Genomic DNA, 144,179 nt, shown 5'->3' with positions numbered 1-144,179 from the left:
CCGGCTCCATGACCAGAAGCAATGACAACTCTGGAAAGTGGGGGAAGAATATTGGAGGGGTTTGGACATGGCGATGAGTGGGCTTGGCTGGAAGGAGCAATACAAATGTTCAGAAAAGTTAAATCTAATCAGAAGCATCTTAAGAAAACAGGATGTAAGAATAACATCATGGAATGTGTGTGGTTTCCGGAAAATGGTAGGAACCACCACCGCAACGCAGCAACTGGCATGGCCTTACAGGAGACTATGGCTCTGGATGCCTTTGTACTCACAGGATTTTCAACTTATTGGAGGACAGCCATATGTGGCCCAAAAGGGAGAACCAAAGGAGGGCTGGCAATGGCCATAGATCTAACTTAGGCCTGTACTCACTATGAGGTAGAAGCTGACTCACCGGATTTAATGGCTATTCACATTGTGACTTCACAGCCGAATCTAAATCTCCTCTGTGTAAATATCTATGGAAATAAAGGTAAATCAAACATGATGGCTCCTCAGGCTGTGTTAGATACTCTGCTTAAAGACTGGTTGGTCAAGTTTGAGAACGCAATTGTGGTTGTGGCAGGAGACTTCAATGACATTTGTGTGCCTTCTCGGGTAAAACAATTAAAGACGAAGATTAACTCAAGGGGGGAACAAACAGCAAGGCTGTGGAACACGTTCATGATGGACTGGGACCTCTGCCCTTGTATTCCAATGGAGGAAGCTATAAATGAATTTCATACCTGGAAGAGAGGAAATAGGAAAGTATGGATTGATTACATTTTCCTTAGTCCACAGTCCTTAGTCCACAGTTGAGTGGTAAAAGTGGTTGTTTAATCATTGGAGAGGACATGGGAAGCGATCATCTACCTATTAGTTTGAAGCTATGCTTGAAAGGGAAATTCAACATCTTGTCCCTGCCCTGGCCTTTACTGTTGCAGCAAGGGGAGGGAGAGCCATTAGATGGAATAAGATGGCATGCAGTTCTTTTATGTATTGGTGGGGGGAAGAATTGGTGCACGTGGCAGAGCGGGGAGAAAAACTAACACCTTGGAACTATAACAATAAGTTGCTTATGTGTATGAAATTGTTGCAGGATAGGGGAAAACTGCAGGGAAACGTCTCTCATATAAACACATATGATATGATATTTTATTTGTATCGCGCTCGTACACAAGTGTTTCAGAGCGACTAGGGAAGGGAGGGGAACAGGGGAGAACACAAAACAACAAAGATCTTACTAGGCCCAGTGACATTGAGAACGCGCAAGTGCATTGAAAAGGGAAAAGGGAAAAACGTGCATGGAGAGTGGAAAGTGCAGAGCAGATAAATAAATAATACGTACAAATAAATAGAAAATTGAGGCAATAAACAGTGGTAGTGCAGCCAGCAAGTGGCAAGTGCTGTGTTTATGGCAGCAGACTGGGTAAGTCTGATAAGTGCAGAAAAAGAGAAAAAAGGGGTGGGGGCTGTATGGGTACACATTCAGTCCACCAGGGCAAGGGGTAGCCAGGAGGCAGTGCAGGAGGGTGGCAGGGTGAGCAGGTACCTGGGCCCAGGGGAAAGAGGGTGGCCAGGTGCACAGTGCCAAGAGAGAGCCGGTCACCAGGGGAGTGGGGGAGAGAAGGCAGAAGCAAAGAGGAAGGTCTTGAGGTGCTTTCGGAACCGGAGATGGTTCTCCTCAAGTTTTAGAGTGTCAGGGAGGCTGTTCCAGAGGGAGGCCCCAGCCGAAGATAGAGATCAGCCACCAGCTCGTTTCTTTGCAAAACGATTGACCCGGAGGGAGTTAGAGGTAGAAGAGCGAAGAGCTCGAGAGGGGAGGTATTTGCAGAGGGATATCTGTAGGTATTTTGGACCCAGGCCCCAGAAAGCCTTGTGGACAATGCAGAGGGTTTTGAATTTAATCCTTGCATCCACTGGGAGCCAATGGAGAGATTTCAGGGCTGGGGAGAAACGATCTCAGGGCTTGAGGCCAAGGACAAGCCTTGCAGTCCTGTTCTGGATAAGTTGCAGAGGGCGGAGAGTAGAAGCAGGTAGATTTAGAAAGAGGCTGTTACAATAGTCCAACCTAGAGAGAAGCAGAGCTTGGAAGAGAGTGAGCTTCAGAGGAAGGAGAGGAAATGCAGAGTACCTCTGAGGAGGTGCAGTAGAAAGTTTGACTTTTTAGAGACCTCAGAGATATGGGCGGAGAAGGAAAGTGTGGATTCAAAGATGACCCTGAGGTTCTTAGCCTCACAAGTAGGGGTAAGAGGGGGACCAAGGGGGCCAAGGGAGGCCGGCCAGAGAGTGAGGGAAAAGGATGGAGATGGGGAAAAACCTATTCCAAGGGTGAGTTATATAGCGGCACAGGTGTGGGAAAAATATTTACAGGGGAAATATACCACACCGGAAAATGAGCCGAAATGGCACATAGATGGAGAGAAAATTACATAAAAAAGGGTTACCCATGGGAGGTTGATGACGTCTTTTGGGCAATAACTAAATCCAAACCCTCAAGAGCACCGAGCCCAGATAATATCCCGCCTATTATCATCAACGAGAATAGGGAAATCTGAGCCCCTTCCTTATGTCAACTTTTTCAACATGTATGGGAGACTCAAGAGGCACCAGATACCTGGAAACAATCTTTAGTAATCCCCATATATAAGAAGGGGGACAAACAAAACCGTCATACTATAGGCCTATATCATTATTGGACTATTCCAGTAAAATCTTTGGAAATTTGCTGTTGAGGGATCTTAATAAGCAGATCAATAAAAATAATCTCCTGTCTGTCAAATAGGCGTTAGAGCAGGGATGGGCACTCCATTAAATGCCTTCACGTTGGCACATATGAGGGTCGTGGCCCAAAAGAAATCAGTGGGGACAGTATATATGTCCTCCATCGACATGACCAGTGCCTTTGACACGGTCAGTCGAGGGAGACTATGGCAAAAACTCCTTTTGGCCGAGATCCCGGTACATTTGGTCAGAATGTTGACATTGTTTCATGTAGATACAGAGCTAGGAGTGGGGTTGGGGATGTGTGGTGTCACCGACCCTCTACAACTTGTATACCGCAGATCTAGTAAGAGTGTGGAAGGGAGGCATAACCAATCCGGTCAGGGTAGGTACAGTCACACTTGACTGGATTGCGTTTGCCGATGATATTGTTTTATTTGACCTCACGCCCATCGGCCTTTAGCGGAAATTTGTGCTGTTCCATTCATATGCAGGGGAGAACAATCTAAAAACAAATGGTACTAAATCAAGAGTCTGTGTCTTTACGGCCAAGAACAATCTGAAGGCAATGACATGGCGGGTAGGAGACGAGCCCTTAGAACGAGTATCTGCCACTACTTATGTGGGATATGAAGTACTAAATACTGCTTCTAAAAAGGGCAGTCAATCATATCTTAAACTAAAATACGTGAGGGAAGAAAGGGTCAAACATTTTAACATTAAAACAGATAACAAAGCATGTTGGTGTAGTCTAATGGTCTTGGGTTGGGGAAGAATTCCACCACAGTCCATGGTGCTATTCAGCTCTCACTCAGTTTTATACAATGCTATGCTTATTAGCGAAAATGAATTAGGTTATTTTAATTTGATATTCTATAGTATCTTTTTTTTTTCTTTTTTTTAATCTTTTTTATGGTATTGTGAAAGTTTCTCATTTGGTTTATGTCTTGTACCTTAAACTTTTGGGAAAATAAAATACACACAAAAAACGTGTAAAATATGAGCTGGGTCTTCATTCTCGGGTTTCCCTGGTCCAATGGAAAATGATATCTTTGTATTAAAAACATATGGAAGCAGGCCCCCAGGGAAGCATGGCCAGGATCCATGCCTTGAGGACATGTCTGGCGCAAGCTCCCGCAATGATCCTTGATTAGGTCCTTTTTAGCATCGACATCTGTACTATTGCTGCACGTTCCTGCTGGCTAAACAGCTTTTTGAGGGGTCCCTGGACGGCTGTGAGCGCTATTTTTGGAAAAAACCTGGTGCAGCCTGACAGAGCCCGCAGTCCCCAAGATGGCGGCTGCATCAGTGTTGGAGGAGCATCAAAGTGGGGCTGCTTGAGCGATCAGCAAGGCCCCTCTGCATTGAGCGATCCAGACTGGGGGAGACGCCAGGCCGCTTTATTGTGAAATACCCGGATGAACAGGGCTGTTGCAGCAGCAGGCAGAGACAGCGAGAGACTGCGTAGGGAACCAGCTGCCCCCACTCCTTGCGGCCTGTCCGAGGAGATGGACCAACAATGAATGCACCACTGAGCGGTGCAGGGACCCGACCAGTCCTGTGGGTGCAGCGGTCTGTGTCAGCGGCCCCCAGGCTGTGCAGGTGGCCCCCATTGAGACGCTTCGAGGGCCACCTCGGCCTGACACTGGAGGCAGCGGTAGGTTGGAGGCAGGGGTCCCTACCTTCATAGCTAGAGGCCCCTCACTAGAGTCTGCACCGGACAAGACTGCTAATGGGGAGGAGCATGTTAGCAGCACACTGAATGGTCATGAGAGAGACCGGGAGCAGTGTATGATGTTTATTGAATTAACCCGGGCTGACACTACTGCAAGCCACCAAGAGCCACCCTGAAAGGAAACTTGATTTATAACTCAATAAAAACTGCTGCACTGTGACTGAACTAAGGTTGTATTACGTAAATAAAAAAAGCATGCTGGGAGACTTCATGCAGTGCCGGATGAGTGCTGCTGGTGTACGCTAATATATAATTACATCAAGAGGGCCCTGCTTGAGACTGGACTATCTTTGCTGATGGGATTGAGGGGCTGTAACCCAATACAACACTGCCTTATGTTGATCTACGGGCAGTGAGGCAGTGGAATGGATGCTGGGGCTTGTGCCTGGCACATGTACTAACCTGCTGGTACATCACAGTCATCTGTGTCACTGCTGGAGACTGTACCCCCGGTGCAGCTGTATTACCTGACAGTGAGTATGCATTTGACAGGTGTTCCAAGGAGTGCACCTTCAAGAAGGGGTGGTTGGCTCTTGCACTGACAGTGGGGGTCAACATTACAGTTTAACACTGTGCAGGTATTTGATCCCCTGTGCGGGCCTGAGTGTCGCAACTGCTGTTCTCCTCACTTTCATCCTCCACACAGAGCTTGTTGGGGTACTGGGATTCATCTGGCATGGGACCTCTGGGTGCCGCCTCCCTGAACTGCGCTGAAGGATTGGGGATGCTTGCCTTTGCATACACCCTTTTGCAGTTAAGTCCGGTGCACGACTGCTGAAGTAGGGTTGTCCACAGCAGTGGGCCTATAGCTTTCTCCTTTTTTGGCATGCAGACCGCTAAATCCAAGGGAGGTAACAAAGGCACAATCCTGGAGTCCTTCGCAGCTAAAAGCAGGCACTGTGACTCCCTCTCAATGAAGGAACCGGAACGGACAGAGGAGACGCTAGAGCTGGCAGAGACGCAGGAAGACAAGATCATAGCTGCAATTGGAGGGTAATATTGAAGAAGTCAATGTGGATGTGCACCTCTTGAGACAGGATGTTCGGTCTCTAGCAGAGAAGGTCACAGCTACAGAAGAGTTGCGTCAAGAAATGGCGACGACATCCACTGTCCTGGAATGGAGATCGAAGGCGCTAGAGGCGAAAAACGCTGAATTGGAGATGCGAGCTGAAGATGCCGAAGGAAGGTCGCACAGAAATAATATCCGCCGGCTGGGCCTCCAGTAGGGGAATGAAGGATCAGACCCCACTTCCTACATCGAAAACCTGATTCTCCTGGAGATAGGCTCTGGGTGACTATACCAGGGATTTGCGATCGAGAGAGCGTATTGCTCGCTACAGAAACAACCACCCCGAGGTACTATCCACAACCTTAATTTTAGGGTCCTAAATTTTAAAGACAGAAATGTGACTACAGCTCTCCAGGGAAGGTGGCACTGTCCAGCGGGGTAACTCAATGGTCGCAATTTACCCAGATTACACACCAGAGGTCCAGAGGAAAAGAAACCTGTGTATCCCTACAAAATCATGGCTTTGCAGTCAGGGCCTTAAGTATAGTCTGGTTTCCCCTGCCAAACTGAAATCACTCTTTTTTTAAACGCTGGAGGCTGCCAATTTATGGGTGGACCACAACGGCATGACTGACAAAGCCTCTGAAGATGGCTCAGGTAGAAGAAAGAAAAAGTCCTGAACTAGTTGTAATGGGACGTGCAGTACTTCACAGGCTACTATTGACACTGGAACATGACTGACTGCTACTTGAGGCAACGCTTGGTTGTGGGAGCACAGCGCCGCTGCCCAGGGCATGGCATCACTGTAACCCTCGGAGCATTGGACGCGGGTGGCGGTGGATAATGGCTGGTTCCTCCCACCTGATTCCCAATTGGCAAAGTCTCACCCAAAGGGGATGGGTAGGCGCTAACCACTGGACGATGTTGAATACTGTTTTTGCCCCATTGTTAGGGGTGCCTATTGTTTGTTTTGTTACATATGCTTGTTGTGTTCTGGCGGGAATGTTGGCATTCTGGGTACTGGGTGGGAGTGGGTGAATAGGAGGGAGCAGCGGGTGGAGGGGGGAAAACTGCGAAGACTGTTTATGGTCAGTTGAGGTCTGGGAACAGGGAGACAATCACTATGCGGGATGGCGGTAGCCCTAGGAGACTAATGGGGGGGCTCCAGTATTACAGAGATGGTTCAGTTTAAAATAGTGACCTGGAACGTCAAAGGGATGGGTTCCTACCTATGAAGAAATCAGGTGAGATCTTTTTTGCATAAGAAGAGAATATCTATTACTTTACTGCAAGAAACACACTTGCTCCATGCCAAACAAGAGACAGTGGTTGCCAGATGGGGGCGGGGGCTTTGGATCCACCTACTCAACATTTGCCAGAGGGGTCATGGTGTGGATAGATCCTGGAGTTTCCTTTCGGCTTCTCGATGTTGTGGTGGGCAAGAAGAGAAGAGATGAGATTGTGCATGGGTATGTGGACCATCAAGAGATATGTATAGTGAACTATTGCCATAATCATGCTATACCCACTTACATTTGCTCCCTCGGCAGTAAGCTGTCCCGAATGATGAACACCTTATTTCTGTGGGCGGGAGGGCAGGGGGTGGGAGACTTTAACTGCTTCAGAGAACCAAAACTGGACAGATCATATTTCAGGTGAGCTGAGTCTTTACTGGCTTCTGCGGTCATTAACGATATACTGACAGAGTTATCGCTGGTAGAAATTTAAAGGGAACAGACTGCTAACAGGAGGGAATATTCATACTATTTGGCCCCTCATAGACTTTATACCAGAATTGATTATTTATTTGCTGGGGCCGAACATTTAGCTGAATTCTCAAGAGCGGAATACATGGGGCATACTATTTCAGACCGCTCTCCACTACTGGTACACTGGGATATTCAGGGACCAATGCCACCTGTCCCGACCTGGCATATGTCAACAGAGTCACTACACGATGAATCTTTCAGGGGCAAACTGGAGGATGTCCTTGTTGATTCCTTACAACTAATGTGGGCAGCGTAGATAGTTGGGGAACATTATGGTAGGCGCTTAAGGTGGTGACCAGAGGAGAAGTTATAGCCAGGGCTGGGGGGGATCAGGAAATCATTGCGGGATAACCTGGCGGCCTCAGAAGATCGGATGCAAGAGGTTGAGTTGAAGGTTGAAACTAACCCTGTCACTGACTCTGTGCTCTACCTGCTGTGCACCCAGTGTGTGGAAGCATGCGAGAGGCTCTGCAAGTTTGACTACACAGTACACACAGCGCGTATGCATGAAGAGGGGACAAATCGGGGAAGCTGCTGTTGTGGCTGTGTAAGGCTGAACAGCCCCGACAAGCAATCACGCTAATCCAATTTTCTCCTTGCGAGACTGCGACAGTATGATATATGAGATCTGCCGGATTTAGGGCTACAATGGGATGTCAATAGATTCAAATACCTGGGAGTACACATATCGCACGTACCTGAAGACATGCACGTTAGAAACACGGTCAAGGCGGTGGATGGGGTGAGGCTATCCATGACATTTTGGGGGAAATTGCCACTGTCCCTTCTAGGTCAGATCGTAAAAGTGAAGATGATAATATTGCCATGTTTCCTTTACTTTTTTGCTAATGGACACTACTTCATTGCAGCAGGGTTTTTTCGCCAGCTAGACGCCTTGCTCAAGGAATCCTTGTGGGGCCAGAAACATCAGACAATCACCCTGAATACTCTATGCATGGCTTATGGGGAGTACAACTTCCGCGATTGAAGCTTTGTTACTTATCTGCGCAACTTGGGTGACAAGTGGTGAAAGTGCTAGGATTGTGCAACCCGTACTCCCTACATGTCCCAATGACGGCAGAGGCATGTTTGGAGCAAGGCGAACTGGCAGTGGCCAGGAGATCGGAAGATCTGGGGCTCACCACATGGGTAGACATGTATAAATATGGAAGATTTAGGGATCTAGAGGATCTAGAGGAATTGACGCAGACTGAGGTCCCCACGAGGGTCAGTTCTTATGGTATCGAAAGCTTTTGGCATTGGCAAGGACGACGACCTGGCCGGAAGAACCAGAACCTAATCCGCTAGTAACGCTACTGTATGAGCTGGGGGATGGCTGGCGTCCACTTTCTCGGGTGCATAGATGCCTTTTGGATGCAGTTATTGTGCGGAACATGAGATTTAAATTGTTATGGGAGGTGGATTTGGGGGTGGAATTGAGTGACACCCAATGGGATATGGCATTGATTTTTGTTAAGAAAAGTGCCCGTTATATGAGGTTTCAGCTTTTACAACTTAATGTACTCCACAGAACATATATGCCACTCAATTGAGGGGCTAGATTTAACCCTACTGTGCAATCTGTCTGCCCGTGGTGTAATATGGAAGATGCTGATATTATCCATATGTTCTGGTACTGTATGCAGGTGCAGGCTTTCTGGCAACAGATAAAGTCAACATGTGTTAAGGCTGGGAGACCCGGCAATATGCTTGCTAGGAGCATACCCTAGCCCGGAGATATTCAGGCACGTGTTTAAACTGATGGATCTGGCATGTGTTTTGGCCAAACGATGCATAGCAATGGCCTGGAATGATGAAAGGGGGGCCACAGTATTCTATTTGGTACAAAGACCTTGTAAGATGGAGTGTGGCAGAAACCACTGCATGGTATAGGGCTTTGAGAGCTGGAATGAGTGAGTCCACAGACAAAGTAGAGGCATGGAATGGCCTTATCCTGGCGTTGTTCCACCCATCAGATGACAAGCCCCCATGAACATTAGGATGTTATTTTTTGTTGACTGTGTACTTATCTGGACTCATATCCAAGTGTGATTCAGTTGATGATCCCCCTCTCCCACTTGCCCTAATTGGTCCCTTTATTTCAATGGCCCTGAGGGTATGGACGAACCATGGATGCACACTGTACCGACCCATGCCCCAACCCCCGACTACTAGCCCAATGAATCTAGGATGTCATATTTTTGTTTTGTTGGAACACCTTTTGTTTCTTGTTACAATTTGTATTTTCAATGCTATGTCATTAATAGCGTTTCTGTCTTTGCTGCTTATTCGATGTTGACTGGCGAAATGTTGTGTTATGATTGCTTATACCAATAAATAGAGTGGAAATTAATGGAAGCAGGCCCCCAGGCACAGTACCATGTAATGTTTAATCAATTGATGAGATCAAATGCGGGCTGCATGACTAACTTTAAAAGGTGTCATGAAACTTTCGATAAAATGATATACTGGTGGACAAGTTTTATATGAATTATGATGCAATTAAGAGAACATTTTTTGATATGGACTGGATATTGACCTATTAGAAAAGAAGTTCTCATAAGTTGTACAAAGACCTTTGCATGGTGAAAGAAAAAGAGGCACATTACCCAGCAATCTGACACATTGCCCTGATGGGAGATTAAGGAGGATTTTTCTAAGGATAAAACTCAATCTTATTCAGACTGACGATATTTTGTGCATCATGGGACTAAGTGTAAATAATCTTTGTAGATGTTGCTTGAAGGAGCCGAAACACTTAAAGGAAGAGTGCACTCAAAAATATTATTGTCCCGAACGTTCAGGCATGTGTTTTTAAGGATATGTTGATCGATCGTACAAACATTTCCTATGCACCTTACTGTAGTTTTCCTTACTTTTACACATGCGAGATCAGGCAGCAAGGCGCGGCCATCTTGCGCTAATCTTTTCCGTTGCTGCATCGCCCTAAGGTGTACTGCCCTTGCGGCACTAAATCATATCTCCCGCCCATGAGGCTGACATCACCATTCCTAGCGATATTCTCCGCCTATTTCCATGACGTTACTGGGCAGCGTAGCCAAACGCGCCCAGTCATCACCTACATGTTGACGTCAGTTGACGCAGAACCCTGAATATCAACACACATCCTCTCACAACACAGCGTGTCCCAATTTTGAATACAAAACTATATTTTTAAAGGAAATTGCAATACTCTGCAATTTATAATGGGCTTTTATTTCGCAATAAACGGTCCGAGAACATCCGGCGATTGCCATATTCAACCACATTGGTAATTTCTTTCTTTGTTCTCGATCCACAAATGTTTATCGTGAGTCACACGGTGTTCCTTCTGGGTATAAGAAGTGCATTGGACGCACAGTGAATCGCAAAGCTTCGGCATCAGCGTGGCACTGGGCCACCGTAAATGATGTCAGGTTGTTCCTTATCGCTGGTACCACGAAAGGGCATATCGGCCCGGGGCGATCGGCCCAAAACAACGTCATAGTAATCCAGCCATTTAAGTGTATCTGCAACTGCCGGCTAAAGAAGCCATCAATTGGTATCTGGAATCGATGATATTTGCAGAAAGGCAGGATGTAGCTGTGTGGAAAACCAACATAAATGTGACTCAGTAGCCGTTCTTTATGCACATTTTTCAATTTACCCATTAATTCTGCATCCTGTGAAAACTAATGATGAACACAAACGTGAAACAATGGAAACACAGAGAAAACTTTTTGGAAAGTAGTCTACGATTTGCTTGAGAGGTTACTGCTATGAAATATGTTTAGCTAGCAATGGGATGCGGAAGCTGACGCAAGAATTCGAGGAACACATAGACAGCATTTTAACGAAATGTTAGCGTAGAATTTGGGGTTGGTGGAACCCAGATGTGGACTACATGCATTTCGGTGCTAGACTACCCGTGTGCCCGGGACAAAGACAAGTACAAACAGGTTCTTATTGCATGTCGTTGCAATATGCCACAAACAACAACCCATTACAATGTAAGCCGGCAATAACGGTCAGAAAATGGAACCTTGACTCGTTCGTCTATAAAATCGTCTACAGTAAAATGTACATAATATTCCGCATTTCCATTCTCTCGGCGTAACGCAGAGTCTCCGTTTAGATCCACAAATTTTCATAAAATGAAATGACATGTTCCTTTGTCCAGTTTTGGAATGGTGAACATGATCATATTTGACAGTATTACACACCTCCCTTCATTCATTCAATTCGGAATCCTCCCTTTCTTCCAAGGATGAAAAACAATCAAACCTTATACTGTATACAATGCATGGGTGTGCACAGCTCACAAGCAAAATTCAAACATGCTGACCTTCACTTCCAATGGGAGCGAATAGCCCTTCAGACCACAGTGGCATTTGAAATATTTTTGAAAAACAAATGAATTGTTTGCTGCCATCCACCAATGCCGCAGAGAATTTCTAGTGATTTACTTTGTTTAATGAAAACAGTTACAGTTAGTTTACTTCCAAATGCCTTATTTATAATGTCCCTCTGGAGAACTTTGCACTCACCCAGCGACTCGCACAGCCAGCCCACACCACCTGTCAGCTCAGCCTGTCTCCTGTTCACACGGCAAATCACGTAAACATTTTTCACAAGTAGCGAGTCTCCCGCCCTGACAAAATGTGCTTGTACGAGAATGTCAGAGCAAGCCCTGCTCCAATCTTTGAAAGACTGGTTCACTAGTCTCTGCTCACTGACTCATGCCATCTCCAACCCCCCTCCTGCCAGGCCGTGGTCCCCTGAACCAATGACCCCTGTTCCTTTTGAACGCATCTGTTCCCCAGACCCTAACCCCACACCACCTCAACTTCACCTCCCATATACCTACTCAGGAGTTGTCATATATTTTGGTAACACTGACACTTACCCCCACTGCGTTTGAAATCGTAAGACTCAGAGGGCCGCAAATTAAAGATCGGCTCCTGTGATAAGGCATCTGATAGCAACGATCCCTAACACATGCCCCCATAAAAATATAGGTCAGAATGCACCTATTTCTCACCACCAAGCCCCTTTGACGCGCTGTTTCATTCCTTTGTGGGACGTGTATTTATTCAGCTATTTGGACACATGCTTGGTAAGGCAACTGCAGAACCCCAAAGTTGCTTTCATGCTGATCTCCATCTGACCCTACCCCGATCATTGAAGGACCCAAAAGAGCTTGACGAAAGCAGGAAGTGTGAAAGCACAGCGTTACACTGTATGGCACCCTCGAAAAGGCACTTCTTTAAAAGAAAATTGACAAAGAGGATACATTTCAAAAGACAATTTGGACGCTTTATTTGGACACTTTATATAAACATTGTTGAACAAATAAATAGCTGCTAATCATTTGAACCGGGAAGTGAACTGTTCCACAAGGTCTGCTTTCGGTGGACAGGGCAGGTTTGCAATGTTTTGTGGCAATGTATGTGTCCTCGGAATAAAATCATGAGCGATTCCATGAGTATGTATGTCCAACACAGTCAAAGTGAGATCTTTCACAAAATCGAATTCCATTTCCTGGTATATTGGCTTGACCACCCATTTTTTGCTTCTTTTCGTAAAGGCCATTGTGTAACAAAGCATCCCAAAGTTTCCTGCAATCCTCGATTGTTCTCTCCCCATGTTCTCGTTATGAGCTAAGACCACTAGTAATGTCCGATATTGCATCCCGTCTATGCCGAAATGCAATCTCTTGGGCCTGTACTTTAGGCACATATTGTGGAACACCTCCAAATCTCCTGTGTGACATAATTCTGTGAGTCCCTTCAGATCTCTTGATAGAGTTTTATCGATCCCCTCAACAGCTTTGTGTGGAGGTGAAGATGGAAGCAACCACTTCTTCTTGCGTTCCTGCTCCTCCAATAAAGGTCCATGTGCACATTGGTGAAAATGTAGGTTTTCTGTCCAAGAGTGAACGTTGGAACAGTGGTGCATTAATGAGCGCCATTTTTCAAGTAGAATTTCCACAGACCCACCACAAGTTTTGGAGCTCCACCAAAGATGGTTGCTGAAAGACTGGGACCACTGTAAAATATTTTCAGAAGCTTTTTTTTTTTTACAGCAGCTGTGATTTTTTTATTGATTGATTTGGCAGCGTGCCATACATCAAATTGATGGCAAATGTTTGGAAACTGCTCTCTCATGGCCTTGGCTATTGAAACATGTCTGTCGGAGGCTATGAGGTCTATTTGCATTCCCCTCGATTGGAGATCGTCCATGTTTCTCCATGGCCACTGAGGATTTACATTCGGACACATGCACGACCACCAAACTCACAATTTTTTTAGTTTCTATGTCCAGTACTTTGCTGATAATCCGGGGCTATCACACTGTCCATCGCCAGCTAGCCTGAACCGTTTGACAGAGAATGTCCTTTCAATTGACATTTGTTCAATTTTCCAAGCTTCACTAATAGCAGGGAATACATATTTTCGTTGATATTTGTAGTACTGCGTTTTAGAAAGGAACTGGAGTCCCACAAATTGACAGAAACTGGACAATTTACTAAAAGTAGAGCCACTGAAAAGTAAAGCTGCTGCACACAGTAGATTTCCAGCTGGCACTTTGCCCAGCATCGGTTGAGCGGACCATGAAAATGTTGCATGGAGAAGATCACAGGTGGCTTGTATTTTCAGCTTCGTGCCTTGTGATACACGAGTCACATTCACCAATGGTTTGTGACTCAACTGTGGTGGATATATCGGCCGAACAGGTCACACTGAAGTCGAAATCTTTGGCTAGTTCCTCGGTCAATTCCGTTGAGGCTTCAGTCTCTGTTATTTCAGCTTGTGTTATTTGAACACGAATTGGAGAAACCATCAATGTCGATTGTTTGTTGGGGGGCCCTTTTTTTGCGGGTGTAGATTGTGTGATTCAAAAGCATATTCCTTATATTCAGTTTCTTGTTCATCTTGTCTAGTTCTCACATTGTAGCAATGGTCCAAAAACACTTTGCTTGCTTTGCCGGTCACATTCAATTCATTTTCTGGCCATTGGGCATAAGCATCTCGAGTCTGCTCATTGACTGGACTACGCAGCGCCTCAAATAATAGTTGCTCCATGGTGAAATATGTTTCGCAAGCAGCATCTCTGGTTTCATTTGTTTTCTGTGTCTTCATACTTCGTTTTCTTCTGGGCCTCTAGGAGATGGGTTGTAAAAACATGTTCAATGTAAATCCAACATACAGTATATAGCAATTTAGATTTTTACCAGCCCAAACCACTTTTTGTAATAGAAATTGTTTATTAGTTACCCTTGCTTTCTTGATTTTCTGTGAAACCGTGTTCTTCACTGTAACGACTGCACCAGCAAGCTGGACCGCCACCTCGGATCCACGTGCCTTCTCTTCTAATTCCCAACCTTGAATACATCCCTTGAATAGAATATTCATTAAAAAAAAAGTCAATCGTATTTGAAATCAAATTCTTTCCTTTCACACATCGCTTACATACATACCCTCGTAAACTGTGTACGTCATTTAGTCAAAATATACATTTCGAATTTCACCTGATTGATGACTAGTGTACTCGATCAGAGATCAACGGGTGAAACCCACTGATTGTAATGTTGCACTCAAGCATTCTCTGTCACTGGGGAATGCGTGTCTAATGGCACCAACGACACAGGCGGGTATTACTCGTCGAACGCGGTATCCAAGCCTCCCATGAAGCCACCATGTAAACGCACGATAGGCCATCAGCCTGTACCACCTGTATTTAAATGAACAAGATAAGTGTATCAAACCTTAGTTGAAAATGCAATCTTGTATCCTATGGCATTGTTGCCAGTAAAAGTGATACTTCACGGATCAATCAACTTGGGCTTTAAAGTGTAGACACATTACAAAAGTGAACAACTATGCATTCCATTACATTTGGGACACAGAGAAATATTGTTTCTTGGTTGTACGTGAAAGAAACATAAGATGACCACTATGATTTTCCCAAATCGCGAGTGATTTATAGAATTGCAAGACTACATTCATTTGGCAGTGATAGATCAAAGTTACGACAATATAGGAGACAAACATGAAATGTTAGTGGCCTAAGTGACATCACATCTAGAGTACTAGTATCTGTTCGCACGGGCTACGAGCAACAAAGATAGCTGAACAGAGCAGAAACGAGCGACAGGATACACAATAAAAGACAGTGAAATGATTGAAAAAGCAAATCTAATGTTGTCTGATGAGAAGCGGTCTGTTTATACTTATTGAGGAAAGAGGCACCCTGCCATTTCCATGGAGACACGTCATTAGCTGGGGCGCAGAGAATGTTGACACGAGACTTGCATTGGCGTTGTGAAATGGGCCGTACGCGTCTAGTGATGTCAGCCTCATGGGCAGGGGATATGATTTAATGCCGCCAGGGCAGTTCACCTTAGGGTGATGCGCAAATGGATAAGATTACCACAAGATGGCCGCGCCCTGCTGCCTGATTTCGCATGTGTAAAAGTGAGGAAAATACGGTAAGGTGCATAGGAAATTTTTGTACGATCGATCAATGTATGCTTAAAAACACATGCCCGAACGCTCTGGGCAATAATATTTTTGAGCGCACTATTCCTTTAAGCATATTCTGTTCAGCTCTTGCAGAGAAGCGTATGGAATTTTTCAGAGATTATGTGCATGATTTACTGTATTTGTCTAGACTTTCATTTTGGCACAGTATTTTCCTGTAGGTAGGAATTTCTAAAAGATAGGAAAATGTGATATTACCTATGCTGTCAGATTTTTCTACTCATAGGATTTTCTGACAGGTAGGGATTTCTGATATTAGACTGGTCCCGTGATAATCAGCATCTTTTAACACCCCACTACTTTCCTGTCTCCAGGGTGCCCATAGTTGTAGGCAGGGTGCCACTAAACATCATGATGAAATGGGCACCTGACGGATCGTCAGCCTGTTGTGGGTGTCCTGCCATTGACATCCAGCTGGCCCCCATAGTGCTGTGGACATCAGCACATGACGGGCCCAGTGCCTGCGGGGGTTGGTTTCCTGCCCTGGACATCCGGCAGGCCCCATGGTGCTACAGGACTCCAGCATCATTGGGGGGGGGGCACAGCCGGCCATGCCCATGACCAGGCAGACCTCTGCCACCGTACTTGCACGAGGGTCCCACGGCATCAGGGCATGCTCGCTTGTGCCACCACGTGTAGGCCTGCAGGCCTACATAAATGAGATACGGACTCAGTCGTTCCTCTTTGGGAGTCTGCAGCGGTTCTGGTGGGCGTGTCTACAGAGGCTCCTTTTCTTAGTTTGGGCCATGCTGAGTGTCGAAGGACCACCCCTGATTCTGTGCAGTGTCATTACTCCTTTTCTGCAGTCCTCAGCCTGTGACCACCCAGCCTTCATCACCATAGACATCTTTGATTATTGTCCATGCTCCACTCCTGGTGTTCTGCTTTTGTCTAGGCCCCTCCCATGGACGCGGGATCTTACTGGCCCCTACTGCATTTCTTGTCCATGCGCCGACGTGGAACCGCTGGGCACATCACTGTCGATGTTTGCCTGGACCGGGATGGGGCCTTCTGTCTGTTTAGTGTGCTGGTCCAGAGCGCACATGTTCTCACCGCTGCTGGGCCCCGGGATCATCGTGGGGTCATGGGCTGCCATTGTGTTTCCGAGCACCGACATGGAGGCGCTAGCCCTTTCCACTAGATGGCGGCCCAGGAGCACTGCGGGCTGCTGCATTCTTGGTGATCCTACGCCGGACCAAACCTCTTCGGCCTTCACTTGTGAGAGCGTTGGAATGATGCCCTGACGCTTTATCGCCGCAGACCACACACATGGCTCCTCCTGCCCCTTCACCCGAACCGAGGAATGGCTCAGTCTCAGCCCTCTCATTCCGGGGTAGGCTTCTTCCCCAGTGTGGACCACCATGCCAGTTTGTGTACTTAGCTCACAAATGCTCATGAACCATCAGTTGCTGTACCATGGGCCCACCTCGTAAGAACTGTACTGTGATTGGGAAGGTCCAGAGGGCAGTACAGGGGAATGTTGCCCATTGGAAACTGGCAATATGACAGCGTTACCTGGAGGTCAGGGTCCTGCAGCTGGTAGTCAATATGGTCTGGCCGGACATCGTAGTACTGCAGAGGTTTCAACAGACAATATGCATCTGGTATAGGTAAGTGGGTAACCATGGTCTGCTCAAATTCCACTATTGAGATGTCTCTATATTGTGACTGATTAAGCTGATAGATAATTTGCCAGGATGACAAGTCTGTTGAGGTGAGAGAAACAAGGTTGGGCGGCCAAGGAATGTCTGTTCGATGACAATTTGTTTTGGACTGACCAAGTTCTCGAGTGAGTCTGGGTTCCCTCCGGCACCAGTGCAACTTTAGTACTGCACATCGCCTTTGTGTTTTCGTCCCCAGCCCTCTCACCACCAATGGCCCGAGATTGATTAGGGCCTATTAAATGGATGGCATGGGTTGTTAGTGGGGGCATACACACTTATTTTAGTCATGCGTGGCCCTCTACTCCTACAGCCCCGACGCAGAGCTGCATGTTGCTTTACCACAGGGCAGCGAATCCGACTCCCTTCAGCACAGTACCGGACTCGAGCAGCGCTGCACCTCTGTCCTCCACCCATATCAAAGTGGCGCTGACTCGGGCCTCACCGGGGTCAGCCCACTCCCGATGAGAGTGGCAGAGAGTGCTGTAGGCACTGTGTGTGGGCGCCGGTACATCTTTCCTTTTGTCGCTGGAGGCAGGAGCACTTCTTCCTCCCCCTGCCAGTAGCAGCCGCCTGATGGCATCTTTCCTTGCAATGGAATGTTTTTTTTTCCTCTCTCTCTGCTCCTACACAGAGCTGCATCCTTTGCCACTAAGGGCCCGGTATGAATGCAGCCGGGGCTGCAGATCCATCACAGTGCTGCCCGCTTTGCTTGTTGAGGCGGTCAGCCTCTGATCACTCCATTCACCGCCCGGCCTGGGACAGTTGGGGGCGGTCACTCACCCTCGGGGTACCCTTTTTTGTTGTTCTGCTGCTCCGTTCTTTCTTGGTGCTGCAGCCGCAACATTTCCTCCTATGTCGGGGAGCATCTGTTTATTGCGGCTACGGCCGCTTCCTTTCCCTTATGACAGCTCCAGGCCAGAGCACCAGTTTATTATGACTGCGGCCGCTTTTGCTCCATTGTTGCATCTTTTTTTTTCCCTCAACTCTGACTTCAGTGCTTCACTTCACCGCCACGGGCCCAGGATCACAGTGGGGGCTTGAGTGGCGGCGCCATGCAGGATGGTGCGGCTGCATGTGGGGCATTCACCTCCCGTCCTTGTGGGTAATGCAGGCACTGCCATAGGCTGAGTAGTGTGGGTTCCGCCCCTGCTCTTGTACCTGAAACCTGTCACTTGTGATAATGAAATGATAGCACAGACCATATTCTAGCTTTGTGGAAAAATTGTGGCCGTAGGCCTTTTTATTTTCTACAGAAATAATGCCACACAATAATCATGACAGCCAAACATCCTTATCAATCGCTTTTGGGCACCTGGTGTCCAGGGTTATGGATGCCGAGCCTTCCCTTAGGCTAGTTTTCGTTGCCCTGTGGCATCTCTTCCTGGACACGTGCCGCCGCCTACGACTTTTTCTTCTACCATGTACCGATGAAGAGTACTTGGCGCTCTTGATCCTGTTCCTTCTTCTTTTGCTGGGTGGGTTGGGTGGTAATACGTTTCCTTTTCCCCTTTCCCAGGTCCGGGGAGCCTACCCGAGTGAGGTGAGCTCCGGACCTGTTTGTGCCTCCTTGAGTTTCACAGGGGTATTTATCCTCCCTGTCCCCTTTGATGTGCTGCTGGGGGCCGGGCTTCTTCCTGCCCCCCCTGCTGCTTCCTTCACACCTTTTGGTGCGTTCCCCTGGCAGCACCGAGGGTGGGGGCACCGCTTTGGCTGCCCCTCCCTCTTTGTTTCCCGCCGTTCGTCTCCCCCACCCTGCGCCTAACCCCCCAGGCCCTCCATCGTGTCATACCCTGTATGGCACGGGGCCTGGGGCATAGGCTGAGTAGTGTGGGTTCCGCCCCTGCTCTTGTACCTGAAACCTGTCACTTGTGATAATGAAATGATAGCACAGACCATATTCTAGCTTTGTGGAAAAATTGTGGCCGTAGGCCTTTTTATTTTCTACAGAAATAATGCCACACAATAATCATGACAGCCAAACATCCTTATCAATCGCTTTTGGGCACCTCGTGTCCAGGGTTATGGATGCCGAGCCTTCCCTTAGGCTAGTTTTCGTTGCCCTGTGGCATCTCTTCCTGGACACGTGCCGCCACGCCTGAGTGGGTGTTGCCTAACCCGCTCAGGTCCCCCCAAACAGCGAACCTATTTGCATCCACGTGCTGCTAATGCTTGAAATATGTTGTCCGCAAATCTGCCCATCCCTTTATTGGATAAGTGCACCCCGTCCTGATGAAACCACTCTGGGTCATTTTGTGACAGCCCATGTCTTATGAAATGGAGACCTGTGCTCCTACAGTATTTTTCTACAGCTTTGTTCAGTTTTTTCCGCGCTGTCTCAATGGCCTGCCGTCTGCGTGCCCCATACCAAATTCTGCGGGTAATTATCTCTGACATGAAAATTTCGGTTTTCCACCAACAGTGGGCTATTGCCCTTAATGATTCGCATATGCTGCGCATCAGCTCACCCCTATTTGTCTTAACCAAGTCATTTCCCCCTAAGTGGATGACCAGGTATTCGGGAGGGTCCCTGAACCCGATCAGGTCCGATAGCCGATCGTGGATGTCCTCCCAATGCATTCCTGGGAGGCCCCACCAGGACGTTATTGTCCGCTTAAAATGTAAACCTTCTCTGAAATCTTCGATCCACCTGCCTGCTCGTGTCACGAATGAATGGCCGACTATCCATGCCGACTTGTAGGGGGCCTCATCTGCATGGGTGGATGGAGATAAATCATATCAAATACTCTCGCACGTATTTTTTGAAACATTTTGACTTCCACCCCCCAATTTTCTTTACTCCTTTCGCCCCTAGTCCCCCTGCCCATGCGGAGGTGGCTGCCCCTATCCTGAAGGAGTGGGTCCCAAACTCGGCTGCGTCCCACCCTGCTTTCGCTATGGTTTTCTTTAGCACGGCTTGGAATTGATACCTGCTGAGGGCTTTGCCGTCCCTATGTATCAACAGCTGTCCCCCGACCTCAGGTCGTACCTTGAGAAATTGCTCAGTAATGCACCTGGGGCAGTGGTCCCTTTCCTTAATACAATTTAGCTCGATTGTTCGCCCCTTCCCTCCTTGGTCTGTTTTTGATCTCCTTAGTAGTATGGACATACCCTTAGAACCTATGCTGACGTCGCTCCTTGCTAGCCCGTCTCCTGCCATCGTGCTACTTGCTACCAGCTCCCCGACCCTGAATGCACCATAGTATGCCAATGCAAATGCCGCCCTGAACAGCATACTCTCATAGCTGTCGCTACATGTGCTATGCAATAATTGTAACAATTTTACTACTTTCAAAAAATTCAGGGGAGTCCTGTTGTCTGGTTTCTTGCTTTCTAACCTAGCCCACCGCTTCATTGGTATTTTAACCGTGGGCTTGCTGTCGGGTCTGCCAACCCAGCAACCTTTGCTGTATACGCGACTGCAGCCAAATGTGCTGCCGCCCAGCTTTTCCTCTTCCCCTGTGTAAATGCACTCCCCAAAAAGTCACACAAATTGGAGACTGTGATATCCCCCACCTCTTTCACTCTTGATTCTCTCAACACATTATTCACATGTTTTTTATATTGCTCACCAGTTTTGTATGTTATGGCGTTTCTGGCCAATCTCTCTACTACTTGCTCTCGTGGGCTTTCCTCCTCTTCCGAGTCAACCTTGTGGCTAACCGACCCTTTTGCCATGCTTCCAGTGGTACCCATGCCTTTTTTGGCGTGGGCGTTTTCATCCTTCTTGCATCCGGCCGTAGTTCTCTGAACCTGCTCCACTGAAAACGAGACAAGGCATCAGCGACCATATTTGCTTCACCGGCGATGTGTCTTGCCCTTATGCTAACATTATTATTCAGACAAGCCAGCGTTATTGCCCTCATTAGCTCCAAGACCAGCGGGCATGAAGCGTTGCCGTTATTTATCACATGCACTACCGCCATGTTATCTGACCACACGTTTAACTCTTTGCTGTTTAACTTTGTTTCCCATGCACACAGAGCTACCCAGATCAGAAATAGCTCCAAGAGTGTAATGTTATTTGTCCATGCTGCCTCATGCCATGCCTCTGGCCATCTTTCTGCGCACCATTCTGTACCCAATATTGCACCAAAGCCGAAACCCCCAGCTGCATCCGTGAACAACACCCTTTCGCTTTCTTTGTTTATAGGTGTGCGCCAGATCACTGAACCATTGAACGATTTTAAAAATTCTTCCCAAACCTCCAAATCTTTCTTTATTGCTCCACCGATCCACACCCTGTGGTGCCCCACCTTAGCACCCTTTGTTCTTTGTTCTACCCTTCTCTGGAATATCCTGCCTTGCGGTATGACCTTCCCTGCAAAGTTCAATTTCCCTGCTAGTGATTGCAACTCTCTTACTGTGGCCTTGTTTCTCCCTTTCAGGTCTGTGATTGCGCCTAGTAAGTCCGCCACCTTTTCCTCCGGGATCCTGCACACCCCGACCCGTGAGTCAATTTCGATGCCTAAGAATTGTATTACTTGAGTTGGTCCCATCGTTTTTTCTTCTGCAAGCGGAAAACCCCACTCTTCTGTTAATGTCTTAAATTTCTTCAATGTATTTTTACACAGCTCGGAACCTTTTGGTCCCACAAATAGAAAATCGTCCAGGTAATGGACTACCTGTGCCCCCTTCATTTCCTTTGTAAGAGCCCATTGCAGGAAAGAGCTCACTTTCTCAAAGTACGCACAAGAAATGGCGCAGCCCATAGGGAGACATTTGTCTACAAAGTATTTGCCCTCCCAGTGCATGCATAGCCATCTCTGTGATTCGCTCTTCACAGGCAATAGGCGAAATGCTGACTTAATATCTGCTTTCGTCATCCAAGCTCCCTGCCCCGCTTTCCTCACTAACTGCACTGCTTCCAGGAAATCTGAGTAATTTACCGACGACGCCTCTTGTGTGATGCCGTCGTTAACTGAGCCCCCTGGCGGATATGACAGATGGTGAATCAGCCGAAACTCGCCTGCCTCTTTTTTTGGGACTAGGCCCAAAGGTGAGCATATATATTCTTCAAAAGGAGGAGAACTATATGGGCCTCCTATCCTCCCTAGTTCAATTTCTTTTCTGATTTTTTTGCCCACCAACTCCTTATTTTCTAAAGCGGATTTCAGGTTTTTTGGTGTGTTCTGCGAACCTTGCCCCTTAAATGGTATCATGAAACCTTCTTGGAAACCTCGCCTTATTATTTATGCTCCTTCCTGGTCTGGAAACACCCTTAGCCACCTTTCCATATTCTCGATTTTAACTGGTGTGGCCCCTTTCTCTTCTTTGCTCCTAGTTCCGTTTTTCTGGGACCCTGTACTTACTGGGCGCTGCTCTGGTGCATTTGGCGGTAATATGCTCTCCTCCGCAGTTCTCGCATCTGTGATTGAATTTACATTTCTTCCCCCAGCTGCATGATATTCCCTTCTCAAAATTACGGCATTGTGCTGTCTCTGACCTTGCCGTCCCGTTACTCCCTTTACCACCCCCTTGTGCTGTCGGGGGTATGTTGCTCTGCCACCCTCTCTGTGCCTCGTATTGTCTACTCCGAAAATTCTGTTCCCTTGCTCTGTCATAAGAGTTATCGTATCTCCTGTTGCTGTATCTGTACTCGCTTCTATAATCGCTTTGGCCATACTGTCTCCTATAATAGCTCCCCGCACTATACTGATCCCTGGTATCCCATTTCTCTTTTAGTACGTTAAATATGTATAGGTTGTAATTTTCTTCATCCCACCCTATGTCCGGGAAGCAATCCATTTCTTTCCTGAATTCATGGTCGTATTCCTTCCATGCATCACCCCCAAATGCTTTGTACACCCTCAAGACTCTCTGTTGATGTTACTAGTGATGGGCCGTCCTAGGGAAATTTCTGCAAGATGATTGAGGACATAATCTGAAATGCTGCTGTCCAGTTGTCAAAATTCCTTGACACTGTTGCTCTTTTTAATAGGCCCTTTTCATCCTCTCTTATGTCTTCCTTTGATATATAATGACCCCTTTTCTGTACCTCTAGCAGGGAGAAGATATCTATCAACTCTTTTCTCCATATCTTCTCCTTCACCTTGTCACTAATGTACCAATCTTGTGCTTTTAAGGACCGACCTTGTGCATCCTTGCCTATCGTGGGCCTGCCATATTTAGTCATAACTGTGGTAGGTTCTGTTGCTTTTACTAAGGGGGGTTCTATCATAGCTACTGGTGTATTGGAAGGTGACCCCTGGGGACCAGGATTTTGGGGAAGCCCCTGAGCGATAGGAATCCCGCTGTCTGTTGGCCCTTGCCCTCCTGCCCCCTGATCTACACCTGCCCTATCTGTTTTCTGCTTCTCCTTGCTTATTACCCCCCTTCGTTTTCACCCAGGCCTGAAGGTGGTCCCTCTCCTCGTCTTCACTACTTTCTGTATCAGATGTCACACTTTTGTGCTCTTTTATTCTCCCTTTACCGGCTCTGGGCGACTTACCCTGAGCCTTGATACATGCATTTAATACTTTTACCATTTTGCCAATATTGTTATTCAATTTTACGATACCTTTCTTGGTTCCTTTCCTCCGTTTTATTTTAGGCATCTCTGGCTCTTGTGACTCCCTTGTGATCTCTCTTAACCTCTTTTGGCCTTGTGGTATTGCAGCTTCTTCGTCGCTGCCAGCGGACTCCTCCAGCAGCAAAGGCGACATTGCCCTAGCTCTTTCTTCCGTCTGCACCACGTCCAGCACCCATTGTGCTCCATACTCCTTCTCTGCCTTTTTGGCCCATGCACTGAATTCCTGTGCTCTTCTCGCTCTTTTCTCTGCCATTCTTGCCTTTTCGCCCCCTGCTTTTCCTTCCTGGATTTGAACCGGGGACCTCTTGATCTGCAGTCAAAATGCTCTACCACAGAGCTATATCCCGTGCTGTAATCCGCCTGGCGCTTTTAGCTCCTCTGTTTACACAAAAATGTTGGAGCTGGGGGTTTGACTCGAACCCCCAACCTTTCATGTATAGTCACAGCACTTATTGATTGTGCTGCATGGCCAGCGTTACAGGCTCACTCGTTTAACAGCTGAGCCTCTGCCGGCTTTGTCAGCCGTAATAAAACACACGCCGAATAGTTACATGCACGCCAAGGAGGTTCCGGAGGTTGGATTAGAACTCAGGTCCCCAGCCTTCCAAGACCGAGCACTTACCAGTTGAGCCACTGGCGACTGCACTTCTCTTCCGGCTACGACTTTAAATCGTAGCCCCGCCCCTTTCTTTCCGTACCGAGCCCTTTGCCGGCTCGTGTTCTCCTGTTGGCGCCGGGCGGGCGTGCCTGGAGCTGCTCACGCCGCGTCCCCGCTCCAGCTGGCGTCCTTCTTCCTGGTCCGAAGCTGCTTCTTAGAATGCCAGACTTGCGAAATCTTCGTCGTCGCAGCTCGCCGATCCCGCTCGTCTCCCGCGGCACCACGTCTCCTCAGGCTCCTTCGCGCTGTTCCGACGGGCTTCAGCTGCAATCCGACGAGCCGTCACCTAGAGAAGGGGAGAGAAGACACAGAAACGGTAAGCCCGCCGAGGCATACGTTTCCTTTTCCCCTTTCCCAGGTCCGGGGAGCCTACCCGAGTGAGGTGAGCTCCGGACCTGTTTGTGCCTCCTTGAGTTTCACAGGGGTATTTATCCTCCCTGTCCCCTTTGATGTGCTGCTGGGGGCCGGGCTTCTTCCTGCCCCCCCCTGCTGCTTCCTTCACACCTTTTGGTGCGTTCCCCTGGCAGCACCGAGGGTGGGGGCGCCGCTTTGGCTGCCCCTCCCTCTTTGTTTCCCGCCGTTCGTCTCCCCCACCCTGCGCCTAACCCCCCAGGCCCTCCATCGTGTCATACCCTGTATGGCACGGGGCCTGGGGCATAGGGCTGCACCTCTCTCCGGTCGCATAAGCACCCTCGACCACTCTATACCTTCTCCAGGGAGCAGGCATTCCCCCCCCCCCACGACTTCCTCTTTCAGCGGACTCTGCGCACCCACATCAGTCCCTGTAGGGGCAGGTGAACACCTCTCTTGCTCCACCAGAGCACTTTGTTTGTTCAGCATGCGGGGAAACCTGCGGGGGAAACTCACACCCAGGCTGCACGAGCACCCTCCACAGAGGGCCGCAGCTGGGGGTGAACTCGCTGGCAAGGCTCCCTGCATTGTCCTTTGCAGCCACTCCTCCTCCCTCATCCCCGGCGATGGATGCTGCATGCATCTCACTTCCCCACAGCAGGGGACAGCCGACTGTGCCTCCCCCACTACTTTCAAACAAAGGGAATAGGGAAAACCAAACAAAGGAAGGGGACAAAAAAACTAGCGAAGAAGCAGGGATAAGGGAGCCCCTCTGGGTTCCGTCCTCGTCGCCAATGTTGTGGGTGGCCTGCCATTGACATCCGGCAGGCCCCCATAGTGCTGTGGACATCAGCACATGACAGGCCCAGTGCCTGTGGGGGCTGCGGGCCTGCCCTGGACATCCGGCAGGCCCCATGGTGCTACAGGACTCCAGCACCATTGGGGGGTGGGGACACAGCTGCCCATGACCATGCAGACCTCTGCCACTGTCCTGGCACGAGGGTCCCATGGCATCAGGGCATGCTGGCCTGTGCCTCGACATGTAGGCCTGCAAGTCTACATAAATTAAACATGGACTCAGTCGTTCTTTGGGAGTCTGCAACCGTTCTGGTTGGCGTGCCTGCAGAGGCTCCTTTTATTAGCTTGAGCCATGACACAGTCATGGCCCATGTTAAAAGAGCAACACACAGGGGAGGGATACATTCCCTTAAAGGGGCAACCCACTGTGGCGGTCCCACACCACACACCCGGCCCTTGGCATTGCCAATGCTAGTTTTACATAGGTTTTTTTACAGTCTTGAGAGCTGAGAGACCTTCAACTAGTTAGGGCTGTGGGTTGGAGGAAGGATTTAACATACACGAAAACATGCCCCATTCCGTCCCGCAGATGGTAATCCAGTTTAGTTTTTTTTCTTTGGATTCGAGATTTGTAATCGTGGGTTGCTGCATTAAAAATCATGGACTGAAAGCCCAGGAACATAAAGTAAAAACCAGGACTGGGCTCCCATCTCCTAAATAGGGTGGGGGCATGAATGACGTAAAGAAAAAATGCATTTATAACGCAGGTTTGGAAAATCGGATTCTTTTTTTTCTGCCTGAGACGTAGCACAATTTGATAAATGAGGTATTAGTTAACAACATAGATAAACCACTCCTCTCCTTCGTTTAAAATGCATTTATTTATTATACAGTATTGAGAAGCCCTTCATCGCGCATTACCCGTTGAAAGCAAACTCCACAACTACTTTTTGCACTTTTATATTTTTTAGGTGTCTCTTCCTGTTTAGCGTCCTGTATTTTTCATGGGATGCTGCGCTGCCATTGGCTGTTGCACCTCAGTCATTTGATTGCTGGCCGACCAGCGTAAACCCCAGAGCGTTCAGCTGGAGGATCGCAACTGTATCTCTCGCCGCCACACAGGGTCTATCCTGCAAGCCGTGACATTCACTGCGCAGATCACAGAGTCTATAATGCAGCAGCTCCTCTTTTAGAGAACAGGAGAAGACATGCACGGAGCAGTGACTTCTAGGACATCCGCGGGAACAGCGATCAGCCGGTTACTGGTGAGGGGTTATTTTAATAAATTCAGCTTGGGGGAAATGAGGAGGGGGGAGGGGACGGTTTGTCAGATCGATTTTTTTGTATAAAAAAATGTTCCTCTTTTAAAAAACAGGAGAAGACAAACACGGAGCTGTGACTTTCCAGGACATCCGTGGGAACAGCATTAGTCAGTTACTGGTGAGGGGTCATTTTAATAAATTAAGCTTGTGGGAAATGAGGAGGTGGAGGATCGTTTGTCAGATCTATATTTTTGTGTAAAAAAAGTTATTAATTGTTCGCAATTCGAATTTGTATGAAAAATCAAATGACATTCTCAATTGTTCCCTTCAGAGTATTGCAAAACAAATCATCATATCTATCTAATCTAATTTAACAATATAATAAAAAGCCAGAGGTTTGTCCCTGTATGCTTGTCCGATGCAGTAACTTTGCCTGTTGTCACGGCTAGAGGGAGCTGTTGCCCTAGGATACATAGAGACAATGTCAATTCGCATAGCTTCGCCTGTTGTCACACCCAGCAGTATTCAAACTGTGGGGCGTGACCCCCTGGTGGGCTGCAGCCTCATGGCCAAGGGGTCGCACACCCACTCTGAATTAAAAAAAAGATATTTTTTTTAGATGGACTTTTTTGGGGGAGTCTAGATTCTAGGCTAAAAAAAATCTCATATATGCCAACATTCAGAGCTACCTGGGAGGGAGATTTCCACAGGGAAATCGGGAGACCTACATTTCCCTATAGGAATGCATTGGGGCTGCAGTAATTTTAGACGGGAGACCGTGAAAAATAGTTATATTTTTCACTGAAAAATCAGGAGTCTCCTGCCTAAATCGGGAGGGTTGGCATGTATTATATGTGGGCTTGAGCATGCAATGAATATCGTGTGTAATGATACCATTTACTTGCATACGTCTATCATTACACAACATTTCTGGACAGAAAGAAATGTAGGGTAATGATAGCTGTATGCAGGTAAATGGTACCATTACACGCGATATTCATTGCATGCTGAAGACCAGATTTAGCGTATAGTATTGTAGCTCTCTACACTAGTGGGCATCGGATCTTGCATATTCTGTTTAACTGTGACATTATTTAAGTGTGATATTTAAAATGCAGACAATTTGAGGAGCACCATAAAAAGAGCGCAATTGTTGAGCAAGCTAAGGGATTTGCATCCGTGATAGGTCTTTCTGCAGGATACCCACCTTCATATGCTTGATCAAATATATTTAGGGCTACTGATTTTTTTTGTGTTCTTTTTAAAAAAAATTCTCTGACTGACATTTTTTCAAAGTTTTAAACAAATGTGAAATCTGCTTTGATAATTTTATTCGTCACAAAAAATGGCTAATGAAACAAGCTTTCACTGTTAGCTGTTTTATAGCTATAAGATAGTTTGCCAACCACTGCCATGCATATGCTCAGGTACTCGCACGATTCGCCAGCTGTCGCCAACCTATGGATATAGACCACTGTTAAGGTCCTAGCTCCTTTCCACACAAAAACCAAACTGTGGGCTGTGGGCTTTATCACTACTTGTTTAATCATGTAAGCTTAGGTTTTGTAAAGACTGCATGTTAGTGCATTGGTTAGTTTAGTTTAGATTATTTATTTATATAGCGCACCTGACGCTCAGGTAACTGGGCGCATTGCATTGCATAATCTTACATAGTTACAGTGGTTGCAATAACAGGTTACACAAAGAATTATATTAATTACAGTGGAACATCATGCAAAATGTGTACAGGTTACACAAAGAGTTATATACATTACAGTGGCACATCATACAAAACGTGTACAGGCAAGGGTAGTGTGATAAAGGATAAATCGTGGATAGCTTTAGTCATATGTACATCATATGTACAGGTGCATCTAGTAATAGGTTAGCAGAAGGTGGCAGCATATCATAGTAGGGAGACATTTATAGTGTTTCCTGGGTGATGAGCACATTTTGTGCATTTGTCCTGAATTGGGAGAAGGACGGTTCAGCTCTTAAGGCTATGGGTAAAGGAAAGAGAGATACATTTATTAAATTATTCATTCAGTTCAAATATTTGTGATTTTTATATTGTACCTTGATGTCGCCAGCAGCCACTTCAGAATGTTTTATATATAGGTGATTCATAAGGAGCCATATGGTGCCAAGCGTTCATTTCATAGCACAGAGGACTTGCTCTCCAGATGTCATATGTGCACAATGGGTTTAGTGCAGCTTTTTCCATTGGAAATCAAGGAGCACTGTTGATCACAATTAGGTGCAACTTTAATTTCTCCAAAAGAGATTTCAAAGGGGAAACCTGCTCAGGCACACCACTGTTCATCAGGGCGCTTTTGCTGAAGACAAATGATTTCAACTCACACCCGAGAGGACATCTCCACGGGGGAGACTGAAACAAGTGTGCCAGACAGGACACCGTCACTGCACTGCTCGATGGTGACAACTATATGACTACCATCAGCTCACCTCACACAGGACACCAGCATTGCAAAATTGAAACGTGACAATGAATGCAAGACTAAAACAAGTGCTCCTTAATAAAGGAGAGGGCATACGTAAAAGTGCCCCACAGATACCTCAGCCAGAACATGACATGAACAATAAAATCCTGAATAGCAACCATCACCGAAGGATTGAAACAAGCCTACAACACCAGCACTGCAATAGTAAAAGGCGACTCACAATGCGGAATTAAAACAAACACCCCAACCAGGGAAAACCACCTGTATTAAAATATTGAAATCCGTCCTTCAGTGCAAGAATGACGCAATCACACCTCACACAGGAGACCGCCACTGCAATATGGTAAGGTAATCCTCAGTTCAATCTATATATAACAAATACTGCAAGGTGACCAGTGCATCGTTACTAAAACAACTACCATCAAATGATCGAGGAATACCACTGCTGCAATAAATAGTGATGATCGCGGTTTGAGAGTGTTTGATCTTGTGAGAATAGGTTTGACCCTGTGAGAATTGATTGCAGCAAACAGTTCGGAAAAAAATAGCCTGCATGCATCAATTATCAGATGATCAAACACCACCACCTACCCAGCACCCTGACACTCCCCTTCCCTACTTACTACTAATGTGCTAAGCATGCAATTTACCACCATGCAGTGTCTTGGAGCTACTGCGTGCTTGGGAACAAGGTAGGAGAGCCTGCTAATGTTAAATCTCTGATTCTGTTTACTCTTACTAGGGAGTCCTGTGAAGAGTCAGCTCCTCACACACCCTTGTTTTGTTACACTGTCTTCTCATGGGCAGCGGGAACTCTGTGTCTTGTGTTCACTCTCTGCTACTGGGCCCCAGGGTGAGTGAAGTGGTTGGCGTCTGGGGCTCTACGAATATGGCTGGAACGTGAGAGGTTGTCAAGCCACAAAAGATGAACCCAGACCTCAATTCCTTACTAGGGATGGCCAGGCCATTCAGGAACTTTGGACAGGCTACATCTGATACTTTTCTCCACACTCCCTTTCATCTCTCTTTCCTGCTGTGCAAACCTTTGGGTGACAGGAATTAAAGCCAGGTTTACCCTTTCAGAATGATTTCTAAAATTGCATTTTCATGCCTACTCCATAACTTTTTGTAACTCTGAGGATGGTAGGGCTACCAAGGAGAATTCCAGAGCAGTCCTATCCCTAAAGTGGATGGTGGCAGTTGAGAGGGCCCCAATTCATGTCCACCCCTCTTGTGCCACGACTTAATTGTGCAATACAGTGTTTTTCCAGCTTTGCCTTCACCAGATACTTGCCAGTGTGTCTCTTTTTCAGAGAGCAGAGGAGTGTACAGGAGGCAAGCTGTGAAACCCAAACCTGAAAACCAGAACCAGTGCCCCACGCCCTGTGCAGAAGAAAGAAGACCCAGAAAACAAACTGAGAAGAAATCCAGCAACGAGAGACACTTGCCCCACAGAGATGCAGAAGCAGCGGCACACCGCTAGTGGGGAGAGAGACACCAAATGCAACAACTTGCATTCGCAGTTTGGAGACACACATCATGGGGATGCCAGAAGCTGCCTACAAACCCGTGCAACAGGACCAAACCACACCAGACGACCAGAGACTGAAAGGGGAGAAGCTTCCACCCTCCCCTGGACTGAATACCACGAGGATACCTAGTATCACAACCCCTCACAGGAATCAGGACAGTAACCATATTGAAACACCATGGCTTCTCTGCAGAAAACCTGAACTAGAAAAGTGGGTGGTCTTAGCCGACTAATTATGCCTTTCAAATGCACATACAGCCCCTGGTAGAGGGAGACAGGCTAGACTGGGAAAGACCCAATTTTCCAAAGAGGAAGGGGAAACATAAAGGAGTCACAGGAAGCAGGTAGTGTGGATTATTTGGGTGATGTCAGCAGTGAAGGTAGGGGACGATCAACAGACCAGCAGAAGGAAGAAGGGAATGGTGGATTGTGAAGCCGAATTGTGGCGCAGGTATTGGCTAGGGAGTGGAAGTAGTACTGCAGAGTGAGTGTGAGTGTGTGTGTGTGTGTTTGTGTGGCTAGTGAGTAGAGAGGTTAGTTCAAGGAGCGAATATGAATTGAATGTCACTGAATACAAGGCGGTTGTTTGTGTAGTTTGGAGAGTGAAATAGTAGTGTGAAGGAGGAGAGTAATAGTGGGGAGTAGTGTGGTTTAAGGGAGTAGTGTGGAGGAGGGGGAGGGGAGTAGTAATACGGAGGGGACTAGTGGTGTGGAGGAGGAGGAGGAGTGGTGTGTTGTGAAGCAGGGGAGAAAGAACATCAAGGGGTGAAGGCAAGATCAGGACGAGTGAGACATTAAAGGGACAGCAGAAAGGTGGGAGGAGTGAGAATGAAGTAGCCATAATAGAGAGGGAGAAGTGAAGATGGGTGTGAAAGGACAGCCTGAATCAAACCACAGTAAGTGCAAGTCACAAGGCCCATTCGTGAGTGGCCTTTAGGCCTGCAACATCAGAACAAGGCAGAATCTAGACAGTGGGGGGTCCACATTCAATATCTACTAACACGGCCTGGGGCACTTGGGTTAGGGTGGAGGGTCAAAACAAGACGAGAGGGAGAGGGATGGCCCTGGGCCCACAAAGAAGAAAATAAAAACAATTGAACTTTCTCTGTAACTTGGGGTGGTTTTTGTGCCATCTGTGACCGCATCCTGAAGGATCTGTGTGATTTTCCCGCGGGTTATTCACCCACGACGGAAATGACCGCAAGGGAAATGTACGCATTACAAAAATGTTCATACATTTACCATGCAGTCATCCATTTTAAAACAACCCCAAAAAAAACCCTCCCCCCTGCTTACCTTTTCTTCTGATGCGCTGTGTCCCTGCGGCACCGGTTCCCTTTCACTTCTGTGATCGGGAACCGGCGCCACAGGGTCCTTTTTCTTTGTTTTTTTGTTTTTTTTAAACTTTTGATTAGGTGAGCTGCGGGGCTGTCCCCCGCCACCCCAGCTCACTATACTGTATAGTTTAGTCAGCAGGGTGTTGCGGGGGGACACCCCTGTAGCCCCCACAGGATTTTTTTTTCTTTTTTTTTAACAACCTCACCAAAAGACCTAAACACACACCAAAACAAGTTCGAACTTTTGGTAGTTAGAACTTTTCGTGGTGTGTGTTTTAGGTCTTTTGGTGAGGTCGGTAATTTTGGGTTAGGTAATTTCGTCCTAACCCATCCTGAAGGGAGCCCCAAGTGTAGGTATTGTGCTCAATTTGCTACTAAGGAAGTCTGCACAGAGCGAGGCTAGATCATGGGTTGCTGGAGGGCTGTCTGACCAGCTGGTGAGAAAGGTAATGGTCTCGGGGTGTGCAGGTGATGAGGTACTAACTTGTGTCACCTATGAAAGGTGAATGGCTAATCCATGTGTAAAGTATAGGGTGGAAAGTAGAAATGGTGAGGAGTTAGCGGTGGAAACAATCGAGAAGTTACATGTAGGGGGGCGTGGAAGACACTGCAAAGCCTAACAAAGAATGAAGGTCACAGCAAGGCTTAAACAACACAACTCCCCTCCACACCTTTACCCCTGGCTTATGCAGGTAGCTCAATGTTCACCTTGCCACTGGCAGACAATATTTCTCTCTCTGTTGCACTTAGTATGTCTCTCACAGTTCCATGTTATAAGCAGCATTAACTTTTTGTGTCGGAGAAAGAGCTACCAAGATCTGAATACTCCAGTGTTGATTTCACATCCCTTAGTATTTTGGTTGGTAGGCCCAGAGCTGCCTCAAGCTCACTTTAACCTGCTCAACTACCATGCCCTGTGGGTCCTGCTGGTAGTATTGCTCAAGCATGAGGCAAAGCATGGTATTTGTCACACAATCGGGGCAGGAGCCAGATTCCATCATCTCTTCTCTCTGTGTCTGCAAAGGGCCTTCTACTCATCTTACACAGCCACAGACAAAATAGAACTCTCCGCCGACCCCTTAATGTCACACCCTCGCCTGGTTTTGAAGCCGCTTAATGGGCCTCATTACGAGTCCGGCGGTAACTGCGGTGGTAAAACCGCCTGGTTACCGCCGGACTCGTATTACCATTCCGCCTCCGTGATTCCCGGAATTACCGGGGCATTACAACCCTGGTTTTCCGGGAATCAGGGAGGCGGAATGGTGTTAATCCCCATTCCCATCGAGTCCTACGGGACTCGATGGGAATGGGGATCATGCAAACACCGGCAGCATCTCGTAATGCTGCCGGTGTTTCCTCGGCCGCCTGCAGGTCAGACCTGGCGGGAACATCACCTCCCACCTGCAGGAGTCGGGATCAGGTGGTCCGGAAACAACGGTGGCGGCGGGTTTACCTGAGGACCTGATGTATTCAAAACTTCCCATGGCTGTTTTGTTCATTCTTATGGGGAAACAGACTACTCCCTAAGACTGTCAGTATCGAAAGACCTTGGGCCTCGTTATAACGTTACTGGTGCAGAATTAACGTGCCGGTATTACCGTATACCGGCATGTTTCCAGACCAGCCGAGTACAAGTTTGCCAGTGAGCTGGAGGTAATTCCGCCACCCTGCCAACAAAAAATGGCCAGTATTTTGCCAGTGATACCAGCAAATCTCCCGTGGAGTCCTATGAATGGGGATTTACTCCCGTCAACCTGGAATTTGTGAACCGGCAGTAATACCGCCGGACCGAGTGCTGGAAATGGTATTACTATTTGCTGGTATCCTGGCAGAATTACAGCCAGGATACCGGCAAAGTCGTAATGAGGACCCTAGTCTCTCTTTTGGAATTCTTGTATTTCTGCAATTACACACATCACCTTACAGTGAAGCGAAGTTACGATAATTAGCACCCTTATAACTTTTTACCTAATGGCTTTTTTATTACTTTGATGATGTGTCTAGGACAAGCTGGTTTTTACAATTTTCCATGATATTTTTCTCATGCTCTTTTGCATTTACCTCAAATGGCTACTAAAGGTGGTGTAAGGAATGCACGGTGGCAACAGTAAAGACAGACATGAGTGATCACAGTTCAAGGGTGTTTATTAAACTGGATATGCAGGTTAGAAAAACATCTAATTTAAACCTAAAGGTAAGATGGGAGCAAGCTACGACCATCAAATAATAATAAGGCAGTCCTAGTGGCGTCTTGTCAAATAAAATGGCCAATACTAAGAAAAACCTATTGCCAAACCTTACAAATAAATACAAAAGAGTGTGGGATAGGAATCACAAGAAGGAAAATTGTTCACAAATGATAAGTCAGGATGTGGTAGCCGGGAGTCTCCCTTCCCCATGTTATTAGCACAGGACAAGGCGGGACTCCTGAGCACAGCACACGCTTGGAGCTTCCGCACCACGAGACAACAGTTCTGCTTCTCATATGTCAGGTCAGTTGATGGTCAAGTCTCTTTTCTCTTAAGTCTCTTGACTTTGAGGACCTGATGTATTCAAAAATAACAAATTAAAGTTCCTTTTGAAATGGATGTTGTGTGATGACTTTTCACCCCTGCATCCCCTCTTCTGGGCTCAGATCCACAAACCTTCTGTGGTTCACTCTCTTGCTTCCAAGGTGCTGATAGAATCGAAATAATAAACAAAAGTTTCTTTTCGGATTGCACTTGGGGTGATGATTCTTCACCCCTGGGCCCCCCTCTTCAGGCTCAGACCCCTTTCGAATGTTAGCCTCCCTCTGTCGGGTTCCCTATGGCTTTCCTTGCCTTCTCTTTTCTCACTAAGATAGATTTGTCTCCCTTAGCTTTCCAATGGTCTATCGGTCAAAGACCTTTGACTGTACAGAGGATTTTGCTAGACCCCTCTATGACCACTTTGACCCTTTTGCTTGCGGCTCTCCCAAAGCCTTCTGGTATCAGTCCTTTCCACCAAACGCGGGGTCAACCAGAGTCTCTTGAGTGAACACCCACACGGTGCTGGACTCTTCTGCAGCTGGTTTTCCCTTAATGTTAACAGTTCTTTGAACTTTCCTTAAATTGCTACTTTGCGGCTTGCATTCAACACAATTCGGTTTCTTATTGGCTCTCCCCTCGACTCACCGGCTGTGATGGACCTCTTGGCCTTTCTTGTATCTGGAGTCAAGGACGGTACCACGGTAGCATGCGTCTCTCTCTGTCCTGCTTATCAGCGTAGGCATGCTCCGTGTACCGTTCACATCTGATGCAACACATGCTGGCTATTGTTTGCAGTCTTACGATTCCTTTCATGGAGGTTTCGCAGGTCGGGGTGGCAAAGGGCAAAGTCCCTTCTCTCCTTGTTGCCCTTCGATTCTCGCCGCCTTTCTCCTCCTCTTGAATTGCCGTACCACGATAGCTCTCTTGTCGTGCGCTCTACCTTGCTCGTATTGTGCTTTCATGCTCCACCTTTTAACCCTGTGGGGAAAGGAAAGGGTTGTCAGGTGTGTGTGATTCTGGTCAATTGCCTGACTTTGCCTCACCCTTGGGTTGGGACATGTCATGTAAACCGTTCTCGTATTTGTCCATTGTTTTTCTCTGTTTGGGAAGGTGTTTGTGTTGAAAAAGAAGGGTGGTAGAGTTTCCAAGTATCCTACAGGGTCAGAAGGGAAAAGAGTGTTATATGGAATTATAACCCTCGTACTAGGGGTGGTTGGTAAAGTCAGACAGATGAGATTGGTACATTTTGTGAGGCAAACAGGAATGGACGGGATTATTATCGTGAAATTAACGGGGATTGTGGGAACTGTAGTGTTTTGGAAAAGTAGACTGGGTGTTCGGTAAAGAATAATTAGAGGGACGTGGATAAAAATAATTGGATGTATTCAGGTAGAAATCAGGAAAACAGGAAATCTGGGAGATGTGGTTTTCGTGTGTAACAGGGTTTGTTATCCTAGAGCATTGGTTATATAGGGAGGTGTTGTGGGATTTGGGCACAAGAGATTAATAGGGAGAAAATGCCATATATGGAAACCCCTTTCCCAGTGGAAGTTGCAGATTTAACAGGCAAGTGGTCCTGTGTGTGTGAGCCAGAGGAGGGAACTGGTATGGTCCCAGTCGACATCCTCTGGCGTCCAAAATTCTGTTGCTGGGTGGATGCGATGACCAGTGGTGGTTTAGGATTGGATAACCCTGGGATATTTGAATGTTGCAGATCCTTGCCATTGATGGGCTTGGGCTAGCTCCCAGCCTGAATCTTGGATAAAAATATTGCTCCTGCAGCTATTCGGCAGAACATCGTTGGAACCAACACTTTTGTGAAGAAGAGCAGCCCACTGAAGAAATGAGGATGAAACCTGCAGCTGACCAGCATCATCTTCAGTGATTGGCCCGTTGAAACGCTTCTCCTCTGCCTGATCTCAGAAGCCCACGTTGGTGCTCTGACCCTTGGACCGGTGGTTACAACCCCTGCACATTGATCCATACCTTGGAAGCCTTTGTAAGTGTCCATGGACCAACCAGTGGACTGACCAGCTCCCTTTTGGGCTTCCGTACTGCAGCTATCACCATTCCATGCAGAGCCTTGGGACTTACACAGTCTTCATCTTATGCCATAAGTCACCTGGCCTCCCACTTTCAGCCTTCTCACGACAAGGGAAGCAGAGCTGGGGCTGCTTCTGCTGGAAGATCGCCAGTCTCCACCTGATGGTGATAACCTCAGCTGGAATAACCCTTCTGCAATCCTGTGAGGTGTCCCGAAGGGTCAGCACCATCAAGGGCTCCATCTTTCTTTGTTTGTGGGTCTTCTTCAAGAAGTAGCCTGTAGCCATATGGCGAGAGCCACGACCAGCTCCTGACCTGAAAAGTGACCTCTGCACCTGCAAACCCTGGGCTCTCCTCACCTGAACCAAGGGCAGAATATTCGAGCCCCAGCGAATTCTGGAAGACTGCGCTGTCACCTTGAAAAATCAGAGTCATTGGGTAAATGAACATACCTGTTCTGTCTCCCATAGGGTAACGTGGTGGACCGTTCTTGTCCCTTAACTCCCTCTGACCTGACCTAGCCTGGTCTTTGGTCGTTAAACTTGGGTCAGGTATCATGTCCTAAGACTTAACTTTGTAACAGAATAGAGTGAGCTACTTACCTGATTTGAAGTAAATAGTTACCTTACTTTGAAGAACTTTTCAATCACTACCACAGCCCACTGCAGCAATTCTCCCTGGAGAAACCTTAGTTGTAACTTGTGACTTTTTGGGCACAAGGCCCCATACATCTCTTAGGGCAGGACTTCATAAAACAGAGGTAACTGGGTTGTGATTATTCTATATATTCTTACTGTTTTTCTTGCCTTGAATTACTTACCTGTTGACTACTAGTAAGTGATGTTATCTTAAAAGGTGAATGTGTATATCTATATATGTGAAATATGTTTTTTGATTAGTATGCTTACCCGTGATTTTTATGCTTAGTCTGTTTAGAAAACTCTTATAAATAACGGTATTCTATATACTAAATGACTAACTTTAATTATTGGTGATGTTCTGTGTGAACTCATCGTAGCCCTAGAGCACTCTCACGCTTTTATTGAGACTAAGCCAGAGTACTCGTCCATACTGTGTTGATTGGTGTTTGGCTAACCTCTCAGTGTCTTCTTAGTTTACAAAAAGAGGGTGGCCTCCTAAAAATCCTCCCTCCAGGGGCTGATTTTAGAAATCCATCTCAACAGAAGCTGAGGGTGGGTCCACAGGACATTCATTTCCCTGTCTCTCTGGACCTGGACTGCAACATCAGCGTTGTTTCATTAGTCAGCCAGTGTTACTGTGGGGAGTGACAACCATCTCAGGGGGCAGTACAGGGACTAAGGCGTTGTATAACGGGGGAGGACCCAGAGCGAAAGGGTTAAGAACTGTAATAAAGTTCTCTGCCTGATTCTGAGGACATCTAGTGAGGTTGCCAATGGGGGTCGGGTGTTTCCCCAAGCTAGTGGGTGATGGTCCCGGGGGTGGTACAGGTAGGATCCCCAGTTAACCCATACTTAGTACTCCCTCACTAATGCAGAGGACTGTCATATGTGGCCATTTATGGACACTGTTCCTTTAAGGGACACTGCTCTTACACCTAAACAATATGGAATCAGTAAAGCAATGCTTTTCCTCGTCCTAAAGAGATGTGTATATTCCTGGAGCAGAGACATGTTTAAACACTTCCCCTTTAAAAGAACTAAACTGTGTGATCAAAGGAAATCATGCGGTGTAGGAATTCAACATCAGAGGCATGTCACATTTTCTTACAGCACTCGTTTAGCAAGTCTGCGCAGACATCAAAGGCACAACCTATTTGATTTTCGCACTCACTCAGCCAGTCTGCTCAACATCAGAGGTATGCCACGCTTTCCAATAAGGATCACACATCACGTCAGCTTCATAAACACATTCAGGGTTAGATTCCTTACTGTGAAAGCCCAGAAAGCTCACTCGGGTAGATAGTGCGTTTACCTATCTCACCACCAGTTGGCACCCCCACAGAGCACAAGCCTAGTTCCCAGGCCACTTGTAACCAATAGAAGAGTCCTGAATGCCTGCAGTGGCAGCATCCCCTCAATTGGTGAATGTAAAATCCAATATGGTGTATCAGCCCTTTGGTCGGCCCCAAAGTTCCAAAGCAAACACTGGTGAATAAAATAAGTGCAGGCAATCCCAGAGCATCATTCATTTGCATCCATGGGTGTTGACCCTCACAGGAAGCCTAACCCCAAGGAGTGGGCCAGGGCTATATAAGCCTAAATTTAGAGTCGCTCATTGTGGGTATTTGAAGTAGGAGCCGGCAGCAAGAGTTTGGAATTAGTTGGACAACGAGAAAGACGTTTGGAGGAAGAGTGGAGAGAGTAGGAGGTTGAAGACACAAGAGAATCAGGAGTAGGTTTATTGGACACATCTTGGAGAGGCTGTATTGAGACATTAGAAGGAGGTTGTTTTGAGACATTAGTAGAGGGTTGAGGAAATCAAAAGGAGGAAGTACAGGAGGCTACTGAAGTAATATCTAACAAGATCAGGCAGTTGCGAGAGACATGATTTGCCCAAGGAAGGGGTTGGGGTGAGACTGCTATCTGAAGGGGTCGAGTCCACTGTGGAGGAGGAACAAGCAGATGATGTGGCGTTGGGAAGGACCATCCCCTGAGCAGGTATAGCGAGGTGGTGAAGCGGAATATCAGGACCCTACGAAAGAGAGGTGTCCAAACCCTCATTAACCCGCCCGTGGAAACTGGGGAATCCCAGTTGGCTCCGTCTACCTACAGCCCATGGTAGAGAAACAGTGATGTCTACAGGAACTACAAGGGGAATCGGGGGTAGCCGTATCCCACCAACAACCAGAGACGAGCAGGAAGAAGTCGAGAGAGGGTACTGCTGAGATTGTGAGTAACTTGAATGTACTTTGAACCTTGCAAACTTTAAAAGGAAACTGTCACTTTGTTGCAGTTGTTGAAACGACAGAGACTATCCTGCCACTTAATGCTTTGAGTTTGACACAGGAGAGAACTTGTGTGTGTTAAATAAAAGCTGTTTTAACTTGGAATTGTTTAAGGACACTATGTGGACACCACTTGTCTATATGACAGAACCAATAACACGAATGAAACGGTCAGAATTTGACCGTTGGGTTTGACATATTCGTTCTTGAGCAGAGTTGAAGCCTGGAACCTGCAGATAACCTATGGTTTTTGACAAGTGCAATCAAAATATGTGCTTAAACTAGGAGTTATTCCCTGAACTCTACTCAGGATATGAGCCCCATCACTTACAAAATGCATGATTTCTGGCATCTACATTAGTATGGTGTGCCCACTTACATCGAGCCTTTCAAGCGTAAGAATACTAGAGGATTAACCTGGGTGTGCCTCCAGTCGAGCTTTGGAGTCCATTGTCAGTAAGTTGACTGACAGATTGTACAGCTAAGTGACTGATTAGGTGTTAGCTCATGGGTAGGTGTTTAAGGGCCTAATTCACAGAAGCGTTTTATAATGGCGCAATCTCATAGGGAAACGCTCTTTGAATCAGGCACTAAGTGTCTTACTGATACAGTGTGCGGTTTTCACAAACCTCATAAATATTCCCTGATTTGGCTAGTCTCTCCATCTATTTTTTCCATCCTATGTAAGTACCATCAAATCATTTCCAACTGAAAACATTTCACCTAATTTTTTTTCTTTTTTTGGTGGGAGCCCCCAACACCCCGTTTTTAACCCATTTTTAACCATTAAAAACATACCAAATCAAAATTAACCCTTTACCCCCCAAAAATATGCTTTCGATGCATATTCTTTCGTTGGAACAAATTCGATGGACATACTTTAGATGGAAATAAATTCGATTGAAAGTCTGCATACCTCCTATTGCCACTGTAAAGTGGTTTTCTATTCTGGATGAGCGACCTACAAGCTAAACCTTGTCCCTGCCAGCCATTACTCTGCAAACGTTGAGTGCACTCTATATAACACTTCCTTGTGAATGCCCGAAGGTGCTCTCTGATTTAAATGGTGTTGTGCTCTATGTGCTAGAATAGCACCACCATGTGAGTGCTCCACTGGTGCTCTATTAAAGTCTGTAGCTGGTTGGCTGAGGTTTCATGATTTTTTGTGAGTCCTAACGCTGTACATGAATGACACCACACGTCTGCGCCGCACCACACCGATGGCATGTCAGGATGCTGCATACAGTGTGGAAGAAGTCCGGTAATGAGTGAGCGGAATGCCAGGGTTCAGTGCATCCCCTCTCTTTGAAACCACATGCAGAAGGAGACGACTGGTAAGTGGGTCTGGGGCCAGGGCGACAGGGAGTGCACAATGGAGTTCAAGGGACCCCACGGGCCTGCGGAAGGAAATAAGAGGGTGCAAAGTGTGATGTTAGAGTGGGGGAATCTCCAGAAATGGAAGTCGGTAAAGGAGCGTGTCACATTTTTGGGTTCAGTGAGGGTGGTAGATCCGGTTACAATGAGCTAATGATGTTAAGAATGATGTCTTTGATTTTATCCAGAGGAAATAGATCATGGAGGGATCTGCATCTAAAATAAATGATTGTGAATGGAACCATAAGTAATGTGTGAACAGACTGGATTCATAAAAACATGAAGACGAAATTGTTTGCATGTAATTTCAATTAATAAAAACAGATGGGAACCTGATTTTGATGGACCTTTGTCCACGCAGGAGTGGATAAACAGGGTAAACTTAAAAACATCAAACTGTTCATAAGACCTACAGTTTTGATGGATACAGCAAAAGACTATTGGCCTCAGTGGTAATTCTGTCAAACTCAAATATTGTTAATAACATGCAGTATGTATGGAAATACTCCATATGCACGTTTTTGTTATTCCCAAGTACGACGTCTCATAGAAATCCATTAGGTTTCAGAGGATTTGGCTTCTAGCGGTAATTCCGCCAGCGACAATGCATCAGTTTTTCTGGATGAAATACCTCCAACCAACTGCAGAGGGTGTTTCCTACAACTTCATGCCATGTTCATAATGAGGGCCGTAATGTGGAATATATTGGAGTCCAAGTAAAACGAAAACATTAAAAAAAGTTCAAGAAGGTGGCACAGTTTCACATTTGTAGTGGGGTACTAGGCCGTACATACAGCCTGCAGGTTAGAGATGCAGTCAATAAGCAATTGATTTTGAGACGTCTTACCCCACTGGAAATCTCCAATGAAAGCTCCTGTTGAAAGCGGCCTTGATGATATGGGCAGTTTAGTTATCTCAGAGAAAGCCTCCTTCAAATATGAGGATAAAAGAGATCTGGTGGATACTTCTCAGAATGTATGCTGCTTCACGTTTCCATGCATGGATCTGATCCTTTAAAGCATGACTACGTACGCCTTTCATGTCGATGTCTTTTGCTGATCTGCTCATGAGTATTTGTTACTTATAGACTGTATAAAATGGCAGTATGCTATAACTAATTTTAAGATCATTACTTTGACTATGAAATTGAATGTTTGTTCCAGCTTATATTTTGTACATGTTTAAAATATTGTAAGTTAGGTTATCATCATTTGATAATCTCAATTAACAGAAAGAAAAGAAAAAATATATGTTTTACTGTTGTCATGGATTTTATTGTTTTGTAGGGCAGTGGTGTGATCAGACATGAGGCTTAAGTTCTTAACATGGGATGTGATGGACACTTTGGTGCAGCTGCGGCGATCAGTGGGAGAGCAGTACTGTGCCGAAGCCTGGCGTTTGGGAATACCAGTAGAGCCTGAAGCTGTCAATAAGTCTTTCCTACAGGCCTTCGGTGCCAAGAAGAGGCTTTTTCCGAATTATGGGCTGAGCCAGGGGCTCAGCTCCAGGCAGTGGTGGATCGATGTGGTTAAACAAACATTCATGCTCTCTGGTGTCCACGATGACCGAGTCCTGACCGCCGTAGCAGAGAACCTCTATCATGAGTTCTGCACGGAGAAGAATTGGGAAGTTTTACCTGGAGTGGCAGAGACCTTGGACCAATGCCGCACGCTTGGCCTTCGAATGGCGGTTATCTCCAATTTTGATAATAGACTGGAACAGGTCCTGCAGTGCTGCGGGCTCGGGCACCATTTTGAATTTGTCATGACCTCTGAGAGGTCAGGAGTTGCCAAGCCAGACATCCGGATTTTCCAGAATGCACTGCATGTGGCTGGCATTGCCCCACAGGTTGCTGCTCATATTGGAGATGATTATATAAAGGATTATAGGGCAGCACGGGAGGCAGGAATGCAAAGCTTTCTCCTCTCTGTTGGTAGACGCTCAGAGGAAGCTGAAAACAATGTGCCACAAGATCACTTGCTAGAGTGCCCACAGGACCTGCTGGCCCACCTTAAATAAAGGTGGATATAAATATGTATTCTGCGTAGGCCAATCTCTTTACTGCAAATGTATGTTTGGCTTGCGCAACCTGGTTTTAGTTTGGGGTAATGGCTGAAGTAAGAGTAAGCCATGGGCAGGGAGGCCTTAAAGCGCTTTGACTGTGGGACACTGGTCCACTCCTCAATGTCTGAAAACTACTGCATTCATATCACTGTGGATGGATATTTGCCAATTGGGAATCAGTAATTCTCAAAATTGCCCTTTCTTAATATTGTTTAAAGGTAGGCTGTTGTTCATATTTTTCATTGTCATATATTTTTCCTTTAGTAGGACATTTCATTACTTTCACAGAACATATTAATAGACTCCAGTGATCTTGTCACTCAAGCACAAACTCATTTTTTGGGGATTTTGTTTTAAATAATGGTTTATTTTAAGCAGCATTGGTACTTCCATTTTCTTGAATGGGTTACTTGCCATTGTTCTCCAGATGTAGTTCTGTGCATGGAATATGGCACCTTTCTTGTTCTCGGAGTAAATTCCTCTGAGTATGTAGGAACAAAAATACTGAGATTGTCAGAATCTTCACATACCCTGCTTGTCTTCAAAGGGGTCCTCTTTTTGACTGCATAATCATGGGGTTTACTTGAATGTTATGTTCAGAACAATAGAGTCCATAATATTTTCTCCTGTGAGGTCATAAAAAGGCCTGTATAAAATGATTTCTTAAAGAGGGTCAAAAGGTTTTACATCCAGCTCTGGTCGAGAGGTAGCAGAGGCGACCGATTTTCAAGTCTGAGATTTTAGGCAGAGTTCTGTCGCAACCTAAATTTGGGCTGTAGGACACATACTTCCTAAGGCCTGGATTATAATTAAGTTGGTGAACTGAAAAGAAAGTCTGAATTTGAATTCTAGCTTTCTATTCACCTTCTCAGTTTCTCAAACCTCCTTTGTTCTGGTCATGTCTCGATACGCTGAAAAATATAGTCTTTTACGTTCTCCTTATTTCATTTACTATTCGTTCTCTTTCTTTAATACTTTCTTCACCCTATCAACCTCTTTTAGCCTCTTTTTGCTTTGTGCTTCCTTGTTTGCCCGATTTCCTCTCTGTTTCGTTTCCCTCTCAAGTTTTCATTCGCTGACTCCCTCTTAATCTCCTCCTTGTCTCCTTTTCCATCTAGGTCATCTTGTGATAATCTCTGCCTCTTGCTCTTCTGCTCTTTCTCTTTTGCCTTCTGCTATTTCATTCTTTCGTACCATGTATCTTTCCTTTACCTCCCCCGTGGGCCACTCTTTTCCCGCTTTTCTTTCTGGCCTCTCCTCTTTTCTCTCTACCTTGGCTTTGCTCTTTCTGGGATCGACTCCTTTCTTCTCTCCTCCTCCAGCTCAACCCTTCTGCTGTTGGTCATTTTGCTTGCGTCCCAGTCTGGGCTGCATTCTCCCTTATAGTCCTTTCTCTCGCTCTCAGGCCCTCTTTCTCTCTCGCTCTTTCACTTTTGGTTCCTCCACATGTTGTTTTCCTCTTTTGGACTCTCACCTTTCCTCTTTACTTTCTTGCCCTCCACCTGCTCATTGTCTTTCCTACTTCTTTCTTTGCATTCCTCCCCTGAGCTCCAAACGGTTGCCTGCCATTCAGTCTTCCTCCTCTCCTTCCATCTCCTCTAATACCTCTTCTTGCACAGTCTGTGCTCTGCTTACCGCTCCTTATGGACTCCCTGAAGTTAATGGACTGCACCCTGTTCACACTCGCCACCCGCAAGGCGGCCCTTCTACCTTGGTACTACTACAATGTTGCTTTTCAACTGCAGGGTTTGGAAGCGTCTCTAGCTTTGACCGCCATTCTTCTGAATGGTTTCTAGGGTAGTCTTTTATGGCTCCAGGTCTTGTTGGAGTCTCATGCAGGGCCGTCTTGATTGTTCAGGTGGCATAGCTAAGGGTGACTACTGACTCCGTTGGGGCTCTACAAACTGGTCCCTACTCTCCCATCCAATTAGGGCCATCTGGTTCATTGCCACCTGCAGGGCCCTCCTCTCTGGGAACCTTCCAAATGAATTACCCGGACAATACTAGAGCACTCCAGCATTGCCTTAAAGAAAAGAAGTTCTGTAGTACAAGGTGTCCTCGTGCTCCCAGAAAACGGATGCTTTTGCCTTTCTGTAGGCCTCTGTCTGGGACTGTATAGGGAGTCTTATGGGTTCACAATGTGTAGGGAGTCTTATGGGAGCTCAAATAAGAGGAAGCTGTTCTTTCTGCCGCTACTTTGGTTTTCTCCAATCTGCAGGATAGAAACAGGAGCTTCTAAACATGGTTGTAACTCTGGGGCATAGCAAGTGACTTGGTCTCAAATGCTTATGAAATAATGTTAAGAGGATGGCAGTATTACCTAAATAGCAAACCTATACGCACTTTGTCAAGCTGCTGTCATTAAAGATATGTGTTGATATGAAATCAATAAACACGTAAACAAGAACATTTGTATTTCATTCGCTGACTGCAGATTTTCATTTACTGATGTACTTGGGTCACTCTTTGGGGTTTAAGTATTATTTTAAAACCTATTTGATTATTGCATCCTAGTCATCTTTAGCTGTTATCGATCATGAGGGTTTCTTAACATCGCAGACGCAACAAACGGAGCACTCTCATTATTCAACCCATATGGTCAACTGTAACCTACTCTAAATGTTCATCCATCAAACGCGGTCCCTGCCTTGCAGCTGTATAAACTGGAGCCAGCCATGCCACCCGCCAAGCCCTCTTCTACCACCAACACCCACTGCAGCCTTGGATAGTCTCTGCATCCATAAACCGGTAGGTGTCCTGATTGGGCAAGCGCAGCACACATGATCGCCTGAGAGAGATACAAGAAAGGATCCCCTGTTACCATGACCTTACCTGCCTTCAGCTCAGTCTGGCATCTGTATCTAACAGAGGGCAGCCATGTCGTCTGCCTGCCCCCTTTCCACCTCCACCAGCCCCTGCAACCTCCTCGATTTTCAAGTGCTTTCCCACACAAAAGCACCCATCCATCCCCTGTCAAACCCTCCCAACCTATAGGCCCACGAAGCATCTCTACAAAGATATATATTGACCAAACTTGGCAAAGTACCCACGTAATAGGAAGTGTATGGCATTGGGCCCTGTGTTTTAAAAACATACTTCATCGGTGCCCCCCTTTTCTCACCACTAGATTGTCTTGCTACCAACCCCAGCCGGTGCTCATTACGCTCACACTCTGCTAAACTTCTTGAATCCCCACTTTTCGTGTGGCCTATGGCTGCGCTTTCTCAGTTCAATTGGCCGTTCTGTGGAATTTTCTGTCCATCTTCCTTTCTCTTGGACCTGCTTCAGTTTATTCGCACCCTTGTTGCGTATGTCATTCAAATAGGTTGCTCCAAACCTGGGCTGAATTACACAACTAAGTTTGGGTTTGGAGCAAGCCTTGTGATGGACTCACCTGCCGGCCATCTTCCCTCCAGCTCACCTCTGCTTCCTTCATCTCTCCCCACTTGCCTAAAGCGCCTGTGGTTGCATCACCTCGTGACCCTCCTCACCTTACCGCCTGCCTTTTGCCGCTGTGAAAATGGAATTGGGGCTCCACACAGAGCATTGCCCTCCAATCTCATGGCAGCCATGTTAGGTGAGAAAGTATGTGTAAGAAACAAAGGGTCGCACGCTTGCTCTAAGAAGCCTGCAGGTTGACCTCGCAGGGCTAATAGCAATAATCACACTTTCTGTTAATGGAATAGGGTGGAACAGCACTGGTGCCCGGCGTTATCATGGGCCCTGGGTATTTACCACCTGGTATAGCCCTCAGAATAGGGTATATGGTATAACGCTCTGAATGGATGTTTATTGCTATAGTAGAGTACTTAAAATGTTGCTTTTCTAACTGGATTGCTTGTTACTGGCTTTCTCAATCTAGCCTCTGTAACAAAGTCTTCTGTCTGGTTCCTGCGGTCATAGGTATGACGGACAGATCTGGGCACTTCCCAGAGCGGGTGATGGGCCGGGTGGCAGCAGTTACATGTGTTTTTAACAAAGCAGACAATAACAAATCCTTTTATAACGAATTTAAAATAATGAAATCAAATCTAATTATTTTTTATTTCCATTTTTGGGAGGGGGTCCCACTCCCAAACCCCCCGTTTCCCTAGCTTTATTACCCCACCCTAACGCCCTCCCCACCAGTTTTAATCCCTTACACCACCCCCATATATACTTTTATAAAGAAAATCGACATTGTTTCTTAATTATTGTTAATTATAAAAGTTATTTGTTGTTGTAAATTCGGTAATATCACTGTATACCTGTGGCAACATTGAGAAGATCCCTGAACCACCCTGTGGCACCCACCACTTGGCATGGGACAATCTAATGCCACCCCCATGTGAGCCCCCAACCCTCTCCAACCTAAGCAACTTTGAAAGGAAGACTGCATGAGCTTGCCCTTTAAGTTTAAGGGATTTCTGTACATGAGAGATTCATTACAAACATCCATTGAATCAAGCATCATACTTAAAAGAACTATCAGCATTGACGGTGGAGTCAGTTTCAAATGCAGTGTGGAGATGTAGCACTGCTGTGTCTATTGAAGGTCATGGAACCGAAAATTAGAACCATCAGAGACATTTTTTTCAAAGCCCCCAAACCTAGTACAGGTGAGCTTAGAAACATTAGCTAATCCCAGCCCTGGCCCAATAGTCTAACAGAGTTGGAAAGCATCAGAACCCATCGAAAGGAGACAAGTCTCTATGTAGGCCAAGAACTTCAGCCAACCAGTTTGTTTTGGAGTGTGTGGATGCAGCAGGAGCTGGAGTGTGCTGAAGACATTGTTAGAAGTATTGGGGAGATTTTGGAGGCAAGTTGGAGAGTGGGAGTTGGAGGAAGTGGTTGCCCAGAGAAGGTTACTTCAGGTGAAGGTGGGCATTAGGATAAGGTAGTAACATCAGATAGAGGAGGCCACATGAGCAGCTGGTTATCTGTGGATGCCCAAGTGATTATCGGTAGGGTCTGTTGACATTAAATGGCGGAGGCAATAATCAGGAGGAGGTGGACACATCATGTGGAGGAAGTGGTTTTCAGGAAGAAGTGATTACATGAGGTGGTAACTGGGAACTGGAGGCAACATCAGGTGGTTAACAGGAAGTTGAAGTAACAGATATGTGGAAGAAGGTGTAGGACACAGCTAGACGATGTCAGGTGGTTCCTAATGCCCATACCTCGTACAGTCCGGTCAAGACGGCAGGCAGTGGTACATGCTTGTGGCTAGAAGTATAGAGAAGAGTTAGGCTAGCAGACCAGGCCAGGTTCCAACAGCATAGGACAGACAAGGGCAGCTGCAGTGAGATTGGGAAATCCTGACTTCTGCTTCATCTCACAGCAAAGCTACAATCTTACTGGTCCGAGAAGACAGCAAGAATCACCAGGATTACACCTAAAACAGGTGATCATTGCCAAATGTTTGTGAATCTTTAGCACACCCACAATAGTCTGGAAGTAGGTATTGGGCACTTGGCACTCTTTAAAAGGACTGCAAGGGTTCAAGAAACCCACAACGCTGGTAGGAGGTAAGTGTGAAAGACTATTTTGTTGGTCTTGAATGATCAGACATTATTGTCCCCGTTGATCCTGCTTGGTGCAAATATAGCCAGGATTTATAAGTGAAACCCATGCCCATTCATTTGTGTGTTCCACACAGCTTATTACAAAACCTCCTATACAGGATTTACTCAGCATGACTCTGGGCCATGATGCCAGGAATGGCCACAGTTGTTCTATACAAAATGAAGAAATACAATTAGACGAGCCCTGATTGAGCGCAGCACAAACAATGTGGCCACAGCTGTTCTATACAAAATGAAGAAATACAATTAGACGAGCCCTGATTGAGCGCAGCTCAAACAATGATCAGTCCTCGCTGGTTGAAGACTGTGAGGAGCAGGCTATTCTGCACCCAAGCAAAGGTTCAAGTTAAAACCTGTTTGCTTGGTTTGCCCTCACTGTCCGCCGATTTCTCTTTCAGGATGCACAAGCTTTTGGCAAGGTGGCCGTCCATTCAATCAACTTGCAGAACCAAATTACTTTGCTTGACAATCTGATCTGTCTTAATGAAACAACTATTAACCCAACTACTTCGCACCCTCTCCATCCACCACTCATACCTGGGCTGGTTCTGGGCTTCCTTCACTACCCAGCACCCTATATGTTCAACCACTCCCCCTTCCTCCATTCCTAGGGTGTTTCTGGCTCCTTTAACTCCCCACCACCCCCAACCTAGTTCTGGGCTACATTGGCTCCCCTACTGTTAGTTTTCAGAATCAGCACTGGTGTAAAATTCTGAGAAGCCAACCTAGCAAATTAGTAAGTATTTTTCACACTTGGTCCTAACCAAATTCCTTCTGGGTAGTGTAGGCTGAGCAGTTAGGTTTCGACGTTGAAGATCAGGGAAATGGTCTAGTAGTACGGTTAACAAAACAAAGAGATTTTCAAGAATTGGAGGCCCGCACAGATGTATATAAATACTACATATTAAGAAAAACCCATGTAATTAAAAGTCAAGGATGTTAAAATCCACAGAAGCAATTATATACACACACACACACACACATAGGTGCTCTTCCTGGATGGCTTAGTCAATGTTTTGCATACAACCAGCACAAAACATTGATTACGCAATCCAGGAATCTGAAGTGGAGAGCACTAAGTGGAGAGTTCGGAGGGGTCTTTCTGGAAGGGGGGGAATGGGCTGGGGACCAGGGAGTTTGGAGGGAAGGGCAAAGAAGAGGTCTGGTGGGGTCGCCTGGTGACTGCAGAGTTGGAAGGGGAGGTGGGCAAGGGGCCAGGAATCGAAAGAGGTACTTTTCAGAACTCCTAAGACGCAAACGTCAATGCACCGTGGTAGTTTTGAAAAAAGGAGCTTTTCTGAAACACTGGATACAATCCATGTATTGTGACAAGGTCAGTAACCTGAACTTGTCAAGAGGGGATAGGAATTCCTCTCAGCCTGGCCTGGGAGGCCTACCAGGATGGAAGCCAGAGCAATTACTACACCAGATGGTCAAAGGTGGAGGTTTGGGAGGGCCGCTGTTCCTATCCCCTTCCCATGGACCTGCATGTTTCTTGCCAGTACCACTTTGAATCACCCCATACCTTTTAAGAACCATGCTGTTCAGTTTCTTTTTCTAATAGACCAATTAACGAGGCAGACAGACCAATTAATGAGGCAGACGAAGTTTAGACAGACTGCCCACAAGACCGCAATCCACAAGCGCATGATTCCAGTCTTCTAAATGCCAGGACCAGCACACATGACTTAGTATCAGCTGTGTCCGACCTAACATGGACAATGCAATAAGGACTTGCCTCACAGAGACCTCTGCTTACCTACTGTGTAGTTCACTGCAACAAAGTGCTTAAAATGAACTTGCACATTGCAAAGTGGGCCAGCATTTTTGCAGCACGGCAGCCCCACACAGAATAAAGGGGTGGGTATTAGCCCCCTAAATGTAAACTTTGATTGTTGTAGCGCCTCTCGGGTGGGGAACCACAGGACCCTATTGGTTAGGGCCAGAAGTCCAATAAGAGAAGAAGGGAGTAAAATATAGGGCCGGCAGGAAACAAGAAGTCATGGGTTATTCGAGTGAGGTCCAAGAGGGAAACAGTTGAAGACCAGGGGACCAGCAAGAAGAAGGATCATGGAGTGGACTGGTGTGTGCAGGTAATTTAGAGAAAAGGTGAGGTACTTGTTGGTGAAGGCAAGCAGTACTGTATTATGAGTGGGCGTGCAAGGTGGGTGAGAGGGAGTGTTAGAGGGAGTGTGGAAAGTGATTGGTGTCTGAGTAGAAGGGGATGGAGCAATAGTGTGGCGAGTGGAGAGTAGTAGTGGTATAGAGAAAGGAGAGTAGTAGTGGTTTTGAGGAGGGGACAGAGAGCAAGTTGGGTGGAAGATTGGAGATAGGAAATACTGTGTGGAACATTAAGGGGAAAAAAGAGGAAGTGTAAGGGAGAGAGAGAGGAATGATGGCATTTGGAGTAGTAGGGAGGAGAGTGGAAGGAGGTGAGAGAGCGCAACAGAGAGAAATAGGGACAGGACCATCAGTGTGTGAACAGAAGATGACAGAGTAGCACTTGAGTTTCTGATAGTAACAACTTTGTAATCTCTGTGTAGAGCTAACAACATTATTAGTGTAAGCCCAGTTTAGAAAGTCCAGCAGCGAGCTTAAACAGGTCTGGTGGTTACCGTTACAGGGATCGAAGTAAGGATTTAATTAGCAGGAACTAAAAGCAGCTCCTAGGTATCTGGCATCACCCAGTAAGCAGGAGCTACGTGTGGAAACCAGGAGCCATTATATAGAGTGGTGCAAATTTAACTCCCACATGAGATGCAAATTATTACTTTTTGTCAATATAATATCACCCATTAGGCTTTAAACATCTTCTGGATTTATTCTAGTGCTAATGTGGTTGATGGGTATTTTCATGGGGACCTGAACCTGGTAAGCATGCACTAGATTTTCCGCCCAGTCAACCGACTAATATGTAAGAAGATTCTTGTAATGGAGATTGAGGAGGTGGAAACATTAAACGAGACTAACCAAGCAGATGCCAGATTCGGGGAGATGACAGTGGTACAGGTGGTGGTGGTTCCGTCCTGAAAAAATCCCGAGTCCTGCATCTGTGGAGTTCACCAAAGCCCAAAGAACTGATTCACTGCTAGAACACGCACACAAGAATGTAGAGTCAAAAGTCAAGAAGGGATTTCCATACCAAATTGATAAGAATCCAAGGGGCTACGGAACGAACTATCACCTATTGTGCTACCGAAGCAAATCCGAAGGGCTATGTTGGAGCTGGTGTGCTGTAACCTGATGGCAGAACATCTGGAGTTAGAGAAGACACAAAAGACTCTATTAAAGAAGATTCTACTGGCCTGAAGTATACACTGAAGCAGAACAGTGCTGTGCCAGTTGTCCAATCTGCCAAACAACGTCCACAGATGATGTTCCCCATGATCCCCTTCAACCCTTACCATTCATAGACATACACTCCTTCAGATTTGTAATGCACATAGTCGGACCCCTGGAACTGTCAAGATCTGACAACAGGTACATGCTGATAATTCTGGGCTATGCAATCTGATATCCAGAAGCATTCCCTTTGAGAAGCAGCACCAGTAAAGCCATTGACAAGGTTCACATACCTCATTTCATCTGAGTTGGCTTTCGGGTGAAATCCTAACCGATCGTGGTAGCAGTTTCATTTCAAAATTAAAGGGGGACATGAAGATCCTGATGAACATTAAAACCCTATGGACTTCGATATACCAGTCCCAGATACGGCCTCATAGAGCTGTGCAACCTGACCCTGAAGCGTATCTTAAGGAGGCTGATCACCGAAGACTGGAGAAAGTGGAACAACCTGATCCTGTGGGCTCTGTTTACCACCACAAAGACACCACAATCTATTACAGGATTCTCTCACTTTGCACGGGTTTTGATCAGTCGGACTCCCATGATGGGTTGGATATCATGCGGGAGGAATGGGAAGCACCAGACAGCTGGCAGACCAGTGACCACCCAATGGTAAAAACACTTGAACATATGGAGATCTGGTGTTAACCCTTATGCAAGAAGCTCAAGCCTGACAAGAGAAAGCATACAACAAGGATGCCTGGATAGGTATCTCTAAAGCAGGTGATAAGTGATGGTATTTCTCCCAACCAAAACAACTGTTTTGCTAGATGGTACGCGCCATATGTCCTTACGGAAACTGTATCATTTCTTACCCCCAAGGTACAACAAGCAGATAGATGCAAGCCATCTCAAATGTAGCACATAAACTGAAAGTATGGAAGGAAAACAGTATAACACAACTACATTTTTTATTCAACAATCCCTGAGAGATGACCCTTCCAACTGAGGTCCATGGGGGTTATGTTACCAGTGAATCTATTCCACCACTAGTCATCAAGAACTGGCAGAATTTATAGGGAGATATTTGGACATATTCTCAACGCAACCTGGGAAGGTGATAGGGATTTCCACAAGATCCCGACGCTCTTAGGAAAGGTTGTAATTTCTAGCTCAGGGGCAACGTGCGTGCATTGGAAGCAAGACAACATGGAGCAACACAGGTACGATCCCCGGTTCTACGCTTATAAACCTCTGGGTATTAAGCACGTTATAAATAACCTATCATATCATATCAAAACCCTACCAGTTACCAAAAACAGGAAAAAATAATTAAAGAAGAAATTAAAAAGATGCTTTACCTCGGGGTGATTGAGAGGTCCTACAGCAAGTGGTTTTCACCCATCGTCCTTGTTTCCAAGCCAGACAATACCTGGAGATTTTGTATTGACTTCAGCCATCTCAAAGAAATCTCAAAATTCAATGCTTATCCGATATCCTAGCCAAATCAATTAGTGGAGGTACATTGGAAAAGGACAGATACATCTCCACCCTAGATCAGAGAAATGGTTACTGACAAGTGCCCCGGGAAGAAGCTAAGCCGAAGAACACTTTTTCGACCCTTTAGGGCCTCTTCCAGTTTCCCGTGCTACCGCTTATGGAGCGCCTGACAGTTTTCAGAGAAGAATGGACCAAGTTCTCCTGCTTGTTGAGCATTTGTCAGGGCATACTTAGTCAACATTGTCATATACAACTCAACATGGGATATAATATACAGCTCAACATGGGAAGAACATATCATGCACTTTTCAGCTGTCTGTGTTCAACTATGGAAAACCCATCTAATTGCCAATCCAGCCAAATACCTAGGGTTCTAGGTTGGCAATTGTCAAGTATCAGCTCAACAAATGAAAGTGGAGGCAGTCCATAAAGCAACAAGACCCATCTCTAAGAAGGATGTCCGTGCCTTCCTTGGTCCGGTAGGCTGTTAAAGACGATTCATCCACATTTGTCAGAAAAAGTCAGACACTTATAGACAAGATGGAAAGAGTCACCCTAACATTATCCGATCAGATCCACGAGCACAGGAAGTCTTTGACAGTTTCAAGAATGCTCTTTGCAGAAGTGCTGCACTAGAAATGCCTGATTTCAGCAAAGAGTTTGTCTTGCAGATGGATGCTTCATCCATTGGTCTTGGGGCTGCATTATCACAGGTGTAAGAAGGAGGAGACACAAATCTATAATGTTTATAAGCTGAAAGGTTTTTCCCCATGAAAGAAACTAACCAATCCTTGAGCTTGATTATCTAGCTATGAAAAGGTGCATATTGGGTTTGAGGTACTACCTAATGTGGTGATGATTTAAACATATCACTGATTGCGTCCCCTTAGTCTGAATGGCAAACAATAAGCACAGCAATCCCTGCATAATGAGGTGGTTCTTGGGCCTATCGCCATACTCATTTTGAGTTGAGCATAGCGCTGGGCCAAACAAGCATATACATTCCTTTTTATTGGTATCCCCAGATATCTAATGACCCAGGGGATGAGGAGAACTTGAAAGAAAGTGCGGAGTTGTGTGACAAGGTATGTAATCTGACCTTGCCAAGGGCGAATAGAAACCCCTCTAAGCCTGGGATGGAAGGCCTACCAGAGTGGAAACCACAGCCATTCCTACCCTAGAGAGGAAAGATGGGAGGGCCCGGTTTCTATCCCCTCCCTCAGTGCCTGCATGTTTCTTGGTAGTACAACTTTGAATTAGCATATACCTGTTGAGAGCCATGCTAGCCAGTTTCATTCATTTACTCGTAGACCAATTAATGAGGCAGCCGAAGTTTGGACAGACCGCCCGCAAGGCAGCAATCCAACAGCGCCTCACATTAGACTCATCCAGTCATATAGCTGCCAGGAAAAGCATGGAGAAAGCGATCCAGAAAACAAAAGGATGGGGATCCTGCACAGCATTCAGGGATACTAGGGCACTGCTCCCCAGCACCGGCAAACGCATTGCACTAACTGCAGTGCCGAATCTAACATAGACAATGCAACGCAGATTTGCCATGGAGCAGTTTTCACACAGCTATTAATTATCTACTTTGAATTTCACTGCAACGCGGCCGCCTAACATCAACTGGGACACTCTGCAATGCAGGCTGCAATTGTTGCTGCACAACGTCCCCTGCTTGGAAGAAACGGGCAGGGCTTAGTCCCCTTTTTGTAAACTTTGTGAGAAGCCAGACGGTGTCTCACCCGCTAGTCCCCGGGTATCTCTCTCTCAGGTGGCCAGGGCACAGTCTCCGCCTTTGGATCCAGACTGATGGCGAGATGCAGTATCCCTACCCCTTTACCCCATCCTACCAGGTAGGATATGTGGGAACTTTAACAGCCGCCACCTTCCCCTCTCTAACACTTTCACATGGACAGGCCGCTCTGGGAGAAAACAGATTCACAGTCGAGCAGTGTACCTGACATGTCCCGCTACTATGGTCAGGCAAAGTGAGGCAATTACTGATAATCACACACACCTGACTTCCATTAAACTTCCCCACACAGATAAAAGGCAGAGCATGAGAGCACACTCTGAGCAAGGCAAAACACATGGAGGAACAGCAGTTTCGAGTCAGCAGCTGAACGAGGGGACAAAGACGGGAAACCAAGAAGGGTTTGCAAGGAGGGAAATACCCTTGACCTTTTTGGCAAGAAACCTTTACTTTCCAGAAACCTTCGAAGCCGAAAGGATAAGGCCAGGAAACCAGACTGAAGGCTCCTACATTGTGTGTCATAGATATCGAAGGGCCTCCCGCGTAACCAACCAAGGTGGGGAGGAGCAGCAGCCGCCGGGTATCGTCCTTGGCTCCCAGAATAAAGAAACAGTAGAGATATCAACACAGCTGGTGAGTTGGGGAGACCAATGCAAGACCGGTTTGTGTTGAAGTCAAGATTGCAAGCTGCAACATTGTATAACGAGTGCTGAAACAAACATTGTTAAACGCGTGTGATGAAAAATGCGAGTAAAACTAAACTGCTGATGAATGTTTGACCTTCAGACGGAAGGATACGGTACCGTTAACAGAATGGTCCGGCACTGTGAGTGTGTTCAATCAAAGGACTCTGTAAGGTATTGCACCAAAAGACATGAAAGCCAAAAGATTGATGAGAATATTGAATGAAGTGAATCAAAGTGGTCCTGCGACGGTTAAAGCAAAACCCATTGCACATTCGAAAGTCTTCGATTTTGATATCAAGAGGATCCAAGCCCGAACAAGGGAGATCTGTGGTCTGTGCCTGAACCATTGTAGTACAAAGGGTCTAAGCCTGAAGGAAGGAGGCCCATGATAAATACTGGAAGTGAGAATTGTATATGTGAAGATCCCAATAGAAATGGAATATTTGTTTGTTTCGACAGGCCCTCTGCAGTAAGAGACTGTTATTGGAAAAGAGACTTTGGCAGAAGGCTTTCCTTTGAACTGTGTCCTTGTTGCAGAAAAGCCAGAGTGTGTACAAAGCTCCATCTTGCCACCTTGCCCCGTGCTGAAAGCGTGGGGAAAGGAAGCCAACTGCTCAAATGTCCTGACATATTATTTCTTGAACGCTTTTCTTTGTTGCATACATTATTGTACCATGCTCTTTTGTATTTAGAAGTAAGGATTGGCAATAGGTTTATTAGTATAAGCCCTTTTATTTTGACAGAGACTCGACTCGGACTGTGTTATTATCATTTGACAGTCGTAGCTTGCTCCCATCCTTAGATTTAGGGTAGATAGACCTTCAACCAACCCATTAAAGTTCAATAAACACCCTTGAACTGAGATCACTTGTGTCTGTCTTCACTGTTTGATACCATGCCTTCCTTACACATTGATTGTTCTAACACCGCCCCTGTGGGGAAGGCAGGACCAATGGGCCACAAGTTGTGGGTTGTTCAGGGAAGAAGGTGGCAGATAAAGAGTCCAGCAAGTGGAAGTATGGTGGACTAGAGTGTGGAGGCGATTTAGAGAAAAGGAGGACGTGGCATTATGTTGGAAGTGGGTTTGCAAGATGGGGGATTGTGAGTGTCAGAGGGACTGTAGAGAGTGAGTGGAAAGTGATAGGGAGGGTGAAAGGAGGGTGACTGAGTAGAAGGAGGTGGGGAAGCAGTCATGTGAATAGTGGGGAGTAGTGTGGATAGGGTGGAGTATTAGCAGGGTGGAGAGGCGAGAGTAGGCGAGAGTAGTAAAAGTGTCAAGAGGGGAGAGTAGTAGTGGTTTTGAGGAGGGAGAGAGAGCGTATTAGGTTGTAAGATCAGAGAGTGGAGGTAGGCAATAGAACGAGGAACATCAGAGGGATGGAAGAGCAGGTATAGAGAAGAGATACTGGTTGGAGTAGTAGAGAGAAGGAAAGGAGAGGGACAGAGGGAAATAGGGAGAGAAACATAAGGGTGTGAATGCAAGACGATAGGGTGGGGCTTCAGTGCCTGGAAGGCACAACACTGTATTCCATGTCGATCTAACAGCCCAGTTTAGAAAGTTCCAGAGGATGCTTAGATAGATAAGGCAACTGCCTTTAGGCCCTCATTGGCAGCCCGTTAGAAAAAAGACTGTAGGGGTCAATAATCTCTGGATGTTAACTCTGGGGAAATGGAGGCCTGGGCTAGGGAGGAAAATGCTTCATAGAGAAGAGAGAGCAAGAAACGCTCCTGCGCTCTGCCAAAATATTCTAAAATGTTCAATAAAAACCCTGGAACCATCTCTGAGATTTGGAGTGTTTTCTATGGCATGTGACAATATATAACATTAGTTAAGACAAATTTAAGATGAACCAATGTATCACAACAAAACCCTTGTAATTCAGCAGATGTGGGAAGAGACGACAATTTTAACTCTTGAGTCCCCCCTGCCCCACTGCAGATGTCCCCAATGACATAATTGTTCTTCATTGTTGCTCCCTGCTGTGATCCCATCTATGTGCTCATGGCTGATCAATGGGTGGTGTGACGCAGAGTTAAGATTATTATCACGTCCCACATCCGCCAAATTCCAAGGGTTTGATGGGATGAATTGGTTGGTCTTAACGCTTACTTTACTAAAGGTTTTCATTGAATTTCAAAGGTTTTGCTATGCGCCATGGTCACTGTCCTTGTTGCACCAATTATTATAAAAGACTGAAGCCCACTGAAGCCCACTTTTCATTGTCAGTCGCTCCGGGCCATAGCTTGGTGGCTGATATCCTCCTGCCTAGTAACTAACCACAACCCACTGTTCACATTGCAAAGTAAGGCAAAAGACTGTGACCCATAGCAGCAACCCATACGCCATGTTCCTGTTGCATAACCACAACTGAAGGTGCATGGGTGACTGCCCATTGACCTATGCCCCTTTTCAACCTATCTCCTTCAATTTCTGCAGTAATTCCAGCATTAACAAGCCACAGTCACATCATTGCCACCTTCTGTCACTGCACTAATCATTCCCAGTGATCATTTCTGCGGTAGTAGGAAAACGCTTGACAATGTACAAGACTTTCTCATCCCCACTGCCACTCTCCATGTCCCTCCCTCCTCCTTTCTCAGAACCTCCCTCTGGCTCACTTGTGTAAATCCTCCCTGATCGACTTCTATTGCGCCCTTTCACATGTCGGTATGTGTGGCACATTTATTTTTTCTAGCGCCTCTTGTGACATTACCCTGGCAATCTTGCATGTATCCTGTGGGATTTCCCTGCTAAAACAAACATGTAATGCCACAAAACAGGCCCCATCCTACCCCACGCTACATATGTGGTCTTCTTTCCTCCAGCCTCACCTTTACTTTAATGTGAAACCGGCCCTTTCTCTACTCGAAATCTTGTTTTAAGCTCTTTTCTTTTTCCGCTTTCCATTTGATTTCATTTCTGAAAAGCCTCACTTCTGCAATCCACTATGGGAGATATATACATTATAGTTTTGACTGGGGTACCCCTTTCTCTGTCGACTTTTTTAAAAACTACTGCACAGATTTACACCAAGCCAAAAAAAGGATTATCTGCAAGGGTTTGTGTCCAACTTGTTTCTTTTGGTGCAACTATGTCCAGTGGTTTTCATGCTACGGATGTTCAATGGAAGCATTTTACTCTATGGGAAATTGAATTGAGGAAAGACGACGTGTTTTTTTTCCTTAAAAACTTTTGAACTTTTTACACATTTATCCTAATATTTCCATTTTGGGACCAGTCCAAACGTATTTTTGTGGAAAATGTAATCTAAATCTATGCAGCGAGTCAAAGGTTTTTAATGATAGAATTTTCTGAAAAGGTAATGCAAATTTGTTTTATCCTAATCATACGGAGGCGAAACACACAGTTTCAAATATTGATGTGAAGCACAAACATCAATGTTGAAAGTGGGGGAAAGAAAAATGGTTAGTCAAAAACCATATGCCTTATAATTATCTGGTAATGTCAAAGGGTCATGACCCTGTTGGGGGGGGACACGGACCCCTCCCGACTTAGGACAAGTGGCGTAGCAGGCCATGAGACACAGCCAGCCCTGTCCCAGAATCGGGGTGAGAGAGTTTGGGGGACACCAGTCCCTAAAAACTCCTTTGGTGCCATGACTGTTGATGTGGGTACCCCATTATCATATGATGCATCCCATTAACTTTTCTGCAGAGAGTTCTCTTCCCTCTCTTTCAGGACTATAACTGCCAACGTGCAGCTGGGCGCCACCAAAAAAAACCAGACCAGAACCGTAGCAATGCAATTGACAAACAGAAATTGGACCTACCATCTGGCTTGCCAACACCAGACAGACCCCATGCAAATCATGGGGCAACAGAGAACGAGGAGAGACTGCAGGGGAACTGGTGTGACACAGAAATCCTCCCCAAACCGAACTGGAAACAAAACTCACCAGCACAGGAAGAACACCACCAGGAAAATGAGCAGCCTGGGCAGCGAGCTGCTACCCTGCAACTAGAGATTGAAAAGTAGCTGGGCTGAGAGTTTTAATTTTTTCTTAAAGCTCCTAAATAATCCAGCCCCTGGGGAAAGAACAGCTTTAGATTGGTCAATACAATAGAGTCAGGTAAGTGCTGCAGTCAATAGAAGGGTGCTAAAAACAAGGTCAGGAGCACTTTAAAAGGGGCAGGAATGGAGTACAGAGTGCAATTTGCAGGGGATACGTCAACAGCTGTGGAGGTGGACTGAGAGACCAGGCAGAGAATGGACGGTGGATTTGAGTGCTGAAGCGTTGGTGGCAGAGTTGGAGAGTACAGGTGAAGTATTGCTTGTGAGGGAGAGTGGTGCCTATTGTATGTAGTGCAGTGTAAGAAGGGGGGTAGGTGTGTGTATTAGGCAAGAGAAAGAAAGAAAAGGAGAGGGGCGATTAGAGTGTGAAAGTGGAGGGAAAGAGGGCATGATAAGAAGAGTGTAGGGTGGTGCAAAGCGGTAGTAGGAATAATGGCGAGGGAGGGCGCCTGAAGGTAGTCGCATGAGATAGGCAGTGAGAATGGGTTAAGGTTAGTAGAAAAGCATGTGTAAGGCACCATATGCCTCGGAGGGTGAGCAGGGCACAATATCCTTTAGTAGTGAATGGGGTGAGAAGAGAGGGTAGAAGGAGGGGTGAGGGTGAGAGTGTCAACATTGTAGGGATAGAAGAGAGAGATTGAGAAAACAACTGAAGGTAATAACATCAAGGGAAAGGAGAGAACGGGAGTGGCTGAGGGAGAGACTGTACCTAAGTGTCCAAAATATGTACACTTGAACCATCAGTTCTGATTGACAAACCTGGGGAAGTGTCAGGTCAGAGCACCTCTAAATGATTCCAGCAGGGAGCCAGATAGATATGACATTTGCCTTTAGGCCTACCTAAGTTAGAACTAAATAATAGATGTTACCTATATCTAGTTGTCCCCCTATGGCAAGAATTTGCTAAAGCCAACAGGTTAGCTTTTAAAGGGTCAAAACTTACTTCAGTCAGAAAATCAATTTCCCAGAAGTAAGGGAGTAACTCCTAATTCCAATTCACTGAGGGGACCCCCAGGTAGGAATTCCAAACCCACGACTCTATCTCCCACGGTCTAGTAAGGGTAATTACAGGGATTTGAGGCTACTTCAAATAAATGAAGACACACCAGTCACGAGGAACAAATATATAAACAACTGTTTATTATCGCTTAAGCGGACCCAAATTCATCAATGCATGTGTACAGGCATAGAGAAGGTGAGCAAAAGCATGGGGGAGTGAGCGTACCTAATTGTCATGGCCACTAGTCATGGGGCCAGTCCTTCCTCATCTCCAGGGTCCCATTGGACCCAGTCCTGGTGCCTCTGGTGCCAGGCTCATGTTAAAGTGTGCTCTGCACACTCTAGGCCTACGGCGTGTGCAACTGGGCCGGGCTTGGCCCAAGGAACAGAACTGGAAGGCACGTGCTACAGGCCCAAAGAAGGGCAAGGTGGAGTTTGTAGGCGGAGCTAATGGGAGGGGCCTGAACCAGCCTATATAAGGCCAGCCCATCCACGTGCCCTTGCTTCGCGTTATTCTGCTTCCAAGCAGCGTAACGCTCTCCGCTGTACCTACCTGTGTCTCACTAAATTACAGCCTCATCTATGAGATTTCCTGGGAACGCTTCTTACCTGCAGTCTTCCGCCTCATCTCCGCGAGCGTCTTCTCTCAAGCTACTCCGTCGCTGCGGAAGCGTCTTACCTGCTGTCACCCGCTCCATCTCTGGACATGTTTCCATCTCCTACCAGCCTCTACATCGCTGAGCGCGCATCTTACCTGCTACCAGCCTCCCCATCGCTGAGCGCACCTCTTACCTGTCGCCAGCCGCTACATCGCTGAGCACGCATCTTACCTGTCGCCAGCCGCTACATCGCTGAGCGCACACCTTACCTGTCGCCAGCCTCTACATCGCTGAGCGCTCCAGCTGCTGTGTCGCTGAGCGCGCCTCTTACCTGCAACTTGTTGCGGCCTGTGCCGGACTCTTCTTCTTACCTCCATTCCATTACGGCCCGAGTCGAGTCTTCTTCCTAGCCAACATTCCACCACGGTCGGAGCTGGAGATGCCCTCCTGCAACCGCAAATCTTCATCGAGGACCCAGACACCATTCTTCATCGTCGGCCTGCACCTACGAGAGGAAAAGAACAAACAGGTTAAAACTTATATGCATTCACACGGCTGCATATATACAAGAGACTAAAGTTCCTTTATAAAGACCAACTTCCCTGTTACTGTGGAAACTCCATCAACCTCTTAGGTGTTCCGGACTCCCCTCAATCCAGACTCCCTTACCGTACCTATGGAAATGGAATGAGACATTGCAAGAATTACCGCTAGACGGAATACAGTCATTCCGATCGAACTATAATCATACTAAAGACTTACCTCATACTTGGATTGGTCGCAACTTGTCTGGATCAACCTTCCCACAGACCAGTGAAGTAACTTGGTCCGTTCTACGTGCCCCTACTAGGAAAGGCAGGACGGTTAGCTTAACATCATAAAACTACAGGTGAGCGTCTATGGGAAAGTGCTTGCCCACAATATTCTGGCACGAAAGGGCTGGGGGAAGTCACGGGGTGCCCACTCCGTTCTCATTGCCTCTCCTCTTCACACAGGGGCAACACCCATCACCTGAGCCGCAGGTCCAACCACACTCGGAAGGGGAAGGTGATTCCGAGGAACCAGACCAAAGGAGGTCTCCAACCATGCCCCAAAGCCCCCGCAGAAACCAGGTGAGCGTTACAGAACGCGAAGCCAGTCCAAACTTCTGACTGGGCGTTATGGGAACTTCTGAAACCGACCAGTTAGCCCAGCTCTTGGGAGAGCTACGGGCCGAGGTGCATGCTTCCAGACAGGAGACTAATTCCCTAAGGAGAGACCTTATTGCAGCCCGAGAACGAACAGATGACTTGGCAAGACAGATGCTTCAGGCACATGCAGGACAAGTCCCGTTGCCTGGAATTACACCAATACCGGCGTCTCCGCCCTCACCACCAGTACAGGTGGTACTCCCAGGGGCAGTTCCACTTGCTGCACCCGGATGCTTTTTTGGCGACCCAAAGAAATATGCGGTGTTCATGAATCCGTGCCGCCTCCACTTTTTGTGTCGACCTGGAGTCTTCCCTAATGACAGTGCTAGGGTGGCCTTTGTGCTTTCTTATTTGGAAGGCTGTGCAGCTGATAAGTCTGTACCGTTAGTGGCTCAGGATGATCCAATACTTTGGAACTTTGCAGAATTCCAACGGGAACTAGAAAAACTGTTCTCCAGACACACTCAAGGGCAAGCATTGGACAATAAACTACTGTCTCTGAGACAAGGAAACCATGACTTATTGACCTACATTGCCACCTTCAACCGCCTTGTAGCACAGATCAACTGGCCAGAGGAGAAAAGGACCACATTGTTTTACCGGGTGCTTCGTGGTGAGTTAAAGGACGTACTAGCTCAAGTAGTTAACCCACCCGAATGCTGTGCAGACTATATTTACCTAACTGTGCAGTTAGACCACCGGTTACAAGACCGAAAAATGGACCGCACAAGAGCTGAAGGAAGATCAGTGTATGTGAGGCCTCGGGACACTCAGACCAAGGGCCATGAAACCCCTGAGCCTATGCAAATAGGGGGACTACGAGCTCCCATTTCCAAGGCCGAAAGAGAAAAAAGAAGAGAACAGCGGCTTTGTTCATATTATGGAAAAGTCGGACATTTCCTATGGGATTGCCCTACCAAACCCCCCAAGAAGGTGGTGGTCTTCCGCCTCATCTCCGCAAGCGTCTTCTCTCCAGCTACTCTGTCGCTGCGGACGCCTCTTACCTGCTGTCAGCGACTCCATCTCTGGACGCGTTTCCATCTACTACCAGCCTCTACATCGGTGAGCACGCATCTTACCTGCTACCAGCCTCCACATCGCTGAGCGCGCCTCTTATCTGTCCCCACCCGCTACATCGCGGAGCACGCATCTTACCTGTCACCAGCCGCTACATCGCTGAGCGCACACCTTACCTGTTGTCAGCCTCTACATCGCTGAGCGCTCCAACTGCTGCCTCGCTGAGCGCGCCTCTTACCTGCAACTCTTTGTGGCCTGTGCCGGACTCTTCTTCTTACCTCCATTCCATTACGGCCTGAGTCGAGTCTTCTTCCTAGCCAACATTCCACCACGGTCGGAGCCGGAGATGCCCTCCTGCAACCACGAATCTTCATCGAGGACCCAGACACCATTCTTCATCATCGGCCTGCACCTACGAGGGAAAAGAACAAACAGGTAATAACCTATATTCATTCACACGGCCGCATATATACAAGAGACTAAAGTTCCCTTATAAAGACCAACTTACCTGTCACTGTGGAAACTCCATCAACCTCTAAGGTGTTCCGGACTCTCCTCAATCCAGACTCCCTTCTCGTACCTATGGAAATGGAATGAGACATTGCACGGGCCAGTGAAGTAACTTCGTCCGTTCTACGTGCCCCTGCTAGGAAAGGCAGGACAGATAGTTCAACATCACAAAACTACATCATATTCTGTCACGAAAGGGCTGGGGGAAGTCACAGGGACCCCACTCCGTTCTCATTGCCTCTCGTCTTCACACAGGGGTAATACCCATCTCCTGAGCCGCAGGTCCAACCACTCTCGGAAGGGGAAAGTGATTCCGAGGAACCAGACCAAGGGAGGGCTCCAACCGTGCCCCAACGCCCCTGCGGAAACCAGGTGAGCGTTACATTTATACAGTTTGAACAACATGGCAAATTCGTTAAAACCCATCATGTGATGAGGGTTCATGACCTACAGGCGTGGGCATTTTGCTATGGCAACACATGCTGGAACACCCTGCGTCATCTGTTAGACAATGTAGTGTCTGGGAACAGAGCAGAGTGGGGTGTAGATGTATATCTTGTTCCTAACACAAGGTAACATTCCTCGTGTATTTCAACTCAGTAGCTTAGTCTTTCAAAACCTCAGATGCCATGAATTGTGCTTCCTTTTAATCGTCTAGATGCACATTCACATTTGGCTGCGGAAAATCAAGAGAGTCCAGGAAGACAGGAAGGCGCCTAATTTACAGATTAGCTATGTTTTTGCCAGATCTCCAAGGCTCTAAGTTAAAGGCAAACAATGTACTCAGCAGATTTAGCATTCCTGTGCAGGGGCATGTTGGAGGAGCTTTTGGAGTGGTGACTTCGTAAAACTTTACCGCATCGGAACGAAAACCCAGGAAAGTGGGCAAAACAAACAAGATGAAGTTCAAAAAGGCACGATTGCGCGGTTCCGTGTGTGTGCACTGAGGCCAATATTACAATACAGAAATGGACATCTATTTACACTGTGCCTAAGTCTCTTGGCCCTAATCTAAAGAAAAGAAATCCAAAAGAGTGCTTGTTAGGATGTCTTACAAAATAACTCAAGTTTGCCATCCAGAAACCTATTATGGTCTGACTTCTGTCCCTACCACTTGATACAAAGAAAATAACCTGACTCTTATCAAACGTACAACAAGGGCCGTCACCCCAAACAAAGGAATGGTCGCTGGTTTCTGACCGTACCATAATGTTTCTTTCTCAAGAGGCAAGGGGCTACTTGCCCCGTTGCAAAGTTTCAGTCAGGACACCAACTTTCTCTTATAGACCCCCCTTCTTTTGTATAGAGTCTCAGTCTCTGGCTAGTCTTTTTCCTTAGGATTCACAGACACTCTGCCTCAGTCTCAGATCTGTGTTGTGTTTTTCAGTGCTTCCTGCTGCATATGTCCACATCAGGTATTTTCCAAGTGTTCCCCAGCCAGGATTCTTGGTGTACTCCTGTTTTTTTCCCGTCCCGTCAGTCTCAGGTTCCACCTTCGGGCCTTTCTTTCAACCCACCATGGGGTCTGGATTCTTTCTACCCCTCCTAAGGTCTGTCATTTTCCCTGCCTTGGGTTCGGTATCTCATCCTGACATGCGGCCTGGTTTCATTCATCTCCCTTGGAGTCTGTCTCTTGGGGTTAGTCTCTCACCCTGCCTTGCGGTCTGAGTTCTTCCACCCCACCTCGGGTTGTGCGTTCTTTCATCCCACCTTGGGATCTGGTTTCTTTTACCCCACCTTGGGATCTGACTTCCATCCCACCTTGGAGTCCGGCACTCACCCCGCCTTGGCGTCTCGCCCCACCTTCGAATCTGTGCAGAAAACACTTGCATATTCCGGAGTCATTGTGGCTCCCATTGCTGTAGCTGATGTTTGCAGAAAGTACTGATGCTTATATCGAAAATATGAGTCAAGTAAGATAAGGATGACTTTCTTAGCTGCTCCTACGTGACCTTCCTTAAGCATCATCCACTCAACCTTTTCTCTTTTATTTTTCTCTTTTATCTAATACCATATTTTATATTTTTTTATGATTCTTTGGATTTTTTGATTATTCCTCCTTCTTTGCCATTTTGCTGTCAATTTTTCTAACTTTTATTCATTATTTTAAAAAAATTCCATTAATCCCCTGGTTAGTTTGTTATCAATGATTTGCCTTTTCTCCATGTGACCCACTACTCGCGAGAGGGGCTTTTTCTTTTTTGTTGCAATTCTCCAGTTTTCCGCAATGCTATGTCTCAACGCTTGTATGCATTGACATCATTATGCTGGTTTGCGTCGTAATGTCACTGGCCTGCGTTGACGTTTAAACACACCATCATCCTTTCTCTGCAAAGTACTTGACTATGAGCTATAATAAGCTGAATTATTACAGTGCAATTTGCAGCACTTGATTTTCCCATGCCCTTCAAACATGAAAGCAGGTAATCAGAAGAGAGCCACCTCTGTTTTCTACCACTGGTACTTCTGTGTACCTGCTCACTTGGTTTTTTAAATTATTTTCTTTTAACAATGAATGATTTCAGCTGCATTACTTTAATTGGAGCCGCCTTGGTTCTTGACAAACCACTCCTGGACTCAACGCTTTTCTTGCCAGGTATGTGTTTTCACTGGTTTTGATGCATTGTTTTGTTGTTCATCATACTTGATTTTTTTACTTTCTCATAAAGGGAATTTGTTAAGAATGTTTTTGATGATTTTTCCATTGTTTTCTTTTATTTTTTCAGATTGTGCTTTGGTCTTTTATGCTTTGGTTTTTTTTTCTACTTATTTCACAGGCCAGGTATTAAGGTATTGCACATTTAGATTCTTTTTTTTTATCCAACTCTTTTAAAGTCTGCTAAATAACAAGGACTTCTCCATTTCTTTTCTTTTTTCTCACCGCAGAGATCTCACTCTGAAGAAGGACCGCCTGAGCTCCTAAATGCATTGGCCATTGATGTATGCCTGATAACAGATTTAAATAATGTTTCAAACGTTTATGGTTTGCTGCACTTATTTTCTTCAATTATAGCTGCAATAATGTATTTTGATATTTAAAAAATGTTTCCCCTAAATAATATTATTATTATTATTATTATCGCATTCTAGCGATATGTCTCAGTGCGCTCACACAGACAGACAATTAATGATATGATATGATTTGGCATTTGTAATGCGCCTATACACAAGTGTTTCAAGGCGCGACGAGGCAGGGGGGGACAAGGGGAGACAGACAACGATCCTACTAGGCCAGGTGTCATTCAGATCGCGCAAGGGCAGGGTAGAGGGGAAGGGAAAAGTGCAGGGGGAAAGGGAGAGGGCAAAGTGCAGTACAGGGTTAGTAGAATACAAGATAAATAATAAGGAAAGTGCAGTACAGGGTTAGTAGAATACATGATAAATAATAAGGGCCAGCTGGTGGCAAGTGCAAGGTAAGTGGAGACAAGTGCTGGGAGGAGGGGCTGTAGGGATACAGAGACAGTCCCGCAGTGCAGGGGTTGCCAGGGAGGCAGTGCAGGGTAGAGTGGCTGGGCCAAGGACCGAGTTCGGTGAGTGGCCCGATTGCAGATTCAGTGCAGTTTCAGTGATTTTAGCAGGGGAGAGGGGGAGAGAAAGCAGAGGCAAAGAGGAAGGTTTTGAGGTGCTTCCGTAACCAGAGATGATTCTCCTCAAGTTTCAGGGAGGCAGGAAGGCTGTTCCAGAGGGAGGCCCCTGCTACGGAGAGAGATCTACCCCCAACTCATTGCTTGGAGAAGCGGCTGACCCTGAGGGAGTTGGAGGCGGATGAGCGATGAGCTTGAGAAGGAAGATATTTAGGAAGAGAGAGTTGAAGGTATTCAGGACCCAGGCCCCAGAAGGCCTTGTGGACCATGCAGAGGGTTTTTAACTTAATCCTCGTAGTCACTGGGAGCCAGTGTAGTGATTTCAGTCCTGGAGAGATACAGTCCCTGGGCTTGAGGCCAAGGACAAGTCTCGCAGTCCTGTTCTGGATGAGTTGCAAAGGGCGGAGAGTAGAGGCAGGAAGATTTAGATAGACGCTATTACAGTTCTCCAGCATGGGGTCTGGCATGGATTCACATGCTCATGAATATTCCCCGTCTTCAGGCTGGGAATCCTCGGTAAAGAAAAAACCAGTATCAGTTTCGTTTCTGATCTGTCTTTCGTAGTAATAACCAATCACTGGTCTCTGCGTCATACTTACCACAGCCAATGACTGCCCTCTACCTAAGCACCGCCTCTGGCAGCCATCTTCAGATTTTTACCGCACGTTCATGTGTTGGGATCCTCGTGCTATTGCTCTCGAGCGTTAGTGCTATTTTTCGCGCTTTTTCACAAAAAACTTCGATTCTTTCGGTCAAAAGAGCCTCAAGCTCCACCGATCCTACATCCGATCAACGGGGACCCGTGTCGGATTCATCTGTGCCCCTCAAGGGTGAAGATTTCGTCGAGCTACGCTTCGGAGGACTCCAGAAGCTTCTCAGGCCCGGTCTCGGAGATGGCCCAGGAGAAGGGAAGCTCGACGCCCGGAAAGCTGTTCAGGGTCTGCCCTGGATGCCAGCTGCAGAACGTCTTCAAGGAGGACGAACACTCTTTCTGCCTTTACTGCCTTCATGAGGACAAGACGCACGTGGAGAAGGACTGTGCGTTTTGCGGCAACATGTCGGAACGGACCATGAAGGACCGCCATCAACGTCTCGCCAACTGGCTGGAGGGTAAGAGCCCGTCTGGCGAGAAGAAGAAGAAATCCGAGCGGTCTTCTAAGACCTTTGAGGGCGCCCCGGCGACGGGGGCCCAACATAAGGCCAAGCACCGCGAGTCCGCTGGCACCGGGAGCGCCGAACGGTCGGGCTCTACGGGCGCCAGGCAGGGCGCACCCTCCCCGGCACCATCAACCACGAGCCAACGCTCTGGGTCGGGTAAGAGGAAGGCCGAGCACCCGGCGAAGCTCCTGGAGAGGCCCCGGTCGAGCTCTAAGGCAGAGGAGGAGCGTGGCAGTGCCCCCTCCCTCAAGGATAAGGCGGTGAGCGCACCTAAGGTGGTGAAGGCCTTGATCCATCCGACCAAGCCCTCTATCGAAACGGTCGCGGCGGCCCTGGCTCAGCCTGTGGTGGCTACACCAGTGGTGGCGACCTCAGGGCCCAGAATCTCCCTGCCTCCGCGGAGGGAGTCTTCCTTTGTGCCCATCGATAGGACCCCCGTGAAACCCTCCGTGGGGAAGAAGAAGGGGGGGCAGGGCGTCGTCGTAGATTCGGCCTCAACCTCAGAAGAGGAGCTGATCGAGGTCTTAAGCCACGGCCTAGGCGTGGAAGAAGGCCAGCCCGTCGGAATGGACCCCGACGCAGGTGACGACGACGACATCGTCGAGGATACCGACGGGGCCCCTGCTCGCCCGTCGGATTCCCCTCTGCCAGCGCCGCAAGACAACTCGGCGGCCATTTTGTTGGCCATACAGTCCTTATGCTCCGAGATGAGGACGAGGCTACCGTTACCGACGGAGGAACCTCTCCCGTCGGGGGATCCAGAACCGGGACCTTCTGGTGTTCCCCCTACCAAGAAAAGAAGGATCCATCCACCACCTCCTTTTCAACCGTCGCGCCCCGTCCAGCCCTCCTCCCCGTCCACCCGAGGGGATGATACGGGGACTGACACGGCAGCGACGGGTACGGACGACGAGGCATACGACGAGGATTTTCCGTCGTCGCCTCCCACCAGGGCTTCTCCGCCCGACGAGATCGGATCTTTCCACTCCATGATCTCCAGGGCTTCCAAGCTTTTCCAACTCTGCCCTGAGGAGAAGAAAAAGGAAGGCTTCCTTTATCAGCGGCGCGAGGCCAAGAGGAAGACGGTCCTCGCAGTGCCTCTGTTGGACGACATTTGGGATGAGGGCCTTTCCCCCCTCAAGAACCCTTCCACGACGCCAGCTAGAAGAGACCGGTACGAGAAAAAGTACCGGGTCCCGGACACGGCCCCCCTATGCCTCCGGGCGCAGCCTACCCCGGACTCCGTCGTCTCCGCGGCAGCCAGGAAGAAACGCGGGGGGGGGTGCGGCCTCCACATCGACTTCCCCGCCGGACGGCGAGGGAAAGAAATTGGATGCTATGGGACGTAGAGTCATCTCGTCGGCAGCGACGACGATTAAAGCGGCCAACGCCTTGGCTATCGTGGCCCGCTACGACAGGGAGCTCTGGTACAAGATAGCTCCCCTGCTGGATTTTCTGCCGGACGACAAGAGGGCGGAGGCCCTGGAGATCCTGCAGGAAGGTGAGGTGGCCTCGGACCACGCCATCACCGTGGCGACGGACATCGCCGACACTGGGTTCCGCCAGCTGGGCAACGGCGTTTGCCTTCGACGTCGTGGATGGCTCAAAGCTACGGACTTTCGGCAGGACGTCCAGACCAGAGTCCTGGACATGCCCTTCGACGGGAACAACCTGTTTGGAAAGACAGTGGACGATTCCCTTCAGGCCATCAAGGCGGATACTGAGACGGCCAGGGCCCTTGGAGTCCTGCAGCAACGACGAACGCCCTTTCGGAGCGGCGGAGGCAAGGGCGCCTCCAAAGGTTCCGGTGGCGGTTTCGCTTCCTACCGTCAAGCGGCCCGCTCGTCGTCGCAAGAGGCCTACAGAGGACGAGGCAAGTCTAGCGGACCCCGCCGTCGTCGCCAAGGAGGTCAAGGCGGCAAGGCCGCGTCCAAGCAGGATTGAACCGGCCGTGGGGTCGGGCCCCCACCGAAGCACCCCTTTGGGAGGCCGGCTGGCGGGCTTCGTCAGCGTGTGGGAGTCCATCTCCACCGACCGTTGGGTGCTGGACGCCCTGGCCCGGGGCCACGCGCTCGAGTTTCAAAGAAGGTGCCCGCGTGTCCCCCCCCGTGGCCAGGAAAGAACTTCACGTCCCTCAACTTCTCCTGGAGGTAAAGGCGATGCTCAGAAAGGGCGCCATCAAACTCGTCCCAAAGAGGCTTCGGGGCTCCGGAGTCTACTCGCGATACTTCCTCGTGAAGAAGAAGACGGGAGGATGGCGCCCCATCCTAGACCCCTCAGATTCGTGGTCCAAGGGCGTCATTACCAGTTCAAAGCCCTTCCCTTCGAACTACGGTCGGCACCCAGGGTATTCACCAAGTGCCTCGCACCGGTGGCGGCGCAGCTGCGCCGCGAGGGGATTCACGTCTACCCCTACCTGGACGACTGGCTCATCCGCGCCAAGACGAGGGAGCTCGCCGTGGTCCACACGGCAAGGACCGTCCAACTCCTCACGGACCTGGGATTCTCCGTGAACTACGCCAAATCCCACCTGGTGCCCGCGCAAGTCGCACTGTTTCTGGGAGCGAGGCTCGACACAGTGTCCCTCCTGGCCTCCCCGTCGGAGGAGAGGACCAGGACCATCTTGGGCAAGGTGCAACGGATGTTGGTGGCCGACGCGGCCAAGGTGAGGTCCATCAAGTCCCTCCTCGGGATGATGTCTTCCTGCATCTACCTCATTCCCATGTGCAGGCTCCGGATGCGCCCGTTGCAAGAATTCCTGGATGCGCGCTGGATCCAGACGACGGGCAGCTTCGAGGAAAGGATCAAGCTCGACGAGAGTTTCCGACGAGCGATACGGTGGTGGGGCACCCGCGCGCATCTGACGGCGGGCATGGACTTCCAGACCCCAGCCCACCAGGAGACTGTGACCACGGATGCCTCCCTGGAAGGGTGGGGAGCGCACACCGAAAATCTGCACGCAAGAGGACTCTGGCTCCCGACGGAGAAGTCCCTGCATATCAACGTCCTGGAGCTCCGTGCAGTGTTTTGGGCCCTCAGGTCCTTCCTTCCGTCCCTCAAGGGCAAGGTGGTGAGGATCTTCACCGACAACACCACCACCATGTTTTACATCAGGAAACAGGGCGGAACCAGGTCCCCAGCGCTGTCCAAGGAGGCGCAGGACCTGTGGCATTGGGCCGTCGCCCAAGGGATTTTTCTGGTGCCGTTTCATCTGGCAGGGATAAAAAACACCATCGCCGACTCACTCAGCAGGGAGCTGCGCTCGTGCCACGAGTGGGAACTACGGCAGGATCTGGTGGATCGCCTCTTCCGACGGTGGGGCACACCCCAGATCGACCTGTTCGCGACGGCGACGAACACCAAGTGCCGGAGGTTCGCCAGCAGGTTTCCCCAGACGAGGAGCATGGGCGATGCTTTCTCGTTCCCCTGGGAGGGCCTGTTCCTCTACGCGTTCCCTCCCTTGCCTCTGCTAATCCGACTCGTCAACCAGCTCAAGAGGTCACGGTGCAGGATGATCCTCGTCGCACTTGCGTGGCCGAGGCAGATATGGTTCCCGGACCTTCTGGACTTGTCAGCGTCCCCGCCGATCAAGCTGCCGGCGGACGCGGATCTACTCTCCAGGGAAGGAGGCGCCATCCTCCACCACGACCCGAAGTCGCTGAACTTGCAGGCCTGGCTCCTGCAGCGCTAGAGTTTGGAGGATACGACATACCGGCCGATTGCAGAGAGGTTCCTGCAAAGGCCAGGGCGTCCTCGACTCTTAAATGCTACGGACACAAATGGAAGAGGTTCTCTGTCTGGTGCCACGCACAGAAGATTAACCCTCTACGGATTACGGCTCCCCAAGTACTGCCGTACCTGCTGACGCTGGCCAAAGCTGGTCTGGCACACGCGTCCATCAAGATTCATCTTGCTGCGATCTCCCGATACACCAGAACCACGGGGCGGACGTCCTTGTGGTCTCATCGTCTGGTGAAGGAGTTAATGAAGGGACTGTTCAGATCGTTCCCGCCGGTGAAGGCTCCGGCCCCGGCGTGGGAGCTCAACGTGGTGCTGACCAAGCTCATGGGACCTCCGTTCGAGCCTCTGCACTCGGCCCCGTTGAAGTTTCTATCGTGGAAAACAGCTTTTCTTGTGGCCATCACCTCCGCACGACGAGTGGGAGAGATCCAGGCCCTTTCCTGCAAGGCCCCGTACTTGACTTTCCACGACACGAGGGTAGTGCTCAGGACGCACCCCTCCTTCATGCCCAAGGTGCCGTCGGACTTCCATCTCAACGAACCCTTGGTGTTGCCTGTGTTCTTCCCGTCGCCTTCGTCGCCGGCTGAGAGGACTTTGCACTCGCTGGATGTGGCTAGAGCGCTGAAGTTCTACGTAGACCGCACGAAGTGTTTTCGGAAGACGTCACAACTCTTTGTGAACTTTGGACCTGTCAATCAGGGGAAGGCTCTCTCGAAGGCTTCCATTTCCAGATGGCTCTCCGGCTGTATCATGTACTGTCACCGGTTGGCAAACCGACCGCTGCCTGGCCGTCCGAGAGCCCATTCCACCAGAGCGATCGCAGCTACCACAGCGTTCCTATCTGGTGTGCCCCTGCTGGACATATGCAGGGCTGCTACGTGGAGGTCGACGCACACCTTCACGAAATTCTACTGCGTCGACCGGGATTCCAGGGAGGAGTCCAGGGTCGGCCAAGCAGTGCTGCGCAACCTGTTCGCCTGAGGTGAGCCTGGTGAGGAGGTAAGATGCTTAATGTTGAGTTGATGTGATGCTTAATGTTGAGCCTTTGCCACCTCCCGTGGTTGTGCATGTGTGTACTGCTATGTATTCTTTATTCATGAGCATGTGAATCCATGCCAGACCCCATGCTGGAGAAGGAACAAGTTACTTACCTGTAACTGTTGTTCTCCAGCATGGGTCTGGCATGGATTCACATGCGAACCCTCCCGCCTACCCCTCTGCGGCTCTTCACTTGGTCATACTGCCACTTCACGTGCTTCCAAATCTGAAGATGGCTGCCAGAGGCGGTGCTTAGGTAGAGGGCAGTCATTGGCTGTGGTCAGTATGACGCAGAGACCAGTGATTGGTTATTACTACGAAAGACAGATCAGAAACGAAACTGATACTGGTTTTTTCTTTACCGAGGATTCCCAGCCTGACGACGGGGAATATTCATGAGCATGTGAATCCATGCCAGACCCATGCTGGAGAACAACAGTTACAGGTAAGTAACTTGTTCCTAGTCCAGCTTCGAGAGAACCAGGGCTCTAGAGACACTGAGCTTCTGGGGGAAGGAGAGGAAAGGAAGGATACCTCTGAGGAGGTGTAGCTGGTAGTGACTTCTTAGAGACTTCAGATATGTGAGGAGAGAAAGAGAGTGTGGAGTCGAAGATGACCCCGAGGTTTTTTGCCTTGCAGGTAGGAGCAGGAAGAGGGCCAATAGAGGCCGGCCAGAGAGCTGCAGGGAAGGAGGGAGTGGGTGTGCTGATGAGGAGAATCTCAGTCTTACTGGCATTTAGGCAGAGGTCGTTGGCGGCACACCATTCATGGATAGCAGAAAGACAATCCAAGATGAGGGAAGGGGAAGAGGGGGCCGAGGGTAGCCTGAAAATGAGCTGGGTATCATCCGCATAGCACTGAAAGTTGGGGCAGAGAGCGGCGATGCGGTGGGCAAGAAGTGCCAGATACTGGTTGAACAGCCAGGGAAAGAGATTAGATCCCTGGGGGACACCACAGGTAGAGAAAAAGATGTCAGAGAGGAAGGATCCCAGTTGGACCTGGGAGGGTCGATTGGAGAGGAAAGAGGTCAGCCACGCCAGAGCCTGACCAGTGATACCCAGGTTATCACGGAGACGGTTGAGCAGGATGGTGTGGTTGACAGTATCAAAGGCAGAAGAGAGATTGAGCAAAATGAGAACACATGGGGTGTTAGAGTCAAGGTTAGAGAGCAGGTCCTCACGGATGTTCAGGAGAGCAGTTTCTGGGCTTCTGGCAGCTCTGAAGCCAGACTGATGGTCATGAAGACTACCAACAGATTCAGCGTGGAGATTAAGCTGGGAGATGGCCAGTTTCTCTAGGAGCTTGCCCAGGAAGGGAGTGATAGAGATTGGGCGATAGTTAGCTGGGCAGGAGGGATCAGAAGAGGGTTTCTTAAGAAGGGGGTGCACAAGGGAGTGCTTGAGGGGGGATGGAAAGACTCCAGAGGCGAAGGAGTGATTGCAGAAGTCAGCCAGGGCAGGAGCCAAGGAGTCGATGTGGCCTTGATAGTTTTGGAGGAACAGGGGTGGACCTGTTTAGACAAGACTTTCAAAGATCGGACTTGTCTCGAAACCTTGTCAGCGGAAAAAAGGGGAAAGGCAGAGAAGGAGGGAGGAGGGGTGTCTACAGAAGGACCAGAGGAAGAGCAGGGGATAGAGGGGGGGTGGTGATAGGAGGAGAGTGAGGGCAGGATGTCCTGAGTTTTTGAGATGAAGTGAGAGGCCAGTGCCGTGCAGAGGGCCTGGGAGGGGACAGGAGAGGTAGAGACTGCAGCAGGGTTGGCCAGCTCCTTGCAGATTTTGAAGAGTTTGGCTGAATTTTTAGATGCCGCAGAGATGCGGGCTTGGATAAGGGCTCTCTTCTTGGTGAGAACGGAGAAGCGGTATTGCCTTTGGAGCAGGTGACAGGCCAGTTTATCAGAGGATGAACATGAAGTACGCCATTTCCTCTCAGCCACCCTGCACTTGCGTTTAAGGGTGACGAGATCCGAGCCATACCAGGAGTTACATTTGGCTTTGGGCTTCAGGTGGATTATCATGACAGGGGCAAGTATATCAAGAGTATCAGATATAGCAGAGTGGAGAGAGGAGAGGGCTGTGTCAGGGTGGGAGTCAGCCGAAGGGGGAGGTGGGGGAGAGAAGGTGGAAGTGAAAGCCTCAACTGACACGCGCTTCATGGGTCGGATGACCGAGAAGGAGGGTGGCAGTGATGAGGGTGGCTTTGCCTGTGGGGTAGGGAAGGTGAGGTGGGAGGATAGGAGAAAGTGATCACTCCAAGAGAGAGGAGTGGAGAGAGGAACAGAGAGGGGAAGGTCAGAAGAGATCAGAGCATCAAGGGTGTGCCCTGCAGAATAAGTCGGCCCAGACGGGAGGATAGAGAGTGAGAGAGAGTCACAGAGGTCGCAAAAGAGTCCAGAGGGAGGACAGGAGGCATCCAGGTGGATGTTGAAGTCACCAAGAAAGAGGAGTTGAGTGGTTGAGGACAGGAGTGAGGAGGAGAGGTCTGCCCACTCGGAGAGGAAGGAGGAAATTTGACCAGGAGGTTGATAGATAGTAGCCACGGTAAGGGAATGGCTAGGAGAGAGAGAGAGTCGGCAGACAAGGCATTCAAAAGAGGAGTAGGTCTGCGTAGGCGTGACAGTGGCAGGAATCCACTCAGGGAAGATAAGGGCCACACCCCCCTAGCATGGTTGGGCCTGGGCACGGAGAGGATCTTGTAACCGTCAGGTAGGAGTGTGTCAAAGCTGGTGACAGAGCTGGCCGTGAACCATGTCTCAGTGAGACCGAGGATGTCAAGGTCCAGTTCCTCAAGAAGGCGACAGATATCAGAGGAATGTTTGATGGCAGAACGACAGTTAAGAGTGGCAATGTGGAGAAGGTTGCCATCCTTGAAGGACTTCCGGGGAGGGGTACAGATTAGAGGTACGCCCTGCGGAGGTGAAGGAGCCCGAGAGGGGGCAGGGTGGGAGGATGGGAGGCAAGGTAGCCGAGGACAGAGGAGGGGGACAGCAGGAGAGGAAAGGAAGGGAAGCGTCTATCAAAGAGGTGAAGGTTGGCCTGAGGGCCTTGGACCAAGATGGTCCTATTAGCGTAGACATTAATGATGGCCTTAGAGGAGTGGAAGGGGGTCAAGAGGACATCCCAATGGGTGCCACCATTAATGGAAGATGAGGAGAAAGGAGAGAGCACATAGACCATATGAAGGGTCCATAGGTCAGGAGAAGGCACGAAAAAGAGGATGTCATTGAGAGTTTCCTTGGAGGAGGCATTAGTGTAGGTGTCATCGATAGGGAGGCCTGGGTTGGAGACCAGGATGTCCTTTTTAAACTTTTTCCTACCAGATTTAGTGAGCAGAGCAGGATAGTCAATGGAGAAGCAGTTAGAGAAGATAGGCGAGATAGAGAGCACCATGGAATAAGGAGGGAGTGGGGGGTAAGACAGACGAGAGCAAGCGGACAGGAGGAGCGGCAAGCCCTAGTTTACCACATTTCAAACAACAGTAAAGCACAGTAAATGCGTGTTAGGTACCCAGTGGAGGGGCAACCTAAGTTTGAGAGTCCTGCGAGGGAGCGGCGAAACGGCACCGGGCGTCCCCTGCGGACACCTGCAGACACAACAAAAAGGAAGCGCAGTGTCATCTAGGGAAAACAACCTAGGTATCAGGCATACAAGTCAACAGAATAGGCTTTCATACTAATCCTTGAAATTAAACAAAAGGGGTTTTATTGTTCTTTTGAACCCTGATAGAGCTAGAACATCCCTAATGTCGCAGAAAAGTGAGTTCCATAAAACAGGTGCCTGAGTATCAAGACAGGTGCCGCCAAACTTCTGCAGTTTGAAACAAGGCACAATCAAATTCCATTTTCCATTGGAATGCAAGGAACGCAAAACAGGGGCATTCCTGATTCGTTGTGTCAGATAAGTGGGGGCTTGATTTGAACGACATTTGTATGTAAGAGGTAAAATCTTATGGGATATCTGTTGACAAACTGGAAGCCAGTGCAAGGATCTCCTTGCCCGTGTCGTGTGTTATGTCCTTGTCAGCCCACATACAACTATAATGGCTCCATTCTGGGCAATTAGTAAGGTTCTGATATTACTCCAACCAGAAGACTATTACAATAGTCAATTCTGGAGTTTACCAGAGCTGTGGCAAGTATGGAGATATTGGGAGTGGAAAGGTCTGGTTTAATCTGCCTAGTAGGTTTAACAGTATATGCACAGGAAGAATTGACATGAAGAGTATATTGTTTCATAGTCTGGCCTGAGTCCTAATAGACTCGCAGAGCTTTAACACAAGGGCTAACCTAAATATTGCAGTCACTGATCCTTAACTGCGTATACTCAGGACCCAATCTCTTTAAGCGTTGACTAGAGCCTACTATCATAAGCTCTGTTTTTCCACCATTAAGGGCTAATGTGTTTGAAGCCATCCGTGTCTGAATCAATGAGTATATCTGATTGATCCTCATCACATCTGTCTCATTATCTCCAGTAAACGCCAAAAATATCTGAGTGTCGTCTGCGTAGTTGGTATAACCCACGCCGGCGGCATCCAGAAGATCAAAAAGTGGGTGCATATAAATATTAATCAAACAAGATGGGAGAAGGACAAGCTCCCTGAGGCACCCCACAAGTCAAACATACAGGGAGGGAATGAAATTCATCAATCATTACTGTGAGAACCCTGAGGGTATTCCCTCAAGCCAGCCTTTAGGAGTCCCTTATTCAGGTGCCCTGCAAAGGGCTGATACTCTCGGTCCCCAATGCAGCGAACGGAAGAGAAAGGACCCCATGGATGGGGCAACCAGGGGTTATGCTTGGAGAAAGGCCCCAGGTGAGGTGCAGTATTTTCCTGCGGGAGATGGAGAAGAAGATGAGACCCCTGAGGCCTTTGTAGACTATACGATATCTACCTCCCTTCCTCCAAGTGAATTTCTCAGACCCAACTCTGAGAATCTTCTTGTTTCTGTTGTCCACCCTAATAATCCCAGTCATTCCCGTTTGTCTCACAAATCCTATCAATTTCACTCTTCCGAGTTTATCAAACCCCCTGGTACAAGGGTTGTAATCCCATATAGCTCCTTTTCCCCATCTTACCAAGTAGGTCAATCAGACACACTAACCCCTCCCCTTTCCGACACAAACACGGTTTTACCCCACGAAAGACAACAGACTAATAAAACTGTTTACCGGATATGTCCCAACCCAAGGGTCAGGCAAAGTGAGGCAATTGACCAGAACCTAACACACCTGACGTCCCTTTCCCTTCCCCACAGGGATAAAAGGTGGAGCACAGGAGTGCAATACAAGCAAGGCAGACCACACGACGAGAGAGCTAACTCAGCACGGCAGTTCAAGAGGAGGAGAAAGACGGCGCAAACCGAGAGGGTGACAAGGAGAGAAGTGACCTTGCCTTTCCGACCAAGGCTTTTGAAACCTCTGCAGAAGGAATCATAAGACCGCGAACAATAGCCAGTGTGTGTTGCAGCAGGTGTCAATGGTACGCAAGACCCCCATACAGTGATGACCAAGCTGGGGAGAGATGCTTGTCTACCTGGTACAAACCTTGACCCTTGACTCCAAAGAGAAGGAAAGCCAAGCGGTTCATCACAGCCGGTGAGTCGATGGGAGAATCGATAGGAAACCAAACTGTGTTGAACAAAAAGTAGCAAACGCTTAATTGAACTGTGAAAGTATAAAGAGCTAGTGATGCTAAAAGGGGGAGAACCAGCAACAGAGGAGTCAAGCACCACATGGGTGCTCACTCAGGAAAACTCTGGGTGATTACCCGATTGTTGAAACTACCAGTACCAGAAGGCCTTGGGAAAGGCAAGAAAAGGGATCAAAGTGGTCATACAGGGGTCATGTAAAAATCCTCTGTACAGTCAAAAGTATTTGACCGACAGATGATTTTGAAGCTAAGGGAAATTAATCCTGCATTGTAAGAGTTGAATGGAAAAGGCACGATTGACAAGATTGGCCAGAGTGAACCCCGAAAGAGGGATGCTGATAAAGATTGGGCAAAGTCTAAAGTCCCAAAATACAGTATGTTGCAAGAGTGAACCCAGCCGAGGGATGTCCACAATGCACTACATAAAAAGACACTAAGATTTGCGAATGTCACCAGAAGAAATTGAATTGAAAGCCATAGTGAACCCAATCGAGGGAGGAGAACAGTTGAGTAGGATCTGAGCCAGGAAGAGGGGGATCCAATGGTGAAAAGCCAACACCCACCGACCCGTGAATGCAACAGAAAAAAGCCTTTGAATGCATGCCATGCCAGAGTGAAGCCGACAAAGAGAAGCTGATATTCAAGAGGGGCCTGATCCTGGAAGAGGGGTAACCCAGGGGTGAAGAACGATCACCTAAATAAAACCAGAGAAGAATTCTAGAACTTTTTGTTGAACCATGTTCTGATACTTTGACTCTTTCAGGCCCTTGAAAGCAAGAAAACATATTTATCGAAGGTACTGGTATCATTAAGAAACTTTCTAGGTATCTGCGCCCGGAAGAGGGCGATCCAAGGGTGAAAAGCATCACCCCATGTGCAAGCAGAAAAAAACTTTTGTTTATTATTTTGAATACATCAAGCAAACGGCGGCAAAAGACTTTTTGTAGAAAAGAAACGTAACCACCGAAGGCCCTGATAGCCGAAGAGGAACTGTTGGCTCGTGCTGAGAATGCTTGAGCGTCTGCTGTGCTCCAGAATCTCACCTTGTCCCGTGCTGAAAACATGTGGAAGGGAGACCCCAACTTCTGCATCCTGACTTATTATCTGTGAACACTTCCTTCTAATATTATCCCCTACTTCTTTTTTGTATTTAGCGTAAGGATTGGCAATGGGTTTTTTAGTTTAGTCCCTTTTATTTGACAGAGACACCACTAGTACTGCCTTATTATTGTTTGATGGTCGAAGCTTGCTCCCATTTTAGATTTAGACTAGGCGTTTTTCCAACCTACCTATACAGTTTAATAAACACCCTTGAACTGTGATCACTTGTGTCTGTCTTTACTGTTGCCACCATGAGTTCCTTGCATTACTCTTGTCTGACGAGGACCCAAAAAAGAGGCCAGCCAGGAGACTGCAAGGTCAGAGCAATTACCAAATGTTCTCAATCTCTCTAACTCCAAACCATTATTTATAAGGTCAAAAGCTGCTGAGAGATCGAACATCAGCAGTGCAATCTGAACATTATCCACTATATTCGCAAGACTAGCTCGCAAGTCCAACATGGCAGTCTCTGTGCCATGTTGTGTTCAGAAGCCTGACTGACGGGAGCTCAACAGTCCATATGTGTCGACATGCTTCTGCAATTGTTGATCAGCTATTCTATCCAGTACCTTTAACAGAAATGGGACCTTTGTGATGAAGCGATAAATGCTCACCACCGTAGGATCCAAGGAAACATTTTTAAGAATAGGTGATATCCAGACCACTTTGAGAGCAGGAGGGACTTTGGCTGTAAGAAAGGAGGAGTTTACAATTTCTGTAAGAGAAGGTACTAAATGATCTATTGAGTCTTTTATTATGCTTGCTGGGCATACATCACTTGGACATACTGTTGGTTTTAACCTCTTTATCACCCTTATTATGTCGATCATTACTTCTATTAATGGTAGAAGGGGCACGTCTCTTACCATCCAGCTCCTTTAGGATAACAGTTCATTCCTTCTGGCTGGATTTGGCATTATCTATTCTGTTGTCAAAGCTAGTGCGCTTAGCATCCAGTATAGCTTGTTTATATTTGGATGCTGCCATCCGGTATGATGACAGAGTATTCTCAAATGGCTTTGCTCTCGATATACATTCCGCTAGCGTCTTTTTTTCTTCTATACTTCAGAATGTCCACTGAAAACCAAGTCTTATCACATGTTTCCAATTTAATCTACTTTACGGTGAAGGGTGTTTATATTTCAATAGCCATCTTAGTACTATTTTGAAACCTCTCAATCAGCAATGAGGTTTCAGTGGGCGGCATTAAATTACCAAGAGCAGGAAGAACAAAATTACCAAATGCCTCTGCTGAGACTTTGTTATTCACTAATATAAAGTGTGCAGCTATTACTGTGGGGTTATTCCCTCAGTCTCCTGACACTAGTTTAATTTTGTCATCCTGGTGCTTGGATGATTATGTTGACTTGCATCTTGAAAACTGTGACATTTGTTTGTATAACCCTCAAGACTTAGTATTACCTGCAATAGTGGTGCCCACTGCTATTTCTTTGTCTGTAATTGACCCACAGCAGCAGTCCTTCAGCTCACCTCTGTGTTGTTTTGGTTCTTCTTTCTCTTGGGTTCAGTGGGTGACTTCCAGAATAGCACCAGACCATCTCTACGTACCCTATCTAATATGTGTGCTCTGATTCTGGCCCTGCCCACCAACGAGAAGGGTCTGTACCATTCAAACAGGCAGTAGCTGTCCAATTGTGGGGAGCCAGTTGCCTTGCAACCGATATGCCCTCTCTGGAATATGGATTGGGACTCCTTCTCCCAGTTCGAACCAGTTACAGGCACACAGAACAATGACCTGAATTGCAAGGCTGCCTACCACAAACGTTTATTACCTTATTTGGGAGGTTCCGCCTCCGAGGGCTGGAAGATGGCCAAGATTCAAGAAGGCACAAAGGGCATGCCTTATAACGAGGAGCACCGTTTTTATCATATTGCACTAAAAATTGCATTATCAATGTAAAAAGAATGCTGCGCTGTAGTTAACTGGAAATACGTGTAAAACAGGTTCCATTGCCAACAGTATGCACCGAAAATGTTGCCATGTAAAATGAAAAAGTGACACAAAATGTCCCTTTCACACTCCACCGAAGGTGGCTTGTGTAAGAATACAGGAAAACGTAAATGGGATAATGTGTCTCTCTGCATTGTCACCCTTAGGGACTGGCCCCAAAACGTGAGTTTACCAGATGAGTGACCAGACTCAACAAAAAAGCAGCTGGAATACCAAGGTAATGACAGATATGTTGATGGTTCAGTTGAAATCAATGGAGGAAAAGTTACAAAAAGGAACAAGCATTGGCAAAGCCAACAGTTTGGGGTTTTGTTTTGTGTAGGCGTGAGATAGGCATTTGCCAGGAACTGTTATAATAGTACTACCTGGCTAGAAGACGGCAAAAGCTGAAACATGGTGTGATTACCTGGGTATACAACACCAGCACCTTGCAAATGTGTATAACATGCCTACACAAAAGCCAACAAGATTGGCTTTGTCTATGCTTGTTTCTAACAGGACGTCCTTGCAAGTAACAGATATAAATCAGGTGGCTGGAGGCACACTTCGTTAAGATGTTTTTATTACAGCAGTAGCACATTTACAACTGCAATTAAGCCATTAAACCTCATCAGTCTGCTTACAAATTAGACTGGTAGGCCATAGTTTGATTTTACTGGTTGATAGTGCTAGTTTATAGAGATCCCAGGGGGATGTGTTTTGGACTGGCAGGGGCAGGTAGTGGATGGGAATGGCCATAGGGATTAGCATGGCATTAGGCAGCTAATTGGTGGGTTAATAACCAAATAACACCCACAAGCGGTGTGTTACTCTTCACATGCCATCTCTTCCTACCTGGGCTCTAATGCATTCGTTTCAGTGTATAGTTGGCGCTTAACACTTTTCCTTTACCCCAGACCTATTCTGTGGCCCCACACAGTTCCCTAGCTCTTGGCTGTCATTTAACTTAACTACATAAGCAATGGTTTATGTAAATGTTTCCCCCTTCATCTTCTTCCATATGTTAAGAGCCCTTAAATGAAATTGCTAATTAAATGCTTTGTCCTTTATATGGTGTTGCTGTTCAAAATAGCTTCTGCATTCTCCAATGAAATAACAAACTAATAAAAATGACAATGTCCCGTGCCTGCCTATAAGGTTGTGTGGAGGTTATTTCAAGAAACAAACAAACAGCTGGATCTGGATCTTGGTATCTGGGGGATACTTAGAGCCTCATTACGAGTCAGCTGGTCCGGAAACAACAGTGGCGGTAAATTGTTTCCGTACCAGCTGATTCCGAGTCCTGCAGGTGGGAGTTCTCACTCCCGCCAGGTCTGACCTGGCGGGAGTAACACCACCCGCCTGCATGCGGACATGGAAACACTGGCTCTGTTATAGACGGAACCAGTGTTTCCATGGTCCCCATCCCAATGGAGTCCCAATCGGGATTTACAGAATCCCACCTCCAGAATTACCGGGTCACTGGGGTTGTAATGCCCCGGTGATTTTGGCAATCACGGAGGCGGAATGGTATTACGGGTCCGGTGGCAGCCTGCCGGTTTTTCCGGCACGGCTACCGCCAGACTCGTAATGAGGCCCTTAGTCTTTTGAAAGGTTATGGATCTCGGTAAGGTTTTTGCTACGTTGTCGTTTACTAAAATGTATAGTTATATTGTGCTTTTCAGTGTGCTTTTTGTTACATGTATGTATTTCTTTCACGCCGTTGTAGGGCACTCTGATGCACCCCAGTGCTTTGGCTCTTGAATAGGCACAGCTCTAGAATATGCCAAACATTAACACTCTATGCCAATTTGCATATATTGGCATCAAATGTCCAAATTGCATCCTTATCTGGGATTGCGATCAAATTGCCATTAGTAGGTACTGCCATTAAATGCCAAGGCACTCATTCATTGTGGCAAAATTTGTATTTTAATGTCCAGGTGCTCTGAACATTTATTTATTTATTGTGCTTGGTGCTTATACATCAAGTCAATTGTGTTCCATTGCAATGTATTGTTCTCAAATGCCCAGAGATTGACATGTATTGTCCAGGTACACAGCCTATGGCTAGGAATTGCCATCAATTGTCCAGGTACTGAAACCATTGACACGCATCGTCATCAAATACCCACATACCTGGTGCACATTGTAATTAAGTAATCACGTACTTCTCCTGTTGCAAGCTTTTGCCATCAAAGGGTCAGGTATGCCCCCAGCAAACAACTGTCTCTTCCACACGCTCATGACAGAGGGGAACTAGCCAACATGGACTTTCTTTTAAACAGACACACACTGCTTCAAGGCACTAGGTTCATGAATCAACAAATAAGGTATTTGTATAACACTGCAATCACCTGCATGACTATGCGCACAAAAGGTCAGCCAAAAAACGGTCACATTTCATACCCAAAAATTGGACAAGGAGGCAGCAGCACAGCGAGGCAGTAGAAGGCAATCTGATTTTACATTATTTTTAACTCTCAGTAAATATTGACGTGCTTTTGGTACTGCATCAATAATTATGTATGAGGCATCTGTTGTTTTTTAAGACTTTGCCAACAGATGAAAAGGACCACCATCCTCAACCCTTCCCCCACACCACATGTTACATGTTATCTGGGAGCAGCAAATGATTTACTCATGAATAACACATGCAGAGTGTGGGCGACATTTGACAACTTTAAAATAGCGCATGCCTTTGGGCGAGTACCTTTGTATAAAGAGATGTATGCATTTGACAAAATAATCTGGAAATGCCTGTGCATTTTCTTTCTTTGCCTCTTTTCATGAAAAATAAACTATTTTAACGAGTAGAAGTGTGTCCAACATGGCCCACCTTATACTCGGTGGAAGATACCGCCATTCAATTACTTCCATAATAGAGTTCTGACCTCCCAAAACATATGGAAACAAGTTGGGGAGCCCCAAAAAATGTGTAACAAGCCTGATTCACCCTGCAGAAAAACTCCAATAAACTCACACGGATGATCTTTTCTGTACGTTTACCACAGGAACCAGCCTCGAGCTCGCAGAATTACAGAGAGAAACCTTCCAAGAAAGACCTAACTGGGAAGAAGACAATAGTGCATATGTCTTTGCTTACCATAATGCATTTGCGGCATGCCTGTGCAAGAGCAACCGTGCAATACAGGACAGTTAAGTATTCCCTAAGCGTTTCTGCCCTAATGAAATGAGGTGTCACCACAGTGCCATTCCTCCTGAGATGTTGCATCTGAAAACCTTGAGACAAATGAGTATTTTCTGTGTGTACAAAGGTTCACACAATCCTACTCAGGCTTTCAAATTTGGATGCAAGATGGGCAAAACTCGGATCCGTTTAATGTTACCTCCATTGACTTGCGGGCAAAAAAATTGATGATCTGATCAGACTTTTTGCAAGTTGACCAGTTGTTCGACAATGCTAAGGATAATTTCCCATACTGCACTGGTGGTGGAGGCAGGGCATTGCGGCAACTCATCTATGAAGCCTATCACTCTGCTTTTGCATTGGCTGAAAAGACTCTGATTACTGGGCTTGTGTTATCTCTAGGTGATTGGTAGACAGTCGGCTTGTTTCTAGTGTTAGATCGAAGTGTTCAACAGCCTGTGCTTGCGTTGGCTCCTTTTCATTGGTAGATATGGGTTTAATGCTGCATTGGGTTTTGAGATTCTACAATCACAACCTATGTACCAATTAATTTCAAATGATGCATTCAACAAACGCCAGTTTAAATGGTTTATTTCGTCAGGGGGGTTCTGGTCTGAACAAAGGTCTTCTCTTCACATATGCTTAGATGCCCACGCTACCCTTCTGTCTTGCCTCTTCTTTTCCTCGCTTTCTTTTCCTTGGTCAGAGCCTAAGCCTTCCCTTTCACTGCTTTTTCCTTGTCTGGGCCTTTTTTCCCCCTCCCCACTTTCTCTTTGCTAGGACTTTTACTTTTCTCCTTCCACTCTCTCTTTGGCCTGGGGTTTTCCCTTTTCTCTTCCTGTCTTCTCTTTGGCTACAGCCTCTGCCTTTACTTTTGTGTCCTATTCACGCTGTACAGCCTCTGTCTGTTAACGGGCCAGAGACCCTATCTTTCGTTTCTGCGAATAAGATGCCCTCTGCACATCCTTCTCATATTGGGATAAGCTGCCCTGCTTACATTCGTACTCTCCTCTTTCATTTTATCGCCTTCCTTCCTCCCATCTCTGGAGTTTCTCTCAAAATCCATCCTTCTCCAATGTCAGGGTATTTTCTTTCCCTCTTTCTCCACTAGTCAGGTTTTCTCTTTCACTTCACCTTCCTCCACTTTGCAGAATTCTCTTTCTGGTTCCTGTTTTCCACTTCTCTGGCTTTCTCTTTTACTCTACCTTCCCCCGTGTCCAGGGTTTTCTCTTTCACCCCTAATTTACTCCACTTCCCAGGTTTTCTCTTTCACTTCACCTTCCTCCACTTTGCAGAATTCTCTTTCTGGTTCCTGTTTTCCACTTCTCTGGCTTTCTCTTTTACTCTACCTTCCCCCGTGTTCAGGGTTTTCTCTTTCACCCCTAATTGACTCCACTTCCCAGGTTTTCTCTTTCACTTCACCTTCCTCCACTAAAGTGTTTTCACTTTCACTCACTCTTCATCTACACGTCTTAGTGGCTGCTTCTTCATTGCTCCTCTGATAATCATCTCCCCCACTCAGAGGTCCTTGCCTTCCTATCTCGCCGTTCTCCAGATCTCCATTTTCTGAAAAGGCCAGTAACTTGGAGGAGGAGAAGGGAATGGGGGTAGGGTCTGGGGTGCCACACAGCAATACAGGGCCAGACCTGGCTCTGATGGAGAAGGTGGCAGTTGTTAGGGTCCCAGTTTATACCCCTCCCCCTTGTGCCTGCATGCTTTATAGCATTATATCTTTGACTCGCACCTTGCCTCTTTCCAACGACGCTTGGCAGTTTTATTCTGTGTCTTACAGAGCACCTGCAGCAGACAACTTGGTGTATGCGAGAGCAAGGAGCGCCCCACCACTGCACCATGTTATTGGAGGCAGAGAGGCCTATAAAGAAGAACAGCTTTCCAGTGTGCAGCAACTGCATGAGCAGCCTGGGAAGGCGAGAGTGCCACAGCAGGACATGCACCTGCACAATCAACAGCGGTTTGCTAAGGTAACCCCAGAGACTTCGGGTCAGCTCCAGATCACCAAGGGAAAGGACAGGAAGCAAAGACTTACCTGTAAGGGCCACGGAAGCTGGCTCCCACATACAGCCTTGGACTCTAGCCCACTAGGGCCACCATGGCCGTTCCGCGATATGTGCAAGAAGTGGGCGGGGCTTAGCTTTATCTCTTGTTCATAATCAGCTCCTGGGGACAAGGACAGTGAGTCCAACCAGATTCAAGAAAATCAGCTTCCTGGCATTAGGTCTTCCGAGAGATTTTAAACGATTAAGCACCTTGTGTTACATGTGTTGTTACCCACGTGGATATGGATCCTCGCAGCTTGGTATGCCACCCAGATAGCTGCACTGTCCACCTCCCGTGGATCAAAGTAACGATATTATTTCCAGCCGGATGGCACTATTAATGTTGCCAGAGTCCAACAGGGCCCAGACCACCTTTCTGTGGGCTTGAATGGGTAGTCGTAATTCTTCCACCAGAATATCCCTTCGGGGGTACAGCTGTAGGTGCTGCAAGCATCCCTTGGCCAGTCTTCCCTTAGCCATCTTCGAGGATGTGGTTTTCTTCCAGGCCTTGGGTCTCTTTCCAGGTCTCTGGAAGACTGGGTACCTATCTCTGTCTGGTTCACTCTCCCCTTCACCCAGACACCGCCACCCCTCCATTTCATTCCCCCTTCATTTTGACAAAAAAAATGAAGTACTTGAAACTTCCCTGAAGTCTCTGCGAGTGATTAAGGCAATCTGTGACAATTATTACAACTCACCAGCCCTAGGATCCACACACAAGTTGACTTTTGCTGCTCTCCCTGAAGTTGTCATTTAAACAGAGCTTCTGCTGATTACCTTCTCATTTAGTGGCCGTGAAGGTTAGTTGCTCTGCCTAGCATTTCCAGTGCCAGGGGTATTTTGTAGTCTCGAGCCTGGTATAGAGGTCTTTAAATAGCTAAACCGTGATGTTAGAATTCTTTTCTGTTTGTTTTTGCAATCTACCCTGAAGGGGCTGCAATCCTGCTTTTCCCACACTGTCTGCAGAACCTCCCTTTCTTGGAATTTGCACACTCTGTCCACTGTACGCTGCAGATTAGTTGTAAAGTGATTTTCTGGGATGTGAATTATGTGTTGTGTTATGTGCGTGTCTCTTCCATCTTTTTCAATGTCAGTCTTATGAGTAGGGGCTCATTTATTTTCTACCATGTTGTAGATGTAGGGGAAACATGAGTTTTTCCTCAAGTCTCCCTGTAGTGAGGGGGAAGAAGTAGAGTCCTCTTTTTGTCTCTGATTGTTGCACTGGGGAAAGTTGCACTGCTCTGCCAAACTAGGTGTTAAAGCGGAAAGGGGTTTGTGTCTCCAATAACGGTTCTCTTTGTGATGGGTAAGGTACCTGCGCCTGTGATTTGTAGTTGAGTTTCAGGGACCTTCTCTAGGTTTTCCATGTGGGTGGGGGTGATGCCCTTTATTGGTTGGTCTTTGAAAATAGTATGGGGCATTGGTCCTTGGGATATTCTTCAAGTGTATCCTGCTTTCGAGAACCTGGTGATACAAGTCCAAGCTCCATGTAACAATGACCTGAAGGTAACTTCCTCACAGCAGTGTCTGTGTGCGTGTGGATGCATAGGCAGTGTGTGGGCATATATTTGCAGTATGTGAGCACATGCTGCTTACTGTACATGTATATGAACAGTGTGTGGGTGTAAGGTCTGTGGGTGTGGGTGTAAGGACATTGTGGGATTGGATATTAATTGGATAATTCATTCTGTGGGTGTATGTGCAGTTTGAATCTGTGTATGAATTGATTTATTGTTTTTCGACAGATGGTCGTAAGGTGTATTTAGCACAGTCACATAGGTAGGAAAGATGATTCCAAAGACAGGTTTATCTTAGTGTAAGGGAACTTCTAGCTAAGAGTGCATTGTTCATTGTAGGAGGCCAAACACATGCTATTGGTGGACAGTGCTGGCTTGTCTGAGGCGCTGGATATCTGGACTGGTGATAAACACTGTGGTTGCTACCGTCTCTTCATTCCGCAGGCATATTTTCAGCCTGTGTTGATTCTGACAAATGATTAATCTCCTTAAGATTGGGCAGCGCCATGGCTTACCAGCCCATCGTCCATGCTAAACTTGAGTGGCAGCCTGCTGTTGCTTTGATGTCTTAATACAGAAGCTAGACTTTGACACACTTCTTTGTACTGAGGATGGGAGGGCTCACACAGTCAATCACAAATAATGACTTGGCATCAAGTAATCAAAAACCATGTAGCAAGCCAATTGTATACCACGAAAATGTGTTAATGCTTTTGAAAGAGATCTCTGTGGCTGTGGGTGTGGTTTTGGGAGGTGATGGTGGGGAATAGTAGAGAATGATCATATGGATTAGCATGGCAATAGGTCGACAGTGTGCGTATGGATGTAGGTGATTTTATATAGCGAATACCTAGCTAGAAAGCAGTGCAGAGTTGTAAAATGAAGGGAGTGCAGCATAGGGGGCGAGTGGAGGATTTATCTGTCTGTCTAGAGTTCTCATGTATCATTGAAGTGTTCTTCAGATGTTTCATATCTTTCCTGATTCGCAGGAGCGAGGGAGCCAGCCTGACGTTAGTAGGAAGGTTCTTTCAGAGCATGGAAACATAGCAGGAGACTGCTTCTTCTCTAGTATTCTCCTTCTTGCACTTCTTGGGTTCCAGCCGGTGATATCTTGGCTCCTGGTGTTGACCTGCTAAGATGATGATCTTTATAGCTAAGTAGGATGGCATCTTGGGCATTACAACTTTGTAGGTGATGCAGGCTGTCTTGAAGTTGATGCAAGCTTGGAGGGGTAACCAGTTCAGTTCCTTGACACTGTGGGATGAATTTCCTCAATCCTGCTATGAGGCATGCTGCACCATGATGGACATTTTTTAAGGGTAGCATACCAGTGCTTGGGACACCTGCCAGGAGGGCGTTGCCAGGTGGCAGAGCACAAGGACCTGGATGGTAGATCTGAAGTCTGAGGCGAGGATGAAGTGTTTGAATCAGTGCAGGAGTGAGAGCTGGTACCATGCTGTTTGTGCCTTCCTGGCGATCTGTGCTTTGAAGTAGAGGTTGCAATCGATGGTGAAGCTGAGTGACTTTCCACTAGGGGTGTGTAAGAGAAAGAACCAATCAAGATGTATCTGTATCTGTGTCAGTAAGTTTTCAACTTGAGTGCATTTGTGGATGCCCCGAAGGGGTATGAACTCTGTTTTGGTGGGATTGAGTTTCTAATAGGCATTGAATATCCAGACTTAAATGGTGAAGAGACAGTTAGCCTCATTACCAGTTCATCAGTGTGGTAAAAAACATAGTTACCACTGCATTACTGCTGCATTACTGCCGCATTACCAAACTGCCGAAGTACAGGTCTGAAGGTAAGGCAGAGGAAACACCTCCAGCAGAATGCTGGAGGTAATTCCTCTGCCTAACTGCCAAAAAACAGCCAAATTATCTCATGAACTCCAATTAATGGAGACGAACACCACCTACCACCACTTGTAATGAGGCTTTGTTTCAATTTGGGAATGTTGTTGAGGCAGTTGACCTTCATGTGTGAAATGCACACTGGTGGATTGTGATGGTGAATTTACCAAATTGTTCCCCCTGTGGCTCCATGTAGTGTTTAAGGGTGATAGGGGAGAGGATGCAGCCTTGTGGGACTTCACAGGTCAGTGAGCATAGTTGTGATTTGTAGGTGCCCATCTGGATAAGCTGGTGTCTTTTGGTGAGGCAGGACTCTAACCATCAAAAGACTGTGGGTATCAGTAGCACAGGGTGTTGAGCAGTACATTGTGGTCTAATGTGTCGAATGCAGCAGAGCAATTGAGCAGGACCAGGAGGCACGGGTCACCTTAGTCTATGATGAGTGCCTTGTTGATGACCTGGTTGGTGGCAGTTTCGGTGCTGCATTTTGGTCAGGAGTTGGATTGATATTCTTGAAGTATGTTGTATCAGACAATCTTTTCCTGCAATTGGAGCATGAGAAGTTTTCTCAAGGATCTTACCAGTTTTCAATGCATCAGGAAAGGTGCCTTGCATGAGGGTGGCATTCAGTGTGGAGGGAGTGAGAGCCTTTCCTGTAATGTTCTTTAGGATGGAGGCAGGAATGACATTGTCCTTGGCCTTGAGTGACGCAGTGATGTTTGTGAGTTCTTTCAGTGTTAGATCTTACATTTTGATCAGCCTCAATATTTCACTAGGTGGGGGGAAAGTCATAAGACACATGCATACGCTGCATGGCCCTCCTCACATTCCATCTCCCCTCTTTCTACACTCTCATGCCAACAATGTTACTACACAAGGTGTCGTGTGTGGGTTGAAACTAAAAAATAAATAATGCAATGAATGGTAAAAAAGTATGACAATAAATACACAATTGAATGTGAGAGGAAAACCGGTGTATAGAAGGCCCTTACCCTTCCCTGCTTATTTTCTGATGTGGATGGACATATGTACTGCATAAAGGAGCAAAGGGACAAGGAGTGAAATATTAAGGCAGGGCCACCCAGCTGGTCTGATGGCAGGAACTTGCAGTCTGATGATGTTGAATCTGGTGCAGAGTATGGAGGATCTGTGATTCCAGTTCCTTGTAGAAAATTCAAAATATATGCTAGCTACCAGTTATGTTCCAATTGTGGGTGTTTCTTTTGTAATTTTGTATTTGATGTTTTACTTCTTCAGTGCTTTTATAAGCTCAAAAAGGCAAAGCAGTATTGCTCAGTAAAATGTATGTACTCTGCTATTGCCTGTTATGTCATCGTTATCGACATAACGCTAGGACCTCTCTGTGACAATTACACAAAGGCAGTGGTCGAAGTGTACGAAAAGAAATAGTGGAACTATTTATTTATTTATTTTATTTATTTATATTTATATAGCGCGCAAGTAACCCATGGGCATTGAGGGGCTGTTACTTGCAAGAGCTTAGTTACAGGCATAGAGTCATTCAGTGGTACATTATGAATTCGACAAAGCATAGAGCTGACATTTTGGTTGGTACAGTTGGTCATTACAATACAGTTTATGCATTAGGAACATATGAGATGTATTCGACTGGTGCGAGGCATCTTATGTGAATAAGATGGTTTTCATGGTTTTGCGGAAGGTGCTGAGGGAGGCCTCACCTTGGATTGTGGGAGGTAGGGCGTTCCAGTGAGTGGGTGCGAGATATGGGAAGCTGGATCCGCCCGCTCTGACTTTTTTTACTAATGGCACAGAGAGCATGTTAGTATATGGCGATCTGGTTGGCCTCGTAGAAGAGACGGGATGGATCCTTTGGGAGAGGTAGTCAGGGGCAGTAAGGTGAATGCACTTGTGGGTCAGTGTCAGAGTCTTGAAGATGATCCTTTCTTTTATTTGGAGCCAGTTTTCTGGCCTCCGAGATGTGTTCTCTTTTGGCAATGCCTTGGGCTGCCCGGAGAGCACTATTCTGAATGATTTGTAACCTCTCTAGGTTTTTGTTAGAGGTGCCTAGAAAGAGTACATTACAATAGTCAAGCCTAGATCCAGTGATGGCTCTGGCTATGTTAGTGCAGTTCTCTTTGGAGAGAAAGGGCCTGACTGCGTTGATAGGTTTGGCATGGTATGCAGCTGCAGAGGCTATAGCGTTGACTTGTTTATCCATGGATAGGTTGGAATCCAAGTAGACTCCAAGGGTTTTGACTGATTCTGAGACAGGTATTTTGATGGCGTCTATGGTGAAATGACTGAATTGGGAGTCTAGATTTTTCAGCGTCTCGGGTGAGCCTACCAAAAGGTGTTCAGTCTTGTCTGAGTTGAGGCATAATCCATTGTCTGTCATCCAGGCTTGGATGGTGTTGTAGAGGTTGTTGAGGGTCATGGAGTCAGTGTCATAGTTGCCAGTGAGGGTGAGGAGGATCTGTGTGTCGTCGGCGTAGTTAGTGTATGAAATGCCCATGGCGTCGAGGATGAGAAAAAGTGGTTGTGTGAAGATGTTGTAGAGGGTGGGTGAAAGGCAGGAGCCTTGGGGCACACCGCAGAGAATGATAGTTGGTGATGCGGATGCTAAGTCCGAGAATACTTGCATGGTTCTGTCTTGTAGGAAGGAAGTGATCCATGCTGTGGCTTCAGGGGAGAATTTCGCAGTAGAGGAGAGGTGGTGGCATAGGACGTCATGATCCACGAGGTCAAAAGCCGCGGATAGGTCAAGAAGTAAGAGAAGTGCTGGTTTGCCCATGTCTCTGGCATCGTCCATTTGGTTTTTCAGGTCAAGTAGGGCGGTTTCAGTCCCGTGTCTGGGGCGGAAGCCTGATTGGCGGAGTCCTAGGAGTTTGTTCTCTTCAATGAAGTGTTGAACCTGCAGGTAGGCTGCTTTGTCCAGTATTTTGAGGAGGAAAGGGACAGTGGTGATAGGTCTATAGTTGTTGGGGGATGTGGGGTCGAGAGTTGGTTTTTTTAAGAGAGGGCGGACCCAGGCTTCCTTGAGGGAGGCAGGGACTTTCCCAGTAGCAAAGGAGGCGTTTACAAAGGCTGTAAGGAAAGGAGCTAGCGCTTCAGCGCAGTCTTTGATAATGGTGGCTGGGCATGCATCACCTTTGCAATTGGAGGGTTTGATGTTCCTCATTATGTTGGTGATGTCTTTTTCTAGAATGGGTTTGAATGAGAAAGGTTGGGGGGGGTCTGGGGCTGGTGGTGGGACAGGGGTGTGTGTGTTGGGTAGAGCTTGCTTCGTGGCTAGTATTTTGTTTTGGAGCAGGCTCAATTTATTTTTCATGGCATCACACCAGGCCTTGTCTTTGGTGAAGTTCTGGGGGGCGGGCGTAGGTGTTTCAAGCTCCCTAAAAATGGCAAAGATTTCTTTAGTGCTGGATTGTGCTTCAGAGATTCTGGATTCAAAGGATTTGGCCTTAGCTAGGGTGATTGCTTTTTTATATCTAGTGGAGCATGATTTAAAAGTCATCTTGTCTTTGTCGGAGTGAGACATTTGCCACTGAGTGAGAGCGGCCTTTTTTTCAATGCGGAGTGCGAGGAGGTCCGGGGTGAACCAGGAGTTTGAGTGGGTGGTGGGTTTGGACTTACGGGGTTTAAGGGGGGCAATGGAATTAATGGCTGCTTTGATGGCAACTTCGTAGGCTGTTGCAAGTGTTTCTGGGTCTGTGGAGAAAGGGGGTCTGAAGGCTGGGCCTTGGAGGAAAGGCAGTAGCTTTTCCTTAGTGAGTTGGCGGGAGCTTCTGGCAAGGCAGAGTGGCAGTGGTTGGGGTGAAGGGGTGGTGGAGCAGGTGGTGAGGATGCTGAAGGTGATGATGTGGTGGTCTGACCATGGGGTGGGAGAGTTTCCAGTGATGATGAGTGGGCAGTTATGTTGCGCAATCCAGTCAAGGGTTCTGCCCTGGGTGTGGGTTGGGCTAAAGATGGTGTTATTGTACCCCAGAGCCTTGAGGGCTGAGTCAAGGGATTTGGCTGCTGGGTCCTTCCTGTCCAGGAGACCTAGGTTAACATCCCCAAGGAGAATGGCTTTTGATTGATTTTTGAGGTTGTCAGAGAGGAGGTGGATGAGAGAGGCTTGGAAGTCTCATGTTGGGCCTGGGGGGCGGTAGACAATGTGGACAGCAATGGTACATTGGGGAGATAGGTTAATTTTGACTTGGAGGTAGTCACTGTTGTGCAAGGATTTCTCTACCTTCCTGATAGAAAGGCAGTCTTTGGCAATAATTGCTACACCTCCACCTTTGGAGAGACGATCTTGTCTAGTGATGGAGTATCCAGGTCCAACTATGTTCCCTACTGGCCTGCACCGCTCCCCACAGACCCCATTGCCGCGCCCCTCCCATGTACAATAAAAGCCCCAAAACATATATGCCTGCTCTACAAGGAAACGTCCTGTGCAGTGCACTGAAATTGCAAGTTCCAACCGCTTCCTACACTTTTATTTTAAAACGAAACTCTTCCGGAACGGTTTCTTTTTAAAATAAAAGTATAGGAACGGTAAAACTTAATTTAAAGAAGTAGAGGAGCACCGCTCCCAACCGCTCCCACCCACTTCGACCACTGCACAAAGGTATTGTTGGATGGCAGTGTGGTAAATGTGCACTCCAGTAAAAGAGATCAGCCTCCTTTTCGCTCCTTTTCTCTAATTTCATAGGCTAATGAAGAAACTGTGTGCCCTCAATCCCTCCTGGAATCACTGTCCTTCGATTTGGCATTTTCATCTCCATGCTGTTTTACTACAACTCTATATTGTTTGGTGGATCCTTATAACTGTGACAAATCATAGGGTATCATCATTGCTTCCATGAAGGTGGGGGGGCCCTTCCCATGAGGCCAGGGTGGTGAGGCCACTGCCCGATGGTCCCCCTGGGGTGGTACTAGGTGGGAGGCTCTCATGGGGAGGGACACTTTTCTTGGGGCTGCTGATGATGGCTCTGGGAGAACGCTGTATCAATTTACCCCTTCGGAATCCCCACTCCTCCCCCATTCAGGTCTCTCTAGTCCCCGTACCAAGCTATATGTTATAGTAAAGTAGAGTGTCCTTGATAAGACTGGGACGAGGAAGATGGAGAGTTACCTAAGCTTGATGCAAAACAATACTGATACGAAAAAGATTAAACAAGGAGGCACAGGCCCACTGCAAAACAAACACATCCGGTACAGCTGTCAAGATGCAGCCCCAATCATAAAAAGGGATGAAGGACTCAATGGTCGGTCGAACCAGCCCTGAACGGACACAGTGAGACACTCATTCTGTGGAGTACCCCGAAGGCTGAGAGACGGTATGCAGAGAGTCGTGGTGACCAGAAAGGTTCAGGTAAGGTGGACCTGACCGGCGGCAGGAAGGAAGGCAGCCAGACCATAAGAAGCAGAGCAAGAAGGAAGATGCAAGAAGCCAGAGTCGTGATGAAAAATCCAGAGCTGTGGCACTGCAAGGAGAAGAACACTGAGCATGGCAGCAACAGGGAAGCTCCACTCTACCAGCCAAAGAGATCAGAGACTGCCCAAGCCTTCCAAAAGGTAGGAAAGGATCAGACCAGTGGCTAGGGCATTGAGGGAGCTGGAGAAGCTGAAAACCCACACAAACACATCCTGAAGAGAACAAGGGGATACAAGTGGCATTATATTTGATACACACTTTGTAAACCACACAAACATATCCCGAAGAGCACAAGGGGTTACAAGTGGCATTTTATTTGATACAAACTTTGGAAACCATGTAAACCCATCCCGAAAGGGTTATATGTGATTTTACTGATGGACATTACAGAGTGGTACATTTTATCGACCTTTTATTTGGGGGGTCCCCCCCAAGTCCCCTGTTTTATTTACCCTTATAACGCCACCCCTCCCCATACCAGCCCATTTTAACATAAAAGGAGAAATAAAGCAGTAAACTAGCGACAAAACAAACATAAGTGAACGTTTAACCATTTATTATTTGTAGAAGAACTGTGCCTTGGAGTCTACATCCAGAGTGAGAGGGGACTCCTGGGTGAATAAGACATCCAGTTTTCATTAGTTAGTTGAAAGTGTAAGGGACGGAAATAGCTTTAGACACAGGATAGTGTCCATTTTACTTTATGGACATCCTGACTGGGTCCTTAGTATTTTTGTTGCGTTTGGGCCACCCCTCATAGTAAGTAGGGCAAGATAGGCCTTTGTTTTCCTTTTGTTTGTAACTAATAGTCTATGCCAACCACTTTACCACAACTGTGTCAAGACTCTTACTTCTGCACCCTTACATAACCAAGAGGATCCTTTTTACGTAAGTGATCCTGGCATGTGGCTGCTGCACTTTGTGTCTCTTTGATCTATGGCACATCATTTTTGCTCCACAAAATTGCAAAACAAACCACAATAGAGCTTGAGAAGGTAGGCAGCAATGAGTGTAAGATGTTGCACAGTGCTGGATCAGGGTCAGAGAGTGATGTTCAAAGAAGGACGTGCATTTGTGCAGGCACGGAATACAATTGGGGCTGTGTGCCTTTGATACAGAATGCATACGTATGTGTAGGGGGCCATTTGGAGAGGCAACGCCTCCGCCCAGATTACAGATAGTTTCCACACCACCAACAGGATGGGGTCACGGGCTCTTTAACCTGAAAAAGAGGCATAGGCAACATTAAGAAAATAAAGCTGCCTTGAGAAGCAGCAAAATGGGTCAAGAATGCTGTGCTGCTTGGGAACGGAACGAAATTCCAAAGACTGCACAGGGGGCTTCTATCTCCTTCCTCCCTTATGTGCTCTTCCCCTTGGAGCACACGCACAGCTTGCAGGGAATGGCAAAGGAGGACCTAGGGAGGAAAGCAAGTGGGTTTATTTGACTAGAACCCCTCCTCCCACCCCTCATTCTCCCATATCCAAAGAATAGTAACAGGACACGGGAGGGGCATTCCACACATGGAAATGTATTACGTGCTTGTGTGACCACCGGTTTAAAAAAAATGTAAAATGCAAGTAAAGAAAAGCGAGAATGGAAACAGATGGCTGCGTGTGTTGCTTGTTTTTATTTTTTTATTTTTATATAGTTGAATTGAATCAACTTTTAAAAACAATCATTGTACAGTATTAAATTGAATTTTTATACAATTCTAAAAACAATTCTAAGAAAAGGAGAATCAAGCAAACACCACATGTTAATGACAATTATTGAAAAACATAAAAAACAGAATTTTGTAGATCATTAATTTAGAAGTTAAAACAGAAGAAAAAAGGAAATTGAATCATATTACTCTTTGCTAATAAACTCTTCAACATAACATTTCAAGCAATGATGGATGTTTTACATTTGCGTTCCATTAAATCATGCTCAGTATTTTGTGTTTGGTCCTTATTGTCATCATTAGATCTGTCCAATAGTTTTAAGTAATGCAAAAATCGAATTACATTGATTCTTAGGGAAGTATTTTTGCCTTCACGGATCATTTGCCATAATACATTTGGAGACAATCCTGCGTGGTGTTTGAGAGATGGTTTTAGGAATTGTATACGCTCAAGAAGAAGAGACAGGCATTCAGTAAGTAGATGTTGTAAAGTCTCTTTCTGATTTTTCTCTCGACACTTTCTACAACCATTATCTGCCATGATCAGAATTTTGCGTCTAGTCAATATCTCAGCTGTAGGGCAGAGTTTGAACCTCAGCCTAGAGTATTCTATTCTGTGCATCACTGACGGTGAGCTCACTAGGTATGGTTCAATTATGCCTTGCTTTTTATGCAATTGATGAAGATCCCTAAAGTCATGTAATTCCATACAATTTGCTCGATTTTTTTATCCAATCTGCAATGAACATTTTTTTCTTAACCTTCACAGGATCATCAAGTAAAGTTTGAAATGATACATCAGCATGAGCTAGTGTGTCAATTGTAATTTGACGCCATTTAGACACATTTGGTTCATTACTCTTAAATAAATAATTTGATAACATGCCTATTAACATCTGACCATCAGTAGTTATAATACATTTGCGAAATAAACTGACTACAAGCCATAAATCTCAGATATAAAGATAAGTTAGGCCCAGTTCATGTCTGATCCAGCAAATAGATATACAGTTTGGTAAATTTAAACAACGCCTCCAAAACAAACTTTCAAGTGCATTCCAGAAATGTTCTGGCATTAGTTTTTGAGACTCAGAGCCATATAGTAAAATCGGAGTTACCTTTTGGCAGTAGTATGTTAGGGCCGGCATAATTGAAAACTTTCCCAGCCTTGCCTGGATGATCTTAACTTGAGAGATCATTTGTTCAAGCTCCTTATTCACAGTTAACCAATGAGACTGAGTCTGGATGTTTGATATAGTTACACCTAAATAGGTGTATTGATTGACTATTTCAATAGCAGAGTCATCAATGTGCCAATTTGAAGATATTGTAGTATTTTTTTTCCCTTTATTGGGTGCATAAATGACTATTTTAGTTTTCCGTAGATTTATAGACAACAAATTCTGTCGTCTATATGAAGTCACTACATTAAGCAAATTTTGTAGTCCACTAGGAGTTTTCGAAAGTAGAACAAGATCGTCTGCGTAAAGCAAGGCTGGAATAGCTTTATGGAGCAGTCTTGTAGGGTCTCCTAAAGTTTGTGTAAGAGCAAGGCCAATATCAGCTATGAAGAAATCAAAAACTGACGAAGCTAATACACATCCTTGTTTTAAACCCCTATCGGTGTGTATGGGGCAGGTTAGAATTCCCAAGGCGGTGAGCCGAATACACACAGAGGTATGAGTGTTTAAAGATTGAATTAGAGCCATTAAATAAATAGGACAGTCTGCAATTTTTAGTTTCTCTAACAGAATTTCTCGAGAAACTGAGTCAAAGGCCGCTCTTAGATCAATAAAACCAAATAGAGCGGCTGTTTGGTTATATAGTGAGAATTAATGACAGAAGTTAATGTTAAGAGATTTATTGACGTGCCGAGCCCTCGAATAAAGCCTGTCTGACAGGGATCACGTTTGGATAGTTCCAAGGTCCATAGATTAGAAGGATCAGACCGATCGCCCTTCTTAAAGATTGGACCAATGATCGATTGTCGCCAAGACTCAGGGATAACATTTGAAGTGAGAATTTGCGCAAATAAATTGTATAATATAGCAGCCCATTGTTCAGGGTTTTGTTTAAAAGTATAATTTGAAAGACCATCAGGGCCTGGTGCCCTCGAGGAGCTAGATTTATGAATATAGTATAATATACCCTCCTCCACTATTTTGAGTTGGTCAAAGTGGTCTGATAGTAATGGAGGAGGTTGGACTGATTCGTCTGGTAAGGCATATAGGGTAGTATAGTGCGTAATCCATGTACTCGCCAAAACGCCATTCACTTGGGCCGACGTTTGAGAGTCACGATTGACAACATTCAACAAGGACCATATGCCTGACAGGTTTTTAGATGTCATTGCAGAGAGCATAGCTTCACCATCACGTTGTAGATGAATAGCCTTGTGGCTTTTAAACCAGTTTGTATATTCGCATTTAAGTGCTCTCAAGGCAATTAATCTTGTGCTGAGTGGTAAATGAGCAGCACATCGTTTCTGATAGTTTAGCTGAGTCTTTCGATTTTGAACCTCTCGATCAAATGTGTGTCTATGTTGATGATGCGCATGTGTGTTTGTACCTGTCTTGGTTCGAAACAATAATAATTGTGAAGTGTATGGTTCATAGGGCCAACGAGGGTTTTCATTATTAATAATAAGCTGCTTAGAATGTGCCAATGATTTACTCGTCCACCGTAGTCTATTTCTTGCATTATTTACCAGAACTGTTCTGTTATAAGACGAATCATTTAAGTGGATAGCTAAAGTTGGACTCCAGCATATGGATAGATGTTCGTGGTCAATGAAGTCGCGTTCTACGATTTCGAATTTTCTTATTTCTGAAAAAGTATGCACATTGACTAATGCAATGTCAATTGTTGAGGCTGAAGAGCCTCGTCGCCATGTGTTACGTGAAGGTATATCACCCTCACAAGCACCATTCAGCATAATTAGATTTCGATATTCCATTAGGTTCTTCCATTTATGAAACGCTGGAGTGGATTTATTTTTAGAATTGGAAAGGCAATCTATGTTAAAATCACTGAGTATGAATAAGTGAGTGATTTGTGTGTCCTGCGTGATTATATCCAGGAGTGCTTCTAATTCAACAAAGAGAATTTGATCATTCATTGCTGCTGGATTCCGGTAAAGATTTATTAGAGCAATAGCTCCCCCAATTAATGTAATTCTTACAAGTTGGAGATGATAATTCGGAGCTAGCCAGGGACTAAGTTGTAGTCCTGATCCGCATTTGACGGCCACAAGAAGACCTGAAGTGGGACGACCCATTGTTCTAGATTGAGCCGGGTTAAGAATTATATCATAACCATCCCAGACAGGCTTTTGCAGTAACCATGTTTCTTGAAATGCTATGATGTCATGGTTTAATATTACAGAATCAATTGTTATGAGATGTGAGTGACCACGTGTGTTCCAACTGCCAATATGATAATTGATCGAATTAGATAGCAGTGGTGGTTATTTTTGATGGTTCGGAGCTCGTGACTCAGACCGATAGTTTCCCTGAGATACAGTGGTTCTGCCAGATTGCATTAGAGTCTTGGAAGAAGAGTATGATCTCAACTTTTTCGTGACGGGAGTTGCAAAGGATTCAGTTGGTAGGGCTGTATCAGGGGATTCATCTAGATCAAGTGGGTCAAGGGCCAGAAGGAAACCCATCGAAAAGAGTTCCATCTTGGCCTGCCATAGTGCATTACGGACTATGGAAGACGATAACCAAATATGAACTACGGACCAATCTTCTTCATCTAGAAACTCTACCTGAACAATGTCTTGTGTGGAAATGTCGCGTAGCGAGTCAATATCACTCAATAGAGCCAAGACACTCGCCCTTGAAAGATCATAGGCTGGGTAAGGAGCAGTTCGACATTTCAGTATGAATCGATGGTACTTATTAGTTGGTAAGGCATGTCTAGATTTCGATGGGCCACTCAAATTGCGTGGACGCTCCTTTCTATTAGTACCATGAGTCCTCTGCAAGTGATCATATTTCACGGTTTCTTCGACCAATTTTGATTTTTGACAGGATAAGGGTCTAGTATTTAGGGGCACGGATATTGCTTGAGTTGGTAAAATTAGTTGGTCTGAAGAAAGTTTAAAATTGAGAAATTCGTCCATGGATCTCCTAATTTCAGTGCGAACATCCGCCAAAATTGTTTCAGTTTGCGAAAGAGTTATAGCAGAGTTTTTCTCACAAATCGATGGTAAGGTAGTTGTTTGTGAGACTAAGGAGCTTGGTATGAATGGGGTAGTGTTGGAGGTTTGGTTAGGAAATGAGGGAACTGTCGTCGCAGTATTTGTGACAGCAAGTTTAAAGTTGAGATATTGGTCCATAGATCTTTTAATTTCAGCCCGAACATCTGAAAAAATGGTCTCAGTTTGTGAGAGAGGCATGATAGAGTTCTTCTTAAGTATAGTCGGTAAGGTAGTCGTTTGCAAAACTGAGGTTGTTGGTGTAAACACAGAAGGAGTAGCAAATTTGTTGGACAATGAGTCAGTTGTCGTAATAGGTATGGTTGCTGAAGGATCAGCAGTTGCTAAAACTGTTGTTTGCTCAGAAATAACATGAATTAAATCATCCAGCAGCTCATGGTTGTCAATTCGTCTCACGATTTGGACACGCTTCCGTTCCCTAGAACCAGTATTACCTCTATGTTTGATTTTGGTGTTTTTATTAACATTTTGACTAAGAATTTGCACAAATCGTATTCGTTTGACAAATTGTCTAATGTTAGATCCTGAACCCATTGGTTGAGCTATCTGATTTTTGGTTTTTTTTTAGAAGAAAATTCTGTGTTAGCGTTCAGATGTGAAGAGGAACTAAATATGTTGTACGTAGGGACTTTCGCCTGTTTTTCTGCTGATTTAAGAGCAGAAATGGCAGAATTACCATCAACAGAGAGGGCAGAAGGACTTATAATTGGTGTGCTTGCGGTATTCTCTGGACAAATAATATCTGAGGGCAAAAGTGTAGTATTTGGAAAAGGAATGTTAACAACTGGAAGATTTGAAGAGTTAACTGGACAGATAATCTCGGGAAACGAGGGTAAAGGAGCAAAAGCAGAGTTCATACTTCGTCTGGAATTTAAGGGAGTTTCAGCGGGATTTACAAGGAAGCAACTAGAATTCGCTTCAAAGGGCGATAAAAGAAGGTCAGTTGTCTGGGAACCTTGTGATATCTTCTTCGTTTTAACAGAGGTTTTGAGAATGTCCAGCTGTGTTGAATGAAATTGACTTTGTTTCTCTAAGCTTTCAAATAACTTGAGCATAGCGAGAACAGAGGAATTAATAGCATTCAGTGTAATTTCTAGTAATGTATTTGACTGAATAGGAGCCACCAGAGCTGGCAGAGGTGGCACAGTTTTAAGAGAAGATCTTCGAGGAGTAGGGTGAATGAAAGATGCCGATAAGGTACTAGACTGGTCACCCTCCGGTTGAAATAAACTAGGAGAATTATATAGACTGTCATCATTGTTGATGGGTGTTTTAGGATTATTGACAGAGTGGGACGCATTCTGAGTGGAGGTTGGTTCAGCCGCACATGCGCAGAGAGAGATGGGGATAATGGGGGTTACAGTTTCATTAGTTGAGAGAGCCCCCAGTCCCATCTCTTCATGTTCTAACGAATGGAGTGGTTGATTGCTATCTAAATCATTATCAATGATAATGGGTGTCATCTCATGACTATTATTAGCTACAATAAACGGAGTCAAAGGTTCTGAAAGTTCCAAAGGGTTAGGATTGACTTGTTCAGTGACATGTACAATTTGGGAGTCAGTAATAGAAACATTTAAAGGAGTTGTCACAATAGAAGTCAAGTCAACAAGTGGAATTTCTATGCTGTTTGCACTATTAAAATCATTTACTGCTGTGCGCTCACCTTCTACGTTGCGTGAAGAGTCCTGGCATGTTGGATAAAAAACACGAATGTCGGCGGAAGCCAGTTTCTTACTCGCGGCAAACAATGGATGTCCACTTAGTTTTCTTTTAAGGGCTATGGTGGGCGAAGGTTTCACAGGTGTGGATTTCAGAAACAGGGAAGCACTTGATGTACATAGTTCAGTCGGCATTCCTGTTCTTAGAGTATACATTGCAATTCCTTGGAGTCACAAATAAGAAGTGAAAAAATGTAAGATATGCACTTTTAAAATAAGATGGCAGGGGTATAAAAAGAAAAATGAGATGATAATTTATAAAGTAAAAATGGAAATAAAAACCAGGGACACGCTGACACGCTTAACAGCGTTAACAGCAGACTTAGTCAGCGACTTCGTGAAGCGCGCGCTCGAGAAGCGCTGCGTTCACGTTGATGTACGGTGCTTGGGTAAAGGGGAGGAGTTTTCCTCTAACAAACTCCTACAGTAAGCAAAGCAAACAAACAAACAAAAAGAAGATGATTAGGCACTTCTGCTGCAGTTGGAGACGTGACTCGCTGAAACAAAAAGCAAAGTCCTCACACATCAAAGTCCACAAGCAGTGTTCGCAGAGCAGGGTCCACAGCGTTAACAGCAGACTTAGTCAGCGACTTTGTGAAGCGCGCGCTCGAGAAGCGCTGCGTTCACGTTGATGTAGGGTGCTTGGGTAAAGGGGAGGAGTTTTCCTCTAACGAACTCACATCAAAGTCCACAAGCAGCGTTCGCAGAGCAGGGTCCACAGCGTTAACAGCAGACTTAGTCAGCGACCTGTGTTGCTTATCGTCACCTCTCCCAAGGGAGCCAAGAAGGTATGGGCGGCTAGAGAGTTGCCTGCTCCTAAACCTTCCCTCTGGGCACCTAGAGGGAACTGACTACAAGAGGACTGATAAAGCAGACAACAAGGTAATAAATAAGCAATGAAAAAACACAATAAGAAGCAGAGGAAAATACCCAGAATGATTTAGAAATCTTCAGTGAGGAAACTGATCTTGCCTAATGTACAGAGTTGCATGTGCCAGATCGTCACAGCTGACTTAGTTCCCACGTCTTCACTAGTTTCACATTACTATACCAAGCAAAAAACTTCGAAATCTTTTTATCAGAGCAAGACTGAACCTATTGCCAACAAATGAAATCCGCTTCATCAGAGGATTGGCAATCACGAATACTTATAGACTATGCAAGGAGGTCCCGAATCAGAATCAATCCGCCATTTGGTAACTTCATGCACGGCACTTCAATCAATACGAGAAAGCTATCTAAAATAGGTCTTAGAGCCTTACGGGGTCCCTGAAGAATTGAGCTGGTGGCCGCGTATAATCAGTGGCCAAAGAACTGCTTGGACCATTGCCACTACCAAAATCCTACAGTCAGCGTTGGAAAAAATTGACTCAGAGACCAAGGGTGGGAATGATAGATAAAAAAACAACCAAGAATAGCAGGATAAATGCAACAGTACAAATACACGAACCAGGAAAGGAAAAGAAACGAAAAGAAGGATCGAAAGGAGCTGCATCAGTTTTTGTAAAAACAATTAATTTTGTTAACGCAAATAAAAAAAATAAAAAATTACTATGATTTTAACAAAATGCCCCAAAGTGACAGCATAGATGAACGGCCCTGGTTTGAAACATGGTTCGCAGAGGTGTGTAAGAATTCCCCGAATGCTTGGAAAATGGCTTTTAAAGGCTTATTTTGTGGAGATGGGGGGAGGCCGCACCCCTCTGCAATGCTGCTCTGATGAGACGCCAGTTCGACTGAAGCATTGTAACGTGACATTGGTCCATTTTCCTGGATCATCAGTGCAGGATGATGGAGTCCCTCATAAAGTACTCGTCCAGTCTTTTTCTTCCTGCTCTGGACTGGCCAGCAACTGCGTTTTGGATACACATGTTTCTACATTGTTTTGTTTCGCCTGCATGTGCAGTGTTGGGAGTCCAGGTAGAAGAAGCTTCAAGACGTGGAAGGACGGTATGGTCGGTCTGTGCTGTGAGAGTAAGACCAGCATGGACGCCATAGACAAGATGCAATACTGCATTCCAGGATAATGTTGCACCTTCTCTCTATTGAAAGTACCTTTTCAAATCAAACACTTGAAAAATGTCACCTCTAAATGATTGTGCAGCCCTAAGCGAATGGTAAATATCCTATTCAAATTGAATGTGTAACTGGACAACAAATACAGTGAAACAAACAGTCCAAAGCAATAGATCCTTCAGTCAAAAAAACACTGTTGAAACAGATTTTATGAGTTGATGCAAAAACAAGACTGCCGACATGTGTTTCGACCCAAAACAACGGGTCCTTTTCAAGGCAAGACTGTGGTGTTGGTATGATTCATATACATTCCAATACAGCAAAATATTATATAATCATGCCATAAGGATAAGAACATTTGAAATATAAACAAAATTAACCAGCAGAGGAAGAAGAGGGGGCCAGAGTTAAAGAAGAGAAATGCAACCAAGAAAGAAAAAAGCCCATATGGACATTACATCATGTCAAAGAGCAAAGCAACCATTTCAACGTGAAACATATTCCAAGTAAATAAGGAGTAAATAAAAAACATTTGATTTGTTACTATATGTTGTCGAGCCAAAAATCGCGGTCGAAGTGTCCATATGTGAATGTCCATATAATGAAAACATAATAATATGTAAAAAAGAGAGAAACACCATAAGCCTGAATCCTAAGTGAATAAACAACTGATACATTTTAACAATTTATTAATCCCATGTACACGCATAGTGCAAAGGTAACAGACTATTGTGCCAAGGATCAAAATGCTCATCCCTCATGCGCCTCATGGTGGTAAAATGTATTATTAAATTGTCACCCCTGTGTGATATAAATGTTAAAATGAATAAATGTTTTACCGTATGTTATTCAAACTGAGTTGGAAAACCAAAGCCCTCCTTAGGAGCAGATATATGGGCCAATTCTAAAGTAGTTGATTCTCCTCAAGAATATAAACGGCAAATAACTGAAAAATAAATAAACAAAGAAACCCAAGACATGAGTTGTCTTGACAAGAGATCGACATATGACTTAAATGGGTTGTCAAAAATATCCAAATGCGTAAAAATAATGGACAGCGATACCTAAAGCAGTCTCTGTTACTGATACATTGTGGTACATTCCCAGAACATGGGAGTTTGTTCAAACGTTGCAACTGCCAAAAAAAGACAATGCATCAAAACCCAATTCCGCAGGTAGGTCGAATAACATAAATATTTGTAAGAATCAGTCTAACAGTGAGATACTCTGAAAGTACTGTCAAGCCCATACCTGTAAGTTCAGGGGCTGGTTCCCCACTGTGGCCAGAGACCAAACGCTTCACGAAATCAGTGTTGTGCAGTTCATTCCTTCCATGTGTTTAGAGAAAAGAACCTTTTCAAATCAGGATTGTGTCCTCGTGCCCTTTAAGACAGCACCCATGGTGTCTGGTCTGTTTCAAAATTCTAGCAGGTTATGCAAATTTAACGTTCACTGCTATTGCAATGAGCATAAATCATACCGATACATACTGTATACAATCAACACTCACTGCTAACTTGTGCTGCAGATAGTGCAAGAATCACTCCAAACGTCAGAGATGGTTCAAGGGTTTTTATAGAAATATCACTGGGCTCTATGGCTGTCCCTTTCTCTCTCTAATCTCAAAGCACCTCCTCCATAGCCCAGACGTCCTTAGCCCCAAGTTAGGATATGCAAAATGCTAATTAAACTGAGATGATGACCTGAAGGACTTTTCTGACAGGAGTCCCTCAGGGACTCCCCAACTTTCCCTACTCTTGACAGTGGTTGTTGTTAGATATAGAATATTTTCCGGATAGAAAATTGTGCATTGCGAGTGTCCTGCCTGAGTTAGGCTTCTTCTACCATGCTCACTCCATCCTCTCCCTCAGCTCTCCTTTCTTTTACTCTCTCCTTTCAACTACACCCACCTTTCCTCTCTCTTCTCTCCACTTTTCTGTCCATCCAAGTTCTCTAACTCCTTTTGGGTCTCACCACCATCCTTTGTTGTTACCACTCTCTCTCCAATTGTGTTATTCCCTTCACTAACCCAGATGCAAAACTGCCTGCTGCTAGTCAGTTTGCAGGTTGTGTGCGGCTGGTGTGTGACGCTTGGGGAGGTGTGGCATGAGACAAATGTGGACTACTTAGAAAAAGATTTGCACAATGTGGGCAGGAATTGACACCCTCTCAACTGCCACCATCCACTTAAGGATTAGGACTGGCACTGGATTTCTCCTTCATAGGCTTCTTACCCCCAGCTGCGAGGGGGTCCCTTCCCCTCTTGGCAAGGCCAGAGTACTGGCTGTATCACACTTGGCCAACACAGAATAGAATTCAGTGTAGACAGTGGAAGGTCCACCTGTTATGCCCGGCTTCTATGCACCACCACACATGCACAACTCTGACAAAACAAAGATGGCAGACCCGTCTTTTAGAGGCTTTGTATCCAGAGCAAAGCATGTAAAATGGAATCAAATACACATCAACAGGAAAATCCATTAGGCACACACCAGTCCATATAAGCAATGATCTGGACACCAAGTTGCAGGCTGTTAGGTAAGTCTCAGCCAATAGTGATGGAAGCAAGAGGTATAAATACCCATGGAGAAAGGGAAGCAGTGTGGGTGGTTGGAGTGGTGGAAAATTGTGTACTGAAGAGGAGGGGGTGAAGGTACTGAAAGCACTGGAGGCGCAGGAGAATGTGGAGGTGCAGAGAGAGCTAGAGGTGTTGGGGGAGGTGGAGGTGTAGAGAAAGTAGAAGATACAGTAGGAGTTTGTGGTGGCCTGGAAGGAACACTGGACTCAGGTTAGTTTGGTAACTGGCCCTATTGCCCTGGTTGGTACATTATTTTACATATACACACTTATCAAGTATAAATAGTCTCTGAGACAACCACTGCAGTTGACTCGCTGTGGGATTGTACCTTGATCAATTTCTATAAATCCAGCCTGGCTGGCAACCACTGCTGTTGACTCACAGCAGCAGATTTATGTCTTCATTAAGTTCCTCTGGTAATTCAGGCTTGAAGCACAATCAGATAAGGGGGGGGGGCTTGATTGTACAATGTGCAAATCAGGCAGCAGGCGTGAATGCAACAAGGGGAGCACCAGGGAGTGCCATCCTGTCTACTGGTCCGCTGCAGGGGCCTGTGTGCACTTTGCATGCAAAGTCTTGCAAGATCTTGTTGCCAAGATCTCGCAAGGAGGGTTCCTCACATATTTATTTTGTTGAGCAGCTTGGTCCTGCTCCATGACAAAGTCTCTGTACTTGGTTGGTCTTCTCTTTTCTCGCTGGGGTCGACTGTCCCAGGGTAAGGATCTTCGTGGCACGCGTTCGACCTCCGGTGCTGCTTCTCGACCCTGTGATCCTGGGGTCCTCTCCTTGTGTTGTTCTCTTACTTTGGGTGTGAGATCCTTCTGGTGGTCACTGTTGCGACCCTCATACTCCCTGTTCTCTGTCTCTAGTATCTCAGTACCTTCGCATGGATCTTGATATTCCGTTGGACACTCTGTTCCTGTGGATACTCTCCTCTCGGAGGATTACTTTTGAACATGGCCACCCTATCCAAGTTCCATCTTCTGCCATCACTTGTGTAAATGTTGTAGGTGCCACTTTGAGCGGCCTCTGTGGGATGGCTGTACTCGGACCCTGTTACCATGTCTTTTTCAGGTAGTTGTATCTTTACTACATCGCCCACCTCAACTTGTGTCCAATGGACTGCCCTGCGCATGTCGCACAGTGCTTCCATTTAATCCTTGTTTTTCTAGATTCTGTGCAGCCCTCCACCTTCTCAAGGAGACACTGCTATGACGGCATTGGAGGTCAGGCGGTGAGTATAAGCTCCTTTACTGGTTTTGTGAAGATTCATTCCTACTGCCAAGGCTATTTGCAATGCTTCTCTTATGAATCTATTGGCTCGCTCCATTAATCCATTTGCTTGGGGTCGGTGAAGACTGGCTCTCAACTCTCTAATGTTGTGTTTCCTCAAAAATCCTTCCATGTCCCTATCAGTTAGACGCTGTTCTGGAATACGGAATTTAACACGTCAATCACAGTGGTCGTGGTGATGTTTGGCCCAAATTCTACCTCAACCCATTTGGACAAGTAATCTACTAGTACTACCCTGTACTTGTGGTCCAGCATCATATTGTCCAGCGTACCAATGAAATCCAGGCTGATTTTATGCCACACTCCGGAGGGGATCTCAATGGGGATCATGGGCGCCTGTCTCACTTTCAGCCTTTTGTGGCTGTTTGCACACTGGTGGCTCCTCTCAGTCATGATCCTGATATCTTGATCCATGCCTGACCACCAATACATTTCTCGAACCCTCCCCCTGGTCATGTTGCCGCTGAGGTGTCCTGAGTGTGCCCTGCACAGTATCACTTTACACATTCTGCTGGAAGGTATAATTTGATCTCTTCTCATTACGAGACCATCCACTTCGAATATTTCTTCATTGACTTTCCACTGCGGGTACAGACCTTTCAGAACCTCCCCCTCAGTGGGCCAGCCATTGTGGGCCCAATTTGCCACTTTACTTCTGAACTCGTTTTTTTTCTAGTTCTTCCTTCCAGTGGGCTTCACTCATCTCCAGGAATTCTTGGCTTCTTAAATCCTTGACTGATGCCACTACACATTCATTCTAGAGGAAAGTGGAGCTTGAGGTTCTGCGATCTACCAGCCTTGACATGCAAACTGCCTGAGCAGTCTTCCAACCTGCTATATGTAGGATCATGTATGCATATTCTTGCAGCTTGGCTGCTATATGAGCCAGTCTTGGCATTGATGTCTTGGTGCCTGCTGGGCTCAATATGTGGATCAACGGTTTGTGATCGGTGACCAGTCTGAACTTTGTGCCCCATACATACATCCTGCAGTAATCCACTGCCCAGGCACATGCCAGCATTTCTTTCTCGACAGTGGAGTAGTTAGAGAGTGCTTTGGATGCAAATGCGACTATATGCTCTGTGTCCCCTTTCTTTTGTGTGAGCATGGCTCCTAGCCTGTAGGAGCTTGTATCCGTGGTAATCTATGTGTCCCACGTCGTATGGAATGGTTTGAAGCATGGAGCATGGACAATCCTTTTCTTGACTTTGTCAAAAGCGCATGTTTGGGCTTGACCCCAGTCATACTCCACTCCCTTCTTCAGGTGCTCCATCAGGGGGGCGGTCATTTCAGAGAACCTCGGTACAAATTTGGCATAATACTGCGCTAGTCCTAGGAATGATTGCAGCTCATCTTTGGATGTCGGAGCAAGGGCTCTTACAACAGCCTGTAGGAGATCCTTCTTTGGGCTTACTCCTTCCTTCGAGATTTGGTACCAGAGGTACTAGACATCTTGGGCTTACAGCACGCATTTTTCGTATCTCAACCAAACCCCTGTTTCTTGGAGTTTACTCAACACCATCTTCAGTGCTTTATCATGGGTCTCTCTATCTTCACCATGAATCTTGGAAGTATGACACATTTCAGATTCCTCGCAAGAGGGAATCCATCTTCCTGTGGAAAGCCAAGGCAGCTGAGGACAGAGCGAATGGCATGAGTGTAAATTGGTACGCACCAAAAGGCGTGATGAAGGCCGTGAACGGACGATATTCTTTATGTAGATTAATCTGGTGATATGTATCACGCGTGTCCAACTTCGAGAAGACAGTGGCCTCTGTCATCATAAGAAGGAGTTTGTTAATGCTGGGTGGCAGGTAGCTGTCATTACCTCCATGTTGAGACTGTGTAGGTCGACGCAAACCCTTATGTCATTAGTCTGATGTTTTTTTATTAGGACCACAGAACTCAGCCATCAAGAGGATTTTATTATTTCAATGGTCCCCTCCTTGACCATTTTGGACAGTTGAGACTGCAAGGCATGTCTTGTGGTTGCTGAAGCAGTTCTCACCTTGTGCTTGACGGGCACAGCATTGGATTGAGCCAGACTTTCTGGACATAGTACTTTATTCTTCCCGGTTTTTCAGAAAATAATGTGAGCAATTCTTCATGTAGGAATGATGCTCCTCCTGCTTTAACTAACAACACTTGCTCGTCGGTGCTGGGGTCCAGGCAAATGCTCAGTTTGTGTTGATCGTCCCACCCCAACATTCCTGGGTCCTCCTCCAAGAAATATAATTTAGATATGGTTGGTCTGCCCTCAAATTCAAAATTGGCCTTGATGTAACCCAGCAGGTCTACTGACAACCCCCCCCCCCCGGAAACTGTCAGCTTGTGCTTGGTACTTCTAACTTCCACCATTTGCTGACCCACCATGCTTTCATATGTCCGGTTGGGAATGATCGTCAGATCTGAGCCAGAATCCGCCATTACACGGGTCTCATTGCCGTATACTTTTATCGTGCAATGAGGTTTCTCTCTCCTGGCGCATGCAGAGTTCTCCATGATGACAGTTGGCCTGTCGACATCCCCTTCGCCCTCGCTCGTAGATCTTTTGCCCTCGATGCTCATGACGTTTTTTTCCCTTCCACGTGCAGGCAACAGCGAAGTGAACAAATCTCCTGCAATTTGAACATTGTTTGTTCCTCGCTGGGTAGTCTCTGTCGTTCGCCAGGTGCTTAGTGCTGGTGCACCTGTGACATTTCAGGCAATCACTTTTTCTCTGCGCCTCCTTCATTGTGGGCAACTCTGCTGGACTTGTAACAGCATCCATTCCACTGTACTGCTGCCATCTCGGAGGCCGGCGCTATTCCTGCCATATCTTTTCGTCTGTTTGCTGTTTCTTCTTCTGCTTTCGCTATCTGGTTTGCTTTGTCCAGGTCTAGTTCTTTATCTAAGATGAACTTGTCTTGCACTTTCCTGCTATTTGTGTGCAATACCAATATGTCACAGATAACATTTATGGCATTGTCCCCAAATTCACACAGGGCTGCCAGCTCTCTCACATGGGTAATATAGTCACTCTCTTGCTTTCTTGTTTAAAACTTTAGCCGGTGCAGCACAATTTTCTCTTTGCTGGAGATCCTTTTTATGATGCTGTGAATTGCCTCTTTAAACTCGTCATCTCCTTTGCCCTCAAAAAGACTCTGGCTTGAGGCCCGCAAAGATCCTCTGACCCTCGACCCCCATTGCATTGAGCAACATGGCCCTCATTGTACTTGCTGAGTAGCCAGAGCCTCCCAAGGCGTCCAGATAAGTTGAGCAACGGTTCCCATTTTAGGCAAGGTATTCCGGGCTTCCCTGGGGACTGGAGGAACGGTGGGGGTGGTGTAGCAACTTGCATGGTGGCTGCGTGGGATGATTTCCCTGGTCCTTGTCACCAATTATGTGGTGGCCTGGAAGGAACACTCTACCCAGGTTGGTTTGATAACTGGCTTTATTGCCCTGGTTGGTACATTGTTTTACATGTACACACATATCAAGTATAAACAGAGTCTCTGAGACAACCACTTCGTGGGATTTTGCCTCAGTCAATGTCTATAAATGCAGCCTGGCTGGCAACCACTGCTGTTATCTCACAGCAGTGGATTTATGCCTTCATTAAGTTCTTCTGGTGATTCAGGCTTGAAGCACAGTCAGACAAGGGGGGGCTTGCTTGTACAATGTGCAAATCAGGCAGCAGACCTGAGTGCAACAAGAAGAGCGCCTGGGAGCGTCCTCCTGTCTCCCGGTCTGCTGCTAGTCTCCGGGCGCACTTCAATCGCAAAGTCTTGTGAGATCTCTTTACCAAAATGTTATGAGGAGTGTTAATCACAGAGCTATAGGTGCAAAGTGAAGTAAAGGATCTGGAGAGGACAGAGTTAGAGAAGCTGAACATCAGGGAGGACGTGAGGGAACAGGAGATGTTGCTGGAGGTAAGGATCACAGAGCAAGAGAAAAAGCAGAAATGGAGAACGTGGATACTAAGGATGAAGGGAGAGAGCAGAAGAGGTTTAAGGAAGTGAAGATCAAGGAGGAGGAGAGTGAGTTATAGAGGTTGAAGGAAGTGAAGTGGTTGAAAGCGAGAGAAATATAAAACATTAGAGGAGAGGAAGGCTAAGAACTGACGAGTGCCCTGGAGTTGCATGGACACTTGTACATGTACATTTATTGCCATAGAATAAGACAACATAAATCCATCAGTAGTGCCGCAGGAGGAATGAGCACATAGCTGAACACAGTGAAGGTAAGTCAATAGCCAAGAACAAGGAGCAGTGGTGAGGGCCAGTGTCTGGCCTCAAGACTTGAGTGAGCAGCAAATCAGCAAGGGGAAAAGTGAGATAAGGTTGGGTGGCAGCAGGATCAGGGCCCTGAGCAAGCTAACATGGCCAGGCAACTGGGGATCCACCAGGCCCACCTCCTTTCTTGGAGATATTATTTTTATTTCTATAGCATACTATAGAATGTAAATGAGGATGTTTAAAACTACTGGGTGGTGCAACCCATCCAGTGGCCTGGACATCACTTGTTGGAGTGACCTTATCCCTAAATACCGTGAGTGGTGCCTGGGAGAGACCCAGAGATACATTTGCGGAAGCAAGGAAATGTTCTGCTTGCCATTGTGACTATTTTGTTAGTTTCCCAGCCTTTTATATGGTCCAGAATAAACGTTTTTCAACACTAACCTAAATGTTGCATCCTTGTGGAGTCCACTTGGATTCTGGACATTTCGTAGAAGGTTAATCTAAAACACACACTAGGACCAGTAGATCGAGGATTACAATATACTCTTACTCAATTATTTACTCAAACACGGGTTTTATTTCATTATAACAATTTATTCAATTTCGCGTATAAAAATGCTCACAATCTATTACTCCATCAGACATACACACTCATATATTCATACCAGAAATCTCTCTTCACTAAATAAAAACATGGTAGCATCACCTATATTAACATATAATACAACATTAACACACTGTTTTTTTCACTTTCCTTAGTACAGTTGTGTCTATATGTGTGCAACACAGAGAATATAAGTCGGCATGTGTTTTGGTTGGTTTTTCAGGGCGTAACAGCAATCGCCCTTGTGTTGATCCAACCTTCACCAGGACATAAGCAAAGCACCAAAAATGTCTTGCTTCAGAATAGATGGAGTGGGAGACATCAACTCCAATATACAATTGTTGGAGGTAGTACAGATGTTCATGTCGGTGTCCCATACAAGCTCTGCAGTTTTTGATACACTTTTTGTTTCAGCTCTTTCGTCACAACAAGCACAACACTTGTGTGAATCTACGATGACTGGGATGTACTATGTGTGTAAATAGTAAGACTTTCACAAAGTTTGAATCACGTAATAAAAGAAAGGTGATTAATAGAAAGGATGGTATCCTTCTGAAACCACCAGTTGACGTATGATGTATTGGAAAACAGATTGACAATATATTACGGACTAACACTAACTGATCCTCAATATAAGAGTGATTAATAAGGAGGACGTTGTGAGTCCCGCATCCTCTTTGGTTGAGATTACCAGCAGACTAACCATGGGCTGGGGAGCAGTTTGACAAGAAATTTTGGGCCAACCCGTGTTGGCAAATGAAAGAGCTGAAACAAAAAGTGTATCATAAACTGCAGAGATTGTATTGGACACTGCCCTGAACATTTGTACTTCCTCCTCTGCTCCCCAGTCTTTACTGCATAACTTTTCCTGCGTCTGACAGCTTCCACACCTGCTGCTACTCCGTGGCTGGCTTGACAACAATAGAAATCCATTGTTGATTTGTATGCAATGTTGTCAACCTGTTCTGGGCCCATTGTATAAGTCCTTCCTCTCTTTCATGGGATCCATGCTCATAACTCAGTGGGGCTAACTTGTACCTGTACCTGGATTACCTGGGTTCCAATATCTCTTCTTCATCTTAGTACTTTCAAGGACACTCAGGTCTTCGACCTTGCAACAATACATTGATCTTCTGTCTATAAAGAGTTTAGTAGAAGCAGGAGGGGGCAGAGTGTGGGGGTCTATGACTTTCTCATAAGGGCTGTACCCTAGATGTTTGTCCTTGTCCACAGACAGAGAGTCCCTCCTTATAAGATACTCCTGCTGTGTACCACCCCAAGGGGGACTATGGGTTGCAGCCTCCCCTCCCTGGCCACATGGGGAAGGGCTACACCTTGAGAAGAAGTGACGACATCTATGCAATCATCACATACCCTTCCCCTAATGCTGCTGGCTTCCCCATCTCCTTCTAGAGGAAATCAACTTTACCCTGTTCTTTCCTATGTTCCACATTAAAACAGAAGGGCTGTAGGTCTAGAAACCAGCGCAGTATCCTAGGGTTGGTATCTTTTCATAGAATGAGCCATGTAAGGGGTGAGTGATCAGTGATTAATCTAAACTTTCTGTTAAGTAGTACTTTAGATAACCTATGGCCCACTTTATTGCTAATGCCTCTAATTCAATTGGTGACATAATTCCTTTCCCATGAAAATAGCTTCCGGCTGATGTATATCACGGGGTGTTTTACACCATTCCATTCATGTGATAGCACAGAACCTATCCCCACCTTAGAGGTGTCTGTTTGAAGGATGAAATCCTTATTAAAATTGGGGACCTTTAATAACTGGCTCGCTACATAAGATCAATTTTAGGGTGTCACAACTGGCTTGCTCTTCTTTCTGCCAACTTAGTCTTTGTAGCTTTCCATTATTGAATGTATCGGTTAGACAGGAGGTGATGGTTGAATAATTAGGAATGGGCCTCCGGAAATACTCAGTAAGACCTATAAAAGCCCTTAGGTCCCTTTTGTTCTTTGGAGCTGGTGTTTCCTGTACGGCACAGACTTTCCTAACTGGGGTTGAACCAATCAATGTCTCACAAAAATCCCAAGTATTTCACTGCTGATTGGGCTAAATGGGATTTCTTGGGGTTGGCGGTTAGGCCAGCTCGTCTCAGGGCACTGGTGAGCTCATAAAAATGGAGCATATGTTCTTCCTAGGGTTTACCATGAATGACTATATCATCCAGATATGCACCACAAAAGTTGGAATATGGGCACAAAATCTGGTCCATTAGTCACTGGAAAGTAGCAGGAGCTCCATCGAGCCCAAATAGAAGGACTTTAAAGTGAAATAGTCCACTAGGGGTGGAGCATGGCACATTCTCTTTGTCCTCTGGCTTTAAGGATACCTGCCAATATCCCTTGGTGAGATCAATCATGGAGAGATATACAGCCAATCCCAGTCGATAAGAAACGTCATCAATCCAGGGCATCAGATAATTATCAAACTGGGATATGGCATTGAACTTTCTGAAAGTCAATACAAAACCTCCACGATTGATCAGGTTTTGCCACAAGGTCTATTGGCGAGGAACTTGGACTTTGAGATGGCTCAATAATATCCACCTTCTCTAAAATACCTTGGCTGATTTTTCTCTCCGGTTTTTACTTGGTATGAATGTTTACCATTGTTCTGCTTTAGAATGTTAACATCACTTCTATAATCTGGGTATACTACCCCTACCATTACGTCCAATACAGCTGTATTAGCGCTGGTTGTAATAGCGCTGGCAACCAAACGTGAAATTAGAGAGTGCAGCGTTGGCGCACATAGTGCCGGAAAACCAGTGCTAATACCCCTGGCCAAATGCTGGAGGTAAAAGAACTTATGAGAACTTATGAGACAGCAATAAGGGCCCGGGTGGAAACAATGCACACAAGAAGCCTACAAAATACCCACCCATGGCCCACACACCCTCCCCAAGACCATATTTCCATTTGGAGTCGGGAGTCTTGATGTGGACATGTACATGCTGCGCCTTTAGCTACAGAGACCTGACAACCAGCTCAGGACCCTGCGAGCGCAGGGGGTGGTAGGGAGGAGGAGAACAGCACCAGCAAGGCGGTCAGCCATCTCCAGGGTCAGGCCATCACCCTGGGCCCTGACTGATGGGCAGCTGGTGTCTGAGTACAGTCTGGACAGGGCAACCATCACCCAGTTGCTGGACACAATCCAGGCTGACATAGGCAGCTGTATAGCCATCACCACCGCTGTGCCCCCACTTGTGAAGCTTGCGTCTGTCCTACAGTACCTCGGGACTGGCAGCTTCCAACACACCATTGCCATGACGCATTGTATGGCCCAGTCCACCTTCAGTGCCGTGCTGGGACAGGTGCTGGGTGCACTGCTGCTCCATGTCAATGAGCACATTGCATTGCTAGCCACACAGGCACAGGTTAACCAAGTCAAGGCACAGTTCCATGCCATTGCCCAAGTCCCTACCCACGACTCCATGGTACTGGCGGCCTGTCTGGTGGGGCTGCCGCGGGTGGAGGGGCTGCCTTCCAGTGACCCATATGATTGGGGCTTCCACATTGGGCAATGGTGTGTGGGAACGACGTCCATGTGCAGGGACATGGGGAGTGTGTATTTCTACTGCCACTTGCTCTGGGGTCCCTTGGGGTGTGGCCATTTCCTGATTGCCACTCTGGCTAGGTGAGAACACCGGTGCACCATGTTCTTCATCAGTGGATGTGTGGCCATCCTGAGTGTTTGTCCCACTGGTGGCTACCTCCACATCCTGCAACCCCCTGGTGGCTTCGGGCGTTAGTGGCAGTGACTGTTACGCTCACCTGGTATCCACAGGGACGCCACCCAGCTGGGTTACTCGCTGGTATGCTTCTCAGCTTTGCCCTGATGTGGTCTGCGGGGAAGGTTCTGCCTTGTGGTAGAATTAGGCGTGCTCTCCGTCCTGCCTTCTTTGCAGGGGCACGTTGTCTTTCATGGGCGAGTGCGGTCCAGTTACTGACACTGACGCCGGCCTGTTTGATATTGTTCGGGTAGGTCTTATTGCTGTTCTTTAGTTTTGTTGCTATCCTGCATGCCTTTCTTTGTTTAAAATGTCTCTTTTTTCTCCCTTAGGTATGCAGAGCTTCAGCGCGGCGAACTGGCTTGGTTGAGCCCCGCTGGTAAATGATGGCGCTGCGAAGTCTTGCCTTTGATAACCTGTGTTTTCCTTCTTTGTAGGTCGCTGTGTTCTTCAGCGCGAGTGGAATGTCCGGAGTGGTGCCAACTGAGAGGCGACCAGCCAGGTAAGCCTTTTGAGCAGTTCGTAATTTGTAAATGTCTCTACAGCTTTCCTTAATGTTGCCTCTATCTTCCTCTTTCAGGTCGCTCTGTCCGGGAGGCGGGCAGATTCGAGGAAGCTGTTCTCAGTAGCTGCGAGTGTTTAAAGATGAGGACTGCAGGTAAGATGCTGCTGCTAATGATGTTCCTTTTGTCTCCTTGCAGGTTCTGCTTCTCTGAGGTTTGAGGGAATAGCTGGACACGGTGAGTGTCACGTTGCTAGCTGCAAAGTAACATGAAGCATGTTCTGCAGTCGGGGTGTGGTTTATATAGCCCAGGTAAAGTAGTACCAGGGAAAGTAGTTCTGGGCCTGCCACACCCAAAACACTAGACCGCATAGCTTGGTTCTTAGGAACCAAGCTATGTGGATGCCTCCATGTTGGCTGACAATACAATGAAGTAGTTCCCAAGCACATTGTTGTTCATGGTGTATGAGCCTGCCACCATAGGCGCCAGGACTGGCCCCATGAGGGCTTTTGAAGAGGATGCCAGGCTCTAGAGTCCCGAGTCCTGACTCCACCTGGCCAATGGGTTTGGGCGAGGGTCATGACAGTGACACCCTGGTAGCTTGGGGATGTTGAGCCAGTCTGACTGGGCTGCGGTGGGGTGAGTCGGGTGTATCCTATGCCTTGATTTCTCAGGCCTGCCCCTTCTCGGGGTGGTGACGCTGGTCGATGCGCGTCTGGGTGTGCATGTGGATGGGCCTGCTTCCTCTTCTGCAACGTTGCCCTGAGATGATTGCTGCATGCCTGTAGGGTACGTAGGGTCTGGTATGAGGAAATGGCAACTTACATTTGTATCATGCTTTAGAGGGGGATGAGGGCACATTTTGTATCATGCTTGGCCATTACATATTTGTTATTCAATATGTTGGGGTTGCTGGAACATGCTACAAGGGAGGGACACTGCATGGACATGGTGGTGTGGCATCTTCAGATGTCTGATGTGAATGCACAGCTCCCTTGGTGCTGTACGTGAGGGGGGGCTTTGATACTCATGCACACATCCCGTTGCTGTGGCCAGACCATGGATATGTTTCCCTTGGGCTAACATTGATACATTGGAGGTACTTCAGGCTACCCTGGATACCTGGGGGCGCTAGGGTATGGTGGTACAAGGGACCACTCATGGGTGGCTGCGGTGCATCACACGCATTGCAACCACAAACATTCACACTGGGTATGGAGGAGTGGGTCAGACAGAATAATGCATTTTCAAAGGGGGAGATCTCACTGGCATCCTCCTGGGTGCCAGTGCCTGCCACCACTCCTCCAACTCCCTCAAATGTACCCATGTCAATTAGGGTGGTCATCTGCTCCTCCCACAGTGTGAGCTGCGTCCCTCCAGTCCCCATGGTCTCACTCCTGTGCGGGGCCAGGAGCCCACGGACACGCAAGTCTTTGACCCGCTTCCGGCAGTCCTCCCTGTCCCTGCGCACACAGCCCACCGCTGTCACCTTCTGGCTGACTGCTCTCCAGATCTGTGTGTGCCGGTGTGCGCTGGTCTTTCGCTGCTGTGGCCCATGCAGCACATCTTGATGGCCCATTACTTCCACCACGAGTATAGTTAGTTCTTGGTCAGAGAACTTGGGATGTCTGACCCTGTCCAAGGCAGACTTGCCCCTGGTACGCTCTTGGGACATTTTACAGGATTTGCAGTAGTGGATGGCTTCCAGGGGCTGCGATTTTCGGCAGATTGTGATTTCCAAAAAGGCTGCCGCCTTATATCCCATTCCGGCAGTGACGCATTTCCTGCAGCGCTATTAGCATGCACTAATAGTGCGGTAACCCGACGGTAGCGCAATGCGTGCTGCATTTTCGGGTTCCCAGCCACTGTTTCCGCCGGGCGCTATTTGCGTTAACGCCAAGGCCGTGTGCGCGTGCACACCAACTCTTGATCTTGCATTGTTTATGCTACACATCGCGGCGTTATCGCAAATAGCACTCAGTGGATATAACGCTGGGATACCGCCTAACTCGTGATGAGGCCATTTGTGGTCTAACATGTGGAGGACTACTAAGACTTTCTGTCCAATAGAGAAGGAACAGGGAACTGCCTTTTTATCATATTGGACTCAGCTCACTGGATTGCTTGTACCTTCGCTAGTTGGTTATGGACTATATCCCTTACCAGTGTCATATGTTCTTTAATCCGCTGGCGGTCTGAGACAGGGGTAAGGTGGCCTCCTTCCTTTCTTCCCATGTTTCCCTTGGCATGTCTAGGACATCCTTTGAATGGCGTACATAGAGGAGCTCGAAAGGGGAAAGACCCTATGGAAGCATGTGGAGCCTTTCTAATAGCAAACAGAGCCCAATGAGCTATCCTATCCCAGCGTCAGCCTCTACTAATTTGTTTGGTGCGCTTTTAAGGGTCTTATTGAAGCATTCAACCAGGCCATCTGTCTGGGGGTGGTAAACGGAGGTCCTTAGTGTTTTGATTTGTAAAGTCTGTTTAACCTCTGCCATGATCTTACTCGTAAAGGTGGTTCCCTGATCTGTTAATGTTCCTTTCGGGAGCCCCACCCATGATAGAAAAGGAATTAGGTGGTTGAGGATATGTTGGGATGTATTGTTCCTCAGTGGAAAAGCTTCCAGATAACTTGTGGCATAATCTAAATTGACCAAAATATGTTTGTTCCCTAGTCGGGAGGGTTCCAGCGGGCCTATTATATCCAGCCCTATCCGAGAGAAATGGACGTCTATTATAGTCCAGGGTTGTAAGGGTGCCAGAGGAGAGTTCTCAGGGCAGTCTTCTTAGAGAGTGCACATGTTGCAACAATGTTTTTAACATCAGCGTACATGTCTGGCGAGTAAAACCTGCTAGCCACCACTACTTATATTTAAACCATCCCTAATTGAAGTCAAGTGGGCATGTGCGATCTCTAGGTCTGCCCCCCGATGGCTTCTTGGAACCACTATCTGGGATTGAGGGGTTCCTTCAGTGGTGGTGTCTGCCCTATATAATAATCCCTGTTTCGGGAGGAAGAAGGGATCATCTTTTGTTCTGCCTTCCTCCTCAGGAATGACTCTGAGAAAGGCTTCAGCTAAAACAGGGTCATTGCGTTGTGTGAATGCCAGATCAGGCATTATCTCAGGTTCACCTTCCTCTGCACAGGGTTTTGATATCTCTAATTTTGTTGTCAGACCTTTATCAGTTTAGTGCCTCTTTCGGTCAGATCATGTTCTCGCTCCTATATGGGTTTGGGAAACAAAGCCTTCTTTAAAATACAGTAAGCGATTTTTCTCTCCAGTTTTTGCTTGGTATGAATGTTTACCATTTTTCTGAATTAGAATGTTAACATCATCTCTATAATCTGGGTCTGCTACCCCTGCTATCACCTGCCAATCCATGTTTCCAAGCGAAGCCCGACTGGGACACCAATCACATGTACGTGCCTTTGGGGGATGCTAAGACTAAGACAGTGGGTATGAGCTGCCTTTCTCCAGGCTCGATGGTAATATCACAGCTACTGGAGAGATCAGACCCTATGTTCTCACACAGGGATTGGGAGCTTGGTCACTTCATTTTGAAAATATTATGGTTTCCCACTTTTTATCAACGAGGTCAGATCCCACTCTGACACCATATTTAAGAGTGCAGAAGGAGGAAACTGATACACAGGTGACATGTTTGGGGATATAGAGTTCTATTAGCCAAACAAAAAGCAAGAGAAAACCTAATATTCTCTAACTCTAAGAGGGGCTTCCCTGCCTCAACTAAAATACTAATGGGTCTGTCAGAATGTCCATAACTTAAAGGGTCCACTATCGTGTGTAAAATCATATCTCTGTCCCAAACTTAACAACTCAAAGTTCCGTTCCCAGGAGAATGAATCCCTTCTGGTATTAGGTTCCAAAAAATTCACAAATCGAACAATGACTCCCTTCCCCTGATTGAAAGTCCCAAAATTATAGTTCACAAAACTACCAGGGGGAATGCCTCCCTTAGCCTGGCTGGAAGGCTATTGTATAATTCACCACTGTAACCCAGGGATATGACTCCCTTCCCCTGGTCTCTTAACAATTGTACCTGGTTTGTGAGTAGCAGGAGAATGACTACTTGTACTGGTATTAGGTTCCAAAAAGTGACTAATCAAAAAGTTTTTTTTTTCTTCCAGCCACAAGCCAGGGGGAATGACTCCCTTCCCCTGGCTGGAAGGCTATTGTATAGTTTACCACTGTAACCAGAGGAATTGACTCCAGAACAGCAATTCTTATAGGCTAAACCCGTCATCACTGATGTCTAATTTCTATAAAAAATCATCATGCAATATAATTGGTTAGGAAAGGTAACTTAAGTATAGGTGCTATATCTGTATATAGAAATAAAGCATGTGGATTGGATAACTCTTATCGGGTGGGTGTCTTCGCCCATCCCTCTACAACACACGTGATTGACGTCACTACAAGTACGACGTCTCATTGGTTACAGCGTCTATAGGACCCTAGATTACATGGTCTATTGGGATTGGGCAAGTTACACCCCTAAACATAAATCTCCACTTTAATTAGCAGCATGCAGAATAGGCACCCAGGTGCCTGGTGCCCCAAGATTCACCCTTCCTCCTTTCCATCAATCAGTGTTTTAGGGCTATGTGTCCATTAGTTGGCTGGGTATGGCCTCGGAACTGTAGCCTCTTATCAGGAAAAGTTATGGCATCCTCGGGTTCTGCATGACATCAGGCGGTGGTACCTCTTCGCGCCTGGCTGGTCACGTGTTGGTTCACCGTGAATCTGCTTCAGTTTCTAACCTTTTGTGCATTTAATTCTGTGTCAGCCTAGCCACTTGCATGGGCCTCTCTTATCTTGACCTTCACAGACGGGCTGGTATGCTCTGTAGTTGGAGTCTTGTGAGCTCATGCTCTCCTCCCCTTCTCTGGTTGACCTCGATTTCCTAAGCATGAGCCGCTCTTTGCTGAGTTTCGATTCCGCTCCTTCTCCTGCCTTTGGCAGGGTTTCGAAACTCGGCCTGTCAGGCCTCTGGCCACCTCGGTACCTTTCTGCCATTACAAAATGGAGTCGCACTTGTATAATGTGCCTTATTGCCTTATTGAGGTAGTTATATGGTTGGCACTTGCCTCTCTATCTAAGCATTGCCTCTTCTACTAAGCATTGCAGGCAGTATCGATTTCTTAGCATCTTGCGTTTCAAGCCTATTTACACACGTTTAACAGGACGGCTGCTTCCATCTTGTCTCGTAGCACCATTTCCTTACGTTTTAACATTGTCTCTTCTCTGCGTACATTCCATTCAATTTCGTAGTTACTCGCACTGGTGTGTTATCTCCGATAGCTGTTCTTGTTCATTCTCAGATCTGTTCAGGCCCTTGTGTCATTTCCACTGGCCTTCCATTAAGGCTTTTGGGGTCTCTTCATGGAACGTGCGTAGGTACTCCTCATTTTGTATCAGCGGCTGGTATGGCTGTCTGATAGGGTACCGTGCTGCCCAGGGTTGTCGAGTTATGGTTGCTTCAACCGGTACGGATCTTCTTATGTACACGGGGCAGAGTCCCAGTGCGGCTCTCTGTCGGTTCATTTGCTCCTCATACGTCACATACCTTGGTGAGTATCCTCTTGATAGCTCAAAATGAGGTGCAGGTCATGTCTGGGGCCTCCTTTACAGACCTTTGCAGCGTGCTCCGGAGACTCTCCTGCACTTCCTGTGTCCCTTTGGGCCCCCTTGTACCTCCCCTTACCTTCAGGGACCTTTGTGTACGGCGGGCTCTTCCGGGACTGGAGCTCGTATTCTGCCTGCTTCTTCTGGTTATCTACTTCAGGCTTTGACAGCTGTCTGCTCCACGCGGTACTAGGATGGAACCGCATGGTCCCCCTTCTCTTGGTGTTTGTATCACTGCCTTGCCTGTGTGTTGTTGGACCCGTCGACTGGATCCTGGGGAGTCGTCTTCCGCTTCCTATCAGCATTCTCTGTTCTCCGGTCTTCACCACGTAACTGCTTTCGCGTCTTGACAGCTTCTACGCCTACTACTACACTGGGGCTGGCTTGACAACAATGGAAGTCCATTGTTGATTTTTATACAGTGTTGCCAGCCTGGTCTGGGCCAATTGTATGAGTCCTTCCTCTCTTTCATACGGTCCATGTTTATAACTATGCAAGGCCAACTCGTCCCAGTACCTGTATTACCTTTGTTCCCATAGCTCTTCTTCATTTTAGTGCTTTCAAGGACACTCAGGTCTTCTACCTTGGATAATTAATCCATCTGCTGTCTAGAAAGAGGTAAGTAGAACAAAGAGGAGCCAGAGTGTGAATGTGTGTAACTTTCCTATAAGGGCTGTACCCTAGATGTTTGTCGTTGTCCCCAGAGGGGGAGTCCCTCCCCATGAGAGCCTCCCGCTGTGTACCACCCCCAGGGGACTATCAGGTAGCGACCTCACCTCCCTGGCCTCATGGGGAAGTGTTTCCCCTCTAAGAGTAGTGGCGAAATGTATGGAATCGTCACAGAGTCCAAGTTTCACCTTCTTGGAAAGTCGGCTGTGTACTTCAATTCATGAAGGTACAGGAGCCTTTGAGGGATGTTGGTCTGGGAGTTGGTGATGGAGAGGGAGTTCTGGGATTGCTGCTTTCATCATGCTATACCTATGAGACTGTGTATGAGAGATACACACACACACACACAGACACACAGACACACACACACTCTCTCTCTCTCTCTCTCTCTCTCTCTCTCTCTCTCTATCTCTTTCTCTCTCTTTCTCTCTCTCTCTCTCTTTCTCTTTCTCTTTCTCTCTCTGCATCTACTGGGCTTTTAGACAAGCTATTTTAAAGGGTGTGAGAAACCTGAGGATTTTCTCACTCCTGTTCCCCATGGATCCACTGCGCAGGTGAACAGGGAAAGGCCATCGCTCTTGGATCCTGACCCTGGGGGTGGACAAGCGAGGGAGGGTCACTTGGGTGGAGGGTCTTTGGGGACTGGGAGTGGAATGCCCTTGGGAGAGACAGGACAAACCCAACCCTTCTCACACCTTCATGAGGTATTTTGAGACCACTCCCCTGACTTCCTCCTATATGACTTCTAAAAGTACTGGGACAAAGAAGAAGCAACCAAGAGTAATACAATCTTGGTGCTTTTACCACTCTGTTACTAGGACGAGGAAGAGACTCACTGAGAGTAGTAGCAGTCAGGCATTTACCCTTAATGATGGTCAGGCAGGGCCAATTAGAAATCCCCACCTGCAGCCTGTTAAAGAGCTGTAGGTGTATATGAAACCCCATCAGGACTGCCTGAAGAGAGAAGTAGTGGCAACAAAGGCAGTAGCAAGAGTAGCACTGATGGTGAGGGAGGAACAGAGTGGCCAAGGGAAACAGTGATGTGCTGTATGTCTGGAGTATGCTGGTGGTTCAGGGGAGTGCGACCCATGCACTGGGGCTCTGTGGAACCAAAGGAGCCTTGACAGGGGAGCCGTGTAGGGAGGCTGCCCCTTGTTCTGGGATCCAAAGTGCTTGTTCTCCTGGGGACAGAAGTCGACCCCGGAGTGCCAAAGGGGCAGGAGGCGGAGCCCAGAGGGGGAGAGCTGAAAGACAGAGAGATATGCGCTGCTGGAACTCGCAACGAAGCAACCAGTGAGTTTCCATGAAGATAGAAACCTGGTATGTGAGTGTTAGATCTCTCGCTCAAGGTTATTTTGTATCAGAGTGGTTGCCTGGATGATTCGCGTTGTCGAAGGGTTCCAATCTGAATCCTTGCTAATACAGTGAACAATAGAACTTTTTAATCTCTAAATACCTGAGAATACTTGGTTATGGAATGGTCATGTGCACATGAAAGCACTGTATTGAAAGACTTTGAGTAGTAGCCACACTAGTTGGAAAGTAAATTACAATGTCACAATACTACAGAGCGAACTAAATATGAAAGCCTTTAACAATTTTGAATGGCAAACTGAACACAGCGGTATCTTTCATTTTTTTTAACGCCAAACTAAATACAAAGCTATCTTCATATACCGCATTAACGAAAACTGTTACATGTGAACATTTGAAGCTTTATAATTAAAATGAATCCATTCTGCACAACAATTCAAAAGTGAATACAAGTGAAACTAAAACATATATTGAATGCATAAATCAAGTCAACTTTGAATTAAAGAAACCCACATATATTGAACCTTAAAAGAAATAGAACTTTCTCAAAGCAAGTGACACCAATGTATACTTGACTTCCAAAGTGAATGGAACTTTGGGTAAGGAACTTTTACAAATGAGCCAAAACTAACTTCATCTTTCAGCCAAGATATTTTCTGTTGTGCAAAGACTAACCATATGCAGAAGGTGCAAGTGTGGCACAGAACTTTAAGAAACCTAGGAAACATGACCTCATTGTCAGTGCATCTTGGAGAAGGGAACCCCGGGGCTTGAATTCCTTATTGACTTGAGGACGACTCTTTGAGATATTTTGTGTTTTTAACTGTGTTTTGAAACTTGGGGAAGGGAACCCCGAGTATTGGCCATACCATCCTGAATTTAAGATAATCCTGAAACATTTGTTGGAACTGTTTTATGCTTGGGGAAGGGAGCTGAAAGAAAGCTGTTAGTTGGACAACAGTCGAAACCTTGTGTTGAACACTGTTTTGTTAGTTGCTGACATCCCTACACATTGTATAAGAATAGTTGTGAGGACACGTAGGGGTTTTAGACACAGACAGATTCTTAAATTGAACTTTTGGACTTTGACTTTCCTCAGTTTTGGTTTGATGGGGAAATCCCACCATAGTCTAGGACTAGATAGGCCTTTTTCCATCCTTACTTTTAAGTTAATAAAGTGTTATTATAAATTCAGAATCTGTTGTCTGTGCCTTACTCCAAGATGCCCTCACAACAGTGCTGAATTGGCCCTCAGGGAAACCGAGACTTTCCCAGGTAGGCCTCGGGGGCATAGGGCCACTTTTCTTGCTTGGTGGAAGAATACAAAATGGGAACGAGCAGCACCCATGATCCAGACCAGCCTGGGACATTCGCTGTTCACTGGCTGCTGCATTTCTCCCTGGGGTGTGCCAGCCCGATGGCGCATGCCTGTGTATTTGTGGGGGCCGTGCATTAAACAAACTGCTCATGCCCTAGTGCCCATGTGACTGACTGTGCTTGCATGCGCCCTTGCGCAGGTGCAGCCCAGGCACCCATGCGGACACTGCTCTAACGTCGAGAGCTGCCACCTGCATTTGGATTCCGTTCAAGATCCACCACAAAAACACAACAAGGTATGTATGTGCATGTGCTTCTACGGCTGCCAGGGCACCCTAGAGCTCAGCACAGATACGGATGGTAAAAACGATCTGTTTGCCAACTGCCAAGGAATGCCTCGAGCCAGCTCACACGTACAGCAGTCATCACAAGGCGGGAGGGAGTTGGACGTTCTAGAAGGTCCTCACTGCTTTTACACGTGCCCTATAGAAGCAAAAAGTAGGTGATGTGTCTTAAGAGGCAAATCCTCCACTCTGCCGGCCCTCAGCCATATGGTGCCAGTGAACCTCTTGTATTTGCTTATGGTACTAATAGTGGTGACACTCTTATCGTACTAGTGCCCATCAGGGCCAATTATAGTCCCAGTGAGCCTCTTATGGGAACTTACTGTACTGGTGGCCCTCAAGTGTCCGCTTGCAGTACCCTCCTTTTAGTAATGTTGACCCTCTTATATATGCAATTATGGTGCTAGTGAATCTCTTTTGTTTCCTTATGGTACTTGTGACCTGACCCTCTGATGGCACTAGTGGCTTTCTTATAGCCACTTACTGTTCAAGTCATCCTCAAGTGCCCGCTTGTTTTACAGGTGACCCTACCTTTAGTGCTGCTGGCCTTTTTAAATCAGATCATGGTGCTAGTGAGTCTCTTGTGTTCTCCTATGGTACTAGTGACCCCCAAATGTCTGATTACGCTGCTAGTGACACTCTCCTTTTTGCTTATAGTACAGGTGGGCCTGTTGTGGTAACTGGTTGCCCTCGTTTTTCCACTCACAGTACTGGTTCTCTTCAGTACACTTACGGTATTAGTGACTCTCTTTGCTCGTTTAGCCCAATGTGGATTCTGTAATTCGGGTCCCCCTTTTAAAAAATGTCTCCATTTACAATGGGCACTACCTTTTCACTCTAGAACATGATAAAAACGATATACGTATTTCCATCTTAATGAGCAAAAGGCATTCTCGAAATGGGTGGATGGATTTCACACTCCACTTGTCAGGACACTGAGGGGAAATACGCATCTTATTCGCTGATGGTGATCCTTGGTCAGTGCTTGCACCAATCAGTCTCTGCAGAGCACAGGTCGAAGTGTGCAAAAACGTAATGGGACTATGCCCCCTGCAAATCCTGCCTCGCCCACACATGCCATCTCGCCCCCCCCTTCCTCAATACAGCTCCCTCCTACCTCGTGCCCTACTGCTCCTTGATTTCACCCCAAAACCCTAGCAAAACTAAAAGAAAATGCATCTTGAGATCCCCATTAATTTCAGTAATTGCCCCCCTCTCCTTCCAATCAACCACCATGATCACCTCTTAAGACATACAAAAAGACACGGTCTGAATATCTAATGGAGATTGGAGGTGAGCTTCAACAAAACAAAAATGTCCTAGTGGAGGCAAGTGGAGTTGGCTGGTGGAAGGACTTTGCTAATCTCCACCTCCTGTGTTGGTTGGTCTGGTGGCTGCACACAAATAAGGAGATCTCTGGCTTAAGCTCCGACCCATACCCACAGACTCCCTTTCCAAGAAAGGATAGAATGGCTCCATGGGGGCAGGGACAGCAGCTCCAGTGTGGGGCCATGAATGAAGATGAGCTGGAGGTCTTGGCTGGTGGGGATATCTGCACCTCTTAAAGAACTGGATGAGGGAGGAAATCAACTGGGAAGAATAGGGGGAAATGAGGTCCTAGTAAATAAACTGGCAAAGGATGTGATGGAATTGACAATTAAAATCGCCAAACAAAAACGACTAAGTATGTCCAGGGTCACTGAATGCCTGAGGCTGTTGGACCAATCCCTCCTTAAGGCAGATGAAATGGTGGAGAGTGAAGCTATTTCTATACCGGCCCAAATGGGGGTGGATAATCAAGGTGGATAATCAAGTGGCGGTGGGAATCACCCCGACTGAAAGAGAAGGGGCCCCAATGGGGAGGCAGGGCACGGAAGAAGCTGTGGAAAGTCCTGCATGTTCACCCTTGAGTAGTGGCAACCGGAGGGAGGAGGAAGGAAGTGAGGAGGTATTCGACACAGACGATTCATCATCCTCCTCTGGTACTTCAGTGCCCACTTGTCCCCCAAGACCACCAGTCAGGAAGGGAAGGAAAATAAGGTGGCTCATGGGCCAGGTAGATGATTGGGCACAGTTACAACAGCTAGTGATGGCTTTGCTCGTTACATCCTTAGCGCTGTTCACAAAGCTCTATGAGAGCCTTAATGATTCCCTGTCTAATCAGCTGTCCCTGATTCTGGGTGTGACAGAGAAAGTCTCAAAATTGGAGTCATTTTTGGCAAGAGTCGAAAAAAGGCTGGAAAAAGAAGCAGAAAATTTGAATTCTTGGCAAAACCGCCTATGTGATCTGGCAAGGCGGGAATCCCAGGACAAATTAGTAATGATGGAGGCCCTTCTATCCGACGGTAAATGGATGATGTCTAATTTCAAAAGTTTGACTAGGACTGTTGAGCCCAGGGATGTGAAAGAGAGTGAAAATCCAAGGAGACCTAGTTTAGCTCTGTCCAACCCGGAAATTGTGGTAGATCTAATGAAGGTATGGTAAAGAGCATAAATCCCCCACAGGATAAGAACATATTTTCAGTCTTCAATGTAAAAAAAGATGTGAAAATCATGACCCAGATAGTGGAGAGGGGGAGGATTGCACCTATGAACGATCTTGCGGTGGGCTTACAAACCGGTGGGGTAGCCCTAGCTAAGGGCAAGCAAAGGAAAAAGTCCATAAATCTGCCAGCTAATACAAGAAGGAAAGCGAAGGGCGCCCGGGCATCTTTAAGGAATATTAGATCTTCTCCAGCGATGAAAAGTTTGCCGGCTTCTAAAAAATCAAGGAAAGAACTTCCCCCACTACTGGATTTGGAAGTAGAATCATCAGAAGGTGGTGCACTGCTGCAAAGGGAAAGAGTGGGGTCACCCACTGTGGGTGACTTGAGTATGTTGGTGGAAGAGATTGAATGGGCTGAGGATGAGGCTAGATGGAAAGATGTTAGCAATTCTGAGTGGGAAAACATGGAAGGTATGAAGGGCCACCTTGGTAAGGTGACAGTTTCTAATAATGAAAGTAAAAGTAGAAATGCCCAGATATCTATGGTGAGAGATCAGAGAGCCGCATTGAAGAACAAGTGTGAAGGAAAATTTAAAATGACCCATGAAGTAGGATCCTCCCATAGGATTGTGGTTGGAAAACAGCAAAAAAACGGAGGAGTGGTGTGAAACGGGATGACTGAAGAGGATTCACTAGGCCGATGACATTGGACGGAAAACAAAACCCTAAGATGGGAAGCAAGTCAGTTAATGTAAAGGAAGCCCATTTGGGTTTTATGACCATGGAGTAGGGAGGAATGGAGGCTTAAGTATTCAATCAAAGATATCTGACCCTTCTAGTGAAAGATCTAAAAAAACATTGCAGGATAAGGGTAGAGGAGAGGTGGGTAAGGGATCCGAAGGTACACCCAAAGACTCTAAAAGAGCAGAGGTTAATGGTTTCCTTGGAAAGGATAAAGAAGGACTCAAATATGCTGATGCTAAATAGAGGTAATGTTACGCGATTGTTAAATTGCATAATTTTGGTTCTTAAATTTTCTTCAAATGATATTAAGATTGTGGAATTTGTGGAGGAGAAAAAGACTGGCTGGGTACTTTTGCATCTTTTCTCCCACACAAAGAAAGCCCTATTACTGTTGCTGCAAAAGAAATTCCTATTGTTGGGGTATGAATTGTCAGACTATCAGGCCCGGTGGTCTGCCAACCGGATTGAGGCTAATACCAGGAATGAGGCCGCTAATGGGAAAAGGATTGTTAAAATCCCACTGCGGAATGATGGAGTGCAACACTTGGTTAAGAATCAGAAAAGTAGGAAAGAGCAGAGGGAATTTGGCAAGGATCTCAATTTACTGAAGTTCACAATTGATAATCAGAAACTGTTTAAGGAAGCAGTGAATCCCTTGTCTAACCCAGAGCTTGAGAGTGAAAACTCATGGTCTTGGTTGGCGGATGTGTTGGGTTTTGAAGTGGGAGAGGTGAAGATCTTGGTTGCAGGGGATTTCAATATCAGGTTGATGGATAAAGGGGGAAGTGTCCTGGTTAAAAGTCAGTGGAATGAAAGGGCGAGGGAATGGATGATGAGTATGAAGCCTAGGCAGATGCATATGGTCAATGGGCAAACTTAAGGTGACATTCCAGGTCGCCCAATGTGGCGAAGCGGAAGCAGGGTGTCATGTATTGACTATTGCATCTCTGAAAACCTGAAGGAAAAGATGGTGAGATTTGCTATTAGACCTCAGAAGGTTATTGACCACGATTTGTTAGACATCTTTCTTAGATGGGAAGGTGGGAGGGTGAAGCGAGAGAAGATGAGAGATGCGGCCCTGGGGAAATGTGGCATCCGCCTATGCTTAAAAGCATGAGAGGTAGAAAGGCTTGATGAAGGACTCAGGGATCAGTAAGGGGAAGACCTTACTAACATTGACTATACTGGCCTTCTAAAAGAATTTTCCAGACTGATGGGTAGGGGTCAAAAGGCCCAATGGTTACAACAGCATGTCTATGATTTGGAATTAGTAAAGAGACAAAAGGGCCTGCGAAAGGCTGTTAAATTGACTAGAGGGGATGCTAAACCCGATAAATTGGAAAGGATCAGGAAACTCCAGCAAGTGTATAAAAATTGGTGTAGGAGCTCAAGATGTTTGAGGGTCCAAAAGTATGCTGAGTGCATCCTATGTGAGAAAAATTCAAAAAGCACCTGGGAGTTGATTAATAATAGTGGAGTGTTTAGAGAGGCTAATATGTTGGCCATGGTAGCAGAGAGTGATTGGATTAAACATTACCAAACTCTATACGCCAATCCTGGAGGAGATCTGAGTGAGAATAAGGTAGTGGATGCGCCCAGGTGGATTTTTTCATTTGACGAACATGATGCAAGCTCAATGATCGGTAACTTGAGTGCCTCGCGGGTGGCTGGACCCGACGGCATATCAAATCAAGAATTGAAAATAAATAAAGATCTTTGGTGTAAAATCCTTGTGATGATGTTCGAGCAAATTATGAAAAATAAGGTGATCCCCCCGTCACGGAGAGAGGCATTGATTGTGTCAATCTTTAAAAGAGGCGATAGGGCAGATCCTAGAAATTACAACCCTATTGCATTCTATTGGTAAGTTTTTTGCCTCCGTACTCTTGCGGGACCTGAGAAAGCGGGCTGTGAAGAAGGAGATCTTAGACCCGAGACAAACAAGGTTTGTAAGGGGAGTGGGCACGGCCCTTAATCTCTTTATAATAAACTTGTTAAAGGCAGAAAGACATGAGGTGGGATCTATCCTGTTCTTGGCATTTATGGACCTTGAACAGGTCTTTGACAGGGTCATCAGGGGATTTAGTGGAGGCTATACAGGCCTTATATATGGGTACTTCTGTACAGATTAGGTTGTCTGGGAAGGGCACATTAACTCATAAAATGTAGGGGGTTAAAGCAGGGATGTGCCTTGGCACCGCTACTTTTTTGCCTGAACATGGTGGATCTAGCATCTTCCCAGTTAGAGGTGCGAGCTTTCGAGCCTAAAATCAATGGCAGTGTGGTTCCCTGGATTTTCTTTGCTGATGATCTAGTTTTTCTGGATCTTACCCCGATTGGACTCCAGCGCCGCCTGATGGCCTTTGAAGCTTACCTAAATAAGAATGGCATGAAGATCAATGCAAAAAAAATCTAAAATTTTTGCCATGGAAAAGTAAGAAGGGCTCATTTTACTTGGAAAGTGGGAGGCTCCACTCTAGAAAGGGTTGAATCAATAGTATACTTGGAAGTTACACTAAGTAAGAATCAAAATGACTCAGCCCAATTGACCTATCTGTGGTCGAGAATGATCCCTCTGGTAAATCAGGGTAGAGTGTTTCAGCGTCTATATGGGAAATTCACCCTCATACCTATAACAACTTTTTATAAGCAAAAGGTTGCACAAATACTCACGTATGGGGCTGAGGTGGCACCCTGCCTGTCTTGTGAGTGCTGGGAAAAAATGGAAGACCATTTTTGGCGTAGGGTACTGAATCTCCTGATAGTCTACCTGCGTGTGTGATAAGGTTGGAATTAAGGTTACCATCATTGGAATCGATGGTGGCTTGGAAAATCGTGCCCTTATACAGGAAATGCTTCCTGTCAGAGGACATGAAGCCCTTTGAGATCTTGGCTCTGGATAAAGGCCTGGTAAAGGGGCCGTTAGAAAGGTGGAGGATGAAGGTGCAAGTCTTTTTGCAGGATAAGGTGGTGCAGATAAAGACCTGCACAATCCAATGGCGTTTAAGAAGAAATTGCTGATTAGTGACTAGATTTCTACGGTTGAGCAATGTAATGACATAAAACCGAGAAAATGTGTGTGGGTTGATACAGGGATGCTTAATCAATTGCCAATGTATCTGAAGAAATTTCCCTCTCCAAAATATCAGGACATCCTGCTTAGATCTCGCCTAAATATTTTAAAGACCAGAGAAGTACAATGCAGAAGGAAAATACCTGGGGTGGACACTGCAGCTTGTCGGTACTGCAGATTGACTCTTTCGATTGAGACCCCGGCGCATTTAATAATGCATTATGATGCCCTATCAGAGATTAGATCCTTCTTTTTAGATGAATTTAGACATATGGGGGAATCCTTGACTAAAAGTGAATGTTGGGAATGGGTGCTGATAGGTGATCAGACCAGGGTGATCATTGCTGTCATGAAAATGTTGGCTACAGTCTTGTTCATATATGAAGATACTTGAAGGTGGAGGATTATAGATAATCTGGAGGATGTGAGATTTTATGAGGAACATTTTATTTAATGATGTTAATGTTAAAGGTTCATTTTAGTTGACATGTGTGTTTTTTAACTATGATCGACTTGTAACCAATAAAACATTTAAATAAAAAATAAAACAAATTCCTAATTCCACTGAATCGTACTAACAGACTCTACAGGTAAGCAGAGGCATGAAATACCCTTTAGTGCCAACCCGCTTCAACCTCTGCTGCAGAGCTCCTAGACAGAGGCTCAAAGAATGGTGACCAGGGAGTTTGGTTTCATGTATGAGGTATGACAGAGGGTCTGAGGTCAGGGTCTCACATAATAATAAACATCTGTGTGTGACTAGCCAGAAGAGGAAGTGCAGTTCGGAACTGTGGCCTGCAGGCTGCCAGCGCTCTGAAAGATGGGGAAGTGGGGACTCTTAGTTTCATGAGGCGCTGGGTCTGAAGGCTTCAAGAGAAGCGGGGGAACGAGGTTTGAAGAAGGGACAGTGACAGCAGGCAGGGCTGAGGGCTGTAATGTGGACCAAAGAATGCAAGGTGGGGGTGAGTCTGCATTATAAATTGTGATCTGGAGGATGAACTGAGGGGGGGGGATTGAGGAGATAGCCGAGGTGAGGGCTGCAGGAAAGGTTGGAAACTGTAGAAAGAGTAGAGGTATAAGGGCTTGACGAGGTAAGGAAAGTGTCCCAGTCAGAAGAAGGAACTAATGCAGGCAAGAGGGATCACATATCTGTGAAGGGGCTGGGCTCTGCAGGAGGGATCGATATCTGCATAAAAGGCTTGGGCCTGATTACCAGTGACCTCTGGGTGGTTGTGGACCAGTAGAGGGACCACGGACTTCAGGCATAACCAAACTCTTTGGAAAGGAAGGATAAAGAGGCAAAGGTAAGGACCAAGGAGGGTTACCTGGAAAGGGTCAGTTATTCCCAATGAACTTAGCTCTTCGGGGGGTGCCAAAAGCTGCTTCAAGGGTTCTAGGAAATATGCCATCAAGAGTCATCACAACTCACAAGGAGTGTTGATGGAGCTAGGTGCTGTGGAGAAAGTGGGCAGACGAGGGGTCATGTGGGGCAGATGGAAGTGGATGAATTCTGGAAGAGGAACGGAAGGCTGCAGAGAGGTGTATGTGTGTGGAGAGGTGAAGGTTACTGAGTGTTGCATCACGGTGAGCGGGGGGCTTGAACCATAGAGGGTCTGTCCCAGTATAGGTTCCTCTTGTATTTCAGAAGTGTCCTGGAGATAGGCACTAGAAAGGACATGCAGGGAATCAAGGTGGATAATCAAGTGGCGGTGGGAATCACCCCGACTGAAAGAGAAGGGGCCCCAATGGGGAGGCAGGGCACGGAAGAAGCTGTGGAAAGTCCTGCATGTTCACCCTTGAGTAGTGGCAACCGGAGGGAGGAGGAAGGAAGTGAGGAGGTATTCGACACAGACGATTCATCATCCTCCTCTGGTACTTCAGTGCCCACTTGTCCCCCAAGACCACCAGTCAGGAAGGGAAGGAAAATAAGGTGGCTCATGGGCCAGGTAGATGATTGGGCACAGTTACAACAGCTAGTGATGGCTTTGCTCGTTACATCCTTAGCGCTGTTCACAAAGCTCTATGAGAGCCTTAATGATTCCCTGTCTAATCAGCTGTCCCTGATTCTGGGTGTGACAGAGAAAGTCTCAAAATTGGAGTCATTTTTGGCAAGAGTCGAAAAAAGGCTGGAAAAAGAAGCAGAAAATTTGAATTCTTGGCAAAACCGCCTATGTGATCTGGCAAGGCGGGAATCCCAGGACAAATTAGTAATGATGGAGGCCCTTCTATCCGACGGTAAATGGATGATGTCTAATTTCAAAAGTTTGACTAGGACTGTTGAGCCCAGGGATGTGAAAGAGAGTGAAAATCCAAGGAGACCTAGTTTAGCTCTGTCCAACCCGGAAATTGTGGTAGATCTAATGAAGGTATGGTAAAGAGCATAAATCCCCCACAGGATAAGAACATATTTTCAGTCTTCAATGTAAAAAAAGATGTGAAAATCATGACCCAGATAGTGGAGAGGGGGAGGATTGCACCTATGAACGATCTTGCGGTGGGCTTACAAACCGGTGGGGTAGCCCTAGCTAAGGGCAAGCAAAGGAAAAAGTCCATAAATCTGCCAGCTAATACAAGAAGGAAAGCGAAGGGCGCCCGGGCATCTTTAAGGAATATTAGATCTTCTCCAGCGATGAAAAGTTTGCCGGCTTCTAAAAAATCAAGGAAAGAACTTCCCCCACTACTGGATTTGGAAGTAGAATCATCAGAAGGTGGTGCACTGCTGCAAAGGGAAAGAGTGGGGTCACCCACTGTGGGTGACTTGAGTATGTTGGTGGAAGAGATTGAATGGGCTGAGGATGAGGCTAGATGGAAAGATGTTAGCAATTCTGAGTGGGAAAACATGGAAGGTATGAAGGGCCACCTTGGTAAGGTGACAGTTTCTAATAATGAAAGTAAAAGTAGAAATGCCCAGATATCTATGGTGAGAGATCAGAGAGCCGCATTGAAGAACAAGTGTGAAGGAAAATTTAAAATGACCCATGAAGTAGGATCCTCCCATAGGATTGTGGTTGGAAAACAGCAAAAAAACGGAGGAGTGGTGTGAAACGGGATGACTGAAGAGGATTCACTAGGCCGATGACATTGGACGGAAAACAAAACCCTAAGATGGGAAGCAAGTCAGTTAATGTAAAGGAAGCCCATTTGGGTTTTATGACCATGGAGTAGGGAGGAATGGAGGCTTAAGTATTCAATCAAAGATATCTGACCCTTCTAGTGAAAGATCTAAAAAAACATTGCAGGATAAGGGTAGAGGAGAGGTGGGTAAGGGATCCGAAGGTACACCCAAAGACTCTAAAAGAGCAGAGGTTAATGGTTTCCTTGGAAAGGATAAAGAAGGACTCAAATATGCTGATGCTAAATAGAGGTAATGTTACGCGATTGTTAAATTGCATAATTTTGGTTCTTAAATTTTCTTCAAATGATATTAAGATTGTGGAATTTGTGGAGGAGAAAAAGACTGGCTGGGTACTTTTGCATCTTTTCTCCCACACAAAGAAAGCCCTATTACTGTTGCTGCAAAAGAAATTCCTATTGTTGGGGTATGAATTGTCAGACTATCAGGCCCGGTGGTCTGCCAACCGGATTGAGGCTAATACCAGGAATGAGGCCGCTAATGGGAAAAGGATTGTTAAAATCCCACTGCGGAATGATGGAGTGCAACACTTGGTTAAGAATCAGAAAAGTAGGAAAGAGCAGAGGGAATTTGGCAAGGATCTCAATTTACTGAAGTTCACAATTGATAATCAGAAACTGTTTAAGGAAGCAGTGAATCCCTTGTCTAACCCAGAGCTTGAGAGTGAAAACTCATGGTCTTGGTTGGCGGATGTGTTGGGTTTTGAAGTGGGAGAGGTGAAGATCTTGGTTGCAGGGGATTTCAATATCAGGTTGATGGATAAAGGGGGAAGTGTCCTGGTTAAAAGTCAGTGGAATGAAAGGGCGAGGGAATGGATGATGAGTATGAAGCCTAGGCAGATGCATATGGTCAATGGGCAAACTTAAGGTGACATTCCAGGTCGCCCAATGTGGCGAAGCGGAAGCAGGGTGTCATGTATTGACTATTGCATCTCTGAAAACCTGAAGGAAAAGATGGTGAGATTTGCTATTAGACCTCAGAAGGTTATTGACCACGATTTGTTAGACATCTTTCTTAGATGGGAAGGTGGGAGGGTGAAGCGAGAGAAGATGAGAGATGCGGCCCTGGGGAAATGTGGCATCCGCCTATGCTTAAAAGCATGAGAGGTAGAAAGGCTTGATGAAGGACTCAGGGATCAGTAAGGGGAAGACCTTACTAACATTGACTATACTGGCCTTCTAAAAGAATTTTCCAGACTGATGGGTAGGGGTCAAAAGGCCCAATGGTTACAACAGCATGTCTATGATTTGGAATTAGTAAAGAGACAAAAGGGCCTGCGAAAGGCTGTTAAATTGACTAGAGGGGATGCTAAACCCGATAAATTGGAAAGGATCAGGAAACTCCAGCAAGTGTATAAAAATTGGTGTAGGAGCTCAAGATGTTTGAGGGTCCAAAAGTATGCTGAGTGCATCCTATGTGAGAAAAATTCAAAAAGCACCTGGGAGTTGATTAATAATAGTGGAGTGTTTAGAGAGGCTAATATGTTGGCCATGGTAGCAGAGAGTGATTGGATTAAACATTACCAAACTCTATACGCCAATCCTGGAGGAGATCTGAGTGAGAATAAGGTAGTGGATGCGCCCAGGTGGATTTTTTCATTTGACGAACATGATGCAAGCTCAATGATCGGTAACTTGAGTGCCTCGCGGGTGGCTGGACCCGACGGCATATCAAATCAAGAATTGAAAATAAATAAAGATCTTTGGTGTAAAATCCTTGTGATGATGTTCGAGCAAATTATGAAAAATAAGGTGATCCCCCCGTCACGGAGAGAGGCATTGATTGTGTCAATCTTTAAAAGAGGCGATAGGGCAGATCCTAGAAATTACAACCCTATTGCATTCTATTGGTAAGTTTTTTGCCTCCGTACTCTTGCGGGACCTGAGAAAGCGGGCTGTGAAGAAGGAGATCTTAGACCCGAGACAAACAAGGTTTGTAAGGGGAGTGGGCACGGCCCTTAATCTCTTTATAATAAACTTGTTAAAGGCAGAAAGACATGAGGTGGGATCTATCCTGTTCTTGGCATTTATGGACCTTGAACAGGTCTTTGACAGGGTCATCAGGGGATTTAGTGGAGGCTATACAGGCCTTATATATGGGTACTTCTGTACAGATTAGGTTGTCTGGGAAGGGCACATTAACTCATAAAATGTAGGGGGTTAAAGCAGGGATGTGCCTTGGCACCGCTACTTTTTTGCCTGAACATGGTGGATCTAGCATCTTCCCAGTTAGAGGTGCGAGCTTTCGAGCCTAAAATCAATGGCAGTGTGGTTCCCTGGATTTTCTTTGCTGATGATCTAGTTTTTCTGGATCTTACCCCGATTGGACTCCAGCGCCGCCTGATGGCCTTTGAAGCTTACCTAAATAAGAATGGCATGAAGATCAATGCAAAAAAAATCTAAAATTTTTGCCATGGAAAAGTAAGAAGGGCTCATTTTACTTGGAAAGTGGGAGGCTCCACTCTAGAAAGGGTTGAATCAATAGTATACTTGGAAGTTACACTAAGTAAGAATCAAAATGACTCAGCCCAATTGACCTATCTGTGGTCGAGAATGATCCCTCTGGTAAATCAGGGTAGAGTGTTTCAGCGTCTATATGGGAAATTCACCCTCATACCTATAACAACTTTTTATAAGCAAAAGGTTGCACAAATACTCACGTATGGGGCTGAGGTGGCACCCTGCCTGTCTTGTGAGTGCTGGGAAAAAATGGAAGACCATTTTTGGCGTAGGGTACTGAATCTCCTGATAGTCTACCTGCGTGTGTGATAAGGTTGGAATTAAGGTTACCATCATTGGAATCGATGGTGGCTTGGAAAATCGTGCCCTTATACAGGAAATGCTTCCTGTCAGAGGACATGAAGCCCTTTGAGATCTTGGCTCTGGATAAAGGCCTGGTAAAGGGGCCGTTAGAAAGGTGGAGGATGAAGGTGCAAGTCTTTTTGCAGGATAAGGTGGTGCAGATAAAGACCTGCACAATCCAATGGCGTTTAAGAAGAAATTGCTGATTAGTGACTAGATTTCTACGGTTGAGCAATGTAATGACATAAAACCGAGAAAATGTGTGTGGGTTGATACAGGGATGCTTAATCAATTGCCAATGTATCTGAAGAAATTTCCCTCTCCAAAATATCAGGACATCCTGCTTAGATCTCGCCTAAATATTTTAAAGACCAGAGAAGTACAATGCAGAAGGAAAATACCTGGGGTGGACACTGCAGCTTGTCGGTACTGCAGATTGACTCTTTCGATTGAGACCCCGGCGCATTTAATAATGCATTATGATGCCCTATCAGAGATTAGATCCTTCTTTTTAGATGAATTTAGACATATGGGGGAATCCTTGACTAAAAGTGAATGTTGGGAATGGGTGCTGATAGGTGATCAGACCAGGGTGATCATTGCTGTCATGAAAATGTTGGCTACAGTCTTGTTCATATATGAAGATACTTGAAGGTGGAGGATTATAGATAATCTGGAGGATGTGAGATTTTATGAGGAACATTTTATTTAATGATGTTAATGTTAAAGGTTCATTTTAGTTGACATGTGTGTTTTTTAACTATGATCGACTTGTAACCAATAAAACATTTAAATAAAAAATAAAACAAATTCCTAATTCCACTGAATCGTACTAACAGACTCTACAGGTAAGCAGAGGCATGAAATACCCTTTAGTGCCAACCCGCTTCAACCTCTGCTGCAGAGCTCCTAGACAGAGGCTCAAAGAATGGTGACCAGGGAGTTTGGTTTCATGTATGAGGTATGACAGAGGGTCTGAGGTCAGGGTCTCACATAATAATAAACATCTGTGTGTGACTAGCCAGAAGAGGAAGTGCAGTTCGGAACTGTGGCCTGCAGGCTGCCAGCGCTCTGAAAGATGGGGAAGTGGGGACTCTTAGTTTCATGAGGCGCTGGGTCTGAAGGCTTCAAGAGAAGCGGGGGAACGAGGTTTGAAGAAGGGACAGTGACAGCAGGCAGGGCTGAGGGCTGTAATGTGGACCAAAGAATGCAAGGTGGGGGTGAGTCTGCATTATAAATTGTGATCTGGAGGATGAACTGAGGGGGGGGGATTGAGGAGATAGCCGAGGTGAGGGCTGCAGGAAAGGTTGGAAACTGTAGAAAGAGTAGAGGTATAAGGGCTTGACGAGGTAAGGAAAGTGTCCCAGTCAGAAGAAGGAACTAATGCAGGCAAGAGGGATCACATATCTGTGAAGGGGCTGGGCTCTGCAGGAGGGATCGATATCTGCATAAAAGGCTTGGGCCTGATTACCAGTGACCTCTGGGTGGTTGTGGACCAGTAGAGGGACCACGGACTTCAGGCATAACCAAACTCTTTGGAAAGGAAGGATAAAGAGGCAAAGGTAAGGACCAAGGAGGGTTACCTGGAAAGGGTCAGTTATTCCCAATGAACTTAGCTCTTCGGGGGGTGCCAAAAGCTGCTTCAAGGGTTCTAGGAAATATGCCATCAAGAGTCATCACAACTCACAAGGAGTGTTGATGGAGCTAGGTGCTGTGGAGAAAGTGGGCAGACGAGGGGTCATGTGGGGCAGATGGAAGTGGATGAATTCTGGAAGAGGAACGGAAGGCTGCAGAGAGGTGTATGTGTGTGGAGAGGTGAAGGTTACTGAGTGTTGCATCACGGTGAGCGGGGGGCTTGAACCATAGAGGGTCTGTCCCAGTATAGGTTCCTCTTGTATTTCAGAAGTGTCCTGGAGATAGGCACTAGAAAGGACATGCAGGGATGGTGTTGGGACTGTTCTTCCATTTAATCTGAAATGGGCCCCAGGATTCTGGGGATCGCGGAGCAGCTGCCCTTTGTGGATAGTGCTAAGGCACAGAAACATACTCCTTTAATTCGGGACATTAAACATGTGCAGTTCACACATTGCAGGCTTCCTTTTCTGGTGCCATCATGCCTGTGACTTCCCCAGCAACATTCCATTCACCTCATTGTTTTTCTTATACAGTTTCCCCCATTATTGTCACCCTCCTGGCAAAGAACGATGAATAGCTTTTCAGCTGGCATTGTGTTTCCAACCCCATGCTGGCTGTCTGTCCCATGATACTCTGCAGCTATTAACCACCTTGCTGTATTCTTTTGACTGAATTTTAATTGAAATACCCCAGGCGTACCGCTGAGTCTTTTTCCCAGTTGTAAGGCAATGGGGGCGCAAACATCAGGTTGAAATGGACCTTTGCAGCCATAACACATCTTCAACCGGCCCTGATACAGGGACACGTGACAACGGATTCATGCCTAATATTTATGCATATGGACATATTTAAGGAATACTGTGCATATACCAGTGTGATAGAAAAAATACATATTGAGTGAGCCCATTGAGTCTTTTGTACTTTTCTTGAATGTATCCTTGAAGCGTGTTCTCTTCCGTCCTGCCATACTGTTATATTTAGCGTGTTCTTTTCTGTCCTGCCATACTGTTAGATTTAGCGTGTTCTCTTCCGTCCTGCCATACGGTTGGATTTTAGGAACACATGAGACACAAAATACAGGGCACTCTTCCCATGGGCATATTCTGTCTCATTGAAGATTAGACATGGGCCAATTTCCTATGTGCCATGAAACTGAACTCGCCCACTGACAGCTGCAGATGTAATGGCAGTACCTTGCTTAGTCGTTTCATGGCAGCACCGCCCAATGATGCCCTCTCGCCCCATCCTGGGTCTTGGCCACTTGACCATGAACTGCGTATGCAGCAGCTTTTAAAACACCCAAAACACACACATGCATCAGAGACTGGAAATGTGACGATCAACCTAATAGACTGTTTCTGAGTCACTCGAGACGATGATACCGGCAAGTAGCGTGCACCGAACACGAGCATCCAGAAGCTAAATTAGTGCATGCATCTATAGGAGCATCAATGCATTTATATATAAAAGACAAGGCTATGGGGGTGGGTGGCTTCTCACTTGGACCACCCCAGTGCAGTGTGATAGAGGTATGTATTGGGGCTTGTTCCTGCGCCTATTGGTCATACAGGTTATTTGAGTGGACTGGATCCCTCTTTGTGAGTAGCTCTGCTACTCTGTTCCATGACCACCCTGCCCTACATAAGCAAGTGATGTTAGCGTATTCCCTCAGCTCCCTACCCAACTCGTGTAGGTGTCACCAGGGTACTCACTCCCCAGTATGCGACTCCGGCATGCAGCAGACTTTTTTCTTACATGATGCTACTTTCACCAGAAAAGATAATTTCGAATAAGCGAGCAACCATTGTCTCAGTGATTGGGGGTAAAGGCGTGTGGGGGAGGGTGCTG

At 46.5% G+C, this 144,179-nt stretch overlaps 1 protein-coding gene across 5 annotated transcripts; it reads left to right on the top strand.

The window, feature by feature from the left end:
* Window positions 1-26,722: 26,722 nt before the first annotated feature.
* On the top strand, window positions 26,723-98,496 carry HDHD3 (haloacid dehalogenase like hydrolase domain containing 3). Of its 5 annotated transcripts, none has more exons than XR_011268550.1 (4): window positions 26,723-27,003; window positions 27,114-27,178; window positions 82,782-82,852; window positions 85,629-98,496. XR_011268550.1 is itself a non-coding variant. In XM_069609896.1 (3 exons), exon 3 carries the CDS (start codon window positions 42,489-42,491, stop codon window positions 43,200-43,202), a length of 714 nt encoding a protein of 237 aa, XP_069465997.1. In that variant the 5' UTR covers window positions 26,802-27,003; window positions 27,114-27,178; window positions 42,470-42,488; the 3' UTR covers window positions 43,203-45,654. The 5 variants fall into 5 exon arrangements, 2 of the variants coding, with proteins under 2 accessions (XP_069465998.1, XP_069465997.1); XR_011268549.1 differs by lacking the exons at window positions 82,782-82,852; window positions 85,629-98,496 and adding exons at window positions 67,276-67,329; window positions 79,168-80,959 and having other exon boundaries at window positions 26,725-27,003; XR_011268548.1 differs by lacking the exons at window positions 82,782-82,852; window positions 85,629-98,496 and adding an exon at window positions 67,276-67,414 and having other exon boundaries at window positions 26,738-27,003.
* The last annotated feature ends 45,683 nt before the right edge of the window (window positions 98,497-144,179 follow it).

This window comes from Ambystoma mexicanum, chromosome 8 (genome assembly GCF_040938575.1).
Source record: "Ambystoma mexicanum isolate Mex_15411 chromosome 8, UKY_AmexF1_1, whole genome shotgun sequence".
In the NCBI taxonomy this organism is placed as follows: domain Eukaryota; kingdom Metazoa; phylum Chordata; class Amphibia; order Caudata; family Ambystomatidae; genus Ambystoma; species Ambystoma mexicanum.
This window is presented reverse-complemented; position numbering and strand designations above follow the sequence as displayed.

What these genes read in the sequence shown, in the direction of transcription:
- HDHD3 (XM_069609897.1), top strand. Translation starts at nt 42,489, where the DNA reads ATGAGGCTTAAGTTCTTAACATGGGATGTGATGGACACTTTGGTGCAG.